We start from the raw sequence: 144,179 nt of genomic DNA on the forward strand, positions 1-144,179 counted from the left end.
GCCCTGAGTCTTAAAGCCTAAATCATAAACTTAAAGCCCTAAACTATAACTCTGTTCCCTTGTCCTTCACTCTAAATCCTCACCCTAACACTAAACCCAAATCCTGATCTAGAATTCTGACTAAAACCTGAACCTGAACCCAAATTAATACCCTTCACTACACTTTGCTTATGCACTTGCCATTGATGGATATTTGCAGTTTCTACCTTTTGATTCTTGTGAACATTGTTTGGGTTGGGGGCTAGGGTTAGGGATTTGGATTAGGGTAGGGTCCAGGCTTGAGACCAAGTTGAGGTCACAGTGTGGGTCTGCATCAGGGCCATGTTCAGTGCCAAAATTTGGGTCAAGGACTGTTGTAATTCCACATTGTTTCCAATTCATTGTTCCTTAGCTATTCGGGGGGAAGTTGGGTGGTATTGGGCTCCATGCAGCTTGAGTTTCCGGAATGAAATGGCATCAGCTGGACCACAGGAGGGAGCAGGACCTTCCACTGAAGGGTGAGCTCCCACAGTCCTGCACTGCCTTCCACCGCCTGCAGAGGGCGCCAGACCGCAGATCCCGCCTTGAGCCCAGGCTGCGCAGCCACAGCTGGGACCAGATACCCGCCTCTTCAGGACCCACTGTGGAGACGTCTGCAGAATGTGGGGCGCCTTCCACCCTGACAGGACAAGCTGAGCAGGGTGTGGCTCTGCAGCCACACTGACCGGACCCCTTGTGGAGGACGCGCCCACACTGGCAGCAGTCCAACCTCCTAAGGACCAGACGCTGGAGGAGGTGAGGAGAAGCCGCCTGAGTGGACTGTCAAGGGGTTCGTGGTCTCAGGACCCCACAGAGGAAGGGCGCCCTGTGTAGACACTGGGGCTTCCGTCGTTTTGTGTGAGGAGACGTGGCCTCCTGCTGTGCTGTGCGCGGGGCTGTGGGGTCCCCCCTTTCTGGGCTCAGGTGCTCCTTGGTCCTTGTCTGTGTTTGTGTGCTCGCGGATTCGGTTCCTGGGGCTCCTCAGATGGTCTGCAGTCAGGGAGCGTCCGCCTGCTTCGGTGCTTGTGCTCCCCCACCTCAGCCCTGCGGGGTCCATCCCGTGTCCACACCCACTCCAGGCTTGTGCCTAGTCCCGAAATTCAGGAGACAGAGTGAGGACTCTGTAGACGGTTTTGGGGAGAGTAGGTATTTTCCCAGTGTGGGTTCTTCCCTGAGCACAGTGCCTCCCCATCTCCGTGTGTCCCCCTCCCTGTCTGTCGTCATTGTTGCAGGGCTGTCAGAGGACAGGTCTGTCACCTTCTTGGTTCAGGGGCCTCCCGGGTATCTTGCTGTCTTGGATGCAGGTGTAAATTAGATCGTTCTCCATAGTCACTTTCTGATGGTTCCTTCCGAGCACGTAGGAGTGCCACTAATTTGTGCATATTGATTTTGTTCCTTGCAAGTTGTTGTTCGATTTGCCTTAAACTCCATCTGCCAGTTATTTGACCAGCAGCATGGGTTTATTTGGGAAGAGCAGAGAATGGCAGTCTGGGCTGAGCAAGCTACGGTCCCATCACAGGCAAGTGCGAGAAACAAAGGAGAGGAACATTATTTCATGGAGGAGGAAGAAGTTGGGAAGGTTGCTTGAAGGAAAGTCCCCTGCAGAAAGGCAGGGTGATGGAGAATTCTCACCAGATGAGCTGCAAAGCTCCTACGAAAAGTCAGGAGATGAACCTCCGGCTTCCCCTGTGGGGCCTGGAATTGGTGAGTCTCTCCTGAGGGGGATTGCAATGTGGGGTCTGTAATGGGCACTGAGCACCAGGCGCCCCCTTCCAGCCTCCCCTTCTGGCATCCCCAGTCCACTTTACTGGGGCTTCCCTTCCTGCTTTTGCACAGTTCTAACCAGCTTGTGGTGGAACGTTGTGGAAAACTGAAATTCCAAATCCACTGCTTCTACTGCACCTGAGAGATACAGGGGCCCATGATTTAATCCTCCCACGAGTCTCTTGCTAACATGTGTCCTCTCCATGTTGGGTGACCTGGATCTGGGAGGGCTTGGCCTCCATCCCAAAGTCTGATGTTCTCCCTGCTTCCGTGGCGTCGTGCTAACATGGATGTTTGGAAGAGTCATTTCCTCTGCGGTGATTTCAAAGTGCAGTCAGCTTGTTATAGCAGCACAAATACGTGCTGTCTCCACACTCAGGTTCCCCAGCCGTCATTTCTTTACCACGTTTGCCACTTCACACGGGATGCTTCAGTGTGTTTGATCCCACATCAGGACAATGTCCTGCAGAACCTCCACATAACCTGAAATGAGGAGATCATTACAGAACCCATCCAAGGGTTAGTGTTAGGGACCAGGGACATGGCAGGACTGACCTGAAGACCCCATGGAGAGCTGTCTGGCTGGCTGAGTTGACAGTGTAGGTGAGGTTGAGTGTCTGGCTCTGGCTTTGTGTCCAGGAGTCAGCTCTGTGTGGGTATGTCCTCAGCTGCGCATGCAGATTTCTGCTCCTCTCAATCCTTTCCGGAGTTCCAAATGGCACAGTTTCCTTCTGGGCGGCAGGCTGAGTCCTCTGGGATTGCCCAGGTGTCCCCAAATTGTAGGGCACCTACTGCAAGGCCTTTGGGGTCAGAATCCTGAGAACCAAACCAAAGGTTATGGTTAGGGCCCACCACATGGCAGGCCCGATCTGCCAGCACTCTGTCCATCTTTCTGGGGGAGGGGGCAGTCGAGGGATTTGTTCAGGGTGAGTGTCAAGCTCCAGGTTTGCATCCAGGGGCCTGCTGAATATGGGGGTGTCCAGAGGTAGGAATGCAGATTGCAGTTCCTCTGAATCCTTTCTGGAGTTCCAAATGGCATGGTTCCTTTCAGGGTGGCAGGGTGAGTCCTATGGTGTTCCTCACTGTCCCCAATCTCTGAGGCTTTGGAGCCAGGCTGTCGGGGACAGACCTCTCAGGACAGAATCTAGGCTTAAGAGTTTGTGCCTATGGGCATGGCTGCACTGATCTGAAAGCACTGTGGCGAGGATCACAGGGGTCTGAGTTGAGAGCATGGTTCAGGATCAGTATCAAGGTCTGGGTTTGTGTCCAGGGGACCGCTGAATGTGGGGGTGGTCTCAGATGTCCAAGACGATTTCCCCTACTCTGAATCCTTTCCAGCATTCCAAATAGCCAGTGGCAAGCTGAAATCTCTGGGATTTCTCAGGTCTTGCCCTTTCCCTTGCAAGGGCAAGATACTTTTTACAGTAAAAGAATTCACCAGATGAGCTGAACAGCAGAAAAGACACAGCTCAGGAGTAAATCAGTGAACAGGAATATCATGCCAAAATCTTCTTTGAGAACACACTACAGAGCAAGGGAAGATAGGAGAGAAAGCTGAGATATAAAGGACAAACCCTCCAACTTTCCAACATCATTCCCTACTTGTTTATTTCCATTGCTGTCAGCTCCTTCCCAGTCAAAAATAAGTCACCAGAGCCAGCCTTTTTTCTTCCTGAGTTGGGGCACTGCAAAGCCCACCACAGGGGCCAAGGGCACCCCTGTACCTGCTGAGCTGAGCCCATTTGTACCCCAACAGGGAGAAGGTACCAGCCTGGCCCTCTGGTGCTCCATGGTCTGTGGCAGTCCTTCCTTCTGGACCCTGCTTTTCTGCTCTTCCTTCCCTAACCCTGGTCTCAAACTAGGGATTGCTCCTGGAGGAGGAACTCAGGGAGATGAGGTTCAGGAGGGCCTCCCTGCCTGGAATCTCCATGTGAGGAGTGCACAGCCAACAGATTTTGCCCTGGGACTTGCAAAATGCAGAGAGGCAGATTTCTTTTCTCTCTTTCTCTCTCTCTCTCTCTCTCTCTCTCTAGCCTCATACCAACCGGGAGTTCTTAGAACTTTCTTCAGTGACTTCTAGGTGTAGCTTGGCCACTATTTCCACAGAAAGGCCACTTGAGCATGATCAAACACACGTATAAGCAATTACATTTAAAAAAATAACAATAAGCCAATGCACACAGACCTTTGACAGCAGCACAGGACGCTCAAGGGACCAGAGTCCCTACCTTGGGCAATAGTGGTAGAGACCGGGTTCTGCCACGCAGGTCCCTAGACCTTTGTCAGTTTCCACGATTGCAAATCCAGACATGCAGAATCCTGAGGGACAACCTACTAACTGCAAAAGAGCAAAAATTCATCAGGATTCAGAGAGTGGAAATCCATTTGTACTGGAAAAGAAAGAAGTAGGCTTGCTGTGAATCCAGCAGGGAGGACAGGCATAGATAAAGGCTGGTGTATGGGTCACGGAAACTATTGTTTCTCAAGGGTCATGCTGTCTCTGTAAAATGCTATGAGGACTGTCTCTTGGGGAACTCCTGCTTTCCTACCAGTGACGCCCCCAGATTCTGCTTTGCTAGTCCCATGGATTCCTGGGGATACCCAGTTGATAAGCTACGCTGTCCTCATGACAACACTTGCTAATGGACTGAATGTGTGTGTCTTGTCCCAATTCAGATGTTGAAGCCCTGACCCTCAAGGAGTGCCATCAGGATGTATGGGCTTTGAGAGGTGATGAGGTCATGAGATTGGAACACTTGTGCATGAGAGAAAAGCACTTCTGAGAAAAGACCTGAGAGATTGTTCTGCCAGCTGTCATCCATGCAAGGCTACAACAGAAATATGGGCATCTATAGATAATGAAGCAGTCTCTTGCTAGATATCAGATCTCCCAGGATCTTGCTTTTGGACTTCTCAGTCTCTAGAACTGCAAGGAATAGTACATGTTTTGCTGTTTCAGTCACCCAGAAGTGTCATCATTTGTTGCAGCAACTTTAACTGAATAAGGCAGAGCCCAAGTCCTGGTTAATCCCTGCTTCTACTCATTTCCCCTCAGAAAGAGCTTCTAATCCAGAACTGACCTCTGCTTTCCATACACATGCTTCAGCCTCCTTCTGTGAGAGCCCAGACTTTGTAAAAGACTCCTCCCTCATGGCAACCAGCATTCTGTGACTCCTGAGGAATGTCCTCCCTGAGTGTATTGAGTCAATCAATCTGATTTTGATTCTGGAGTCCCAGGATCAAGGACTGCATCAGGCTCCCAGCTTCATGGGGAGTCAGCTTCTCCCTCTGACCTTCTCCCCTCTCATGCTCTCTCTCTCTCACCCTCTCTCTCTCTGTCTCTCTCAAATAAATAAATAAAAATCTTTTAAAAATCTGATTTTAACAGACCATAAGCTTGTTCTTGCTGGTCTTTGGAAGATTAGGCATTAGCCCTTCGGAGAAAGTTCTGAATGGCTGCTTCAGGAAGGGGTGAACTGTGTCCCCAAGGTCTCTTTTTGCTGCCTTCTAATCACAGATGCTGAGACAAATCCTCCCAGGTGCTGGTTTTTCAAAGCACTTAATGCTTTGGCTTTGAAGGTCCTCACTTGACAGTTCTGCTTTAATCAGTTTGTGACAAAACAGCCAATTGGTGGTGGATGCAAAGTGCACTGATAAAGTTAATATCAGGGAACAATTTTTTGAGTGTCAAGCATGTGCATGTGTGTGCACACACATATCCATGTGCTAAGCATTATGGTAAATGTCTGACAAGAACTAAAACATCAAAATGTCAGGATACCCCATTAGCTGATATTTTTATTATTCCTACATCCTAAACTATGAAAAACAGGGTCAGAGAATCAGAAGTGGCAAAAAGAGTCAAGATTTGAGGCAGTTCGATTTCACAGCCAGTCTTGATCAATAGGCATGTACACCTTTGTCTAGTTTCAGCTCTGTGTAACCTTGCCATAACCTTGGATAAGCCATTCATCTCTCAAGTTCAGGTTCTTGGTCCAAAGAGGGAAGGGGCACAGGTTGAGTACCTCCAGTGGGACTTCCTGGCAGGCTTGTTCATCCAAGCATTCCTGTTTCAGTTTGAGTAATTGAATCCAGTCTTTGTTTTACCGAAGGCCAAGCTTGTCCAGTGTGTCCATGCCACCAGCCAACAGCATTTGTCCATGCCATGTAACAACTGAGCAACATTCATAGGAATGGGGGGAGGAAAAGATGTCCACAGGTGTTGACAGATGTTCTGCATGGAGGGACAGGAGCTGGGGCCATCACCTGCTGTATCTAGTGGCCTTCTCTGTCGAGTTAAAACAAATGGCAATTATTTGCAATGGCAAGGATGAAAGTAGAGGGTATTATGCCAAGTGAAATAAGTCAGTCAGAGAAAGACAATTATCATATAATCTCACTCATATGTGGAGTTTAAGAAACAAAACAGAATCATAGGGGAGTAAAGGAAAAAAATAAAACAAGATGAAGTCAAAGTGGGAGACAAACCAGAAGAGACTTAAAAAAAAAAAAGATTTTTATTTACTTATGTGACAAACAGAGATCACAAGTAGGCAGAGAGGCAGGAAGAGAGAGAGAGGAGGATGCAGACTCCCCAGGGAGCAGAGAGCCTGATGTGTGGCTCGATCCCAGGACCCTGAGATCATAACCTGAGTTGAAGGCAGAGGCTTTAACCCACTGAGCCAGCCAGGTACCCCTCAGAAGAGACTCTTAATCACAGTAAACACTGAGGCTTCTTGGAGGGGAGGGCGATGGGTGGATGGGGTAATTGGGTGATGAACATTAAGGAAGGCATGTGATACAGTGAGCACTGGTGTTATAAAAGACTGATGAATCACTAACCTGTATCTCTGAAACTAGTATTATATGTTAAGTAATTGTATTTAGATTAAAATTTTCTTTAAAAATAATTTTAAAATAAAATAAATAACAATCAAATAATGATCAGAGTTATCCAGCAGGGAGTATCAGATCTAGATGTCAGTTAAATTTAAGGGGCTTGCCGAAGTTTAGGAGAGTCACGCTAGGTCATTTTCCTGTGTGGGGAAGTCTTCAGGGGCAGTTCCAAAGACAAAGAATATTAATATTTCTCCTTCCCCCATTCCTCCTAGATCCAAAGATGTTTCCTCCACTCACCCACTGGCCCTGTATTAGGTGTTGCTTTCTCTCTACCAATCAAAAAATCAGTGAGTAACTAGAACTTCACCTTTTCCAGTATCCCCTACCCCCGACCTTTTGTCTTTAATGGCCATGGGCAACAGGGACAAAGACATTTTTTAAAAACTTGCAGAGATCTATTATGCTCTACTACCTTGGCCCGCATGGGCCACTGCAAAGGGATTCTGTGAACTGTGTACTCAGATGAATGGTCATTATCTTTGAAAAGGCAGGGGCAGTGATAGACACAGGAATCAAAAAAGCAAGAGTTAATGGACCATCAGAATAATGGAGTACCAACACTTTTTTGTCCTTGGCTTGAATCCTCAAGGTCCAGTGTCTCAACAGAATTTTCATTTTGGTCTCATCTGACTCACTTGTCCACCCCTGGGCCAGTTGGCAGTTATACTGAGAACTGGAAATTTTCCTTAGAAGAGAGAAAGAGTATTTGTCAGGTAAACCAAGGAAATGTCCATTATAGGAAGTTAGGCCTTTTGTCGTGGTACTCCATTAGCACCCTCCTGACTGTTAAAGAAAAAAAAAATTGTGACACCCATTAAAGACAGTACGGAAGATTTTATTCAAGGGATGCTACTACGATGGGATTTTATTTTATAGTATGGGAGAGAAATCTGGCTCAGCTCAGACAAATGGAGATTTACAGCTAAAGGGCATGGTGGGGGGTCACTGAATGTAAAATTAAGATGGAACATCAAGGGTAAGGATGAAGGGATTCTGGCTAAACCATCGGGACAGTAATATTGTTGAAGGAAGGCTAGGGTCATAAACTATTGAGATCAGGGGATAAGGAATTTTTAAAAAGACTTATTAATACATTTTAGAGAGAGGGAGCAGGGGTAGGGGTAGAGGGAGAGGGAAAGAGAATTTTTAATCAGACTCTTCACTGAGCATAGAGCCTGAGGTGAGGCTTAATCTCAGGACCGTGAGATCATGACCAGAGCAGAAACCAAGAGTCAAACGTTCAACCAGCTGCACCAACCAGGTGCCCTGGGAATAAGGGATTTGATCAGATATTAAGGGTTATAGATACTGAAGCACCTGGGTGGCTTAGTTGGTTAAATCTCTGGCTTTGGCCTAGGTCATGATCTGATCCCAGGATCAAGCTTGGCATTGGGCTTGCTGCTCAGTGGGGAGTCTGGTTCTCTCTCTCCCTCTGCTATTCCCCCTGCTCAGGCTCTCTCTCTGTCAAAATAAATAAATCTTAAAAAGAAAAAAAAAGAGTGGTAAGATCCCAGGGGTGAGAGATAAGGAATTTGATCAGATATCAAGAGTAGGATAGGAGATTGCTGAAAAATTGACTAAGCAGACTTCTTGCTAAAACTGGGCTAAGTGGGTGGAGCCTGAGGTCAAGGCTGGACAGAAAGAGGACTCAGAGGAACTTGACTCCAGTCTGGTCAAGGAGAAAATCTTCATCATCCATGACCATTGTATTTTCTGCAGTCACACATTTTACTAATTCTTTTAACAGACATTCAGTGAACGAGAAACATGAACACAGCAGCAATAATATAACAAATGTAAGCGCTCTAGCAGAGACAAAGGCAGTATAGGAATCGACCTCATCAGATTTAGAATATGCATGACTCCATGACTGAATTACTACCACTGCTTGACTGTTGAGATTAAGATGTAGTACAGAGGATCAGAGGGAAGGGAGGGAAATCTGAATGGGAGTCATCAGAAAGGGAGACAAACCATGAGGCACCTTTAACTATAGGAAACAAACTGAGAGCTGCTGGGGGAGGAGGGAAGTGGGAGACATGGAGTAACTGGGTGATAGGCATTAAGGAGGACACGTGATGTGATGAGCACCAAGGGTTATCCACTACTGATAAGTTGCTAAATTCTCTAATTGAATTTAAATATCTAAAAAAGACACTTAAGAAAATGATGTAGCATAACTCACAATCTCCTTTGAGTGGAAGAATGTGCGGATTTTCCATACCTCTGCTGTCCAAGTCCCATGGCTAGTAGCCACATATGGCTAATGACCAATTAAAAGGTGGCCAGTTCAAATGGAGAAATGCTGTAAAAGCAGAATAAACACTGGCTTTCAAAGACATATTGTAACCAAAGGTCAGAGAGTATTGCCACCCTCACATCACAAACATCGCTTGACTTCTACAGCTAATGAGAGTGGGACCCAAGATGGGAGAGGTCAACCTGAAAGTCCATGATGTTAGAAAGAACATGGGGAAGAAAGAGTCACAATCCTGGAGTGGAAGGGCTGAGGACTATCAGAATGCCTTTTTTTTTTTTTTTTTTGGTGATTCTGTCTGTATATGGACAAGGAGAATTCACTGGAGATGACATCTGTATGTCTCACATTTTCAAGGGAAAATTATGAAAACGCATATACACCACAGCCATAGTTTAATTATGTTTGAAATGTATTCAGAACTACTCCAGTCAGTAAATTGCATATTTTCACATTTAGCTTCTCAATTTTCTCTTCGGCACCTCCCATTCTTGAAACCCCAACACAAATCCCATCTCTTGCCTAAGGACCATAAACTACCTCACTATCAAAGGCTATAGTTCATTCATTCATTTAATTCATTCAAAGCAACCTAATCGTGAGTGATGTCTTAGGCGCTCTTCTAGGGACTGGTGACACGGTGAACAAAATAGGTAAAGATCTCACTTTCATGGAGCCTATCTGGTATTTAGTGGAAAATCTTTCCATATCAACATGAAAAGACTTATTATGGATGTTGCTTAGAATTTCAGTTTTTTTTTTTTCTTTTCTTGACAGTATCTCAGGTGATCATCTTTGAGGTGGTTCTCCTGAAATATACCTTTGGGGGGTACTGACTCGACTTTCTGAGTCAGACACTTTCCTAAAGACAGGGGTCACAGGAAAAGTGACAACTGTCACTCTTGCAGTAAGAACAGGGATCACAATACTTGAAACAGAGATATGCTGCTCAGCTGTCAGAAAGTCCACAAGCCTCCAAATGTGTGTGGCCAACTAATGGAACCTGTAACTCAGAGGTTATCATCCTGAGAGCAATGGGATATCCCTCTAGTTAAGGACTCTCCTTGACGGAAGCTTGACAATGGCCTTGATTTACTTACTATGATGTTTAGGTAATTATACACATTAAGAAAAGTGCACAAGGCACTTCCATTTCCATGATACCATCAAAGATATTGTTGTTTTATTAAATGTTACATCTAGAGCTGTAACGTATAGAGTAGTTAAGTCAATCAGTATGTGGTACAGGTGAGACTATTGTAACAGCCATACTTCCACAAAAAAGAAAAATTTTTTGTGGTTTCTGATCTAGGAATCAGCCAGTGAATAATTCTATATCAGTGTCCAGTTACCGGGCTAAGCATGTAATCTATTTATATTTCTGAGGGTAAGCTGAATTGTGATCACTGGGCCAGCTGTGTTCTAGTAACTACTCATTTACCCAACATAACAGATATAAGAAGGTAAAAGGCTTCTAAGAAGACTGGTTACTTATATTTTGAACCACATTTTGGCAGGTATAACTTGCAACTTGTGCTTAGTGGTAAGATTTCTGATATTTACTTTCTCCTTCCTTTGGCAAGTCAAGTTAGTTAAAAAGTAATTAGAGTTGAGTCCATTGTTTTTCTTAAATGTTTACAGAGATATAGAACTCTCAAGTTACTTTACTAGACAGGATTAGATCACATTAGTGATAAAGATCAGAAGATTTACATTGCTAAAACGAGAACTTCCTGTCAGTTTGGAGAAAGCTCATTTTTATCGAAGCAATACAGAGGTCCTTTTTTTTTTTTTAAATTTTACAAGGTAAAGTCAGTGAACACATCCAACTTGACGAATACGTCTCTAAAATCTCAATGCAGGCAAAGCTTTTTCTGCCTACAGTTTGGAGCCTACGTGGTGACGTTTTTAAAATGCTTTCAGTCCCTAGTGAGGCTCTTAGAAGCTAGCCAGGGCTTACTACGTGCCAGGCACTGTGTCAGGTGTTGGAGCTAAAGGGAAGGAGAGCCTGGAGGCTGGCTGGGGAGGGACATCCATGACACAACCACAGCTAGAAACCGAGGCCAGTGCTAGAAAAGAAAGAGCAGGCTGCATGGAGAGTGTGTACCATGGGGCTTGTGAGCTCAGGAATAAGTGGGAGTAACTGGAGTGGGGAGATGGGGGAGAGGAAGAGGGTCTTCCCATCAATGGGAATCACCTGTGCTTGGAGGCAGGCGCCATGAGGGGTCTCCACAGGAAGAGGGAGGCAGTGTGGTTGAAGGGCAGAGAGATGGGGCAGAACAGGCATCAGTCACTTGGAGGGGTATGAAGAGACTGATGGGAGGATTATGGGTGCCTTTGGAGGACTGAGAATTTGTTAGAAGATCAGTGCAGATTTCTATGGAGACAAATGCCAGGAACTGATAGGTCTTTGAAAGGTCACTCTGGCTGCCTTTTGGCAAAGGGGTTGGTAAAAGGCACTTGCAGGTGTGAACACACCAGGTGGGAGGTGAGTGCAGGAAATCAGGTGAGGGAGCATGGGAACTTGGTCCGGGGGTATATAAGGGAGAATAGCCTTTAAGGAGTTCCACAAATTGGCACCAGCTGTGGCTTCATTACAGAGCTGGAAGGGGCAGGTGGGTGTGTCCTGGAGGTTACAGAAATTACATGAGAAAGGGACGTCTTTTTAGATCTTTTTTTCAACTAGAGGAACTCTCACCTTATTGATAGAATTCCAGAGTGGGAACAGATAGACATGAGGACATCTTTGAAATGTCTGAATATGTTCTTTGACATCTTTGCAAGTGCCGAGGACACTTTGACCTTAGGAGGCCTCGGCCGTCTTTGTAGCCAAAAAGATTTCACCTACAAATTTCGATTCTCCCTTTTAAAGTCAAGGAGACAGTCCTTCCAAAGGATACCTCCTATCATTTTACCCTCTCAACATACCTCACGTGCTGGGATCTCCAAGACCCTCTGTTCCAGGTTGTGAGTATCCACTTGGGCCGGGCTGGTCTTGCCACCACAGGAAATCTAGAGCCTGTAGTGCTATTAATAACATCATCTAAGACTGTATTTGCTGCCCTCATGGCCTCTTCCCACCATGACTCACTGAAGCTTTTTACACATTGTATCCATTAAGCTATAGTTCCCAAAGGTCATCTTCTCTAGTGCCATTAATTTTTAGGGGACCAGGCAAACATTAAACTTGTCCCCCTTAATTGGATCCCTGTGCTCCCACAATCTCTTTGAATGCCTTTCACCATGGTCCTTGAATGAGATCTGAGACCACTGCTGGTACCTAACACTTCTTGGCACCTTGTTTGTTAGGTTCTTGGAAGAGGAGGTGGCTATGGAGGTGAGTGGGGATGGGAGTGGGAGGATTTCTCCCTTCACTTCCCTTTTTGTTTTGTCAAATAATGGGTTTTGACGGGGAGGGAAAGGTTAACCAGACCATTTATTTTCCATCTCCCATCCATAAAATGTTTACCACTCCCCACTGGAAGAATTTAGATCTTTCGTTTGAATCTCCAGAAAATCTCCCAAACCCAGACCACCACCATGTGGATTCAGCCATCTTCTGATTCACCTCCAGATTGTCTCCTCCTAACTGCTCAAGCCACAGGTTAAGGACGAAATGTTCAATGCCCAAGCAATTAAGTGGGGAACACGTTTATCTAAGCAATTGCATGCAGCTCTGTATCTGCATACAGGGGGTCTCTCCCAAGCCTTTCCAACCTCAGCAAAACAAGACAAAGCCCCAGCGATCTGGGGTATATATCATTCATTCATTCCTGGGTTCAACACTCATGGCGGATCCCCACCAAGACCCTGGGAGAGCAAGGACTGGAGAAATCCTGGAAGCTGTAGTCTGAGGAGGATTTCAAATTCAAGTCAGACATGAAAGAAACATCTGGAATCGGTCCTCAGGTACATGCAGTATTCTGAACTGAGGCTAGAACCAGAGACCATTCTAATGAAAGGCCTCTACAGGTGGGCTCTTACAGGTGGGCTCTGACTCAGTTTCCTGTATATTCATTCATGAAATAGCTCTTAGGGTCAACATGCAGAAGAAAACCATTTAATAAAACTGACAGTGAGGAGAGGAAAGGGAAGCCAGAAGGCTTGTGAATGGGGGAGCCAGGGCAGAAAACCAAGAATCCCTCCCTGCCCTCCTTGCTGCCAGGGATGTCTGAGGGACTAGTTTCCACCTGGGATCCCAAGTCCAGAAAAGAAGCAGCGGGGCCACGGCGGGGGAGGGAAGGGGGTCCTTAGCAGGCGAGCACGTGGGGGTGCCGAACGATGGGGGCTAGTTCGCCCACTGGTTGGGTGCACCTGACAAGGCGCTGTCCCTAGCCCGACCCCATGCGGATTCGGGTTTGGCCCAGCGTCTGGGGTGGTCGCGGTGCCCTGGGGTTCCTGGGAGGCTGGGCCTCGACAACCCCCCTCCCCGGCCCTTGGTCGCGTCCCCCGCTTTCTGCTCCAGGTGAGGGCGCAGCACGGTGTCACTTTACCTATGCGCTGAGGGTGGTCCGCAGAAGCCTCCGGGCGGGGAGGGGCAGCAGGCAGCAGGAGCAGTACAATGGCCTCACACAGGAGCACACGGGCGGCGAGTCCGGAGGGTCCTGTAGTCCCGACTGGGCCCCAGCACAGCACCCTGGAGCTGCGCGCCCCTTCTCCGCCAGCCCCTCCATCTCCTCGCAGACTCTCTGCCACATCCTCCGTGAGCTCACTTCCTGTCTGGTCAATTAGGAAAGCCCCTGCTTCCGGCCGCCCCCACCGGCCCCGGACCCCTCCCTCCTGAGTCCTCCGCAAGCTCACTTCCCTCTTTGGAAATTAGCAAAGCCCCTTCTCTGCGCCGCCCCTGCCCGCCTCCTTCCTGAGGCCCTGGCCCTGCCTGGGATGCGGGTCGAAGCTCGGGAAGGCTGCAAGCGTTGCCAGCGCCCGTGCTGGGCAGCCTCCTAGCCTGGCTCCCTGAGCAGGTGTCCGCGCGGCCTGGCTGAGAAAAGATCATCAGTCCTATACGCGAGCTGCACCCTTTGGTCAGTTTCTGGCTTCCAGATTGCGCCCAAAGCCAGGAACCAGCTTCCCCAGCACAGGCCTGGGCTGAAATGCCTGCCGGGGATCTGTCTGAGCAGTCTCCTCGTCTCCAGGCAGGGATGGCACTTCGACCTGGATGTTTGCGTTTTTTGTTTGTTTTTTTGGTCATTGGTTATTACATGACCTCCAGGGTAGGTGCTCCACAAAGGGAGTGAAAACAGGACGCCTGATATATAGGCATAGGGCCATTCTAGAATAATAGCTTGGGGTTCTCTCAGAAATGCGGCATTGGTCCTTGCACTATGGTTTAATAGAAAAGGGATTAGGCACCAAGTTACTTAAATGAGCATAGGTTGAAATTGTTTACTGAGAGTAAATATTTTAAATAGTTATATTTTAACTAAATCTATCATCAATCATAAAACTATTACACGAAGTTTACAGGCAATTTAAATGCAAGAGCACTCTCTTCAGGGTTTTAAATAATCCGTGTCTGTCTTGGCACATGAGAATGCAAAGATAGGAAATGGTTTGTAAAAGATCATATAATAGCTTTTACTAATACGGTATCAGCAATTTATCATAAAGGAGCGGCCTCCAGCTAAAAACTCAGCTTTGAATAATGCAGAAATGCAGCAAACGTTTCCATACCCTCTTGTTGACCAGAGGCATGCTTTGTGCCCCTCATCATCTCTTTTGTGGTTCTGAGGCCCATGGCGCTCAGTAGTTTAGTGTCTTTTTCTCTGGGATAGGCCATTGAAGAAATACCAGGCCAAGAGATCAAGGTCCTGCTGGGTGTCTGAAGAAAGTACAACCTTTTAGATGAAGCTTTCTGGGGAATTTGTTATTGGTTTGGTCTGCTTCTGATAGGAAGGGAAATTTTTTAAAAAGATTTTATTTCTTTATTTATTTGACAGACAGAGATCACAAGTAGGCAGAGAGCAGGAAGAAAGAGAGAGAGAGACAGGTGGAAGAAGGCTCCCCACTGAGCAGAGAGCCAGACATGGGGCTCAATCCCAGGACCCTAGGATCATGACCTGAGCCAAACGCAGAGGCTTTAACTCAATGAGCCACTCCAGTGCCCCAGGAAGGGAAATTTTTTAAAGAGAATTTTCTCTTTGAATCTATTTTGAGGTTTGGTTTGTGGTTCTTTCTGACTTCTCATGAAGATGGAATTATTTCTGAGGTTGGTTGTCAGGAACCGCATATCAAATCGAGCTATCTTGTTAGCAATAAATAAATAAATAAATAAATAAATAAAAGCTCAAGTGTTGGTATAAAGCTATTATGCTTTTCAAAACTCCGAACTATAATTCATGTATCGTGGTCGTTCTTTATCATATCACACAGGAGAGAGGTGGCAGAAACGCACTTTCAGGTTAATTTTTTTACAAGAAAGATTGACTTATAAACCTACTTTGTTATTCCCTTTCATTCAATTTCCCTGTACCTCCTTTTCTATGAATTGTAACGGTAACCCATCATTATTTTTATTGTTGGCACGTGCTTTGTGAACCATAAAGTGTACACTATAAATGGGAGTGCTTTTCTTTTTTTTGCAGTTTACGAAAAATTAATATTTTTTAATTTATTTTTTATTTATTTTCAGCATAACAGTATTCATTCTTTTTGCACCACACCCAGTGCTCCATGCAAGCAGTGCCTTCTATAATACCCACCACCTGGTACCCCAACCTCCCAACCCCCCGCCCCTTCAAAACCCTCAGATTGTTTTTCAGAGTCCATAGTCTCTCATGCTTCAGCTGGCCCTTCCAATTTCCCCTACCTCCCTTCTCGTCTCTAACTCCCCATGTCCATGAAAAACTAATTTATAAACATTCATCCACCAGAGTACCCAAAGGGCTCCCATATAAACTATCTGTCGTTACATTATGTCCCGATGTGGAGCTCGATCCCAGGATCCTGAGATCATGACCTGAACTGAAGGCAGAGGCTTTAACCCACTGAGCCACCAGCCCCAATGTATTCTCTTCAGTACCAGAATTTGTAACCAATTGACAGATGAAAAAGGAGGCAGTCAAGTGAAAAACAATGGGTCTTAGACCTGCAAGAAATTCGAATTAGATGAATTCAGCTACTCAGGCACTGTTTCACATTTTCAGATCTCTGCAGAAAAGGGGTTAACCTTTTTACAGCATGTAAAAGAGAAGACTATAACACATAATATGTGTAAGCATGTAAATATCAAAATATATCCCATTAGTTGCTAAGACACACAGGGCCTATATTTTCTCTCAAATTCATGAATATGTAGGAGCAATAAGTGAGAAGTGAATGTATACTCTTCACTTCGAAGTCTTTTAGAAATCTAAAATATGACTTTCTATGGTTTGTGTCTCCATATTCCTTTATTGCCAGTTTGAACAAATGCACATGCTTTGATTCAAAGGTAATAAATTCCTCTTATTTGGAAAAATGATGTTTATTTTTGTTCTCTCACCCTTCGCAGGTGGTTTCATTTTAGCACACTTCAGAGTTATAATTTCATGCTTATTAAAAACATTCATTATGATCTACATAGATGAATGAAACTTTTGTTTTATTAAATTATTTGACAAAAAATCTGTTATTTTTTAAAAATGTATTTCCTTTGAAGGGTTATTTTAGAGCGTTCAGAGAGGATCTAGGAGTGTGGTATTATGCAGTTTTAAGTAGGTATGAAATGCTTATTTATATGATTGTTTGTTTAAGGCTTATGTATATTGTCCATTATATGCTATAAAATATTTTGAAAGTAAATTTAAGGTATGTTTTACGTAGTTTATTTTTTGGAAAAAGTTATTGAAATGACTTATGAAATTCAGGATACTCTCAACATTAATTTATTCTGAAATTTACCAATTGTCTATTGAACCTATTATATGGCAGATATTACTTCAGACTACACTGGTAAATGAAATACTTGGCTTTGTAGAACTTTTATTTTCATGTGTGAGACAATTAAAAGCTATAAACCTTAATAAAAATTGCATAGTGCATTCAAAAATGATGAGTACAATGGGGAAATAGAAAAATTCGATCAGGGTGAGAAAAATCAAGGTTGCTAGGCAGGGGATGGGGAGTTAAAATTTTTAATAGGAAGATCAGGGTAGTTACAATGAAGCTGACAATTGAACAAAGGTATGGAAAGGTGATGAATTTGCCCAGAACTATCAGCAATAAGGTCACTCCAGACAAAGGAATTGGCTATCTTGTAGGTCATAAGGTTGGATCATGCCTGGCATATCTGAGGAATAGCAAGGAGCCCACTGTGAGTGACTGAAGAGTAGCAGGGAAAGAGGTCACAAAGGTTAAATGAGTGGCTAGATCATGTAAAAGCTTAGAAGTCATTGTAAAACTCTGGCTTTTATATTTGGAAACTTACTGTGTGATAGAATTTCTGCTAATAACGGAGAGTTCAAATGTCCATAAAATTTCAAGGATTCTTATTCTAGTAAGACAGAATAAAGAAAAAGAGTTCATATTTTCACATGGAGTAACAAATGCTCGGAGATCCAAGTGTAGGAAGCTATGGGAGCACAGAAGAAGGCACTAAAATCACACCAATATATTTCATGACTGTGACTATATATAAATTTGTATTTTCTAGATTTTTTATAGTCATGGAATCACACAGTATATACTATTCATTGCCTGGCTTTTCTTTTCTCAGCATCATTACTTTGAGAATCTCCAATTGTAAATAGTTCATTTTGATGTTGAATAGTAATCTCTTTAATGAATAGATCATAATTTGTCTTTGCTCTATGGATGGACATTGATGAACATTTCCACTGTTTTCAATTCTTAAAAATAAAGGTGCTATGAAATTCATATACAAGTCCTTGTAAGAACATAGGGTTTGATTCTCTTGTTTAAATGCCTAGAAGTAAAATGGCTATTTGTGTAACTGCAACATATTTTGCATTTAAAATAATTTTCAAAGTATTTTCCAAATTGGTTGTATCATGATATATGCCAACAACAGTTTAGATTTTTTGTTGCTTCTCAATCTAGCTCAGACCAAGTACAATTAGCCTTTATAATTTTAGCCATTCTAATAGATATGTAAGCATCTCTCATGATGATTTTAATTTGTATTTCTTTCATGTCTAAATGTTGAGAAATTTGTCATGTGCTTATAAGCCATCCTTATCCTTTTGGTGACATGTCTCTTCCATTATTTCCTTCACATGTAAAATTGGATACTCTGTTTGGTTATTAGTAAGGTTTTTTATTTTTATTCATTTTTTAATAATCAGAGTAGATGTAAATTATCAGATATATAATTTGCAAATACCTTCTCCATCTTTACGGTTTCTCAATGGAGCTTTGATAGCTGTGTCTTTCAAGAAATATGCTACTTCTTTCGTGGTACACGGAGGTATGAGTAGAACATTATCAATGTTGACCTTTGCCAAGAAAATCATGGCTTAAGATATATGTAGTCTGCAGTTGTTGGGAGTGTTCACCATCCTTGCCTCTAACTCATCTCTCACTGCCCACACATTCAGATATAGGGAATATTGATTGACAAAATATTAATTGCCAAATAATACTAGTTGGAGAATAAGAAAAATGCAGGCGCCTGGTTATATAATATTACTTAAATAAAATATGTTTTTATAAGTGCTATTGGAAGTAAAATCCTCAATACTTTAATCACACAGAATGATGCAATTCTAGATTTTTTTTTCTTGTATTTACTAAGAAAATGATCATGCCTCAAGTATATTAAAATGGCATAGGGAAAATTAAAAATTGTTTAAGTTGATTTGCGTGTGTTGTGCGTATGTGAGAGAGAAAGTGAGAGAGAAAGAGAAAGAGAGAAAAAGAGAAAGGGAAAGACAGAGAGGTGGCTGCAGTGAATTGATGAGTTGCAGGATAGATTTTAAAGTTTTGTCTTTTGCTTTCTACATTTCCTTTTCCTTAGGTTCAAGAGAACAATCAGTAATATCTCAGATGCCTGCTGGTAACATCAGCAGAAAGAGTTAGAGGTTCCCAGAAAATTAAAGATGAGATATAGTTTTCCTGACATAAGAAAAGTCATTTTTTGTCCCCAGCTATTTTCAGTGATCTATACCCCACCTGTGTACTTGCCCAAGCACACTTCTTCCAAAACTCCCTGGGAGGTTCTTACAAAGAAATGCAAAAACCTCAGTAGTTAAGGATTTTGAGGGAACAAGGCAATGGGAAAACTAACAGTCACCACCAGACCAGGAAATAGCCTAAGCTATTGAGACAATAAATCAGTGGTAAAACTCCTAGTGCTATTTCAAAATTAATCAAGGCCTTGCATTCCTTGTCCCAGAAAATGAGCCCAAGACCCCATCTAGTTTATATCTGCTCTTGAAGCCTGCAGAGTCCCTTTCCCTTGTCCAACAGTTACCTGTGCTTTATTCTAACGTTGAAGTTTCTGCCCTCGGTGAAATACAAGCTTCATTCAGGTGAACATGCAATACATATTGCACAAATACATATGTGGATGTGCATGCATCCACAAACTTATGACCAACCATACACGGGATAATAAAACTCTCCCTTCTGAGTATTCATCTTAAATACTAAATAAAAATCTCTCTCCTGTTCAAACAGTCAAGGCTTTGGAACTTATTCCCTGTGATCTCCTTGTATGTTGTAAACAAAGATTCCTTTGTTTGACAACTCCACCTGTTTCTGTGATTCACCAAAGACTGACCTCAGTTAGTTCCGTAACTGTAATGGCTTTCACTACTCTGATTCTACCTCTGCAAGTCTCCAAATTTAACTATTTTTTTCTCCCAATTCCGCATGTTCTTGGCTTTAAACTGCAACTCTGAAGAGATGCTTTGCTTGTTTTAAAAAAAAATCAAGAAAAGGGAGTAGTAGTCAACATTGTTACTTTGAACTTCCTGCCCTAAGGGGCTCTCCTGTTGTTTCTCTTTGACTTCCTGGACTGAAATGACAGAAATTTGGCAATACATCACTCCCCAATCCAGATTACTGAAGGAACAGTTTATACTCTTAGAAAAATATTAATTTAAAAGATCACATAATTAAATACTTAAGCATGTAGTGTAATATAGTGGTTTACAAGAAATATATTTTGGTCATCTGAATATTTGTTTTTCAACCATGGCTACTGACTCACAGCTCCTAAAACTCTTGGAATTTCCTGTGATAAGGGTGAGAGAGGTGTGTTTTGTTATGTTCATGAAGTGACCTTCAGACCTCACTCAAGGCAAGGGCTGTCTGCCTGAAGGATCAACCACTTGGTGAAAGCCTTCATAACTTTTTGCCCAACATGCCTCCTCTTCCTCCCAATTCAGGATTATCTGGGGAGGGAAGAGGAGCTGGAGATTAGATCAGCAAATGACAATGATTTAGTCAGTCATGACTATGTCATGAAGCCTCCACAGAAAACCTGAAAGGACTGGGTTCAGAAAGCTTTTAGTTTGTTAAATGTATGAAAAGGCAGGAAGAGTGGCAGTCTTACAGAAGGTAATAGAGGCTCTGTGCCCATTCTCCATACCTTGCCCTGTGCACTTCTTTATCTATCTATTGATTTAAATCTTCTATTATATCTTTTAATAAGCTAGCAAACATAAAGTAAGTATTTTTCTGAGTTTTGTGAGTCCCTGTAGCAAATTAAAAGAACATAAGAAGTAGGCCACTGGGACGTCCAACCTGTAGTTGCTCAGTCACAAGCACAGGTAATAACCTGGGTCCTACAGTGAGACTGGCATCTGAGATGGGGTTGGAGATAGTCTTGGAGGAATGATCCCTTAACTGATGAAATCTTACGCTATGTTCAGGTAGATAGTGTCAGAATTTAGTTGAATTCTTGGAGATCCTGCTGTTGTCTGAAAATTATTTGGCATTGTTGGTATGATGTCCTAAAATCCAAAAAGATATAACTACCTCAAAATAAGAATAAGGTTGACAGCTTATATATAATTAGTGAGTATATCAGGGATTTAAAATATACCCAATAAATAGTGTAAGGAAATAAGGAATGATTTTGAAATAAAAACAAGAATAAGAACCTAGTGGTACTAATAGATTAAATATATGTAATCTAGTTGAATTAAGAATACAATGGATAGAATACGTAATGGATTCAATAGAGATAAGAAGTCACTTAAGGATATAGTCATCTGGATACCAGCAAAGCATTAAAATTATCAATATAAAAGAGGTGTAAGATGTAGGTGATGTGTGTGGAACAAAAGCTAGAGAAAAAATTAGATTTCCTTACTACTCATAGCCTGTTGACAAGTCCTTGAAGTTCCTCTGGGGACTCAGCTGCTTCCATGTGGACACATCCACTCAGGGCAAAAAGCATTCTTAGTCCACCCCCCCAGGATACTGAAAATCTACTTTCACATGTAAAAATTACTTTGGAAACTTCTTTATCCCTATTCCCCACCCCTGCCCTCAAGATATACATTGGCAATCATCTCCCAAGCATATACCCACTGATACACACCAGAAGAGTCTCTTCCCTGAGTTTTTAGGAAATAGTAATAAATGACCTTTCCCTAACAATAGCTAGCCCCCTCAAGGTCCTGGAAACCTTGTTTATAAAATACCTTGGAGGCTTGTGCTATCCTTAACCTCCTCCCAAATTGAAAGTATATAATCAGCCACTCTTCATGACCCTCTCTCTCTACTCCAAATAAATAAATACATATTTTTAAAATAAAATTAAATAAATGACTTTTTTTAAATGAAAGAAGAAAAAGGAAAGAAATATTTGAATATTAATGTACATCTATTTCTCAAGCATAAAATAGTCAAGACACTGGATTAAAACTTACATACAAGAAAAGAAAGAAAATATTCATAACTATAGTTGACTCTATGAATCCCAAACTAGGGCATACATACCAAAGACAAAAAAAAAAATCATAAGTGTTGGAGAGAAAAAAAATAATTCATTGATAAAGAAACAAGAATTAGACTGACAGAAATTTTTTAAATAACATCTCCAACATAAGTGTTGGAGAGAAAAAAAATAATCCATTAATAAAGAAACAAGAATCAGACTGACAGAAATTTTTTAAATAACATAAATAAAATTTTTTAAATTTTTAGTTAAAATTTAACTAAAAAATTTAAAAAAATTTTTAAATATATTTTTAAATATAAAAAAGAATGAAGTAATAGCTTTATTATCTTGAAAAAAATAATCACAAATGTAAACATTTAGATCCTTATAAAATGTCATTGGAATAGGAAGGCATAATAAAAAAAATATTTTCAGGAATACAGACCACAGATAATTTGCCTTAATTTTGTAGGCAGCACTTAAATACTAATATTACATTAACAGTTAAAATGTACTCTATGACCTATGGGGTGGGGGAAAAGAGGATGACGAAGTCATCTTGAAATAATTCAGTTTTATGAAAAAAGTAAAAAGTTCGAAAAAAAGACTTGAAGAAAAGAGAGATAAAACATATGCATAATAAAAATAAATAAATAAATAAACAACTGGAGTGCCTGGGTGACTTAGTTGGTTCAAGTGTCTGCCTTCAGCTCAGGTGATGATACCAGGGTCCTGGTATTGAGCCCTGCATCAGGCTCCCTGCTCAGTGGACAGTCTGCTTCTCCCTCCCATTGAGAAAAAAAATTTTGACTTATTTATTTGAAAGAGATAATCTTTAAATTTTACTTATTTATTTGAGAGAGAGTGAGAAAAGAAAAACATGCACACAGCAGGGGGAATAAGAGAGGGAGAGGGAGAAGCACCCCACTGAGCAGGGAACCCCCTGTGGGACTCTATACCAGGACCCGGGTATTATGACCTGAGCTATAGGTAGACACTTAACTGACTGAGCCACTTAGGTACCCCAATGAATAAAATCTTTAAAAATAATAATAATAATAATAAATAATATTTCAGATAGTATGATTTTTTTTAATGTAAGACTTGGTATAAAAACAGGATGACATACTTGTCTAATTATAGCAAAAGACTTTGATAAGTTTAGATACAGTAGTACATAAAAAATTTAACTTCTTTCATTAACTGATAATTTAATTAGATTAAATTAAGAGACATCAAAATTTAGAGAATCTAATAGTCCTGATCTATTAATAAATGTAGCCATCCTGACCCCAAAACAATAGTCTGCAGTAAGTATATAAGCATAAGTTGAACATTTACACAAACAGGCCATTATTTAGCCCAGAAGTATATGCCAATAAATTCCTAGAGTTAAATATCAGGCTATAGTTTCCAAGAATAAGGCAATAAAATTAGAAGACAATGACCAAAATATTAAATTCATATAATTGGAAGTTAACTTCATACCTAAAAAGAAATAATACAGCTAATTCAGAAATTTTTAGAATTACAGTACTTTGGTAATATCAACTCTCAATATGAGTAACGGACAGGTGGGGCTAGGGAAGAAGAGATCCATAGGGAACTTTGTGAACAGGCTCTCAGAAATCCCCAAAATGTGGTGTGGGAAAACCAGAGTAAAGAGATAAATTGGACCACCTTACCCCAGGGAAGAGGACCCTGATCTAGACATGTGGGATGGAGGACCACCCTGCCCTAGGTGTATGGGGTGTGTCATGTGGGGTGGATGTCTCTATGATAAACACCTATAACCAAAAAAGAATAATCAGACCCTAAAAAGGAGGTAAGCCATTGCAGCAGTTATTGATAGAGATGTTAAAAGGATTAAAGTTGCCTGGTTACATTTTTATAAAAAAATAAACCCTGAAGGCACTCATTGTTAATTGTGTGGGGACCCCTCTTAGTTGTGAGAGATTTTTCTATATATTCACTTGATAAACTTCTGTCACTTACTCACTCTCCATTGCCCACGAGATTCCTTCTTTGACTCCAAGAGACAAGAACCTAGCTCTCCCACATCATTCCCTAGAGTTAAGTATCAGGCTATATTTTCCAATGATAAGGCAATAAAACTAGAATAGAATGACCAAAATATTAAGTCCATGTAACTGGAAGTTAACTTTATACCTAAAAAGAAATAATACAGCTAATTCAGAAATATTTAGAATTACTCTACTATGGTAATATCATTTGTGAAAATAAGTGACAATAATTAAAGGTATGAAGGAAATCTAAAGGTTTAATTGTATTAATTCAAAAGAAAAACAAAACAATACAACAAAAACACCAAAGCATAAAACAACAAAACAAAACAAAAAGAATATAAAGGCAAAACCTAAGAACGACAGCAGTAATAACAAAATATTATAGAAACAAACAAATTTTTGGAATAGATTAATAAGAAAGATTTGACCAATGAGTACTGGTCAGGAATACTCAGAGATGAGGAAGATAAAATAAAATACTAAATGAAATGTATAAAAACTAAATTATAGACCTAAGAGACTGATTAAAAGTGCTTCCAGAAAAAGAGTCTAATTTGAAGACAATAAAATTAATAGCACCATAGAGAAAAGTGTATTTGTGACATAGGGGATCAATTAGAGAAGATAAAGTATTTCCTTAAATATCAAAGATAACAATTAGACTCAGTGGCTCCGTCAGCTAAGCCTCTGCCTTCACCTCAGATCATGATCCCAAGGCCCTGAGACTGAGCTTGACTCCCTGCTTGGTGGGGAACCTGCTTCTTCTTTTCCCTCTCCCTCTGCAGCTTCCCCTGCTTGCGCTTGTTCTCTCTCTCTCTCTCTCTCTCTCTCTCAGTAAATAAAATTTTAAAAGTTAAAAAAAATTAAGAAATAAGCATCAAAGATTAATCCATAAGGTAAAAATATTTATTAAAGTGATTAATTAATTTATATTAAAATTAAATATTTCCTTGCAATTAAGTGCAGTGTGGAGAAAAAGTTAATAGACAACTGACATAGGAATGAACAATACTTTAAATATTTAAAACTGACAAGATTTAGACTCCATGATGATCTCTATGTATGTGCATATAAAACACCTTAAAATACTTTGTAGGAATGTGCTACAGGAAATTAAAGAGACAGGGAGATAAAGGGGGAAAAAAATAGCTCAACTTGAAATGACTCGTTGGTTGCCACTGTGTTTTATTTACATTTTCCACCACTTTTTTGGTCAATGAAATTATTTTACATGTATCTATTATTATCTTGTAGGACATGTTATACTAATATCATTATTAATGAAGTTGATAATAAGAATATGATGGCTCATTTCATCATAATTGTTAAAAATGATCCCTAAGCTGGTAAATGCAGGAAGCCAGAAACAGAAATAATAATTAGCACCAGTTCAAAAGCTTGTCCACCTGGAACCTGTAAGAAAATCCAACTAGATCCTGAAAATAATGAGTGATTTGAGGAAACTGGACAGGGATATAGATTTCCAGATGCTTTTTACTTATAATGGCAATAGCAACTTAGACAAGGTAATGGAAAAAAATCTATTAATTGGCAGTAGGAAAATTATTAAAAAAATAGAAACCATAAGCCAATGAACTTGGGAAAATTATGAAGAATCTACATAAACATAAAAAGAAACAATATATATTTGCCAAGGCACATTCACATTTTAAAAAATAAGTTGTAAGGGGAACAAGATGCCATAATACATATATCAATGTTTTTCATAGAAGTTTAGTATAAAAAATAAACATTTTAAATAATTTATTTGGAAATTGATATCACATATCTGAAAAACCTGAAAGAAGAAATGGATAACCATGACTAAACAAATGTAGCAGAAAAATGATTTACAATAATAGATAAAAGCTATTCAAAAATGCAGTGAATATTGGCCAAAGCTTAGAAAAATCGATAAAATATAAAATGTAAAATGAATTCATGAATGAAAAATAGGATCCCATTAAATCTAATTTGGAAAGAACTAATACTTTTTTTTTGCCTGAATCTGCTCTGCCTTTCATTAGGTGGGACACTGACCAAGCCCACTCAGCTCCTCTCTCATGCCCAGTAATAGAAAAGTCAGGGACGGGACGCCTGGGTGGCTCAGTTGGTTAAGCAGCTGCCTTCAGCTCAGGTCATGATCCCAGGGTTCTGGGATCGAGTCCCGCATCGGGCTCCTTGATCGGCATGGAGCCTGCTTCTCCCTCTGCCTCTGCCTGCCTCTCTGTCTGCCTGTGCTCACTCGCTCTCTCTCCCTCTGTCTGTCTGACAAATAAATAAATAAAATCTTTAAAAAAAAAAAAGTAAGGGACATTAATTACTTCTGGGATGAATTTTAACCACTGTGGATAGAATGCAGAAGCCAGTGGGCTAAACAGATTCTTTCTTGTTTCAGGAAAATAATTCTGAGATGTATTCTGTGCATTAGGATTGATGCTCAGTTATCCACAGTCATAATCCACTCAGTCTGAACTCATATATGTTTCTCCTGGACCACTTAGCTCTTCTCATTCTCTCCTCTTCCACGTGATCAAATCCCAAAATAATTATTTAGGTTGTGTATGCAAGTCCTGATTTTGAAGGGAAACTCAGTTACAGAAAGAGATGAAAATAAAGATACAGGGAAAAAAATGGTGCACTTGGGTGACTCAATTAGATAAGCATCTGACTCTTGATTTCAGCTCAGGTTGTTATCTCAGGGCAATGAGATGAAGCCCCGATAGGCTCTGTGCTGGGCAAGGAGGTTGCTTAAGATTCTCTCTTCTTATCCCTTTCCTTCCACCCCTCACCTGCCATGCTGTCTTTCTCTTAAATAATAAGCACTACTGAACTATCTTAGATTCTGTACCTTCTCTCCAGCCATGAACCTATCACTGTCTTTAACTCTTGAAAATTTCATTAGACAAATTAATGTGGTGAAGGAAGCAATATGAGAAAGCCTATTAATCTGATGAGCATGGAACTGAACAAACCCTATAGATACTTTCCCTTTGATTTCTAGCCTATCAATACCTATAGTGAGTCACATACACTCAAGATTATTGTTTTATTGTATACTTCATATATTCATTAATTTTTGACTCGTTATCATTTTGTTGAAGTGTTAAACTATGGTAATAAACAAACTTTTAATTAACTTTTCCTCCTATGATACAAATATAACTTGCACTTGAGCTTTAGCTAATTTTATGTTCTAAAATTGCCAAAACAAAATGATCAAGGTTTCTAGATTATTTACTGTATTTTCTACTATATAATATTGTTCTATCTCTTCTGTATAAAGAAAATGAATGCTTGGGGCTCTTGGGTGGCTCAGTGCGTTAAAGCCTCTGCCTTCTGCTCAGGTCATGATCCCAGAGTCCTGGGATAGAGCCCCACATCAGGCTCTCTGCTCAGCAGGGACCCTGCTTCCCTTCCTTTCTCTCTGCCTGCCTCTCTGTCTACCTGTGATCTCTGTCTGTCAAATAAATAAATAAAATCTTAAAAAAAAGCAAATGAATGCTTGATAACTAAATGAATGCTTTACTGAACAAATTAAATATGGCAATAGCATTTTATTTTATCATGCTTTACATTTTAAACTATAATATTATATCACTAGTCTACAAATAATCTACTCACATAGTGATTTGGAAGCTTTTAGCAAAAGAATTCTTCCTCCTGATTGTAGTATAAAAGCCACAGAAATATACAGAAGACTCCTAGGATAGAAAGTTAAATCCAGTTATCCGTGATGCCTTGAGTAGGACCTGACCTATGTATGTCCTGGGATGCACTAGTAACTGTTACATGTGATAGGATTATATTTAATATATACGGTTTCATTTACTTCACAAAGGAGATATAAATTTGAGAATAAAATATTTGATGAATCTATAAAGTCTATATCTATTTGTAACCATGTGGTAGAATTAAGATGTTAATTTGAAAAAAAATTCATTGAACACATACACAGATTCAATTGTTTTTATATATATAAACAGCATTATTTATTTATGTAAATAAATGCATTGTCAGTAAAATCCATTTACTGATCAATCATAAGGGTAATTTTAAGTACTAAGAATAAGAAATATGTGAAAAGATAAGTGTTCAAGAGTGCAGTTTGTGGTAATTAATACAATATGATAGGCTCATAAAAAAGATATATTACTTGAACTTAAAAGCTTCTATAATTAAGCGATGACCACTTGAAATTTGTAATTAGTCTTGCTGCAGTTTTTCCTTGCACTTATTGCCCTTCCCCAGAAGTTCATTAAGAATTTCTGTGAATGTCCTTATGTTTAATCTCATTCATAGATTCCACTGCTGCACACAAAACAAAGCCAAAAAGAGAGGTAACTCTATGTGGCACTCCATCCACAAGCAATACATTCATAAATAATTAAAAAGCTCTCTACTTCATTTGTTACCCATTCAGCTGATAATTTAAATGAGTAACTGAGGCCATTTTATCAACATTTTTAATAGAATGCGACACAGAAACTTCACAGTGTTATTTAAGTAGAAATGCTCATGTGTTAAGGTTTTATTTTTTTAAAATCAACAAAATAATTTTCAAATATTAAAAGCAAATGTCTCCTTTTCCTCCAAGTTTCCTTGCTATGTCAAAGTTATAAATAAATACATTACAGTCGTATTTTGAGTAGTAGATAAAAACAAATGTTATGAAACTGTCTGTGGGTTGAGTGTCTGGGTTAACTTGTATAAATATCTAAACTCAATGTATTTAGACTTTATTAGATGGTTTTTTAAGACTATTTAAAAATACATGCTCAGATAATGACAACATTATTTTATTCATTTTAATAAATAAATTATTTTATTTAATTATGTTTAGATATTTATTTATTAAATTAATGATTTAATATTTAACAATCTAAATTTGAAATATTTTAAATTCTAAAAAATATTTATTTAATTAAATCCATATATTTTATATAAATATTTAATAAATTATTTAATCATTATTATAATTATGCAATACATTATGTATTGTGTAATAATTGCATTTTAATAAATAAATAAATGTATTATTTACATTATTTTATTTTACTTTCTTTTATTTAGTTGACAAAGAGAGGGAGAACGCAAGTAAGGGAGCTGCAGGCAGAGGGAGAGGGAGAAGTAGGCTCCCAGCTGAGCAGAAAGTTCAACCTGGGGTTCCATCCCACGACCCTGGGATCACCACCTGATTCGAAGGCAGATGCTTAACTGACTGAGCCATCCAGATGCCCAAGGCTTTGTATTCTTCGCTTCTAAATATTGATGCTGCTTCATCTCTGGAGTTAGTAAATTGATGCTGAGAATTCATATCGAAGAATTGATAGTAGCTGTTAAACAGAAACATGTAATTTAGGGGAAAAAAAAGAACAGAAGGAAGAGAAAGGCCAAAAGTCAAAAGCACATTAATATAAAATTTAATTAGATAAATAAAGCTGATATTCCTGAACGGGGCTAATAAAAGAGCTGCAAAGAGCTGATAGGATTAGGAAAATTGTCCACTCCTGGTCATTTCATAATTTTAAACTATTCCTTATTAATAAATATACTTAGTTCCAACAACACAACCTCATTAGGACATTTCCACCAAGTTTCCTCTAACAGTATTTAAAAATTAGACGTTCAAACAATGTAGTTCGTTACATGTTGCATCTGCATCTTAAAGTTTAAACACTTTCTGTGACACATTTTCTAACAATGAAAATTAATATATATATATATATGTATATATATATATATATACCTTATCCCTAAATGGAAATATATATATATATATATATATATATATATATATATATATATATATATACCTTATCCCTAAATGAAACCTTTCTTTGTTTATTAGCTTAAATAGGTAAATTAGCAACAAAAACAACAACAAACAGCTAATATTATAGAGGTAGGGACAATTTACCTTTTCATTCATTGCTATTTTCTAAAAATTCCTATTTTATTATTTTCTCAAGTCTGTCATAATAATTTTCTAAATCTCCTGCCTTATTCAATTTTTTTCTTTTAGTGGAAATCTCTATTTCATATTTATTTTCTCTTCCTCCACTCTTTGCTCTAATAATTCAATGTATTATTAGATTTTCTGTTTTTCTCTTTATCCAGATATATCTTTTCTTTCTTTCTTTCCTTTTTAAATAATTTGATTTGCTGGCATTTTACATTAGTACATGCTTTCTTATGGATGTTAGAAATGTCTGTGGAACTACTAGAAGAATAAACGTTTTTACCTTTAAGAAGTATACAGTCTAGAGTGCCTGGGTGGCTCAGTTGGTTAAGTGTCTTCCTTCAGCTTAGGCCATGATGCCAGGGTACTAGGATCCAGTCCTGCATCAGCTGCCTGCTCAGCAAGGAGTCTGGTTCTTCCTCTCCCTCTGCCCCTCCCTCTCTCTCTCTAATAAATAAATAAAATCTTTAAAAAAAAGACTTACTGAAATCTGAGACTGAATGACTAATTCAGTCTTAATATAAGACAGCTAAACAAAGCAATGATCACAACTGGAAAATTTATTCAGATCATGGTTTAACATTTTTGGTTGACACAGGACCTCTTTCAGTAACAACTTTCCCTAAATATCAATTTCTTTTTAAGGCAAAAAATTTTGACAAGAAATCCAGATCCTTCTCATCATTTTCATATCAATTTAATGTGACATCCTCAGAGTATATAATCAAATATGTAATTATTCTATCTGTTGCCTTGTATATTGCCTGTATCTTTTTCAGACTCAAAGTTCCATTGAGGTAGAGCTTTTTTGTTTTGTTTTTAAAGCAGAGATTTTTAAAGTCTTTGATATATACAAGAAGCTTCATAAGTGTTTACAAAACCTGTGTATTTCAGAAGCCTTAAACAGGCTTTCAAATTATGTAGGTGATATTAGTAGTCATACCAAACAATTTGTAGGCTTCAGTCATGTAAATAGCTACATTTCTCAGAGACAGAGAAACATACAAATGATCTGGGTCCAGTAGGATAATGCTAGCATGTGTTGTAAATTCTCTTATATGACCTTATTCTTGCAAGAATTGGTTATGTGGCAGAAAAAAGGTATCACTATCTTATACTTTATTATTTAAAGAGATTTATGGAAGTTGTTAATTTCTTACACTACCCCTTTGTTTCAGTGGACCCAATTTCCTTGGTAATGGTGAGAGGAAAGTAGGCAATTTAGGCAGCAGCAAAAATCTCCTACAAGGCACTATAAAATAAGACTTGATCTAGATCATGGGTCTGTCCAAAGGGGAATGTTAAGGGGTAGAATGGATGATGGATGCATTGTGGACTTATAACTATAAGATTAATACTGTTATGCCCCAATAATGGGTCTATGATTAAAGGAGAGAGACTGATGTAAAGCGAAGGTCAAGCAAAGCTTTATTTCATGCCAAGCATCAAGAATCTAACCGAACGTTCGGGGCCACACCTCTTATGAGAGAAGGCAACCCTTCGCTGTTTCACAGTCTAGCTTTTAAGGGCAAAGGCCATGCAGTCAGGCCTGGCCACGCACAGGTGACCAATGAGATTTTAACACACACAGGAAACTCCACAGTGAGGCTAGGTGACCAATTGAGGTTCAATTTACCCTAGTATAGACATTTGACCCAGCCTATTACACCTTGATTAGGATTGGTGCCAAAACGGTTCCCAAAGGGTGGAGGAGTGGGGCATACTCCTTAGTATCTAGGGAGACAATATGCAAACACCACCCCCCCTCCCGCTGATTGATGTCTCCACCTGGCCTGACCCAACCTTGTATATGGGCTTTGTTACCTGGAGCTAATTTCCAGGACTTGTTTTTAAGTGAATCCCCTGGGGGAAGGGGAGCAAGGACAGTTTAAGGGTTAACCTCAATGAAAGCCTCTTGCTAAAATATAAAAATATAAAATAGGTCCTTACATTACAACAACTCAGTAGGGAAAGTCCCAGTGTGGTGATAAAAGAAGTGATGTAACTTGCATTGCACATTTTATTTTTAAAACGTGTAAGTTGTATTTTTCCCTGCCATGACATCATACTTTATCTTCATCTCTGTCTACTAGTTTAAAACTAGTTAAACAAACTCAACAGTTTTTTTAATATTTTATTTATTTAAGAGCAAAAGCCAGAGAGAGAGAGAGAGAGAGAGACAGCATGAGCAATATGGGGCTTGATCCCAGGACTCTTGAGATCATGATCTAAGCCAAAGGCAGACACTTAACTGACTGAGCAAATGAGACTCCCACAAACTCAACAATTTTATAAAATTTTTATTTGTTGGGGTGCCTGGCTGGATCAGTCAGTAAAATATGTAACTCTTGATCTTGGGGTTGTACCTTTGAAATCCATCTTGGGTGTAGAGGTTTTTAAAAATAAAATATTTAAAAAAATTTTTTTTTCATTTTTTTATTTAAGCCATTGTATGGCTGTGTTGATCACTATATTGTACATCTGAAACTAATATTCACCTTATTTTAACTAACTGGAATTTAAATAAAAACTTTAAAAATAAAATAAAAATAATAATCATAAAAATAAAAAAGAGGAAAAATTATTTGGCAGGTAATTTTCTTAATTGCATTATTATTTATTATTATCATAGTCTGTGTGTGTCGGTGGGAAGTGGCTGGTATCCAGTGAGTTCCATATCTGTGTTACACTGAGGTCCATGTCTGTAGTCAGTTTTTTTTTCCTTTTAATTTATTTTCAGTGATCCAAAATTCATTGTTTATGCAACACACCCAGTGCTTCATGTAATTAATTCCCTCCTTAATACCCACCCAACCACCTGCCACCCTCCTCTTCAAAACCCTCAGTTTGTTTCTCAGAGTCCACAGTCTCTCATGGTTTGTCTCTCCCTCCGATTTCCCCCAGCACACTTCTCTCCATCTCCCAGTGTCCTCCACATTATTCCTTATGTATTGAGTCTTATAAAAACTTTTATTTCTTTCCCTATTCTGCTTTGCATATGCTTACCTTAGATGTTAAAATGTTATAAACCTCTCCTGCCTGGTCCATTTTCTCTCTCTTCTCTCATGATTTCTCATGCTCTCCCTGCCAACCCCACATGCCTTACAATATCTTGATATGACTAATTTCTTCCTGAGCTACTTTATTCTACTCCGCCATATGGTTGCCCTTCCCTCTTCTGTACCATAACTTCTATCCCCTGCATTTGTGCTTTAACAATACCTAATTCTTTTCACTACATCTGTATCTTTGAGGTCAATACTCAGTAGGGTCATAGGCTAGCTCTATTTTACTGGAAATCGCTGGGTCATAGGCTAGCTCTATTTTACTGGAAAGAAGGGCCATATGCACCCCAGTGTTCATAGCAGCAATGTCCACAATAGCCATTCTGTTGAAAGAGCCAAGATCCCCTTCAACAGACAAACGGATAAAGAAGATGTGATCTATGGATACAATGGAATATCACTCAGCCATCAGAAAGGATGAATACCCAACTTTTGCATCAACATGGATGGGACTGGAGGAGATGTCATGTTAAGTGAAATAAGTCAAGCAGAGAAAGTCAATCATCATATGGTTTCACTTATTTGTGGAACCTAAGGAATAGCATGGAGGACATTAGGAGAAGGAAAGGAAAAATTAAGTGAGGGGATTGGAGGGGGAAATGAAACATGAAAAACTATGGACTCCAAGAAACAAACTGAGGGTTTTAAAGATGAGAAGGATGTGGGGATGTGTGAGCCTGGTGATGGGTATTAAGAAGGGCACATATTGCATGGGGCACTGGGTGTTTTACACAAACAATGAATCATGGAACACTACTTCAAAAACTAATGATGTATTGTATGGTAACTAACATAACATAATTTAAAAAAAAAGGAGGGGGACAATACCTAACACTCAATCTTTGCTAGTTTCTTATTTACCTCCTATTAAGAGTAAGCTCATTAGTGGATTTTTGTTTGTTTGTTTGTCTCAACTAAAAGAAGAAAAATTATACACATTATTTTGAAAACTTTTTGAACAGTGTGCAAACGTTAGTCAAGTCCACAATGTCTCATCTCTTCTTCCTTCTAACATGGCTAAGTTTAAAAACCCTTTATCTGGGAAAAGATCATTCTCCTGCCACCTTGTGTAAGATTTTGGCTTTAGCTTAGATTATCCTTTCTTTCCTTATCTGAAAATAAATTGAATATATTAATAGCCTCAGTTTCTTCTTCCAAAATATGACTGCGTCTTTACCAAGTGCAAAAGCAACCCATTTTGACCATAGTAAACAGCTTGGACCTACTTTTTTTGGCTCACTGTTTTAGTGAGACAAGTGGAGTGAAGATGACACACCATTTCCAAATGTATTAATAATTGGTAGACCATACTTCTAAATTGAAATTTTGTTGCCATTAAACTATGACCAGACTCGCTATATTTACAGAGGTAAATTCTTTATATTTACTATATTTGAAATTACCATATAATACCAAAATAAAATTATGATTATGTGAAGAGTCTGTAATATTAAGAAGATGAATTTGAAATTATTGCACATCTAAATGAAATTTCACATTTTATAATCTTGTATAAGCTTCTATTGTCATTTCCTATTTAAAATCTATTAGAAGGCACTCTTATTTTCACTTAAGTGGGAATTCAAATGTGGAACAAATTCATCCCAAAGGAACTGATTCTATATTCCACTGAAGACCACGTGGCTTCCATGTAGCATTTTGCCTCTTGCATATTGTTCATCTCCTACAACAAATGGGGGTATGCTCTTTAGTAAACTAATCCAACTCAATTAGAGGCATTGTCTTCAAGGGATAACATCATAGAGACTAGAATCAGAATCATACTTTTGGGAAAATAGGGCCCAGGTTTTTTGTTTTGTTTTGTTTTGTTTTAAGATTTTATTTATTTGACAGACAGAGACCACAAGTAGGCAGAGAGGCAGAGAGAGGGGGGGAAGCAGGCTCCCTGCTGAACAGAGAGCCTGATGCAGAGCTCGATCCCAGGAACCTGAGATCATGGCCTGAGCCGAAGGCAGAGGCTTAACCCACTGAGCTACCCAGGCGCTCCTGGGCCCAGGTTTTGATGACTTCTTTCCTCAATCTTATAAAACCTATTTGAACTCTACTGGATGCCTGAACTGTTTAAAAATATTTGGTCCCTTGTAATTTTAACCTTCCAGTATTCAATGCACCTGATCCATGTAATATCCTATAGTATTTTTGTCAAATGAAGACTCTCAAAGTGTGTTTCTTGGGAGACACTTTTCAATTGGTTGCTTACATTTCTGCATTTATTATTTGTTCTAGACCATCCTTTGAATATGGTTTTATTGAATAGACTTGGAAGACAGAAATAGTATCTTTTTTTTTTAACTTAACCCGTTGTGTTTGCAAATATTATCTGCCTCTGTTTTGATTCTTCTTGTGGGAACTGAGGCTCAGAACTGATATATAACTCCCACCCCTACACACACACACAAACACACACACACACACACACAAATACTGTTAATATTCTGGCTACCTCTATTGCTGTGAATAATAAACTATATTATTTCTGAACCATGAGTCTGCGTCTTCTATCAACACCCAAGAAACCACGGCAGACTCATACACCAGCTTTCAAATAAGGGAAAATAATCTCAGATGCTTTATATTTTTTGATAGTGTTACCTACTTCTGAACATATGACTGAACACATATAAAGCTGGAGCCATGACCATTTAGAGCTTCTTCTGTGGAAGAACTATGCATTCACTAGTAAACAAAAGTAGTTTCATCTTTTTTTGTTCCCTCCTGGACACCATTTCCTCTCTCACACTGTTGCTCAAATTGGATGGAGTCTAAGGTCCTTTGAGGAAATTTTTGTTTAATGACTCAAAATAAAATAGGAAGAGTCTAAAGTGCTAAAAATCATTCTAGATAAAAGGTATAAGATCATGCCAGAAAGGATAGTAATTTTATCTAACAACTGCCTGTTCACCCCTTATTTGTTCATTAACTAATCTCCAAATTCCTGACTAAATCCCTTTTGTAAGCCAGAATGTGAGCTAAAAACTGGGATTTTAAAAAACTTTTCATTTGAAATCCAGTTAGTTAACATATATGGTTGTATTAGTTTCATGTGTACAATATAACAGCACTCGGTTCTCATCATGACAAGTGCTCTAATTAACCCCCATCACTTATTTAATCCATCACTCCTTTCAGATCCCCTCAAGTAACCATCAGTTTGCTCTCCGTAATGAAATGTCTGCTTCTTGCTTTGTTTCTCTTTCTATGTCTTATTATTTTCCCCTTTGCTTGTTTGTTTTGTTTCTTTTATTCCATATATGAGTAAAGGTATTTGTCTTTCTCTGACTGACTTATTTCACTTTTAGCATTATACTGTCTAGTTCCATCCATGTTATTGCAAATGGCAAGATTTCAGTCTTTTTATGGCAGAATAATATTCCATTGTATATACATACCACTTATTCTTTATTTATTCATCAATTGATGGATACTTGGGCTCTTTCCATATATTAGCTTTACAAATAATGCTGCTTTAAAAATAGGGGTGCTAGCATCCCTTTGAATAAGTTTTCTTATATTCATTGGGTAAATACACACCAACAGGATTGTTGGATCACAAAGGTCTTCTATTTTTAAATTTTATGGAAATTCCATACTGTTTTCAAATATGGCTGTATCAGTTTGCATCACCACCAACAGTTCACAATTGTTACTTTTTCTTTTTTTTTAAGATTTTATTCATTTGACAGAGAGAGATCACAAGTAGAGAGATAGAGGAGGGAGCAGGCTCCATGCCTGGCAGAGAGCCCGATGTGGGACTTGATCCCAGGACCCTGAGATCATGACCTGAGCTGAAGGCAGAGGCTTAACCCACTGAGCCACCCAGGCAGCCCCCACAAGTGTTACTTTTTCACATCCTCTCCAACACCTTTTGTTTCTTGTAGTGTTGATTTTAGCCATTCTGACAGGTGTGAGGTGGTATGTCTTTCTAGTATTGCTTTGCAATTTCCTGATGATACATGATGATGGACATCTTTTCATGAATCTACTGATCATTTGAATGTGTTCTTTGGGGAAACATTTGTTCATGTCTTCTATCCATGTTTTTATTGGATTATTTGTTTTTGGATGTTCACTAAAAACTGGATAATAAGTAACACACAAGACAGGTTTCCTTGAGCTTAAATTTTATTTGCATGAGTATCATTAACGGGAAAAAATATGTATATGTGTATGTACAAGTGTGTTATGTATACATCTATCTATCTATCCTTTATCCCCTGTCTTCTAATTGTGGTAAATCCTGTAAGGTGGGGAATGGGATAGTCTGAAGAAATATGCTGCTGGATATGTTGGGTAAGCAAATTTAATTGCACTCAGATGCATTGGATATAAGTGAATCACTCAAATGAGTTATTTAATATTATATAGAAACAAATTAAAATTTTATGTAGTTGAAAATAATAGGTAGTTAAAATAATTTTTGTTGTTTGTTGTTTTTGTGTCTTTTTTTGTTTATATATACTATGGTGTGAATGTTTATGGCTCCCAAAATCATATTATGAAATCTAACTCTGGAAGTGATAGTATTAAAACATAGGGGCCTTTGGGAGGTGATTAGGTCATAAGTGGGATTACAGTCCTTTTAAAGAAGACCCCAGAGAGTTCTCTTGATTCATTCATCATGTACATTTACAGTGAGAAGATAGCCATCTATGAGGAAGTGGGCTCTCCCTGGATCTGCCCATTCCTTAATCTTGAACTTCTCCGTTCTAGAACTGTGAGAAATAAATTCCTGTTCTTTATAAGCTATTCAGTCTATATCATGTCCGTTATAGCATCCTGCATGCAGAAGGACACTATGACCTAAAACGAGAGCAATAAATATAAAGTTTCAGTAAAGTTAGTTGGTACAATGTTTTTTTTTACTTAGAGAAGACATGCTGCTTCAAGTTAAATCTTGATATTGTATATGTTTCTTGAAGGGCCACTTCTTACTCCTTTGTGTGTTCTCCACAAAGTCCAGGATGATGCCTTTCATAAAGGTAATATTTTATAAATACTGTTGGAAATATATACTTCTCTAAAATCTTATTTTGCCTACAGATTACTTGGATCCACTTTGCCTTGTGTAGAATATTTGAAATATATTAAGAACAGAATGTCTCTCTAAATAACATTTAGAATCATCATTAGTTTATGACTCCTGACTCATTTGTTTATGATGTGATACTTACTGCAAGAACACTGAAGTTTGTAATATAATTTTTGAATTAATCACCAAGCTAGTTTATTATAACTTATGAAAAAATAATTTCTCATGTTGGTTTAATTCTGCTCTTATGTTATGGTCATGACATTTTCATTAAAATAAAGTAGAAAATAGAAGTAAATAATAAATGAAAAATAAAAAATAATAAATAAAAGATAAAAGCAAAACTCTTGTGAAAAGTTAAACTTTTCTTAATTATTTTGTTTTGCTTTTCCTCTAACATGCGGGCAAAGCTGTATTTTGCAGAGAGATACAATTTTCGAGTTGCTAGGTTTGTTACTTTTGCTAAAATTTTCAAAATATAAGAAGTTGAATAGTCAGGGATTGTTTATTAAACTCCTTATCTACACATATAAAAATAAAACAATGATGGTGACCTGGGTATTTTTAAATTGTATTCTGTTTTTCCATATTATGTTTTACAATGTAATTAATAAAGATTCTGCATATATTAACACCCATCCCCTTCTATCTCATCTGTATGTCCATTACAGAGCATGTATGATTTCTATTCATTGCTATGTTGTGGTGAAGAGATTGTCTGAAGTAGTCCTATATTTATGCAGGTAGAACTTAAGCTACGGTGCTCTTGTTTATTTGCTTGTTCCTGATCAGTACGTCTGAAAGATGGTAACTATTGCATCAGGTATGACGATTAAAAAATATTATTGGTGCCTGGTACACTGTGATGAAATAGGTAAGTCGATTCATAATTTGTTAATTAAATTAGAAAAAAATTCCTTTGGATTTGTCCTTTATTGAGTTTTTTTTTTTTTAACAAATTCCTTGGGTTGTTTTTTGTGTAATATATATCACATGCCTCAACCTTTAAATTTGAATGTAGAAAAGAGTTATCAGAATGAGCCTAGAAAATATTGTTATGAAATATTTGTGTTCTGTTATATTATGTTAACTTAGGAAATAATGGCAGTTATTTTTATTAGCATTTCCTACTTTCCACATGTCCTTACAGATGAGATATCATGTTTTTCCTACTCTTTTTATCGTGGTTGTTATATTCTTCATGATCAATAACAATCAATGAAAATTCATAACATTAATTTTCTTTGGGAAAGTGATATTTTAGCAAGAATCCATGACCAAAAATTTTAGCTGTGTTCTTCCAGGAGATGAGACTATCAATGTTCCCAAAATTTCAAGAAATAGAACTTATTAATTGTGTTGGTTGATGTTTATTGTCTATGAACTTAGAGGTGCATAATTCACTTTAAAATTTATTTTGGGGGCGCCTGGGTGGCTCAGTGGGTTAAAGCCTCTGCCTTTGGCTCAGGTCATGATCCCAGGGTCCTGGGATCGAGCCCCACATCGGGCTCTCTGCCTAGCAGGGAGCCTGCTTCCTCTTCCTTCTCTCTCTGCCTGCCTCTCAGCCTACTTGTGATCTGTATAAGTCAAATAAATAAATAAAATCTTTTAAAAAATGGAGTGGACCTTAGGGTGGTGCTTATCTGAAATTGAGGGACATTATAAAAAAAAATAAAAAATAAAATTTATTTTGAATTGAAAACAAGATCTTACTGAAGTTTAGGCATCCCACTTTATATCAGGCCTCCAGTACATTCTAATTTATTTATAGAAAATATCATAATCATGAATGTCACTTCTCCTATTGCATTTATACTGAAACTGTAATGAATCAAAGATGTCAGATCTGAAAAACATTACCTTTCTATAATTTCTGTTTCCTAGGAGGAATGGATATACCATTTTAGCACAATTATCCAACAGTATTCAAAACCACCATGAATTTTAAAACATAGTTATTACACCCTAAAAATCAAGTATGAAAATGTATAAGCAACCAAATCTCTATCTGTAAATGAAATACTCCCACACAGACGGGTTTTAAAACTTTCTAACTTAAGGAATTTGACAGCACAGACTCAGGGTAGTAGTTTCAGTGCCTACAGTATACTTTCAGGGAGAGAGTAATGTAGGCTCTGAGTCACTTTCTGCCTAGAGATGACCTAATAGTGGTTCTGCCATTGTTTGTTTGTTTTTGAAAATACGTTCCTGGGCGTCATTCAGAAAATGCAGAGTTTGGCAATCTATATAAATTAAGGATGATCTTTTTGAATGTTTGTCTTTCACTACATCAAATTAACATAATTGGACAGAAATTCCACTAAATTAAGCATTGTTAGGAAACGTGTAAATTGGAGCTGCTCAAATTAGTTGCTCTTTGAACTATGTGCTGTTGGTTCAGGATTAGATAAGGAGTTTGAAGGAAAACCTAAATCATTGCTTCCTTTTTGAGAGAGTCTTAGCATATTTTCTTAAAATTAGCTGAAATAAACAATGTGTTTAGTCGCAAAGTGATTTGCATTTTTGCACAAACTCCCTATCTCCTTGAGAATTATAACAAATATTTCATGAAACATCATTGATCTTTACTTTGTGACACTGCTGTAAAGTACATTCAGAGTTGCCAGTTAAAAGTGTTAGTGTTGAGATGAAATGGCATGCATTTTTCTTTACTTCCATGCAAATGAACACAGTAATTTATTAAGACACAATGAAGAAAAAAAATTGACAATGAGTTCCAGATTTTAAAAATCACTTGCCATTCAATCCAAATTGTGAGTTTGATCGGTTACCGAACACTTTATGATGCACCCCCGGTAATTTTACAGAGATTATTTTTTTCTTACCAATTCTTGATTATTCTGTCTTTCAATGCAGAGAAAGCTAACTAATTTAAAATAAACTTCCATTAATTTTGATTGTTATAAACTTAAAATTGATTAATTTCCATATACAGAGTTGAAAATGTTCACAATTTACATTAAATATATATTCTGTGTATACCTTGGAATAATTAAACTGAAAATTGAAATTAAAATGATGTTGTATATAGCTGCAAGAAGCCGCCTGTCCCATTTCATCTTCCTATATAAGTTGTGTCAGGTAATTTATAAAATCCCTACTACATAACACGTCTATTTTTTGTTGGAATGGGTAGTAATGTTTCTTCTTATTTCTAAATAAGAGTTGGTCTATGAGTGCATCTGCAACTGTATTTTTCCTAAGTGGCTTCATGGTCTTGAACTGAGAAAGCTCAGAACATTAAACATCAAAATAATATATTTTGACATAATTAGACATCAAGGAAATGCAATTAAAATGACACTGAGATATCACTACACACTTACCAGAATGGCTAAAATAAAATATAATGACAAGACCAAAAGAAAACAATATACCATTTGATGATACACAATGGCAAGTTGTACCATCACTTAACCATCTCAGACTAGTGTAGTGTTAAATGTGTTTTTCTAAGCAATATTTTGGGTCACTTACCACTTTTCAAGGATATAAAGTGCTACCATTTTACTTAAAACTGTGAAATTTGGTCAGATTTAAATTTCAATTTATGTTAAAACATTCTGTAAACTGTGTTAAACTTTGACATTTGTTCCCTCTGTTCAGTGAATAACACTATATCATATTCTGAAAAATACGCTAATTTTCATTTTGAAAAATATCCCTTTTTCCTCTTATGGTAATTATTAATATGAATTAATAGTAGAATTTGATATGGTTCCATATGCCCATAAATATTTTATTGTATATTATCAAATTTAATAATGAATATAATGTACTTCTTTGGACAATATTTAAAGACCAGTCTACTCGTAAAACAAAAAAATGGAGACGCACTTCTTTAGTTCACACCAATTACATTTTATTATATAAAACATCAGATAAATTTCAACAAATCATATTTTATTAAAATTATGTCTACTTAAAAATCTCATAGAAGAGTAAAACCATCAAAAATAAAAATAAACACACACAACACACACACATCACCCATGTATTGGCAAATCACAATGGCTGTAACAATACATTAGGCATTCCACAGTTAAGGGCTATCAAAATTTCCATCAGTGGCAAAAAGATTTGTATCCAAATGGACTGATTTTCCAGAATCCAAGAAAAAGTCTCCTAGGGTTTATTTAAAGATAAATATTTGAACAAATACTTCTTAAATTTAGGAAATTCAGAACATACAATTAAAGAATATTTGCAGTGCAGACTATATTCAATCCTTCCTTCAAATGTGCCTTTGAGTACATAATTCTGTTTTCTCTATCTAAATTGAGCTGTCCTCCAAGGAAGTTTTCTAAAACGTGTGTCTCTGTGTGATAAATGTTCTAAGACCTAACATGCTTCATTGTATTTTTACTGTGCTCTCAAATTTAATCAATAATTTGGCTTGATGTATAATATCTAGTTTCAAATATATTTACATCTATACAAACACCCAGCTGTCTCCTTTATATGCTATTACTATTGAGAATTCTGCTGTCAGTATTATTCTTGTACATTTTAGGTGATCTGTTCTTCTCTTGGGCATCATTTATGCTCTTCTCTGTTTTTGATATTCTTAAAACTCACCATAATGTATATGAGTGGTTTTGTGTGTGTGTGGTTTTTGTTTTGTTTTGTTTCTGATTTCTCATGTTTGGCATCATTTTAAGTCTGGAATCTTTTATCTTTCTTTCATTCTCCAAAATTTATCTCAGTACTTATTTAATATTTTCTTTATTATTTTTTTCTCTTCTGCTGCATTTGGGCAGAAGCCATTAATTTGTTTGTTTGTTTGTTTTTCCCAACTCATTTATTCATTTTACAGCTATATTCATCTTAGTCTCCATTTATTGTATTCTTTATTTCAACAAATTTCACTTAATTTATATTCACAGTATAGTATCTTTTCTTTGTATATGTATATCATTATTTTATCATATACTTTTAAGCTATTTTTAAAAATATTTTATTTATTTATTTGACAGTGAGAGATCACAAGTAGGCAGAGAGGCGGGCAGAGAGAGAGGAAGGGAAGCAGGCTACCTGCTGAGCAGAAAGCCCGATGTGGGGCTTGATCCCAGGACCCTGAGATCATGACCTGAACCGAAGGCAGTGGCTTAACCCACTGAGCCACCCAGGCACCCCTTTTATGCTATTTTTTTTTTTTTATAGTACAGTCATTCTTTTTTTTTTTTTTTTAAGATTTTCTTTCTTTCTTTATTTGACAGAGAGAGATCACAAGTAGACGGAGGGCAGGCAGAGAGAGAGAGAGAGAGGGAAGCAGACTCCCTGCTGAGCAGAGAGCCTGATGCAGGACTTGATCTCAGGACCATGAGATCATTACCTGAGCTGAAGGCAGTGGCTTAATCCACTGTGCTACCTAGGCATACCCTAAGCTATTTTTTAATTTCCTGTTCCAATAACACTTGGATTGCCATATAAAGTTAACCACATCATCTTTTTTAGGTAAGTAATTGTACTTTTTATGTGCATAGTTATTTTGGTCCATGAGTTCAGCTCCGATTCGGACCATCAAATCTCTATAAACATCTGGGTATGCTAGGATTTTCTAAGCAACAATAAAATACATTGAAACCTGGGAGCTTAATTATAATAATGTTTTCTTTCTCAATCATTCACAATAGTATTACATTCTGAGTTGCTTCCTTCTATTTTGCAGCTAGAGTGTTTGGAAAAACTTGAATTGTGATATCACTGTGATAATGTGAATTAGTCAGGGTTTTTCAGAGAATCGGGAAGAGAAAACAAGAAAGATATTCTCCAGGGCCAACTCTAGAAGTGACTATTAAAACATCTGTCCAAATTCAATTGAACAAAACTCAGAAATGCCATCTCCAATGAAATACAAAGAACGTTATATATAGTTCTAGGAACACATATCTCATTTGACCCAATGATGTACATCAATGAAAGACTGAAGGCCAATCACCACTCCATGGGAGAATTTAAAAATAAATTTACTAATGAGGTCAAGAATTCAGAATCACAAATATTTCAGAACTAATAATAACTGCCTTCACTTGATGTTATTCTATAAGATAAATCCTACGATCAAGTTTCAATTTCAAATTCTTACAATTTTAAATTTTTAAATCCTTATGAAGAAGCATCATTTGGAGGGAGCAGTTTTCATAATTTATCATCCATCAGCCCTTTTTTTAAGATTTTATTTATTTATTGGACACAGAGAGAGAGAAAGAGAGAGAGATCACAAGTAAGCAGAGAGTCAGGCAAGCAGGGAGGGAAGCAGGCTTCCTTTTAAGTAGAGCCCGATGTGGGGCTGGATCCCAGGACCCAGAGTCCATGACTTGAGATGAAGGCAGAGGCTTAACCCACCACCCACGTGATGAGAGAGCCACTCAGGTGCCCCTCATCCATCAGTCTTAATTGATTGGAGGAAAATGTGTGGAGGAATAATGCCTTAGGGAGCTAATCTCTCTAAAGGATTTTCAAGTCTTTACCCCTTCAAGGTTTTTGTACAGTTCTGATAGCCTCTAAACATCCAGCTGATTTCTACAGTGACAGGCCTGTTAAAACCTGTATTCAAACCAGGAATAGAGCTTGAAACATACCAGTCAAGAGCAACTTTGAGTCTTTTAAGGAATTTATCATCATTTCTTTGTTTTTGGTTAATATCTGAAATAGTTCCATATTACACTTGCATAATTTCTCCAGAGCTGACTTTGAAGGAGGCATTCAGTTCCAGCTAGTTCCATATTTTGGCAAGAACTATAATTGTATATAAAAAAAAACATATTTTAGGGCGCCTGAGTGGCTCAGTGGGTTAAAATCTCTGCCTTCGGCTCAGGTCATGATTCCAGGTTCCTGAGATTGAGTCCCACAGTGGGCTCTCTTCTCAGCAGGGAGCCTGCTTCCATTCCTCTCTCTCTGGCTGCCTCTCTGCCTTCCTGTGATCTCTGTCAAGTAAATAAATAAAATTTTTTTAAAAACATATTTTATACCAGTTATTCATGTTTATTAACTAAGATATCATAATACAAATAATACAAAGAGTTGCTCTTTATTAATACCTTCAACCAAGATCAAAAAATATGTCATATTTTCTCCAAAAATATTATATCATCTAATAGGTCAGATATATATAAAATTACATTTAAAGTTTTAAAAATATCAGCAAATATTTTCATTTAAATGCAAATTTGAAAAAAAATCTACTTTTCCAAACACAACTCTTTATCCTAATTTTTTTGAATTTTGTTGACAACTGATAAAATGTTTAGCAAGATTATAAATGTTAGATCAAAAAAAATGATTAATACTTGTAGGTTCAAATTATTATGTTCCATTAAAAATGATTTAGTCTTTGATGAACATCTGTTTGTAATATTTTGTATCCAGATATAGTAAATTAATGATATATATAAAATTATAGGGAAATGACACCTTCCGTTCCATTATGAGTAGAGCTTTTAAAATGCTATTTGTCTCAACCTGTCATCTTGTCATTATGTAGCATTATGTAGCATTTAAAAAATGTATACTCTTCACTTCGAAGTCTTTTAGAAATCTAAATATGACTTTCTTTGGTTTGTGTTTCCATATTCCTTTATTGCCAGTTTGAACAAATCCACATGCTTTGATTCAAAGGTAATAAATTCCTCTTATTTGGAAAAATGATGTTTATTTTTGTTCTCTCACCCTTCGCAGGTGGTTTCATTTTAGCACACTTCAGAGTTATAATTTCATGCTTATTAAAAACATTCATTATGATCTACATAGATGAATGAAACTTTTATTTTATTAAATTATTAGCCAAAAAATCTGTTATTTTTAAAAAATGTATTTCATTTGAAGGGTTATTTTAGAGCGTTCGGGGAGAATCTAGGAGTGTGGTATTATGCAGTTTTATGTAGGTATGAAATAGTTATTTATATGATTGTTTCTTTAAGGCTTATGTGTATTGCCCATTATATGCTATAAAATATTTTGAAAGTAAATTTAAAGTATGTTTTACATAGTTTATTTTTTTGGAAAAAATTATTTAAATGACTTATGAAATTCAGGATACTCTCAACATTAATTTATTTTGAAATTTACCAGTTGTCTATTGAACCTATTATATGGCAGATAATACTTCAGACTACACTGGTAAATGAAATACTTGGCTTTGTAGAACTTTTATTTTCATGGGTAAGACAATTAAAAGCTATAAACCTTAATAAAAATTGCATAGTGCATTCAAAAATGATGAGTACAATGGGGAAAAAGAAAAATTCTATCAGGGTGAGAAAAATCAAGGTTGCTAGGCAGGGGATGGGGAGTTAAAATTTTTAATAGGAAGATCAGGTTAGTTACAATGAAGCTGACAATTGAACAAAGGTATGGAAAGGTGATGAATTTGCCCAGAACTATCAGCAATAAGGTCACTCCAGACAAAGGAATTGGCTATCTTGAAGGCCATAAGGTTGGATAATGCCTGGCATAACTGAGGAATAGCAAGGAGGCCACTGTGAGTGACTGAAGAGTAGAAGGGAAAGAGGTCACAGAGGTTAAATGAGTGGCTAGATCATGTGAAAGCTTCGAAGTCATTGTAAAACTCTGGCTTTTATATTTGGAAACTTACTGTGTGATAGAATTTCTGCTAATAACGGAGAGTTCAAATGTCCATAAAATTTCAAGGATTCTTATTCTAGTAAGACAGAATAAAGAAAAAGAGTTCATATTTTCACATGGTGTAACAAATGCTCGGAGATCCAAGTGTAGGAAGCTATGGGAGCACAGAAGAAGACACTAACATCACACCAATATATTTGATGACTGTGACTATATATAAATTTGTATTTTCTAGATTTTTTATAGTCATGGAATCACACAGTATATACTATTCATTGCCTGGCTTTTCTTTTCTCAGCATCATTACTTTGAGAATCTCCAATTGTAAATAGTTCATTTTGATGTTGAATAGTAATCTCTTTAATGAATAGATCATAATTTGTCTTTGCTCTATGGATGGACATTGATGAACCTTTCCACTGTTTTCAATTTTTAAAAATAAAGCTGCTATGAAATTCATATACAAGTCCTTGTATGAACATAGAGTTTGTTTCTCTTGGTTAAATGCCTAGCAGTAAAATGGCTATTTGTGTAACTGCAACATATTTTGCATTTAAAAAAATTTTCAAACTATCTTCCAAAGTGGTGGTATCATGATATATGCCAACAACAGTTTAGATTTTTTGTTGCTTCCCAATCTAGCTCAGACAAAGTACAATTAGCCTTTATAATTTTAGCCATTCTAATAGATATGTAAGTATGTCTCATTATGATTTTAATTTGTATTTCTTTAATGTCTAAATGTTGAGAAATTTGTCATGTGCTTATAAGCCATCCATATCCTTTTGGTGACATGTCTCTTCAATAATTTTCTTCACATGTAAAATTGGATACTCTGTTTGGTTATTAGTAAGGTTTTTTATTTTTATTCATTTTTTTAATAATCAGAGTAGATGTCCATTATCAGATATATAATTTGCAAATCCCTTCTCCATCTTTACGGTTTCTCAATGGAGCTCTGATAGCTGTGTCTTTCAAGAAATATGCTACTTCTTTCGTGGTACACGGAGGTATGACTAGAACATTATCAATGTTGACCTTTGCAAAGAAAATCATGGCTTAAGATATAGGTAGTCTGTGGTTGTTGGGAGTGTTCTGTAATATCAAGCATATCTAGTTAGTTGATAATTTTGTTCAAGTCTTACATATCTTACCAATTTGATGACCATTTGTCTATATAATCTTATATAATCTTAAAATAAGGGTGTTGAAATTTTTTTCCATTTCTCTTCTAAGGTAGAAGTTATGATTTTTGTTCTTAGTTTTTCACAATATATCCCCAAATATGTTATTAAGTATTAAAAGTCAAGAATTATTATACTCCCTGATGAATTCATCCTTTTACTCTTCTGTAATTTTGACTTGATCTTTATGTCTGATAATGAAATTTGCTTTAAAATAACTTCTCATTATCTAGATATAACCACCAAAGTTATAGTGTGATTAGTGTGAATATAGCATGTTTTTCTTTTAATTTTTAAAGCACTTCTATATTTAATCCTGACAAAGAAACAAAACAGCTTTTTAACTCTGGAAGCATCTTTCTAAATTATCTTTTTTTTTTTTTAAATGAAGCAGTACCAATTTTTGTTAAGTGACCTAAAGTGAAAGTAAGTTTAGAAATTATTTATTTATTTATTTATTTAGGAAAAGATTTTATTTTGTTTACTGACAGCAGGAGAGAGTGTGAGAGAGAGAGAGAAGAAGCACACAAGCAGCGGGAATCATGTGCAAAGGGAGAGGAAGAAGCAAGCTCCTTGGGGTGCAAGTAGTCCCATGCAGGGCTGGATCCCTGTACACTGCAATCATGAACTCAGCCAAAGGCAAAAATCTGCTTAAACAACTGAGTCATCCAGGGACCCCTAGAAAATTTAAAAAAAAAAAAAGACCTTTTAAAAACATTTTGTTTATTTCTTGTATTTTTTAAAATATTTTATTTATTTGACAGACAGAGAGACAGGAAGAGGAACTATAAGCAGGGCAGAGGGAAAAGGAGAAGCAGGTTTCCCACTGAGCAGAGAGCGTGATGTGGGGCTCCATCCCAGGACCCTGGGATCATGACCTGAAAAGAAGGGACACTTATGGAGGAAGCCACCCAGACACCTCTTTTCTTTGATTTAATATATGGCAATGGATGCTTCCCAGCCACGAGGAGCATATTACCCATTGATTAAATCTTTGATAACAACCTATTTACAAAGGTGTGTAAATATATACTTACTCAGATTTATACACTTTGTGTTTTCTTCATAGTTTGGGGCTGGACCCCATGGCCACAACACTGCTTCCAGTCTTTGCCTTCCCATCTTTTGATACCAGGTATTTGGTCAGCAAAGCAAATTAGTATCAAAATTAATAAGCCCTTGGCACCATATCTCTGGAGCAGGGGTTGCTTTTAGGCAAGGCCCAGAGCAGTTGACGTCCCCTCGCTAGTGCTATAGCCCCAAGGACTAGGTCCCTGCCACCAGAACTCAGTCTTACATGTTATGCTAAGCAGACAAAACCAAAACAGGAAAGCTCCGACAGCTTTCACTGGCATGCCTCATCTCCAACTCCCTCGACGTCTAGGCAGTACCAGATGACAGGGAGGGGTCTTGGTCCAACATATGGGAGGGAAGGAAGTAGCCACAAGCAAGTACCTGTCTCTCTGTTCCTTTCTTTCATGAGCTGGTTGTAAGGAGGAGGAAGAGGAAGGGGAAGAGAGGTGAACTTCAAGGGGTGAAGGCCTCAGGTAGGCAGCTGGCTCCTGCCAGTAGGACAGGGACAAAGGAGAAGGCCTTGAGTCTTTCAGGGAGGGTGGGGGGTAAGGGTTACAGCCTATGACAGAATCTGGACAGGAGTAATAGGGATACTAGTCATTTGAGTCCACCATTGGCAAGCTGGGCTGGGTGTCAGGGCAGATAGGCCTCCCTGGGAAACAGCACATGAGAGAAGGTGGAATTCTACTCTGAGGAGCAGGTGGAGCTTTGGGTGTTGGGAAAGCATAGACAGTATTGTTCCAGGGCCAAGGACAGGTCCGGGTACTCCTGGTTGGAGGTCAAGGCCACAGTATGATCCAGGTCTTCTACCGAGCTTGAAGGTACCACATGCCAGCCACCCCTCATTATTGTGTATAACTCTCTGGTGCTCTTATTGGCTTATCCATCAAATGACTCTTTCAGCAGCTTGAAAACCATCTCCACAGGCACTCCAGGATATGGGAGGCTTCCAGAGTGAAAATTTTGCACAGGATCACCCCAAAAGACCAGAAGTCACTCTGGTGGATGTAGATCTGGTCAAACATGGCCTTAGGGACCATCCACTTCACAGGCAGTCCACTGTTGGTTGTCTTTTTATAGTAACTGATGTGGTGATATCTCTGGCAAGGCTGAAGTCTGAGATCTTCATCATGTTGTCCTTTGTCACCAGCACTTCCCTGGTGGCCACATCTTGGTGTATGCACTTATTTGAGGCAAGGCACTCCATGCCTCAGGCTACCTGGTAGGCACAGGATACCAGGTCCTTGGAGGAGAGTTGCTCTCCTGCATTGTGGCTGATATTGTAACAGTACTCCAGGTCAGGAGGCCTCTGGGCCTGAAGGTACTCCTGTATGTTGTCTTTGGAGGCATATTCCATGAGAGTGTACGAAGGACCGTCCTGTGTGCAGGACCCAGCAGGTTGATGGTGTCCTTGTGCTGTCCAATCATCTTCATCTTCTCCATTTCTGAGATTAGGTTTGACAGGTCTTTCTCTGTTGCATCTGACTTCAACATCTTCACAGACACGTTAGTCAAATGGTTTTATTTGTCTTTGTCCAGCCCAATGGCCTCCTCCAACACCACCTGCCCAAAGTAGGCCTGTCTTAGGGGTCTGCCTAAACTGCCTACAACCAGCCTGCCTCAAGGCAGTTATGAACTCTAGATTATCCTCAAAATATTAACATTAAACCACAAGCTAAAAATTCTCTTCACTAGGTCTCTGTCACAGGTCTAATTTTCTTATCTTTCATCATTTATCTTTTTCCTAATTCTTATTTTCAGTATAGTTTATTTTGCTTCCAGGTGTTTCCCCTGGTTTCTGTATGCTGTTTCATAGGGAAGAATTATCCTGTCATAAAATTATTTCTTGAGCATTCATTACATCTCTCAGTTAAAATGGGTTCTTTTATGGTATTGATTCATTTGAGTTTTCTCAAAATGGGAAGAATTTTCAAAATGGTGTTTTCCTCAAGGTTCAGAGTATGTCTTAGCCTCATCTTTACTCTTTTTGAAATTCACTTTTCAAATTCTTGTCCCTCTTTTTCTCTTTTTAAAATAAAATGTTTAATTTTTACCTTTTTTTATTTGAGTATAGTTGATATTCAGTGTCACATTGGTTTCAGGTTTTCAATATCTCCATACATTATTCTATGATCACTCCAAATATAGCCACCATCTGTCACCATATAACACTATTATAATATCTCTACACTGTCCCATATCTCTTTTTAAAATCTCTGATTTTTATGTTTTCTGTTATTCCAATTTTCGACCATCATTTTACTTGGTTACATTAATAAAATATGCCTGATTACACACTCTTTGCTGAACACCATAGCATTTGATTTATAATAGTCTTCTTCTTTTTTTAAATTAACATATAATGTATTATTTGCCCCAGGGGTACAGATCTGTGAATCGCCAGGTTTACACACTTCACAGCACTCACCACAGCACATACCCTCCCCAATGTTCATAACCCTACCACCCTTTCCCTGCCCACCCCCGGCAAATCTCAGTTTGTTTTGTGAGATGAAGAGTCTCAAGGTTTGTCTCCCTCCCAATCCCATCTTGTTTCATTTACTCTTTTCCTGTCCCCCAAACCCCCCACATTGCACCTCCATTTCCTCATATCAGGGAGATCATATGATAGTGTCTTTCTCTGGTTGACTTATTTTGCTAAGCATAATAACCTCAAGTTACATCCATGTCAAAACAAATGGCAAGATTGCATTTCTTTTGATGGCTGCATAGTATTCCAATATATATATATATATTCCAATATATATATATATATATATATATATATATATACCATACATTTGTGATGGACATCTAGGTTCTTTCCATAGTTTGGCTATTGTGGATATTGCTGCTATAAACATTTGGTGCACGTGCCCCTTTGGATCATATAGCAATCTTCTTTACCTCTATCAGAACCCCAGGAAGCTTTATTTATTTATTTACTAACATAAACAGATGATCCAACACAACGTTTTTTGATGTTCAAATGTATTATAATGTCTTACCGCTTAACACTATGCTTACTGCTCTCTTTCACTGTCTGACTAAATCCTCATCATTACTATGCCATTTAATGAGAAAGAACATTTGATCTCAGGGTTCTCTCCATATCAGGGAATGAAGGCTCCACCCTTCTGTTTGTGCAGGTAAAATAAATGTTGATATTGTCTATCCTGCACATACCCCATCCTGTTCACCAGAATATTCACCATCAAAATATATACAAAATGAAAACCATACCTCACCACTTCTATTACCACCCAGCATGCTAAAAACACCATCATATGTTCCTGAATTATTGACTTGATTGATAACCCCACTTCCACACATACTGCACTCCTTTCTCCCAGCAAATTTATTTTGGTACAGCAATTTAACCTAAAAATCAAGTCAGATGAGTTTATTCTGCTGTTGAAAGTCTTTTGGTATCTTCCCCTTTCATATTAAATAAAAACTGAAGGCGTTTCCATGTACTAGAAGGTCATACATCAATACGTTCTTCCTCTCTCCACCACTATGAACTCCTCATTGGCCTCCTTGCTTTTCCTCAAAAGTAACAGACAAGCTGTTCACACAAAGTCTATATACTTACTTGCTCTGCCTAGAGCAATCTTTTCCTTTAATATTTGTATAACACTCTCCTTCACTTCCTGGGTCTTTGTGCAAATAACATCTCCTAAATGAGATATAACCACCCAACACAAAATAAAATTAACTTTCATCCCAGCATTCTGCAATGGCTTTTACCTTTCTTGTATTTCTTTGTAACACTTATCACCATCAACCATCAATCATTATTCTATTACTGGTTTATTTTCTTATTTGAGACAGAGAGAGAGAGAGAATTGGGAGGGTGCGCAGAGGAAGAAGAAAACACCCCACTGCCTAGAAAGCCTGCTGGGGAGTTACATCCCAGGACCCTGAGATCATGACCCAAGCCAAAGGCAGTCACTCAATGGACTGAGCCACCGAGGTGCCCCTCTATTATTGGTTTATTTCACTATTATATTTCAAAAGAATGTAAGCTCTTTGTGTTCAGGTATTTTATAAGTTTTATTAATTGAAGTATTCTCAGAAAGGTAGCTGGCAGATTGTAAGGGCTCACTAAACTGTATTTTGTTGTTATTATTGGGCTCCTTTATGGGCTTTACCTCTTACACTAGAAATCTATCCTTCAGATGTAAGCAATAAGAATAGAGCCCTGCTGCCTGTTCAAATGTGTAAAAAGCCTGTATTAAGTGGATATTTTAAAAGCTAAATGAATGGCTTAATAGTTGTATATAGGGGGAAAGGGAACATATTTTCCACAGTTCAGAAGTGGAGTTCTTTTATAGAGTTCTTGTACAAGCCTACACTATTGAACGATAATGGGCAGTTGTACATTACAATTATACAAACACTTTGGTAATATATATCCTTTTTTTGTAATTCATGACTGGATCCTTTAATTCCTTAGGAGCATTATAGCATTTCAACTTTTCATGTTCAATAAACTTATTGGGGTTGCTACCTTTTTTATTCAAATGGAGAAATAGTCATGATTTAATCTAAATAAAGTGCTACTGATTGTGTTGTTTTCTAGGAATGAGTCGCACGTGCTAGTTTAAAAGTTTTGTTAAATTCCCAAGTCTGTCACTGATAAAAGCTTTTTGTAGATTAGTAACTTGATCAAAATGGAAAAGTTATGTAACACCAATTGTTATACTATCTTTGTTTCCATCTTGCATTGTAATAACACCCATCCTAACTCTATTTAAGACAAATCATTTCCAGATGGATTTCTGGCATTGATTGCATGATATGAAATCTAGTATAACTAAAAGTTTTTGGTTTTAGTAGCATATAAATCAATTTAGAAAAATATATGTATTTGAATATAAGATAAAGTTTTAAATTATTTGGCAATAGTAAATTAAACTTCTTTTTGTAAATTTTTATTTTCTAAAATTTCATTGAACTCTTTTGCAATAAGAAACGAGTTACAAAAATTAAGGTTTATTTACCCCAATTCAAAATTATTAGGAATATAATCATAGAGGTTGAAGTATTGAAAATATTGAACCTAAAATATTTTATTAGGTATATTCATGAATGCTGAGCATTCACTGTTAAAATATACTAATACTATTGATAGACTGGTAGAAGCCTAAAATCAAATATTTTTTAAATATTTATATCCATATCTTTTCATGGCTTGTTAATTCATTTCTATAGCATTACATAATATTCCATTGTTTGCCTGTACTACACTTTATTTTTCCTTTCACCTATGGAAGGATATCTTGGTTTCTTCCAAGCTTTTGTCAGTTATGAATAAAACTACTATAGACATCTTTGTGGGTATAGATTTCATCTTCTTTGGATGAATACCAAGAACTGCTACTGCTGAATCATCTGGCAAGAATATGTTTAGTTTTGTAAGAATCTGCCAAGTTGTTTTCAATTCTTTATTCTCAATAGACATGGAAGAACATTCCTGTTGCTCCACATCCTCACCAACATTTCGTGTTCTGTTGTCAGTGCTCTGGATTCTGGGTATGTACTGGTGTCCCTTTTTTGTTTTAATTTGCATTATACTGATGACATATGATGTGAAGCATCTTTTTATATGCTTATTTGCCATCTGTAATATTTTCTTTTGTGAGGTATCTGCTAAGGTCTTTGGCTCATTTTTAATCAGGTTTTTCCCCCATTGTTGAGTTTTATGGGGACTTTGTGTATTTTTGATTAACAGTCCTTTGCCAGATGTGTATTTTGCAAATTTTTTCTCATAGTCTGTGCTTTGTCATTTCATTCTCTTGGCATTGTGTCTCACAGAGTAGACATTTTTAAATTCAGTGCTTGTGCTTTTGTAGCTAAAGTTATTGCCAAAACCAAGGTCATTTAAATTTTCCTCTATATTACCTTCTACATGTTTCATGTTTAGGTTTATAATCCAATCTGAGTCAATTTTTGAGAAGAGTGTATGATATCAGCCTGGATTTATTTTATTTTATTATTTTATTTTATTTTATATTTTTACATTTAGCCTCACCATTACTCCAGAATCATTTGTCTAAAAGATTGTATTTTGCTCTCTTGTATTGCTTTTGCTTTTATATTAAATATAAAATATAATTGATAATATATATTCTGTTGCTTTAATCTAGTCTTTCTGTGGTATTACAATATCTTGCTTACAATTATCGTTATGGTAAACTTTTTTTAAAGATTTTATTTATTTATTTGACAGAGAGAGAGATCACAAATAAGGAGAGAGAGAGATGGGGAGAAGCAGGCTCCCTGCTGAGCAGAGAGCCCAATGCGGGACTCGATCCCAGGCCCCTGGGATCATGACCTGAGCCTAAGGCAGAGGCTTAACCCACTGTGCCACCCAGGCGCCCCATCGTTATGGTAAACTTTGAAGTCATTCCTCAGTCTTTGTTCTCCTTCAACACTATGTTGACTATTGTGAGTCTTTGCCTCTCCATATAAACTTTAAAATAATTTTGTTAATATTTAAAAAAAAGAACTTGCTGGAATGCATTAATTGTATAGATAAACTCGGAAAACAGTGACCTCTTGAGCTTAGCAGGAGATAGACCATGGACATCAATTGTCACAGTGGTGCCTCTGGCAGAACCTATTGCAAATCCCGAGGCCAAATGAGACCTCAAGGATCTGAGAGAATGTCTAAGAAGTACTTGATACATCCCTTGGGTATGGTTTATTGCAGTGTCCACCTGTCTGAAAGCTGGGGAATCTAGATAAGGGAGGGAAAATTAGTTATGATAAAACATATCAACAAACATCAATACATTTTGTAAAATTAATTGTCATGGCTCATATACAATATGACCAACAGAGGGACCATCAGAAGGAAAGCATCAGTTATGTTTATTGTGAAATTTTTTATTCAAAATAAAGCAATGTGAGGGGAAGACACAATGAGAAAATTACCATTTTTTAAATGGTTAAACTTCTTACAAAATGGAATAGGTTTTATATTCTAAGTAGTATATTGAAAAGTAAAACATTGGGGCACCTGGGTGGCTCAGTGGGTTGGGCTGCTGCCTTCGGCTCAGGTCATGATCTCAGGGTCCTGGGATTGAGCCCCGCATCTGGCTCTTTGCTCCGCAGGGAGCCTGCTTCCCTCTCTCTCTCTCTCTCTCTCTCTGCCTGCCTCTCTGCCTACTTGTGATCTCGGTCTGTCAAATAAATAAATAAAATCTTTAAAAAAGAAAAGATAAGAAAAGTAAAACATTAAAAAATAAAATTTTAATTACAAAATTATGTAATTAAAAAAAGGTTAAACATAGCAGAACCATTTTTCTTATAACTGGAAAATATATTGTATATATATCTATCAAAAATAACTTGTCATGGGGGCGCCTGGGTGGCTCAGTGGGTTAAAGCCTCTGCCTTCGGCTCAGGTCATGATCCCAGGATCCTTGGATCGAGTCCCACATCGGGCTCTTAGCTCAGCAGGGAGCCTGCTTCCTCCTCTCTCTCTCTGCCTGACTCTGCCTACTTGTGATCTCTGTCAAATAAATAAATTAAATATTTTATAAAAAAATTTTTAAAAATAACTTGTCATGTCTGGAATCAGGAGCATATGGAAAAAAAATAATATCTGAGGACAATACTTCTGCCATGTTTTGTGCCTTGTTAATATTTTTAAACAGTCAGGCAACTTTTAGCTTTATTGAAATACCTGCCAAGATACAAGCAGTGCCTATTGGAGCCCTATGACTATAAAAATTAATTGAAAATATTCAAAATGTTTACTATGGTGTCACTATTTAGGGCCACCACCAAGTATGTTTCAGAAGTAAGCATAACTGTTACTGTTCCATAAGGCAAAAGGGCATATTTTCAGGAGTTCCATCGGCTGTACCAGGAGGTGAATCAAGTAATGATTTTTGTCTATAAAATAATTCACTTTTCAATCTAACATTCCTCATTCCACATTATAATAATAAAAACTAGGAGGAGACTAAAACAAACAGACAACTACAACTACAACAACCAGCTTTTCCTTCAGAGGAAAAGTAAATATAACCTTATGAGCAGCCTGAAATTTATTTTTAAATATTTTTAAGATAAACGTTTTTGTTAGAAAACCATATATTTTATATTACTAAGAAATAACAGGCAAAGTTTTATTAACTTCTAAAAAGTCTAATTACTTCTATTTATCTATTAACTCATCTCTTTATGAAGTAGAACATGATCACACTTATTGTATCTACCCAAGTTTGTATGCTTTGGTTATTTTACGTTTGCTATTTCCTTGCTTAAATTTTACAATATTTGATACATAATAGTATCTTTAAGTCCATCTATGGTTTCACAGAATTTGTTTGAACTTCATAAAAATGTACCATACTTTTTGCACTGTCCTTGTTTTACTTCTCTATTAGCTTTCCAAGATTTATTCACTTTAGAGTGTGTAGCTATCATTTATTTTTATTCCTCCATAATGCTATGTTTACAAATCTGTATTTATCTGTACTTTTAAAAATATCTTAATTATATACCATTTCTCATCTCACGTAACACTCATGTTACTTCTACACTTATCAGATATTATGTAACTGAAAACCACAACTCAGCAACAATAGAACACCATTTTTCAAAATTAAATGGCTTACCAGAATTCTATAATTCTATCCTTTATTTGTATTAGATGACCCTTTATTCTGGTATTTGGCATTGTTCATATGGAGGAAAGCTTATAAGTTGATATTCCATAAATAGAAGGATTTTTTATGATTGAGTAATTATTTTCACTTAAAATGCATAGAATATGGTTGATTTAATATTTCTTTCTTACCCTCTGCCTGGAACATAGTGCTATCTATGTAATAGCCACTAAAATATTAAGTTAATTACCTAGACTTTAAACTGCATATTAATAGGAATAACATACAGAACTCTTCTCAGATTGGGACACCTGGGTGGCTCAGTCAGTTAAATGCCTGAGCCTTTAGCTCAGGTCATGATCTTAGGGTCCTGGGACTCAGTTCTGCAACAGATTCCCTGCTTAGCCGGGAGTTTGCTTCTCCCTCACCCTGCTGCTCCCCCTGATTGTGCTCTCTCTCACTCTCTCTCTTACAAATAAATAAAATTTAAAAAATAAATTCTTCTCAGATAGCTAATATAGAATATCGTCTTTGTATTCATCAAAGGGAAAGTGCCATATAATAATGAAATTCAGACTACTTCAAATTCATTTTTTAATCAGTAAGAAAGTACTGGAAACAAGCCAAAAATGTCTTCAATGAATTAAAGAAATAGATTGATTTTTAATATCTTAATGTTTCTAAAATAAATTGCAAGATTTTTATACTAGATATCAGTGTAAATATTCATTATACAAGGATATTCTAAAAATAAGCCCGAGAAAACTACTTGACATATATGATGACAAAAACGAGTTTGACAAAAGTCAGTTTGGGTAAAACTTACAATACCTACCACCTGAAACTCTTGTTCTATAATTTAATTATTTTAATTTACAAAAATGCAAAAATAATATATCAGAGTAAGTATATTGATAGCTTTGAAGGTATGCTCTGGTTGTGCACTGTTTACTATTTAAAGGGGAATCAAATATGTGATGCTTATGGTGTGACTATATTAAAATTCAACAAGTTCAGAAGCATACGAGGAATAGAATAATGACAAAAGATGACCCTTACTTATCCTAAAGATAGACAATGGTATATATGTGCTAGTTGGGGAGAGAATCCAGTTAGTAGATGGACGATGTGGTAGTGGAAAAAAAAGACACAACATTTTGGTTGAAAGTTTAGCACTATATTTAACAAAGTGAAGCTGTGTGTTAATAGCCTTGAATACAATCCAAAAAATATTTTCAATTCATTGAAGATTATTTAGGAAAAACTTGAAAAATACAACTTGATAAGGATTCCAATAAAAGATTCATAAGCAATACAAGTTTCAGAATTTTTAGTATATTTTCCCTAAAAAGCCATTTGATTTAAATTAAAAAGAATTCTATTTACCTGCCACTTAAATAAGAGGAAATTATTTGGTTTTGTAATAAGTCAATAAAATAAATTAACATATCTTTAGAAAACAGATATGCACACTAATTTAAAAAGAATAGTGCTTAATCTGTTCAGCAAACATTTGTAAAATTCCTTGCCATCAGCTAGCTCTGGAGTTCTGCTAGGTGAGTAAGGCCATGTATGTTACTGCTCAGAGTACTGACGCAAAGCAATTGTCCCCTTCACATCCATTTTTTGCTGTTGATATGTCATGCTATGTTGTTTAGAGATCCATAGATGGCCCTACATGAAGGCCTTTTTTTGTGTGTATATGGGTGACTGTGATTTACCTTTCAAATAAGATGGCTCCTGATTTACAATGATTCAACTTATGATATATCTGGCAATGATGTGAAAGTGAAAGTGATTCAGTAGAAACTGTACTTTGAATTTTGAATTTGGGTCTTTATAAAAAGGGCCAGTGACATGTGGTATGGTGCCATCTTGTGATGCTGGGCAGCGGTAGTGAGCCACAGCTCCCAGTCAGCTAGAGGATTACAGGGGTGAACACCTGATATTCTTACAAGCATTCTATATATAACCATTCTTCTTTTTTTTAGTGTAATATTTAATAAGTTGCATGTGATATTTGATACTTTGTTATAAAATAGGCTTTGCTTAAGATGATTTTGCCCAAATGCAGGCAAACTTAAGTGTACTGAGTATGTTTAAATAAGCTTAAGGTAAGCTATGATATTTGATAGTTTAGGGGTATTAAATGCATTTTCAATTTTTTATGTGTTTCTCTGTACATAGCCCCCTTGTAAGCTGAGGAACATCTCTATATGTATATGTAGCCTTGGTATGGCTTACATATTATTGGCATGAAACATCTAGAAGAGTACGTGTGCCATATAATTGTCTACAACATCCAACAAATTTCTTGAAAGCTTGTGCCAAAGGGGTTATGTCTTTAAGGATTCTTATTTCAGAAGGGTTCTCTCAAACGTAAGATTTTTCAGAAGTTAAGTGAAAATCTGACCAAACTAAACATTTTTCCATTTTCCCTAGTGAGCAAAGAGAGCTAAAATCTATCTGCCATTTTCAACACTGTACTCAATGATTGTAATTCTAATTTAAGAATAGATTATTTATATCAAAAGCACATGTTGGTCTAATGTTATACAATATTCATAAATCTCACTTAGAGCCTTGGACACTTTTATTTGTTGAGTCTATATGGTACTACGGACATTCATCTTTTTTGACCTTTGAAAATACATGCATCATAGTTCCATTGTAAAATGTCTGGGTTATAAAATGTGCTAGGCTATCAAAATGGTAATAAGAACATACAAATGACCTGATGTAATGAACTGTACCAGATTGCTAGATATCACATTTCATACCAGAAAGATTCAGTGGTAAGTTTCAAAATGGCCAGCTATACTTCGACTGAATTATAACTCATTTAACTTCTTTCTTTGTGTACAGTATTATACATTAGTCAGTATTATAGTAAATAAGTACTTTGGACAGATGTAAATATGCTGTAATAAAAAATGTTTTTCTTCTTTCTTTTAGTCCTTTTTACTTGTAAGACTAGCCACAAATACCATGCCTCCCCCAAAATAATTTGCAATCCGAATTTATCTCTAAATGAATTTATTGCACAGAAAAAAATATATATATACAGTTACAGTAGACATATACAAAAATAGTTACACAACAGCAGGGCCCTATATGTAAGCTGTATTGTTGTTTTGTTTTTATCTTTAAAAAAAAAAGAGGTTATGTGAAATATTGGAATTTTATTTCCAGGCCTAGTATTTCAAGACAGTTAACTACACTTACGGTGTAAACAGCCTCTTGTTGGCAGTATGATTTTATTGGCTCCATAGAATAACAGCAAGAATTTACTATTGCTTCTTTCTTTTATGACACACACAGAAAAAAAAAATTGACACATTTGCTCAAGACCAACCAGAATCATTTTAACCTATCAAAATTGATGGGAGGCCTTCACTGCCAAAGTCACTGCTGGCTTTTCACAATTCATTGCAGACAATCTGCTACTCCCATTAGGATAAAGGAGAGAAGAGTCATAATCAGGGAAGAAAGCTGGATTAATACTTGTAATTATCATTGAATTATTTAGCCTGCTATAGGATTATTATTATTAGTGTCATTTGATAATTTTCTCTCATTTTATTAAACACAACTGTGAGTAATTACCCTACCTAATATTTCTCTGTATTGGCTGACTAGCTAGCAAACATTCATGAAAATATCCATTAGCCACACATCTAAAATGCTGCATTATGATGCTGTTGAATCAGAACATACCACTACCTGATCCTGTAGCTCTTTGAGGATTTGCAAATCAATTAATTCTATGTTTATTGGGTTCTTCCCATATATTTAGAAAATGTATAATAGAGTCCATGAACATTATTAGTTTTACCATTTTAAACCAGCATTCACACTTTGATTTTTACAACAAAAGCAGAAATATAGACACACACATTTGGATCAGTTTTCTGTTAGTCTGTCTGGACTTCAAAATCCTATTCCTCAAGATAATGCACACCAAAGATCTGGATTAAACAAGAAATTAGATGGCACCTGAACACTTGGTTTAATATTCTCAAAAGGACTATGCAACTTATTTCTTACATTATGACATTGTTTTACAAAGATCCACGCTTTTATAATGTTAGTATTTTTAATAATCAATAAAGTCCATTAATCATGATTAAAAATCAAACATAAAAATTTCTACTTTTTGCTTTTGCCCCCTCCATTTAGAACTTATTTATAGCCTGAAAATTCAAAGGTCCCTATGTTTATGAAAATCTGGACAGAAATAGCTCTAAGATCCCATTCAGAACTTGATATTAATCTAAGTCTTTTGGCTCCATTTATCCTGAGAGCAAAGAGTAGGATAAAGGATTTGAGTACTGTTAGTTGATCTGGGAGATTACCCAAGGTAGAAAAGAATGGGAAAGTGATACAGTGAAGAAGCAACTTTGTCAAAGAGGTACATTGTTGATATTATTGTTGTGGATAGAAAATGAAGGCTTGCTTTTACTGAAAGGTCCTGAGAAACTTCTTTAAGTTGTCCTCATGAAGACCTGAAAACTGACAATTTTACTTATGGTTCTTATTTCCACTTCACTGAGAGCTGTCCTCAGAGGACATTAACTCTCCTACACTTTTGGGTTGTGTTGGAGACATTCTAAAATGAGAGAGAGAACATGAGATGCTATCAGTGTTAAGTAACTGCAATTTCCCATGGAACTATCCACCACGGGTTTGGCTATAATCAGGTGTTGGGCCTTGATATCAGAGGGATTTGAGGCAGTATCATTTTAGGTTAATCATTACATCCGAAATTTCCAAAAACTTCAACTGATGAAACTTTGATTATAAATCTATAAATATAACAATAAATCTGCAGTATTCAAATTATTTTCATAGAAATACACAAACAAAGCATCAATTGATTAATATTTAAATGTTACAAAATACTGAACTGAAAAAATTTGGTCATAGAACAACGTGTAAGAAATAGAACTTTGGTTTAGGTTAGAACTCAGGATGCATTTGAGACTCAGTTAAGAAATCGAATGGAGGGATGCCTGGGTGGCTCAGTGGGTTAAGCCACTGTCTTTGGCTCAGGTCATGATCCCAGGGTCCTGGGACCAAGCCCCAAATCAGGCTCTCTGCTCAGCAGGGAGCCTGCTTCCTCCTCTCTCTCTGCCTGCCTCTCTGCCTGCTTGTCATCTCTCTCTGTCAAATAAATAAATAAATAAAATCTTAAAAAAAAGAAATTGAATGGATGTCTGACTATCTTATAGGTTTGCTAAAAATCACTGACTTTGTGTTCACGTGTGGCTATGCAGGAATTTTTAACTTTCTCTAAGAATTTATTAGATTTGATTATATAAGGGCAGTAACGGATGGGGAAAAGCAAAGTACAAACCCCATAAAGACAAAGACACTGAGTATGAGAAAAGAGTAATAGATAAGAAGAATCAATGCATTTGAGGAAAATGGGAATTGAAATACACAATGATTGTTGATTTTTTTAGATGGAGAAAACAAAACTAGCTTGCAAGAAGGAAATAACAGAAGACATGTTGTGATGTGATACAGAATCCTGGAAAAGGCAGTAACGTGGATTAAAGGAGTAGGGAGAGCATATCAGGGAATTTGAATAGGAAGGAGTTAGGAGATAATTGCTTGATAAATTTTATATGGCCCACTTAAATGCACAGATTTCTCTTCTTTAATTTATATGGAGAACGGGGTGTCCTTTCTCTTCCCTTTCAGAGCACCAGAGGTGTACTCTTTCAGACTGAAAACCTGAAAAGCTCAGGACTCAGTTGCTTAAGCACAGCTGAGAGGACATATTTCAATTAAGATTTCCATTTTGCTGTAGGTAGTAGACTGTCAAAAGTGGTTTAACCATATTTTTCATTTAACAGGAACACTACGGACAGTGTTTTCTGGTGTTGGTTCAGAGTCTTAAGAAAGTCAAGTGAAGTATCTTAGAGGTTTTCATGGCTTTTTATTCACAGTTGCAAAAATTTCTGTTGGAGTTCTCACTATTAAGCCCACATTTCTGGCAGAAAGATAGAGGTAAAAGAGAATGATATCTCGTACGACAGATACTATTTCATATGGATACAATGTAACTGGAAAAGAGACAATAAAATATTTGATGTTGTTTTAAGTTTCCTTGTTGTCAATCCCTCAGTGCTTTCTGATATTAAAGGAAAAAGTAGATGGATATTGACCTGACAACTATCAACACCTGTCAGTCTCTCTTGAATAACCAATATCTCTATAATCTCTTCTTCCCAGTAAAAAAAATAAAATATATTCATAACCCACACTGTGCCATCTCAAGTTACTGCACCACGATAAAATTACAATGATTTTCAGTTGTTCCAAATGGACAGAATACCCTTCCTTATAATATCATGTCTTATAAGATAGATAATTGGCTTGCTACCAATATACCCAGATGTGACTGTAAAGAGACAGGAAAAAAATAATATTTATTTATTCCTTGGGTCGACCCTGTTTACACAGATGCATTACTATTAGAAAAGTTTGGTTGGGACATTGGAATGAATTTACTTAATGGGTCTGTATGTAATTGGGTTGGAGGAAATTTTTAATTTCTACAAAAATTATTAGAATTCTATCTTATTCTCTTTTGTTAATTTTCACATGTTAACAAAGCCAACATTTTTGTCTAGCAGACAAGATCTTAAATCCTAACAAAACTCAATTTTTTCCTTTTTTTTTAAGTTTGAGAGCCTCATGATCTCTCTTGCTGCTTTAAATACAACTCAAAAAAAAAAAAAAAGGAGCTAAATGGGGCATCAAGACCAGACTTTTATGTTATTTATCTTATTTTTAATTAAAAAAGTAAAGATTGTATTTATTTATTTGAGAGAGAGAGAATGCATAAGTGGGGCAGGGGGATGTAGCAGCAGAGAGAGACTAAGAAGTATATTCCCTAATGAGCAGGAAGCCCGATATGGGGCTCGATCCCAGGATCCTGACTGAGATCATGACCAGAGACAAAGGCAGATACATGTGTAAAATCCCTTTTTTTCTGGGAAACAATACTTTACAAGAGATGTTTGAAAAAGTACTGGGGAATCAACTTTAATCGGAGATACAAAAATTTAATTGACTTTTGTAAAGCTACAGGGATCCAAATGATGGGAATCCCAGCCTGTTTAGGTTGTGGACCACAGAGTATTCTTCTCTGTAAGATTTTATTTTCGTCCATGTCTACTAACTCCAGTCCAAGTTCACTAACCTCTTTTTAGATAGTGCAAAACATGGCAAAGAATACCAAACAAGTGCCCAATATTCTACATTTATTACATCATTTCTAACATATAGAAGTGTGTTATCAAGGCTGGTTCTGTGAACGAACCTAATTATGCTAAAGTGTGTTTTGTTCTCCAATAAATTAAATGCATGATTATCACACAATTATAAAATACTTGTGTCAAGAATTTTTATTCAAAAATTAATAAGAGAAGCAGATATTAAAACTAGTTCACATGGTTATTTGGGATATAAGCAGAGTTGTGCAGCAGAAGTGCTCTGGGCCCATAATTTGGGTTATAGAATTTATGTTCTCTAATGAAAAATCACTAACTTGCATTATTGTTAACAAGAATCTTGTGCATTACCATCAGTTTTCTACATTACAACCTCTTGCTCTACAGTTTGTAAGTAACTTTGTCAATAGCATGCTAATAAACGGGGTGACTCCAATGGATTGAGATAATCTCCAGAGTTTCTGCTACATAATGCCCAGGACTCCATTGAGAGGACACCTAAGAATTTATTTTGCCCAAAAATTTGATCATTTTTTTCACTGTCCTTACCTATTTTCCAAACCTAGTCCTTTTGCTTCACCTTTCAGTCTACGGACAACCCTGTATCTGACTGACGTGTTAATTCTGGGAATGTTTTCCAGATTAATTTGCTTGCCAGAGGTGGTTCCTCTAAATGATGTCTAAGAACCCTAATTAGTTAAGAAAACTTTTTTTTAACATTTTCATTGCTACTTATTATTATTATTATTATTATTATTATTGCTAATATCTCTATTATAAATAATTCACAAGGGCATCTTTCTGACAAAAGACAAAGAGCTGGCTACTAGTAGAAAAAGTACATTTGACTCTGTCAGTGAAAGTCGTAAAGGGATTTGAGAAAATAATGCAAAGCACTGGAATTATGTGTTAAAACTTTAAATATTATAGACACATTCACTTAATTTCTAATACTGTTGTTGCTTACAATTAAATAAGATGTTTTCCATGAACCACGCATTACAGCAAATATATTGTTTATACAGATTAAATTTTCATCAAAAGGGACGCCTGGGTGGCTCAGTTGGTTAAGCAGCTGCCTCTGGCTCAGGTCACGATCCCAGCATCCTGGGATCGAGTCCCGCATTGGGCTCCCTGCTCAGCCGGGAGCCTGCTTCTCCCTCTGCTTCTGCCTGCCATTCTGTGCTTGCTCTCTCGCCCACTCTCTCTGATAAAGAAATAAAATCATAAAATAAATAAATAAATTTTCATCAAAAAATTGTAAGTGTATTTTATTGTAGGATCCTGATAAGCATTTTGCAGATGAGAAAAGTGAAATTTAGAAAAGTATGTCTCTTCAAATCCCTCATACAATATCTGGCCTAGATACAGGGATATACTATCACAATTAAGGAAGATCATTGAGATTACTTAAAATGATAAACTTTACTGTATAGGGTTTTTTAAAAGTTTGCCACAGATTCAGATTCTTTTAAAATATATATCTATTTTGTGTAAAGAGAATGCACTGAGAAGTAAAAAGAAAGTGATATATCAGTGCTACCAACTAATGGCTATAATATCATCACCTTATTTATGAACAATGAAACAGTGTGCAATATTTAAATAAATTTAAATAAATTCCTATTTATTTATTATTAAAGAAATTCCTCTAACAAACAGTATGATTTGAAGGTTGCTAGCAGGGAAGTGTTGTACGACATGGAAGTAATCAGAAAATGTGATCTAAAAGTCTGCTTTCAAGGACGCCTGGGTGGCTCAATGGGTTAAAATTCTGCTTTCAAGAAGCTATAACAGTAAGTACTGAGCATTAGTTATTATATGCTATGGGATGAATAACTGAAATCTACATTTGAAACTAATGGTACACTATATGTTAACTAATTGAATTTTAAAAAGTTAATTAAAAAAACCACTATTTTATAAAACAATATTCCCAACAGGCTCTTTTGCTTTAAAATACCCACTTTGTAATGAGAGTCATTACTTTTGTCTAGCCAATTCTTACACCACGGTTTATCCCTTCCCTGCTTTATCCCTTCCCAGTATCAATAAAGGCTCACTTGGGTTACCTAGAAGCCATGAGAAAGCTTGTAATAGATCTGGCTGGTTTTCACCAGCAATTTGACCACCATGTGCACAGGGAAGTCTATTGATAAAGGCTTTATTGCAATAAGTTGCAAATACATGGATGATTTTGAATTCTCTTTCTTGAGGTCTTGTTTCATGATAATAAATTTAGGGTGTCTTATTGGAATGGATGTTATTAACATATCTTCATAGTTATAAGTACATGGAATTGTAAAATAGATGAATGAATGTGGCATTACTGACAACTGTCCTCATTTTGAAATCAAATTACAGTGTACTAAAATGAGGAAGCAAAGCAGATTTGGGATTATGAGTGAAATAATTTAAAAAAGTCTTAGGGGTATGATCATACTATTGGGTAATTCAGTAGAAAAATGTCAACTGATTGAGATTCTGTGTTCCCTGATTTCAGAGAGAAGTTAAGATAAATAAGTAACACGAGGAGACTAGGAAGCCAAACATAAGTGATAATTTTGTGCCAGGGTGCGTATACATCTGTTTATCTTCTTGCTTTACCACTAAGGTTTCTCCTAGAGGGGAGTTTAAATATGTGTTGGAGCTAATATCTGTGGATTACACAAGAAACCACATCCTACAGCTCTCCCTGAAACACCCCTTATGATTTCAATGTAATTTGGTTTTTGCATTTTTAGAAATAACAAAATACTTTGCAAACTCATCTACTTTATTACCACCACAAGTGAGTCAGCTGACTCCACATTTTAACACAGTGACAGTCACAGAGGAATGGAGGAATGAGTAGAGTTATCAATATATGTGCTTTTAAGAAGTATGACAGGGTAGCAGCTATTTCCAGGAACCAAAACATGGGTCAGCAGCTGTGCAGGAAAAGTGATGGAATAAATGACTCATTTCAGAGGAGTTCTATAACATATTAGTTCTATAATGTATCCTCAGCACCCAATTACCCGCCTTGATCTAAAGATAAGGATTTACAGTTAAGGTCCCATTTATGATTTGACTGGTAGGGTCTGAATCATTTTTACTATTGTTTTGACTATTACTTGAAACCTATTGTAGTACTTGGGATATATGTTGTGTATTCTGTGAACATGTGCTATTTTTAGATTAGATAACTTCTGTCTCGAACCCCTGTTAATTTGTTTGTTTTGTTTATTTGATACTGGTTTCAGTAAATGGATATATCTGAAAAATTGCAAAGCCACTATTAAAATAAGTTATTATGATATATAGCATGGAATTGCACATTCCTCCTTTGAATCCGACAGAGCTTCACCATATCCTTAACATGTTGGGAAAAACATGCTCTTATTTTTCTTTATAAAATTTCTCCTGTTAGGCTGTGATGGTTGTCATCAGCAGTAACTCCTCTGAAGTCTTTGTCAAAAGAGTTGAAAAAATTGGAAAGGTGTGAATGATGCTGTTTGCTGAATATAAAGAAAAGTACATTGAAGTACAATTCACACTCTTACTTCTCCTTCTATGCTTTCAGATGTTTGACATTTGAAAATTTTGCTTCTAGAAGAGATGCCCTATAGAATTCTTACTTTAAGGAGCAAGTTGCTTTTATAATTTTTTTTATTATTCTACCATTCAAGTATTTCCATTTAAATTAAATTCAATACCATTTAAAAAAAAATCAAAAGTGCAGCCAGTATTCAATTCCTGGGCTAAATAATTTTTGAAAGCTTTGTGTTATTGAAGCTACAGGGTTTTCCTGTAGTTTTAACTCTTTCTTTCTGTGATTTTTCCCATTAGTCACGTAAGTGACTGCAATATAACAGACATTGAGGATAAAGAAGGACTGAATAGAACAATCCTTGGCCTCATGAAGTTGAGAATCTAGCAAGGGAGTCAAACAATTCAATCATTCAGAGACAATTTATTGAGTGCCTTTCCTAAGATGAGCACAACAAAACCCCAGCACAGAGGAATCATTTTAGTGGGAGAGATAGATAATAGGTAAGCCAACTTAAAAAAAAAATCATAGTGGTTTTTCTTTAATAGTGATGCATATTTGAACTAAATAAGCACATTTTAAAAAGAGCAGTGATTGAGAAGAGGCTTTTTAACTGAGTGGTCCGAAAGGGCCTCCCTGAAAAAGTCTGTTTTGAACAAATTTCTGAATAATATCAGCTAGGAAGCTGCATAAAAATCTCAGGGATGGGTGATTTTTCCAGTCAAAAAACTGTAAAGGCTCCAAAGTCACAATAGAGCTATAAGTTTCTCTAATAAAGTAACTTCTGACAAAGAATGAGAAGAAATAACGAACCCAGGTTTGAAAGAAAAGGGACAGACTTTCTATGGAATTCATATTTAATTAAAGCTCTAAAGGACAAAAATACAATAGAGCAAAATTCTGGTCACGCTGATATACCTAATGAAAGTTCGTAAACAAGGTGTGGGTAGCAAAGAGTGTGTGGGAATGTTGGTAAGAACAGTGGGGAAGAGTCATCCCTGAACATGTTCTTAAATGAAGCAATTCTTGTGTTGTTTTAAAGGGTAAATTGGAGTTTGCCTAAGTGATTAGAGAAGGATGCCTCAGCTTATGGAAGTTCAAAGCCATAAAGATGTGATAAACTACTGCCGACATTTTCATGTATATTTGTTGTTGCTGGTGATCTAAAAACTCCTACTTAAGATAACTAAAAATCCAGACAAAATAGCTTTTAAAATTAAAAATATCAGAATGATTATAAAAATTAAGTGTGGGATTCCTGGGCCAAAATACAAAATACAATGAGAGCCTAGAGATATATGCCCTGAAGCCATTTTAGCTATGAGAGCATTTGAAACTGCTAAAACACACTGAGGTGTGTTGTTAATAGACTCCTGATACTAGAGAAACAAAATTCAAAATCCAGCAGCAATCAAATTTGAAAACTTTGGTACAACCCAAATTTAAGTTGAGATCCCCAAAGCACAAGGAGAAGCAGAAATAAGACTATAGCCTACCTTGCCTTCTGTGTAAACTGAGAAAGTCAATCACTGAATTTGGAGTATGATTGTCTTGTAGAGTCTCAGATATAAGAGAAAATCCTGCCAAGGAGGACCATACCATTATTATAGCTCTTAATTATCCCTACTCAATAAGAGTTTCAAATATAATGTCTTGAACATAGCAAAATGGAACAAAGCACACAAAGAAAAACCATTAACAAGATTTGATAGACAAAAGGGGATTAAGTATGATGTTAAAATGATCAATAAAGATTGTAAAATGGCTTGATTACTCTGCTCAAATGAGAGGGGAAGCAAATTGAACAAAAAACTGAAACTAAAAATGATATTGAGAAAGGTTTTATAAATGAACCAAATGGATACTCTAGAACTTTAAAGATATGACAGCTAATTTAAGATACCACAGGGGTGCCTGTATGGCTCACTTAATTAAACCTCCAATTCTTTTTCCTTTTTTTTTTAACACCTTAATTTTATTTTATTTCTTTCATTTTGGCTCAGGTCATGATGACAGGGTTGTGAAATAGAGCCCAGAGTTGGGCTCTGTGCTGAGCCTGGAGCTTGCTTAAGATTCTTTTCCCTTCTTTTTTCTATCCCTCCCTGCGCTCTCACTTGCTCGCTCTCTCTTGCTTGGAAATAAATAGATAGATGATAGATAGATAGATAATAGACAAAGCAAAATAAAAGCAGATTATGAAAATAAATATAAAGATTTTGAAATGAAAACAAGTTCAAAATAAAATAGAGAAGACCTACACAGCCTAAAGTTCATTCAGAAAATCTACTATTAAAGAACTCAGTATGACACAATGTTAAGATATCAAAAGATTTGAGTATGTACTTTACAGAAAGGGTAATCCAAATGGCCACTCATATATAAAAACTGTTTATCTTTATTATGAATCTGGAATTAAATTAAATTAAATCAAAAATATATTAAAACCTAAAATGACATACTATTACACACTTACCATATTGGGCAACAGTAAAATTGTCTTGCAAGAATGTGAAAGAATGAAAGTGCCCATAATAAAAACATTTGAGGTAAGTTGGACAATATTTAGAAAACTTAAAAAACTTAAATAAAGATTTGGTCCATTCCTAGAAATACAACATGGAACTAAATGAATATTTTCACCAGGATATGCTGGAGGAGGGGCTAGGTTGTTATCATAAACAGATCTTCTATGGTGCTGATTATGTTCTATTTCTCAAAATCTTTAAGTTAAAAAAGTTTTCAAATTTATAACTAGATAGATAGATGATAGATAGACAGATATCCCAGAAGCTGCAATGCTAGGCTAAGGCCAGGCTTTAAAGGGCTTTTCTATACTCTACTAAATACTTGAAACCATTCATTATACCATAGCTCAGTGTTCAAATCTCCATTTGTTTCCTCAGTTTCTTAATATTTATCTTAAGGTGACCTGATCCAGACTTTTGATCACCTTTGTCTAAATATTTCTATTTTAACAAAGTCCTTTTTAACACTGAGAGACTAAAACTTAGAAAAATACTCTGATTGTTATCTCACTAGAGTGGAAAATATAGTTACCCATTAACTAATGATATCCATGTCTACATTAGATCCATGACATTTTTAATTCTTGGGAGCTTTTGGTTAAATGAATTTTTTAAGCTTCCGTTAAATGAAGCTTTAAGCCATCACCATATGAATAAAACTAAAGAACTCAATGAAAACAGGCCAAGTATTTACAGAGTAATAGAATGTGCAGTGGAAAGAGTACAGTTCTGAAATCATAAAGCCTAAATTAGTGTGATGCATCTTTACTAGCCATGTAATCATAAACCAGTTATCTAAATGTGTTAGCTTCAGTTTTTTCACCCATGAAATGGTGATGATAATACTTATTATGCAGAGTTGTTGTGTGGATGTAATGAAGCATGGAGCATGAGAGTCTCATATTCCATGCTAAAATGATAGCTATTTTTATACTTATAAAAATTCTAATAATAATTAAATTGTTCAAAATGGTAATATTCATTTATATTGAGGCATTGTATTGACTATTCATAGACACATTTACCAAAATAAATTTCATTTTACTTTACCCCCTCTGAGGATATATATTCCCTAATTCAATATGAATCTCATTATGAATAATAATTATCATAATAAATATGCTGATTTTTCTTCTATTTATTTTTAGGGAAGTATCCTTTACTGTTGAACATAAAGAAACTTAAGCAAGTCTGTCTTATTCAAAATTTGCATGCTGCTTTCTTATGAAACTATAGAGTTGTATGAAATAAATTCATGCAGTTAAGACATTTATGTTTGGAAAACTGGGTGGTCAGTTTAGTATTTCAAAAGAAGATTTTAAATTTAAACCTTAAAACTGAGCTCTTTCAGCCTTATTTATAGACCATCCTTCATGCTTCATAAGTACTCCTTCATTGTAAACTAAGTAATAGTTTTTGTCACAGTGTATATAATCAAAATGGATTTTATATTCTATTATTTCAGAGTTAGTTGCAGTTTCTACTTCCTTACTTCCTTTTTTGAAAAATAGATTAATTCTACAAAAAGTTTTTTCCAGCTTTATTGAAAAAAATCGACATATTATAATTTGTGAATTTAAGAAATGATTTCTTATAACATTGCAAACTTTTAACATTGTGTAAATTTTGTACAATTTGATAAATTGGTATACATCTTTATTGCAATATAATCTACATAAAAATGTTAATACATCTACTATCTCGTATAGTTGCCACTGTTTTTTATGCATGTATCGTAAGGAATTTTAAGATCTACTCTCTTAGCAACTTTTATGTATATAGTATTGTAGAGATAAACTTCAGAGGTCTTGTGGGTTTTGTTCCAGACTGCCTCAATAAAGTGATTATCTCAATAAACTAAGACAAATTATTTTTTTTTTTTGGTTTCCCAGTGCATATAAAAAATTATGTTTCCCAGTGCATATAAAAAATAAACACTATACTGTACTGTTCAAAAGCATTATGTTTTTAAAGAAAAACAACGTATATACCTTACGTAAACTAGTTCTGAGTTTTCAGTGGGTCATAATTACTGATCACAGATCACCATAACAAATACAATAATAATGAAAAAACTTGAAATATTGCAAGAATTACCAACATGTGACAGAGAGACACAAAATGAACAAATGTTGTTAGAAAAATGGTGGCAGCAGACCTCTTTTATACAAGATTGCTATGAACTTTCAACTTTTAAGAATGTGATATATGCAAAGTTTAATAAAGGGAAGCACAATAAAAAAAGTATGTATATTAACTATGATCATCATGCTGTACATTTGATCCCCAGAACTTTTTCATATTATAGTTGCAAGTTTGCACCCTTTGACAACCTTACTCCACCCCAGGTTCACCCCTTGTCAACTCAACTCTAAGTTTCCATTAGTTTGCCTTTTCCTCAGATTCTGTATGTAAGGGATATCATAATACATAAATTAAAAAAATATATAAAATCTTTGAAATATTTCACTTAGTATAACGCCTTCAAGATCCATCCATGCTGTTGTAAATGACAGTATTTCTTAATTTTTCATGGTTAAGTAGTATTCGATAGTATATATTTACCATACTTATTTTATTCATTCATCCATTAATGGATACTGAAGTTATTTCCATCTCTTGCTTAGAGTTAATAATTTTATAATAAACATAAGAGTTCAGATATGTCTTTGAACAGTGAATTCGTTTCCTTTAGATATATACCTAGAACTGGGATTACTGAATCATATGGTAATTTTACTTTTAATAATATGAATAATCTCCATACTGTTTTCCATACAAATTTATATCCCTATCACAGTGCATAAGTTCCCCATCTTCCCCAATATTTACCAAAATTTGTTAGTTTCAATTTTTTGGTACTATATATTCTAATAGGTAGTAATATCTTGCTGTGTTTTTCAGAGGTAAACAACAACAACAACAACATAATGACTTTGCCCTGAGTTTTTTACGATGAGCACTTTTTAATGTTCGTGTTGATCATTTACATAACTTTTTTGAAAAAAAAAGTCTATTGAGATCCTTTTGCTATTTTTAAAATTATATATATTTTTTCTCTTTGTATCTGTTGGTTATTAACCTCTTTTCAGATATAAGATTTGTAAGTATTTTCTTACATTCTGTGGATTGTGTTTTCATTTTCTCTCTCTTTTTTTTTGCAATGCAGAAACTTTAGTTTGATGTAGTACAATTTATTTAATTTTGCTTTTTTTGCTTGTGTTTTTGTCTGGTATCCAGAAAACTATTGGAAAGACCAATGTCAAGGAGAAGTTTTCCTATGTTTTCCTTTAGGAAATGTAGTTTCATGCATCACGTTTAAGTCTTTAATCTATTTCAAGTTAAGACTTCTGAGTGATATAAGGTTCCAGTTTCATACTGTTCATGTGACTATTCAGTTTAAATATCATTTATTGAACAGACTATCTTTACCCATTACATATGTTGGCCCCTGTCAAGTATTAGGTGACTGTATGAAAGGATTTATTTCTGGACTCTCAATTCTGTTCTACTTGTTTATTGGTCTGTTTTTATGCCAGTATACGTTATTGTTTTGAGCATGAGGGCTTTGTAGTATAGTTTCAAATCAAGAAGTGTAATTTCTCTTCTTCATTCTTTCTCAGAACTGCTTTGATTATTTGTTGTCTTTTATGGTCTCATATAAATTTTAGGATTCTATACTTAATTCTGTAAAAAAATAATATTGGATTTTTTAAAGATTTTTAATTTATTTATTTGACAGAGAGAGATGACAAGCAGGCAGAGAGGCAGGCAGAGAGAGAAGAGGAAGCAGGCTTCCTGCTGAGCAGAGAGCCTGATTTGGGGCTCGATCCCAGGACCCTGGGATCATGACCTGAGCCCAAGGCAGCGGCTTAACCCACTGAGCCACCCAGGTGCCCCTAACATTGGATTTTTGATAGGAATTGGATTTACAGATGGTTTTCGGTAGTATGGACATTTTAACAATGTTAATTCTTACCATTCATAAATATGAGCTATCTTTCGATTTGTGTCTCCTTCAATTTCTTTATCAATGTCATAGTTTATGGAGTACAGATCTTTCATCTTCTTAGTTAAATCTATTCCTAAGTATTTTATTATTTTTGATGCTATTGTGAATTAGATTGTTTTCTGCATTTTTTCAGATAGTTCATCATTAGAGTGTTAAAATGCTCCTGTCTTGTGCTTACTTTGGCAGCACATATACTAAAATTGGAATGATGCAGAGAAGATTAGCGTGAACACTGAACAAGGATGACATGAAAAACTGGTAAGGATTCCATATTAAAAAAATGAAACAAAACAAAATTCTTGTCCTTTATATATTGATCCTGTATTTGGCAGCTTTACTAAATTTGTTTATTCAAAATTTTTGTGAAGTTTTTAGGATTTTTTAACATGTAAGTTCATGTTATCCAAAAAAGAAAACTTTACTTCATCCTTTTTTTTTTTTTGGAGTCTCTTATTTCTTTGTGTTCCTTGTTTCTCAGGGTAGGACATCCAGTAGTATGTCAAATGAGAGTAGTGAAAGTGGACACACTTGTCTTTTTTCTGATCTTTAAGGGGAAAACTTTCAAACTTTTTTGATTGAATATGAGATTAGCTCTGGGCTTGCAATATGTGTTTTTTATTTAATGGATTTTTTAAATTATTTTTTAAAATTTTTTATAAACATATAATGTGTTTTTATCCCTAGGGGTACAGGTCTGTGAATCACCAGGTTTCCACATTTCACAGCACTAACTATCACTCACCATAGCACTTGCCCTCCCCAATGTCCATACCCCCACCATCCTCTCCCAACACACCTCCCCCCAGCAACCCTCAGTCTGTTTTGTGAGATTCAGTCTTTTATGGTTTGTCTCCCTCCCAATCCCATCTTCTTTTATTTTTCTTTTCGTACGCCCAAAACCGCCTATGTTGCATCTCTACTTCATCATATCAGGGAGATCATAGGATAGTTGTCTTTCTCAGATTGATTTATTTCGCCAAGCATAATACCCTCTAGTTCCATCCACGTCATCACACATAGCAGGTTTTCATTTCTTTGATTGATGAATAGTATTCCATTGTACATATATAGCACATCTTATTTATTGATTCATCTGTTGAAGGACATTTAGGTTCTTTCCATAGTTTAACTATTGTGGACATTGCTGCTATAAACATTTCGGTGCATGTGCCCCTTCAGAATGCCACGTTTATATCTGTAGGGTATATACCCAGTACTACAATCACTAGGTCATAGGATAGTTCTATTTTCAGCTTTTTGAGGCACTTCCACGCTGTTTTCCAGAGTGGTTGCACCAGCTTGCATTCCCACGTACAGTGTAGGAGGGTTGCCCTTTCTCCACATCCTCGCCAGCATCTGTCATTGACTGACACGTTCAATTTAGCCATTCTGAACGGTGTGAGGTGGTATCTCATTCTGGTTTTGATTTGTATTTCCCTGATGCCGAGTGATGTGGAGCATTTTTTAATGTGTCTGTTGGCCATTTGGATGTATTCTTTGCAGAAATGTCTGTTCATGTCCTCTGCCCATTTCTTCATTGGATTATTTGTTCTTAGGGTGTTGAGTTTGATAAGCTCTTTATAGATTTTGGATACTGGCCCTTTATCTGGTATGTCATTTGCAAATATCTTCTCCCAGATAACTTCTGACAGTCATCTTTTGGCTCTGTTAACTGTTTCCTTTGCAGGGCAAAAGCACAGGGAGCCTTGACACTTGTCTTGCCAAGGGCCTGTTGTCCTGCACAGCAGGCTATCCTGCTTCCCCAGCGTTTCCCGACCCCAAGGCCAACGGCTCCTTGTCTTCCTGGGGGGGCGGCGTGCTGCGCCTTCCCCACACTTGCTCCTGGGGAGCGCGGTGACACACGTGTGTGACCACGCTTCTCTCTCAGGCAGAGGGGATTCTAGGGCAAAGAGTATTTCACTCCATGCGGGTATCTTCCAACCAGCTGTGGAGACTAGCTCAGGCAAGCAGCAGCAACCCCAAACCCAACTCTGATTTCCCAACGAATGCTGTGCTTTCCTAGGGGAGATGTCCAGTCCAAGAGGCTACCGCTGTATGCGGGTTTCTTGCACCGCGAGACTGGGCTCAGGCAAGCAGCAGCAGCCCGCAGAACATTTCTCAGCGAATGCTGTGCTTTCACAGAGGCTTTGGCTTGGAGCGAACAGCACTTCGCCGCTGCTACCTCAGCAAGGCTTCAGTCGCATCAGGGAAGAAGAGCTGCAGGAGAGCTGGTGTCTCTTGGGCCTTGCTTTCCCGGGCTCCAAGTTCGCGCCCCATGGTTCACCTTGCTAAGCCAAACTAAGCAGAAACAGTCACAACCCTGCAGCAGCGTGCGTGGCCTAGCATGGCACTCTATGCCTATTACCATTTCCTAGTGTAGGTTAGGCTTTGCCTTTTGCTCAGGCACTCAGGCAGACTCGGGGTCTAGGCCAGTGCCTTCACCACAGGAGAGAGGAGGCGACAGGATCCCTGCACACGGCCCGTGCACTGGGATTGGGATCTGTGGGGGACTGTCTCCACTCCATCCCTGGCACACCCCCTGCCACCCACAACGTTGCCACATCTTGGTGGAAGACGGCATCTGACTGCCCGTTTCTCCATGGGGTTGTTTCTGCGAGTTCCGGGTATGGCACCTGGGGGCAAGCCCGTCTGCCTTTGGGAGAGGTGGCCAAGGAGATGCTGTCCCCTTGGGACCAGAGGCACAGGACAGGCCTGCCTTCTGCCCAGACTCCTTACTCAGAGTGGAGCACGCGCCCCTGCCTAGTCGTCCCCTCATGTCTTCTTAGAAGCTAGGCTTCCATTTCTCCCCACAGGGAGCGGGTGACACTTGTCTTGGCACTGGCCTGCTGTTCGTGCACAGCAGGCTATCTTACTTCCCGAGCGTATCCCGACCCTAAAGCCATAGGCTCCTTGTCTTCCCCGGGGGCGGCGTGCTGCACCTTCCCCACACTTGCTCCTTGGGGAGCGCGGTGACACACGTGTGCGACCATGCTTCCCTCTCAGAAGGGATGCTAGAGCAAGGAGTATTTCGCTCCATGCGGGTATCTTCCACCGTGGTGCTGAGACTAGCTCAGGCAAGCAGCAGCAGCATTCCCAAACCCAACTCTGATTTCCCAACGAATGCTGAGCTTTCCAGGGGAGATGCCCAGGCAAGAAGCTTTCACTGTATTCGGTTTTCTCCCACCGCGAGACTGGTCTCAGGCAAGCAGCAGCAGCCCGCAGAACATTTCTCAGCGAATGCCGGTCTTTTGCAGAGGCTTTGGCTTGGAGCGAACAGCACTTCGCTGCTGCTACCTCAGCAAGGTTCAGTCGCATCAGGTAAGAAGAGGTGCGGGAGAGCTGGTGCCTCTTGGGCCTTGCTTTACCGGGCTCAATGTTCGCGTCCTGGGTTCACCCTGCCAGACTGAACTAAGCAGACACAGCCACAACCGTGCAGTAGCGTGCGTAGCCTAGGATGGCACTCTATGCACACTACCATCTCCCGGTGTAGGCATCGCTTGGCCTTTTACTCTGGAGCTCAGGCGGCCTCGCGGACTAGGCCACTGCTTTCCCCACAGGAAAGGAGAGGTGACAGGATCCCTGCACATTGCCCCGTGCAGTGAATAGGGAGCTTTGCGGGACTGTCCATTCCTTCCCCTTAAACCCCGTGCCTCCTCCAAGCTTCCACATTCTGGAGGAAGACGGCATCTGATGGCCAGTTCTTTCTGGGAGTTGTTCCTCGAGTTCAGGGTAGGCGCCTGGTGGCAAGCCCATGTCTCCACCATGGACAGGTGGCCAAGGAGCTGCTGTCTCCTTGGGCCCAAAGGCTCAGGACAGGCATGCTTCCTGCCCAGACCTCTTCCTCAGAGTAGAGCCCTTTCCCCTGCCCTAATCTTCCCCTCGTTTCTCCTTAGCAGCCAGGCTTCCGTCGCTCTGCAGTGACAGATGTGTCCCTTTCCTTAAGGCTCTATCCACAGGCCTCACCGCGATTCTCTCTCAGGCAGAGGGAATGCCCATGCCAAGAGGATTTCGCTCCATGCGGGTTTATTACACCGCGCTGTGGAGACTAGCTCCGGCAAGGAGCAGGCAGCATCCCACAGACCCGACTCTGATTTCCCAAAGAATGCTGTGCTTTCCCAGAGGAGATGCCTGGGCAAAGAGGCTTACGCTCTATGCGGGTTTCCCCCATCGTGCTGCGAATACTAGGCTAAGGCAAGCAACAAAAGCAGCCCACAGAACCGACTCTGATTTCCCAGCGACTGCTATGCTTTAGCAGAGGTTTTCAGCTTGGCGCAAACCACACTTCACTGCTGCTTCCTCAGCAAGGCTTTGGTTGTTCGCTCTGTCGCGGTAGGGAAGAAGAGCCGCGGGAGAGCTGGTGCCTCTTGGGCCTAGGTTTTCTGGGATCCAGGTTCGCGCATGGCGTTCACCTTGCTAGGCCGAACTAAGCAGAAACAGTCACAACCCTGCAGCAGCGTGCGTGGCCAAGCATGGTACTCTATGCCTATTACCATCTCCTGGTGTAGGTAAGGCTTTGCCTTTTGCTCAGGCGCTCAGGCTGACTCGGGGTCTAGGCCAGTGCCTTCACCACAGGACAGAGGAGGCGACAGGATCCCTGCACGCGGCCTGTGCACTGGTATTGACAACTCTCTCCACTCCTTCCCCAGCACACCCCCTGTCACCCACAACGCAGCCACATCTTGGTGGAAGACGGCATCTGACTGCCCGTTTCTCCAAGGGGTTGTTTCTGCGAGTTCCGTGTATGGCACCTGGGGGCAAGCTCGTCTGCCCTTGGGACAGGTGGCCAAGGATATGCTGTCCCCTTGGGACCAGAGGCACAGGACAGGCCTGCCTTCTGCCAAGACTCCTTCCTCAGAGTGGAGCACGCACCCCTGCCCTAGTCCTCCCCTCAGTCTCCTTTGGCAGCCAGGCTTCCATCTCTCCGCACAGGGAGCGGGTGACACTTGTCTTGCCAGTTGCTTGCTGTTCAAGCACAGCAGGCTATCCTGCTTCATGAGCGTTTCCCGACCCTGAGGCCAAAGGCTCCTTCTCTTCCCCTTGGGCGGCGTGCTGCGCCTTCCCCACACTTGCTCCTGGGGAGCGCGGTGACACACGTGTGCGACCACGCTTCTCTCTCAGGCAGAAGGGATGCTAGGGCAAAGAGTATTTCGCTCCATGCGGTTATCTTCCACCGTGCTGCGGAGACTAGCTCAGGCAAGCAGCAACAGCATCCCCACACCCAACTCTGATTTCCCAACAAATGCTGTGCTTTCCCAGGGGAGATGCCCAGGCAAAGAGGCTTTCGCTGTATGCGGGTTTCTCCCACCGCGAGACTGGGCTCAGGGAAGCAGCAGCCTGCAGAACATTTCCCAGCGAATGCTGGGCTTTCGCAGAGGCTTTGGCTTGGAGCGAACAGCACTTCGCCGCTGCTTCCTCAGCGAGGCTTCTGTCACGTCAGGTTAGAAGAGCTGCATTATTGCTGGTGCCTCTTCCGAGTTGCTTCCCGGTCTCCATGTTTGAGTCCTCGTTTCACCCTGCCAGGCTGAACTAAGCAGACACAACCACAACCGTGCAGTAGCTTGCGTAGCCTAGGATGGCACTCTATGCATACTACCATCTCCCGGTGTAGGCATCGCATGGCCTTTTACTCTGGCGCTCAGGCGGACTCGTGGTCTAGGCTAGTGCCTTCAACACAGGAGAGAGGAGGTGACAGGATCCCTGCACACCGTCGCGTGCACTAAATTGGGAGCTTTGGGGACTGATCCCTCTACTTCCCCTTAAACCTCCTGCCTCCTCCAAGCTTCCACAGACTGGATGCCCAGGCAAAGAGGCTTTCGCTCTATGCGGGATTCTCCCATCGTGCTGCGAATACTAGGCCAAGGCTAGCAACAAAAGCAGCCCACAGAACCGACTCTGATTTCCCAGCGACTGCTATGCTTTCGCAGAGGTTTTCAGCTTGGCGCAAACCGCACTTCGCTGCTGCTTCTTCAACAAGGCTTTGATTGTTGGCTCTGTCGCGGCAGGGTAGAAGAGCCGCGGGAGAGCTGGTGCCTCTTGGGCTTTGCTTTCCTGGGCTCCATGTTGGCACCCTGGGTTCACCCTGCCAGGCCGAACTAAACAGACACAGCCACAACCCTGCAGCACTGTGCGTGGCCTAGGATGGCACTCAATGCATACTTGGCCTTTGGCCTCGGCCCTCAGGCGTTCTCGCGGACTAGGTCAGTGCCTCCTTACAGGGAGGAGATGCGACAGGATCCCTGAACACTGCCTTTTACTGGAATGGGGAGCCTGCCACCGACGACGCTGTCACATCTTGGAGGAAGATGGCTCTGACTGCGCATTTCTCGAGGGAGCTGTTTCTGCGAATTCTGGGTATGGCGCCAGGTAGCTAGCCCAAGTCTGTCCTACGGACATTTGTTCAAGGAGATGCTGTCCCCTTGGGACCAGAGGCACAGGACAGGCCTGCCTTCTGCCCAGACTCCTTCCTCATAATGGAGCACGCGCCCCTGCCCTAGTTGTCCCTTCATGTCTCCTTAGCAGCCAGGCTTCCTCTCTCTGCACAGGGAGCGGGTGACATTTGTCTTGCCACCAGCCTGCTGTTCCTGCCAGGGCAGGCTCTCCTGCTTCCCAACCTTTTCCCGACCACAAGGCCAACGGCTCCTTCTCTTCTCTGGGGGCAGCGTGCTGCGCCTTCCCCAGACTTGCTCCTGGGGAGCGCAGCGACAGACGTGTGCAACCACGCTTCTCTCTCAGATCTCAAATACACAGCATAACCCTACACCTAAAGGAGTTGCAGAAAGAACAACAAGGAACGCCTAAACTCAGCAGGAGAAGAGGAATAATAAAGATCAGAGCAGAAATCAATGAAATAGAAACAAATAAAGAAACAAAAACCTCAAAAAACCAACAACAACAACAAAAACAATAGAACAATAGAACAAATCAACGAAACTAGGAGCTGGTTCTTTGAAAGAATTAATAAGATTGATAAATCCCTTTCCAGACTTATCAAAAAGAAAAGAGAAAGAACCCAAATAAATAAAATCATGAATGAAAGAGGAGAGATCACAACTAACACCAAAGAAATACAAACAATTATAAGAACATACTATGAGCAACTCTACGCCAACAAATTCAACAATCTGGTAGAAATGGATACATTCCTAGAGACATATAAACTACCACAACTGAACCAGGAAGAAATAGAAAACCTGAGCAAACCCATAACCAGTACGGAGATTGAAAAAATCATCAAAAATCTCCAAACAAACAGAAGTCCCGGGCCAGATGGCTTCCCAGGGGAATTCTACCAAACATTTAAAGAAGAATTAATTCCTATTCTCATGATACTGTTCCAAAAAAAATAGAAATGGAAGGAAAACTTCCAAACTCTTTTTTACTGAGGCCAGCATCACCTTGATCCCAAAACCAGACAAGGATCCCATCAAAAAAGAGAACTACAGACCAATATCCTTGATGAACACAGATGCGAAAATTCTCACCAAAATACTAGCCAATAGGATTCAACAGTACATTAAAAGGATTATTCACCACGACCAAGTGGGATATATTCCAGGGATACAAGGTTGGTTCAACATCTGCAAATCAATCAATGTGATACAACACATCAATAAAAGAAAGAACAAGAACCATATGATACTCTCCATAGATGCTGAAAAAGCATTTGACAAAGTGCAGTATCCCTTCCTGATTAAAAATCTTCAAAGTGTAGGGATAGAGGGCACATATTATCAATATTATCAAAGCCATCTATGAAAAACCCACTGCAAATATCATTCTCAATGGAGAAAAACTGAATACTTTTCCGCTGAGGTCAGGAACACGGCAGGGATGTCTGTTATCACCACTGCTATTCAACATCGTACTAGAAGTCCTAGCCTCAGCAATCAGACAACAGAAAGAAATTAAAGGCATCCAAATTTTGCCAAATTGGCAAAAGAGAAGTCAAACTCTCCCTGTTTTCAGATGATATGATACTGTATGTGGAAAACTTAAAGGACTCCACTCCAAGTCTGCTATAACTTGTATAGGAATTCTGTAAAGTGTCAGGATATAAAATCAATGCACAGAAATTGGTTGCATTTTTTTAAACCAACAAGACTGAAGAAATAGAAATTAAGGAGTGAATCCCATTTACAATTGCACCCCAAACCCTAAGATACCTAGGAATGACACTAACCAAAGAGACAATCTATAATCAGAAAACTCTAAAATACTCATGAAAGAAATTGAAGAAGACACAAAGAAATGGAAAAATGTTCCATGCTCCTGTATTGGAAGAACAAATATTGTGAAAATGTCTATGCTACCTAAAGCAATCTACACATTTAATGCAATCCCTATCAAAATCCCATCCATTTTTTTCAAAGAAATGGGACAAATAATCCTAAAATATATATGCAACCAGAAAATACCTCGAATAGCCAGAAGAATATTGAAAAAGAAGGCCAAAGTTGTTGGCATCACAATTCCAGACCTCAAGTTCTATTACAAAGTTGTCATCATCAAGACAGTAGGGAACTGTCCCCAAAACAGACATAGATCAATGAAACAGAATAGAGATCCCAGAAATACACCCTCAAATCTATGGTCAACTAATCGTCAACAAAGCAGGAAGGAATGTCCAATGGAAAAAAGACAGCCTCTTCAAAAAATAGTGTTGGGAAAATTGAACAGCCACATGCAGAAAAATGAAATTGGACCATTTTCTTACACCATACATGAAAATAGAATGAAAATGGATGAAGAAGCATAATGTGAGATAGGAATCCATAAAAATCCTTGAGGAGAGAGCAGGTAGCAACCTTTGACCTCAGCAGCAGCAACTTCTTTTTAGGAACATCGCCAAAGGCAAGGGAAGCAGGGGCAAGAATGAAAAATATTGGGATTTCATCAGATCAAAAAGCTTTTGCCCAGCAAAGGAAACAGTTAACAGAGCCAAAAGATGACTGTCAGAAGTTATCTGGGAGAAGATATCTGCAAATGACATACCAGATAAAGGGCCAGTATCCAAAATCTATAAAGAGCTTATCAAACTCAACACCCTAAGAACAAATAATCCAATGAAGAAATGGGCAGAGGACATGAACAGACATTTCTGCAAAGAATACATCAAAATGGCCAACAGACACATGAAAAAATGCTCCACATCACTCGGCATCAGGGAAATACAAATCAAAACCAGAATGAGATACCACCTCACACCGTTCAGAATGGCTAAATTGAACGTGTCAGTCAATGACAGATGCTGGCGAGGATGTGGAGAAAGGGCAACCTTCCTACACGGTACGTGGGAATGCAAGCTGGTGCACCCACTCTGGAAAACAGCGTGGAGGTGCCTCAAAAAGCTGAAAATAGAACTACACTATGACCTAGTGATTGTAGTACTGGGTATATACCCTACAGATACAAACGTGGCATTCTGAAGGGGCACATGCACCGAAATGTTTATAGCAGCAATGTCCACAATAGTTAAACTATGGAAAGAACCTAAATGTCCTTCAACAGATGAATCAATAAATAAGATGTGGTATATATGTACAATGGAATACTATGCAGCCATCAAAAGAAATGAAATCCTACTATTTGTGATGACGTGGATGGAACTAGAGGGTATTATGCTTGGTGAAATAAATCAATCTGAGAAAGACAACTATCCTATGATCTCCCTGATATGATGAAGTAGAGATGCAACATAGGCGGTTTTGGGCGTACGAAAAGAAAAATAAAAGAAGATGGGATTGGGAGGGAGACAAACCATAAAAGACTGAATCTCACAAAACAGACTGAGGGTTGCTGGGGGGAGGTGTGTTGGGAGAGGATGGTGGGGGTATGGACATTGGGGAGGGCAAGTGCTATGGTGAGTGATAGTTAGTGCTGTGAAATGTGGAAACCTGGTGATTCACAGACCTGTACCCCTAGGGATAAAAACACATTATATGTTTATAAAAAATTTAAAAAAAATAATTTAAAAAATCCATTAAAGAAAAAACACATATTGCAAGCCCAGAGCTAATCTCATATTCAATCAAAAAAGTTTGAAAGTTTTCCCCTTAAAGATCAGAAAAAAGACAAGTGTGTCCATTTTCACTACTCTCATTTGACATAGTACTGGATGTCCTAGCCAGAGAAACAAGGAACACAAAGAAATAAGAGTCCCCCCCAAAAAAAAAAAAAAAAGGAAGAAGTAAAATTTTCTCTTTCTGGATAACTTGAACTTACATGTTAAAAAATCCTAAAAACTTCACAAAAAAATTTGAATAAACAAATTTAGTAAAGCTGCCAAATACAGGATCAATATATAAAGGACAAGAATTTTGTTTTGTTTCATTTTTTTTAATATGGAATGCTTCCCAGTTTTTCATGTCAACCTTGTTCAGTGATCACGCTAATCTTCTCTGCATCATTCCAATTTTAGTATATGTGCTGCCAAAGTAAGCACAAGACAGGAGCATTTTAACATTCTAATGATGACCTATCTGAAAAAATGAAGAAAACAATCTAATTCACAATAGCATCAAAAATAATAAAATACTTAGGAATAGATTTAACTAAGAAGATGAAAGATCTGTACTCCATAAACTATGACATTGATAAAGAAATTGAAGGAGACACAAATCGAAAGATAGCTCATATTTATGAATGGTAAGAATTAACATTGTTAAAATGTCCATACTACCGAAAACCATCTGTAAATCCAATTCCTATCAAAAATCCAATGTTAGGGGCGCCTGGGTGGCTCAGTGGGTTAAGCCGCTGCCTTGGGCTCAGGTCATGATCCCAGGGTCCTGGGATCGAGCCCCAAATCAGGCTCTCTGCTCAGCAGGAAGCCTGCTTCCTCTTCTCTCTCTGCCTGCCTCTCTGCCTGCTTGTCATCTCTCTCTGTCAAATAAATAAATTAAAAATATTAAAAAAATCCAATATTATTTTTTTACAGAAGTAAGTATAGAATCCTAAAATTTATATGAGACCATAAAAGACAACAAATAATCAAAGCAGTTCTGAGAAAGAATGAAGAAGAGAAATTACACTTCTTGATTTGAAACTATACTACAAAGCCCTCATGCTCAAAACAATAACGTATACTGGCATAAAAACAGACCAATAAACAAGTAGAACAGAATTGAGAGTCCAGAAATAAATCCTTTCATACAGTCACCTAATACTTGACAGGGGCCAACATATGTAATGGGTAAAGATAGTCTGTTCAATAAATGATATTTAAACTGAATAGTCACATGAACAGTATGAAACTGGAACCTTATATCACTCAGAAGTCTTAACTTGAAATAGATTAAAGACTTAAACGTGATGCATGAAACTACATTTCCTAAATGAAAACATAGGAAAAATTCTCCTTGACCTTGATCTTGCCAATAGTTTTTTGGATATCAGATCAAAAACACAAGCAAAAAAAGCAAAAAGAAATAAATGGTATTACATCAAACTAAAGTTTTGCATTGCCAAAAAAAAAAAAAAAGAGAGAAAATGAAAACACAATCCACAGAATGTAAGAAAATACTTACAAATCTTATATCTGAAAAGAGGTCAATAACCAACAGATACAAATAGAAAAAATATATATAATTTAAAAAAATAGCAAAAGGATCTCAATAGATTTTTTTTTTCAAAAAAGTTATATAAATGACCAACAGGAGCATTAAAAAGTGCTCATCGTAAAAAACTCAGGGCAAAGTCATTATGTTGTTGTTGTTGTTGTTTACCTCTAAAAAACACAGCAAGATATTACTACCTATTAGAATATATAGTACCAAAAAATTGAAACTAACAAATTTTGGTAAATATTGGGGAAGATGGGGAACTTATTCACTGTGATAGGGATATAAATTTGTATGGAAAACATTATGGAGATTATTCATATTATTAAAAGTAAAATTACCATATGATTCAGTAATCTCACTTCTAGGTATATATCTAAAGGAAACGAAGTCACTGTTCAAAGACATATCTGCACTCTTATGTTTATTATAAAATTATTAACTCTAAGCAAGAGATGGAAATAACTTCAGTATCCATTAATGGATGAATAAATAAAATAAGTATGGTAAATATATACTATGGAATACTACTTAACCATGAAAAATTAAGAAATACTGCCATTTACAACAGCATGGATGGATCTTGAAGGTGTTATACTACGTGAAATATTTCAAAGATTTTATATATTTTTTTTAATTTATGTATTATGATATCCCTTACATACAGAATCTGAGGAAAAGGCAAACTAATGGAAACTTAGAGTTGAGTTGACAAGGGGTGAACCTGGGGTGGAGTAAGGTGGTCAAAGGGTGCAAACTTGCAACTATAATATGAAAAAGTTCTGGGGATCTAATGTACAGCATGATGATCATAGTTAATAAAATATACATACATTTTTATTGTGCTTCCCTTTATTAAACTTTGCATATATCACATTCTTACAAGTTGAAAGTTTATAGCAATCTTGTATAAAAGAGGTCTGCTGCCACCATTTTTCTAACAACATTTGTTCATTTTGTGTCTCTCTGTCACATGTTGGTAATTCTTGCAATATTTCAAGTTATTTCATTATTATTGTATTTGTTATGGTGATCTGTGATCAGTAATTATGACCCACTGAAAACTCAGAACCAGTTTACTTAAGGTATATACATTGTTTTTCTTTAAAAACATAATGCTTTTGAACAGTACAGTATAGTGTTCATTTTTTATATGCACTGGGAAACCAAAAAAAAATAATAATTTGACTTAGTTTATTGAGATAATCAATTTATTGAGTCAGTCTGGAACAAAACGCACAAGACCTCTGAAGTTTATCTCTAATATACTATATACATAAAAGTTGCTAAGAGAGTAGATCTTAAAATTCCTTACGATACATGCATAAAAAACAGTGGCAACTATACGAGATAGTAGATGTATTAACATTTTTATGTAGATTATATTGTAATAAAGATGTATACCAATTTATCAAATTGTACAAAATTTACACAATGTTAAAAGTTTGCACTGTTATAAGAAATCATTTCTTAAATTTACAAATTATAATATGTCGATTTTTTTTCAATAAAGCTGGAAAAAACTTTTTGTTGAATTAATCTATTTTTCAAAAAGGAAGTAAGGAAGTAGAAACTGCAACTAACTCTGAAATAATCGAATATAAAATCCATTTTCGTTATATACACTCTGAGAAAAACTATTACTTAGTTTGCAATGAAGGAGTACTTATGAAGCATGAAGGATGGTCTATAAATAAGGCTGAAAGAGCTCAGTTTTAAGGTTTAAATTTAAAATCTTCTTTTGAAATACTAAACTGACCACCCAGTTTTCCAAACATAAATGTCTTAACTGCATGAATTTATTTCATACAACTCTATAATCTAGTTTCATAAGAAAGCAGCATGCAAATTTTGAATAAGACAGACTTGCTTAAGTTTCTTTATGTTCAACAGTAAAGGATACTTCCCTAAAAATAAATAGAAGAAAAATCAGCATATTTATTATGATAATTATTATTCATAATGAGATTCATATTGAATTAAGGAATATATATCCTCAGAGGGGGTAAAGTAAAATGAAATTTATTTTGGTAAATGTGTCTATGAATAGTCAATACAATGCCTCAATATAAATGAATATTACCATTTTGAACAATTTAATTACTATTATTAGAATTTTTATAAGTATAAAAATAGCTATCATTTTAGCATGGAATATGAGACTCTCATGCTCCATGCTTCGTCACATCCACACAACAACTCTGCATAATAAGTATTATCATCACCATATCATGGGTGAAAAAACTGAGGCTAACACATTTAGATAACTGGTTTATGATTACATGGCTAGTGAAGATGCATCACACTAATTTAGGCTTTATGATTTCAGAACTGTACTCTTTCCACTGCACATTCTATTACTCTGTAAATACTTGGCCTGTTTTCATTGAGTTCTTTAGTTTTCTTCATGTGGTGATGGCTTAAAGCTTCATTTAAAGGAAGCTTAAAAAATTCATTTAACCAAAAGCTCCCAAGAATTAAAAATGTCATGGATCTAATGTAGACATGGATATCATTAGTGAATGGGTAACTATATATTTTCCACTCTAGTGAGATAACAATCAGAGTATTTTTCTAAGTTTTAGTCTCTCAGTGTTAAAAATGACTTGTTAAAATAGTAATAATAGAAGTAATAGTCAAAACAATAGTAGGGATAATTAAGAGCTATAATAATGGTATGGTCCTCCTTGGCAGGATTTTCTCTTATATCTGAGACTCTACAAGACAATCATACTCCAAATTCAGTGATTGACTTTCTCAGTTTACACAGAAGGCAAGGTAGGCTATAGTCTTATTTCTGCTTCTCCTTGTGCTTTGGGGATCTCAACTTAAATTTGGGTTGTACCAAAGTTTTCAAATTTGATTGCTGCTGGATTTTGAATTTTGTTTCTCTAGTATCAGGAGTCTATTAACAACACACCTCAGTGTGTTTTAGCAGTTTCAAATGCTCTCATAGCTAAAATGGCTTCAGGGCATATATCTCTAGGCTCTCATTGTATTTCGTATTTTGGCCCAGGAATCCCACACTTAATTTTTATAATCATTCTGATATTTTTAATTTTAAAAGCTATTTTGTCTGGATTTTTAGTTATCTTAAGTAGGAGTTTTTAGATCACCAGCAACAACAAATATACATGAAAATGTCGGCAGTAGTTTATCACATCTTTATGGCTTTGAACTTCCATAAGCTGAGGCATCCTTCTCTAATCACTTAGGCAAACTCCAATTTACCCTTTAAAACAACACAAGAATTGCTTCATTTAAGAACATGTTCAGGGATGACTCTTCCCCACTGTTCTTACCAACATTCCCACACACTCTTTGCTACCCACACCTTGTTTATGAACTTTCATTAGGTATATCAGCGTGACCAGAATTTTGCCCTATTGTATTTTTGTCCTTTAGAGCTTTAATTAAATATGAATTCCATAGAAAGTCTGTCCCTTTTCTTTCAAACCTGGGTTAGTTATTTCTTCTCATTCTTTGTCAGAAGTTACTTTATTAGAGAAACTTATAGCTCTATTGTGACTTTGGAGCCTTTACAGTTTTTTGACTGGAAAAATCACCCATCCCTGAGATTTTTACGCAGCTTCCTAGCTGATATTATTCAGAAATCTGTTCAAAACAGACTTTTTCAGGGAGGCCCTTGCGGACCACTCAGTTAAAAAGCCTCTTCTCAATCACTGCTCTTTTTAAAATGTGCTTATTTAGTTCAAATATGCATCACTATTAAAGAAAAACCACTATGATTTTTTTTTTTTTAAGTTGGCTTACCTATTATCTATCTCTCCCACTAAAATGATTCCTCTGTGCTGGGGTTTTGTGTTGTGCTCATCTTAGGCCAGGCACTCAATAAATTGTCTCTGAATGATTGAATTGTTTGACTCCCTTGCTAGATTCTCAACTTCATGAGGCCAAGGATTGTTCTATTCAGTCCTTCTTTATCCTCAATGTCTGTTATATTGCAGTCACTTACGTGACTAATGGGAAAAATCACAGAAAGAAAGAGTTAAAACTACAGGAAAACCCTGTAGCTTCAATAACACAAAGCTTTCAAAAATTATTTAGCCCAGGAATTGAATACTGGCTGCACTTTTGATTTTTTTTAAATGGTATTGAATTTAATTTAAATGGAAATACTTGAATGGTAGAATAATAAAAAAATTATAAAAGCAACTGGCTCCTTAAAGTAAGAATTCTATAGGGCATCTCTTCTAGAAGCAAAATTTTCAAATGTCAAACATCTGAAAGCATAGAAGGAGAAGTAAGAGTGTGAATTGTACTTCAATGTACTTTTCTTTATATTCAGCAAACAGCATCATTCACACCTTTCCAATTTTTTCAACTCTTTTGACAAAGACTTCAGAGGAGTTACTGCTGATGACAACCATCACAGCCTAACAGGAGAAATTTTATAAAGAAAAATAAGAGCATGTTTTTCCCAACATGTTAAGGATATGGTGAAGCTCTGTCGGATTCAAAGGAGGAATGTGCAATTCCATGCTATATATCATAATAACTTATTTTAATAGTGGCTTTGCAATTTTTCAGATATATCCATTTACTGAAACCACTATCAAATAAACAAAACAAACAAATTAACAGGGGTTCGAGACAGAAGTTATCTAATCTAAAAATAGCACATGTTCACAGAATACACAACATATATCCCAAGTACTACAATAGGTTTCAAGTAATAGTCAAAACAATAGTAAAAATGATTCAGACCCTACCAGTCAAATCATAAATGGGACCTTAACTGTAAATCCTTATCTTTAGATCAAGGCGGGTAATTGGGTGCTGAGGATACATTATAGAACTAATATGTTATAGAACTCCTCTGAAATGAGTCATTTATTCCATCACTTTTCCTGCACAGCTGCTGACCCATGTTTTGGTTCCTGGAAATAGCTGCTACCCTGTCATACTTCTTAAAAGCACATATATTGATAACTCTACTCATTCCTCCATTCCTCTGTGACTGTCACTGTGTTAAAATGTGGAGTCAGCTGACTCACTTGTGGTGGTAATAAAGTAGATGAGTTTGCAAAGTATTTTGTTATTTCTAAAAATGCAAAAACCAAATTACATTGAAATCATAAGGGGTGTTTCAGGGAGAGCTGTAGGATGTGGTTTCTTGTGTAATCCACAGATATTAGCTCCAACACATATTTAAACTCCCCTCTAGGAGAAACCTTAGTGGTAAAGCAAGAAGATAAACAGATGTATACGCACCCTGGCACAAAATTATCACTTATGTTTGGCTTCCTAGTCTCCTCGTGTTACTTATTTATCTTAACTTCTCTCTGAAATCAGGGAACACAGAATCTCAATCAGTTGACATTTTCCTACTGAATTACCCAATAGTCTGATCATACCCCTAAGAATTTTTTAAATTATTTTACTCATAATCCCAAATCTGCTTTGCTTCCTCATCTTAGTACACTGTAATTTGATTTCAAAATGAGGACAGTTGTCAGTAATGCCACATTCATTCATCTATTTTACAATTCCATGTACTTATAACTATGAAGATATGTTAATAACATCCATTCCAATAAGACACCCTAAATTTATTATCATGAAACAAGACCTCAAGAAAGAGAATTCAAAATCATCCAAATATTTGCAACTTATTGCAATAAAGCCTTTATCAATAGACTTCCCTGTGCACATGGTGGTCAAATTGCTGGTGAAAACAAGCCAGATCTATTACAAGCTCTCTCATTGCTTCTAGGTAACCCAAGTGAGCCTTTATTGATACTGGGAAGGGATAAAGCAGGGAAGGGATAAACAGTGGTGTAAGAATTGGCTAGACAAAAGTAATGACTCTCATTACAAAGTGAGTATTTTAAAGCAAAAGAGCCTGTTGGGAATATTGTTTTATAAAATAGTGGTTTTTTTAATTAACTTTTTAAAATTCAATTAGTTAACATATAGTGTACCATTAGTTTCAAATGTAGATTTCAGTTATTCATCCATAGCATATAATAGCTAATGCTCAGTACTTACTGTTATAGCTTCTTGAAAGCAGAATTTTAACCCACTGAGCCACCCAGGCGCCCTTGAAAGCAGACCTTTAGATCACATTTTCTGATTACTTCCATGTAGTACAACACTTTCCTGCTAGCAACCTTCAAAACATACTGTTTGTTAGAGGAATTTCTTTAATAATAAATAAATAGGAATTTATTTAAATTTATAAATATATAAAATAAATAGGAATTTATTTAAATTAATTTAAATATTGCACACTGTTTCAATGTTCATAAATAAGGTGATGATATTATAGCCATTAGTTGGTAGCACTGATATATCACTTTCTTTTTACTTCTCAGTGCATTCTCTTTACACAAAATAGATATATATTTTAAAAGAATCAGAATCTGTGGCAAACTTTTAAAAAACCCTATACAGTAAAGTTTATTATTTTAAGTAATCTCAATTATCTTCCTCAATTGTGGTAGCATATTTATTTATTTTAAGATTTTATTTCTTTATCAGAGAGAGAGGGCGAGAGAGCAAGCACAGGCAGACAGAATGGCAGGCAGAGGCAGAGGGAGAAGCAGGCTCCCGGCCGAGCAAGAAGCCCGAGGCAGGACTCGATCCCAGGATGCTGGGATCGTTACCTGAGCCAGAGGCAGCTGCTTAACCAACTGAGCCACCCAGGCGTCCCTTTTGATGAAAATTTAATCTGTATAAACAATATATTTGCTGTAATGCGTGGTTCATGGAAAACATCTTATTTAATTGTAAGCAACAACAATATTAGAAATTAAGTAAATGTGTCTATAATATTTAAAGTTTTAACACATAATTCCAGTGCTTTGCCTTATTTTCTCAAATCCCTTTACCACTTTCACTGACAGAGTCAAATGTACTTTTTCTACTAGTAGCCAGCTCTTTGTCTTTTGTCAGAAAGATGTGAATTATTTATAATAGAGATATTAGCAATAATAATAATAATAATAAGTAGCAATGAAAATGTTAAAAATAGTTTTCATAACTAATTAGGGTTCTTAGACATCAATTAGAGGAACCACCTCCGGCAAGCAAATGAATCTGCAAATCATTCCCAGAATTAACAAGTCAGTCAGATACAGGATTGTCCGTAGACTGAAACGTGAAGCAAAAGGACTAGGTTTGGAAAATAGGTAAGGGCAATGAAAAAATGATCAAATTTTTGGGCAAAATAAATTCTTAGGTGTCCTTTCAATGGAGTCCTGGGCATTATGTAGCAGAAACTCTGGAGATTATCTCAATCCATTGGAGTCACCCCGTTTATTAGCATGCTATTGACAAAGTTATTTACAAACTGTAGAGCAAGAGGTTGTAATGTAGAAAACTGATGGTAATGCACAAGATTCTTGTTAACAATAATGCAAGTTAGTGATTTTTCATTAGAGAACATAAATTCTATAACCCAAATTATGGGCCCAGAGCACTTCTGCTGCACAACTCTGCTTATATCCCAAATAACCATGTGAACTAGTTTTAATATCTGCTTCTCTTATTAATTTTTGAATAAAAATTCTTGACACAAGTATTTTATAATTGTGTGATAATCATGCATTTAATTTATTGGAGAACAAAACACACTTTAGCATAACTAGGTTCGTTCACAGAACCAGCCTTGATAACACACTTCTATATGTTAGAAATGATGTAATAAATGTAGAATATTGGGCACTTGTTTGGTATTCTTTGCCATGTTTTGCACTATCTAAAAAGAGGTTAGTGAACTTGGACTGGAGTTAGTAGACATGGACGAAAATAAAATCTTACAGAGAAGAATACTCTGTGGTCCACAACCTAAACAGGCTGGGATTCCCATCATTTGGATCCTTGTAGCTTTACAAAAGTCAATTAAATTTTTGTATCTCCGATTAAAGTTGATTCCCCAGTACTTTTTCAAACATCTCTTGTAAAGTATTGTTTCCCAGAAAAAAAGGGGTTTTGCACATGTATCTGCCTTTGTCTCTGGTCATGATCTCAGTCAGGATCCTGGGATCAAGCCCCATATCGGGCTTCCTGCTCATTAGTGAATATACTTCTCAGTCTCTCTCTGCTGCTACATCCCCCTGCCCCACTCATGCTCTCTGTCTCTCTCAAATAAATAAATACAATCTTTAATTTTTTAGTTAAAAATAAGATAAATGAAATAAAATAAAAAGTCTGGTCTTACTGCCCCATTTAGCTCCTTTTTTTTTTTTTTGAGTTGTATTTAAAGCAGCATGAGAGAACATGAGGCTCTCAAACTTAAAAAAAAAAGGAAAAAATTGAGTTTTGTTAGGATTTAAGATCTTGTCTGCTAGACAAAAATGTTGGCTTTGTTAACATGTGAAAATTAACAAAAGAGAATAAGATAGAATTCTAATAATTTTTGTAGAAATTAAAAATTTCCTCCAACCCAATTACATACAGACCCATTAAGTAAATTCATTCCAATGTCCCAAACCAACCTTTTCTAATAGTAATGCATCTGTGTAAACAGGGTCGACCCAAGGAATAAATAAATATTATTATTTTATTTCCTGTCTCTTCCACAGTCACATCTGGGTATATTGGTAGCAAGCCAATTATCTATCTTATAAGACATGATATCATAAGGAAGGGTATTCTGCCCATTTGGAACAACTGAAAATCATTGTAATTTTATCTTGGTGCAGTATCTTGAGATGGCACAGTGTGGGTTATGAATATATTTTATTTTTTTTTACTGGGAAGAAGAGGTTATAGAGATATTGGTTATCCAAGAGAGACTGACAGGTGTTGATAGTTGCCAGGTCAATATCCATCTACTTTTTCCTTTAATATCAGAAAGCACTGAGTGATTGACAGCAAGGAAACTTAAAACAACATCAAATATTTTATTGTCTCTTTTCCAGTTACATTGTAACCATATGACAAGGTATCAGTCGTACAAGATATCATTCCATTTTACCTCTATCTTTCTGCCAGAAATGTGGGCTTAATAGTGAGAACTCCAACAGCAATTTTTGCAACTGTGAATAAAAAGCCATGAAAACCTCTAAGATACTTCACTTGACTTTCTTAAGACTCTGAACCAACACCAGAAAACACTCTCTGTAGTCTTCTTGTTAAATGAAAAAATATGGTTAAACCACTTTTGACAGTCTACTACCTACAGCAAAATGGAAATCTTAATTGAAATATGTCCTTTCAGCTGTGCTTAAGCAACTGAGTCCTGAGCTTTTCAGGTTTTCAGTTGAAAGAGTACACCTCTGGTACTCTGAAAGGGAAGAGAAAGGATACTCTGTTCTCCATATAAATTAAAGAAGAGAAATCTGTGCATTTAAGTGGGCCATATAAAATTTATCAAGCAATTATCTCCTAATTCCTTCCTATCCAAATTACCTGATATGCTCTCCCTACTCCTTTATTCCACGTTACTGCCTTTTCCAGGATTCTGTATCACATCACAACATGTCTTCTGTTATTTCCTTCTTGCAAGCTAGTTTTGTTTTCTCCATCTAAAAAAATCAACAATCATTTTGTATTTTAATTCCCATTTTCCTCAAATGTATTGATTCTTCTTATCTATTACTCTTTTTTCATACTCAGTGTCTTTGTTTTTATGGGGTTTGTACTTTGCTTTTCCCTATCCATTACTGCCCTTATATAATCAAATCTAATAACTTCTTAGAGAAAGTTAAAAATTCCTGCATAGCCACACGTGAACACAAAGTCACTGATTTTTAGCAAACCTATAAGATAGTCAGACATCCATTCAATTTCTTTTTTAAAAGATTTTATTTATTTATTTGACAGAGAGAGATGACAAGCAGGCAGAGAGGCAGGCAGAGAGAGAGGAGGAAGCAGGCTCCCTGCTGAGCAGAGAGCCTGATTTGGGGCTCGGTCCCAGGACCCTGGGATCATGACCTGAGCCAAACACTGAGCCACCCAGGCGTCCCTCCATTCAATTTTTTAACTGAGTCTCAAATGCATCCTGAGTTCTAACCTAAACCCAAGTTCTACTTCTTACACATTGTTCTATGACCAAATTCTTTCAGTTCAGTATTTTGTAACATTTAAATATTAATCAATTGATGCTTTGTTTGTGTATTTCTATGAAAATAATTTGAATACTGTACATTTTTTGTTATATTTAATGATTTATAATCAAAGTTTCATCAGTTGAAGTTTTTGGAAATTTCGGATATAATGATTAACCTAAAATGATACTGCCTCAAATCCCTCTGATATCAAGGCCCAACACCTGATTATAGCCAAACCTGTGCTGGATAGTTCCATGGGAAATTGCAGTTACTTAACACTGATAGCATCTCATGTTCTCTCTCTCATTTTAGAATATCTCCAACACAACCCAAAAGTGTAGGAGAGTTAATGTCCTCTGAGGACAGCTCTCAGTGAAGTGGAAATAAGAACCATAGGTAAAATTGTCAGTTTTCAGGTCTTCATGAAGACAACTTAAAGAAGTTTCTCAGGACCTTTCAGTAAAAGCAAGCCTTCATTTTCTATCCACAGCAATTATATCAACAATGTACCTCTTTGACAAAGTTGCTTCTTCACTGTATCACTTTCCCATTCTTTTCTACCTTGCGTAATCTCCCAGATAATCTAACAGTACTCAAATCGTTTGTCCTACTCTTTTCTCTCAGGATAAATGGAGCCAAAAGACTTAGATTAATATCAAGTTCTGAATGGGATCTTAGAGCTATTTCTGTCCAGATTTTCATAAACATAGGGACCTTTGAATTTTCAGGCTATAAATAAGTTCTAAATGGAGGGGGCAAAAGCAAAAAGTAGAAATTTTTATGTTTGATTTTTAATCATGATTAATGGACTTTATTGATTATTAAAAATACTAACATTATAAAAGCGTGGATCTTTGTAAAACAATGTCATAATGTAAGAAATAAGTTGCATAGTCCTTTTGAGAATATTAAACCAAGTGTTCAGGTGCCATCTAATTTCTTGTTTAATCCAGATCTTTGGTGTGCATTATCTTGAGGAATAGGATTTTGAAGTCCAGACAGACTAACAGAAAACTGATCCAAATGTGTGTGTCTATATTTCTGCTTTTGTTGTAAAAATCAAAGTGTGAATGCTGGTTTAAAATGGTAAAACTAATAATGTTCATGGACTCTATTATAAATTTTCTAAATATATGGGAAGAACCCAATAAACATAGAATTAATTGATTTGCAAATCCTCAAAGAGCTACAGGATCAGGTAGTGGTATGTTCTGATTCAACAGCATCATAATGCAGCATTTTAGATGTGTGGCTAATGGATATTTTCATGAATGTTTGCTAGCTAGTCAGCCAATACAGAGAAATATTAGGTAGGGTAATTACTCACAGTTGTGTTTAATAAAATGAGAGAAAATTATCAAATGACACTAATAATAATAATCCTATAGCAGGCTAAATAATTCAATGATAATTACAAGTATTAATCCAGCTTTCTTCCCTGATTATGACTCTTCTCTCCTTTATCCTAATGGGAGTAGCAGATTGTCTGCAATGAATTGTGAAAACCCAGCAGTGACTTTGGCAGTGAAGGCCTCCCATCAATTTTGATAGGTTAAAATGATTCTGGTTGGTCTTGAGCAAATGTGTCAATTTTTTTTTTCTGTGTGTGTCATAAAAGAAAGAAGCAATAGTAAATTCTTGCTGTTATTCTATGGAGCCAATAAAATCATACTGCCAACAAGAGGCTGTTTACACCATAAGTGTAGTTAACTGTCTTGAAATACTAGGCCTGGAAATAAAATTCCAATATTTCACATAACCTCTTTTTTTTTTAAAGATAAAAACAAAACAAAACAACAATACAGCTTACATATAGGGCCCTGCTGTTGTGTAACTATTTTTGTATATGTCTACTGTAACTGTATATATATATGTTTTTCTGTGCAATAAATTCATTTAGAGATAAATTCGGATTGCAAATTATTTTGGGGGAGGCATGGTATTTGTGGCTAGTCTTACAAGTAAAAAGGACTAAAAGAAAGAAGAAAAACATTTTTTATTACAGCATATTTACATCTGTCCAAAGTACTTATTTACTATAATACTGACTAATGTATAATACTGTACACAAAGAAAGAAGTTAAATGAGTTATAATTCAGTCGAAGTATAGCTGGCCATTTTGAAACTTACCACTGAATCTTTCTGGTATGAAATGTGATATCTGGCAATCTGGTACAGTTCATTACATCAGGTCATTTGTATGTTCTTATTACCATTTTGATAGCCTAGCACATTTTATAACCCAGACATTTTACAATGGAACTATGATGCATGTATTTTCAAAGGTCAAAAAAGATGAATGTCCGTAGTACCATATAGACTCAACAAATAAAAGTGTCCAAGGCTCTAAGTGAGATTTATGAATATTGTATAACATTAGACCAACATGTGCTTTTGATATAAATAATCTATTCTTAAATTAGAATTACAATCATTGAGTACAGTGTTGAAAATGGCAGATAGATTTTAGCTCTCTTTGCTCACTAGGGAAAATGGAAAAATGTTTAGTTTGGTCAGATTTTCACTTAACTTCTGAAAAATCTTACGTTTGAGAGAACCCTTCTGAAATAAGAATCCTTAAAGACATAACCCCTTTGGCACAAGCTTTCAAGAAATTTGTTGGATGTTGTAGACAATTATATGGCACACGTACTCTTCTAGATGTTTCATGCCAATAATATGTAAGCCATACCAAGGCTACATATACATATAGAGATGTTCCTCAGCTTACAAGGGGGCTATGTACAGAGAAACACATAAAAAATTGAAAATGCATTTAATACCCCTAAACTATCAAATATCATAGCTTACCTTAAGCTTATTTAAACATACTCAGTACACTTAAGTTTGCCTGCATTTGGGCAAAATCATCTTAAGCAAAGCCTATTTTATAACAAAGTATCAAATATCACATGCAACTTATTAAATATTACACTAAAAAAAAGAAGAATGGTTATATATAGAATGCTTGTAAGAATATCAGGTGTTCACCCCTGTAATCCTCTAGCTGACTGGGAGCTGTGGCTCACTACCGCTGCCCAGCATCACAAGATGGCACCATACCACATGTCACTGGCCCTTTTTATAAAGACCCAAATTCAAAATTCAAAGTACAGTTTCTACTGAATCACTTTCACTTTCACATCATTGCCAGATATATCATAACTTGAATCATTGTAAATCAGGAGCCATCTTATTTGAAAGGTAAATCACAGTCAGCCATATACACACAAAAAAAGGCCTTCATGTAGGGCCATCTATGGATCTCTAAACAACATAGCATGACATATAAATAGCAAAAAATGGATGTGAAGGGGACAATTGCTTTGCGTCAGTACTCTGAGCAGTAACATACATGGCCTTACTCACCTAGCAGAACTCCAGAGCTAGCTGATGGCAAGGAATTTTACAAATGTTTGCTGAACAGATTAAGCACTATTCTTTTTAAATTAGTGTGCATATCTGTTTTCTAAAGATATGTTAATTTATTTTATTGACTTATTACAAAACCAAATAATTTCCTCTTATTTAAGTGGCAGGTAAATAGAATTCTTTTTAATTTAAATCAAATGGCTTTTTAGGGAAAATATACTAAAAATTCTGAAACTTGTATTGCTTATGAATCTTTTATTGGAATCCTTATCAAGTTGTATTTTTCAAGTTTTTCCTAAATAATCTTCAATGAATTGAAAATATTTTTTGGATTGTATTCAAGGCTATTAACACACAGCTTCACTTTGTTAAATATAGTGCTAAACTTTCAACCAAAATGTTGTGTCTTTTTTTTCCACTACCACATCGTCCATCTACTAACTGGATTCTCTCCCCAACTAGCACATATATACCATTGTCTATCTTTAGGATAATTAAGGGTCATCTTTTGTCGTTATTCTATTCCTCGTATGCTTCTGAACTTGTTGAATTTTAATATAGTCACACCATAAGCATCACATATTTGATTCCCCTTTAAATAGTAAACAGTGCACAACCAGAGCATACCTTCAAAGCTATCAATATACTTACTCTGATATATTATTTTTGCATTTTTGTAAATTAAAATAATTAAATTATAGAACAAGAGTTTCAGGTGGTAGGTATTGTAAGTTTTACCCAAACTGACTTTTGTCAAACTCGTTTTTGTCATCATATATGTCAAGTAGTTTTCTCGGGCTTATTTTTAGAATATCCTTGTATAATGAATATTTACACTGATATCTAGTATAAAAATCTTGCAATTTATTTTAGAAACATTAAGATATTAAAAATCAATCTATTTCTTTAATTCATTGAAGACATTTTTGGCTTGTTTCCAGTACTTTCTTACTGGTTAAAAAATGAATTTGAAGTAGTCTGAATTTCATTATTATATGGCACTTTCCCTTTGATGAATACAAAGACGATATTCTATATTAGCTATCTGAGAAGAATTTATTTTTTAAATTTTATTTATTTGTAAGAGAGAGAGTGAGAGAGAGCACAAGCAGGGGGAGCAGCAGGGTGAGGGAGAAGCAAACTCCCGGCTAAGCAGGGAATCTGTTGCAGAACTGAGTCCCAGGACCCTAAGATCATGACCTGAGCTAAAGGCTCAGGCATTTAACTGACTGAGCCACCCAGGTGTCCCAATCTGTGAAGAGTTCTGTATGTTATTCCTATTAATATGCAGTTTAAAGTCTAGGTAATTAACTTAATATTTTAGTGGCTATTACATAGATAGCACTATGTTCCAGGCAGAGGGTAAGAAAGAAATATTAAATCAACCATATTCTATGCATTCTAAGTGAAAATAATTACTCAATCATAATAAATCCTTCTATTTATGGAATATCAACTTATAAGCTTTCCTCCATATGAACAATGCCAAATACCAGAATAAAGGGTCATCTACTACAAATAAAGGATAGAATTAAAGAATTCTGGTAAGCCATTTAATTTTGAAAAATGGTGTTCTATTGTTGCTGAGTTGTGGTTTTCAGTTACATAATATCTGATAAGTGTAGAAGTAACATGAGTGTTACGTGAGATGAGAAATGGTATATAATTAAGATATTTTTAAAAGTACAGATAAATACAGATTTTTAAACATAGCATTATGGAGGAATAAAAATAAATGATAGCTACACACTCTAAAGTGAATAAATCTTGGAAAGCTAATAGAGAAGTAAAACAAGGACAGTGCAAAAAGTATGGTACATTTTTATGAAGTTCAAACAAATTCTGTGAAACCATAGATGGACTTAAAGATACTATTATGTATCAAATATTGTAAAATTTAAGCAAGGAAATAGCAAACGTAAAATAACCAAAGCATACAAACTTGGGTAGATACAATAAGTGTGATCATGTTCTACTTCATAAAGAGATGAGTTAATAGATAAATAGAAGTAATTAGACTTTTTAGAAGTTAATAAAACTTTGCCTGTTATTTCTTAGTAATATAAAATATATGGTTTTCTAACAAAAACGTTTATCTTAAAAATATTTAAAAATAAATTTCAGGCTGCTCATAAGGTTATATTTACTTTTCCTCTGAAGGAAAAGCTGGTTGTTGTAGTTGTAGTTGTCTGTTTGTTTTAGTCTCCTCCTAGTTTTTATTATTATAATGTGGAATGAGGAATGTTAGATTGAAAAGTGAATTATTTTATAGACAAAAATCATTACTTGATTCACCTCCTGGTACAGCCGATGGAACTCCTGAAAATATGCCCTTTTGCCTTATGGAACAGTAACAGTTATGCTTACTTCTGAAACATACTTGGTGGTGGCCCTAAATAGTGACACCATAGTAAACATTTTGAATATTTTCAATTAATTTTTATAGTCATAGGGCTCCAATAGGCACTGCTTGTATCTTGGCAGGTATTTCAATAAAGCTAAAAGTTGCCTGACTGTTTAAAAATATTAACAAGGCACAAAACATGGCAGAAGTATTGTCCTCAGATATTATTTTTTTCCATATGCTCCTGATTCCAGACATGACAAGTTATTTTTAAAAATTTTTTTATAAAAGATTTAATTTATTTATTTGACAGAGATCACAAGTAGGCAGAGTCAGGCAGAGAGAGAGAGGAGGAAGCAGGCTCCCTGCTGAGCTAAGAGCCCGATGTGGGACTCGATCCAAGGATCCTGGGATCATGACCTGAGCCGAAGGCAGAGGCTTTAACCCACTGAGCCACCCAGGCGCCCCCATGACAAGTTATTTTTGATAGATATATATACAATATATTTTCCAGTTATAAGAAAAATGGTTCTGCTATGTTTAACCTTTTTTTAATTACGTAATTTTGTAATTAAAATTTTATTTTTTAATGTTTTACTTTTCTTATCTTTTCTTTTTTAAAGATTTTATTTATTTATTTGACAGACCGAGATCACAAGTAGGCAGAGAGGCAGGCAGAGAGAGAGAGAGAGAGAGAGAGGGAAGCAGGCTCCCTGCGGAGCAGAGAGCCAGATGCGGGGCTCAATCCCAGGACCCTGAGATCATGACCTGAGCCGAAGGCAGCAGCCCAACCCACTGAGCCACCCAGGTGCCCCAATGTTTTACTTTTCAATATACTACTTAGAATATAAAACCTATTCCATTTTGTAAGAAGTTTAACCATTTAAAAAATGGTAATTTTCTCATTGTGTCTTCCCCTCACATTGCTTTATTTTGAATAAAAAATTTCACAATAAACATAACTGATGCTTTCCTTCTGATGGTCCCTCTGTTGGTCATATTGTATATGAGCCATGACAATTAATTTTACAAAATGTATTGATGTTTGTTGATATGTTTTATCATAACTAATTTTCCCTCCCTTATCTAGATTCCCCAGCTTTCAGACAGGTGGACACTGCAATAAACCATACCCAAGGGATGTATCAAGTACTTCTTAGACATTCTCTCAGATCCTTGAGGTCTCATTTGGCCTCGGGATTTGCAATAGGTTCTGCCAGAGGCACCACTGTGACAATTGATGTCCATGGTCTATCTCCTGCTAAGCTCAAGTGGTCACTGTTTTCCGAGTTTATCTATACAATTAATGCATTCCAGCAAGTTCTTTTTTTTAAATATTAACAAAATTATTTTAAAGTTTATATGGAGAGGCAAAGACTCACAATAGTCAACATAGTGTTGAAGGAGAACAAAGACTGAGGAATGACTTCAAAGTTTACCATAACGATGGGGCGCCTGGGTGGCACAGTGGGTTAAGCCTCTGCCTTAGGCTCAGGTCATGATCCCAGGGGCCTGGGATCGAGTCCCGCATTGGGCTCTCTGCTCAGCAGGGAGCCTGCTTCTCCCCATCTCTCTCTCTCCTTATTTGTGATCTCTCTCTCTGTCAAATAAATAAATAAAATCTTTAAAAAAAGTTTACCATAACGATAATTGTAAGCAAGATATTGTAATACCACAGAAAGACTAGATTAAAGCAACAGAATATATATTATCAATTATATTTTATATTTAATATAAAAGCAAAAGCAATACAAGAGAGCAAAATACAATCTTTTAGACAAATGATTCTGGAGTAATGGTGAGGCTAAATGTAAAAATATAAAATAAAATAAAATAATAAAATAAAATAAATCCAGGCTGATATCATACACTCTTCTCAAAAATTGACTCAGATTGGATTATAAACCTAAACATGAAACATGTAGAAGGTAATATAGAGGAAAATTTAAATGACCTTGGTTTTCGCAATAACTTTAGCTACAAAAGCACAAGCACTGAATTTAAAAATGTCTACTCTGTGAGACACAATGCCAAGAGAATGAAATGACAAAGCACAGACTATGAGAAAAAATTTGCAAAATACACATCTGGCAAAGGACTGTTAATCAAAAATACACAAAGTCCCCATAAAACTCAACAATGGGGGAAAAACCTGATTAAAAATGAGCCAAAGACCTTAGCAGATACCTCACAAAAGAAAATATTACAGATGGCAAATAAGCATATAAAAAGATGCTTCACATCATATGTCATCAGTATAATGCAAATTAAAACAAAAAAGGGACACCAGTACATACCCAGAATCCAGAGCACTGACAACAGAACACGAAATGTTGGTGAGGATGTGGAGCAACAGGAATGTTCTTCCATGTCTATTGAGAATAAAGAATTGAAAACAACTTGGCAGATTCTTACAAAACTAAATATATTCTTGCCAGATGATTCAGCAGTAGCAGTTCTTGGTATTCATCCAAAGAAGATGAAATCTATACCCACAAAGATGTCTATAGTAGTTTTATTCATAACTGACAAAAGCTTGGTAGAAACCAAGATATCCTTCCATAGGTGAAAGGAAAAATAAAGTGTAATACAGGCAAACAATGGAATATTATGTAATGCTAGAGAAATGAATTACCAAGCCATGAAAAGATATGGATATAAATATTTAATAAATATTTGATTTTAGGCTTCTACCAGTCTATCAATAGTATTAGTATATTTTAACAGTGAATGTTCAGCATTCATGAATATACCTAATAAAATATTTTGGGTTCAATATTTTCAATACTTCAACCTCTATGATTATATTCCTAATAATTTTGAATTGGTGTAAATAAACCTTAATTTTTTGTAACTGTTTCTTATTGCAAAAGAGCTCAATGAAATTTTAGAAAATAAAAATTTACCAAAAAAAAGTTTAGTTTACTATTGCCAAATAATTTAAAACTTTATCTTATATTCAAATACATATATTTTTCTAAATTGATTTATATGCTACTAAAACCAAAATCTTTTAGTTATACTAGATTTCGTATCATGCAATCAATGCCAGAAATCCATCTGGCAATGATTTGTCTTAAATAGAGTTAAGATGGGTGTTATTACAATGCAAGATGGAAACAAAGATAGTATAACAATTGGTGTTACATAACTTTTCCGTTTTGATCAAGTTACTAATCTACAAAAGGCTTTTATCAGTGACAGACTTGGGAATTTAACAAAACTTTTAAACTAGCATGTGCGACTCATTCCTAGAAAACAACACAATCAGTAACACTTTATTTAGATTAAATCATGACTATTTCTCCATTTGAATAAGAAAGGTAGCAACCCCAATAAGTTTATTGAACATGAAAAGTTGAAATGCTATAATGCTCCTAAGGAATTAAATGATCCAGTCATGAATTACAAAAAAAGGATATAAATTACCAAAGTGTTTGTATAATTGTAATGTACAACTGCCCATTATCGTTCAATAGTGTAGGCTTGTACAAGAACTCTATAAAAGAACTCCACTTCTGAACTGTGGAAAATATGTTCCCTTTCCCCCTATATACAACTATTAAGCCATTCATTTAGCTTTTAAAATATCCACTTAATACAGGCTTTTTACACATTTGAACAGGCAGCAGGGCTCTATTCTTATTGCTTACATCTGAAGGATAGATTTCTAGCGTAAGAGGTAAAGCCCATAAAGGAGCCCAATAATAACAACAAAATACAGTTTAGTGAGCCCTTACAATCTGCCAGCTACCTTTCTGAGAATACTTCAATTAATAAAACTTATAAAATACCTGAACACAAAGAGCTTACATTCTTTTGAAATATAATAGTGAAATAAACCAATAATAGAGGGGCACCTCGGTGGCTCAGTCCATTGAGTGACTGCCTTTGGCTTGGGTCATGATCTCAGGGTCCTGGGATGTAACTCCCCAGCAGGCTTTCTAGGCAGTGGGGTGTTTTCTTCTTCCTCTGCGCACCCTCCCAATTCTCTCTCTCTCTCTGTCTCAAATAAGAAAATAAACCAGTAATAGAATAATGATTGATGGTTGATGGTGATAAGTGTTACAAAGAAATACAAGAAAGGTAAAAGCCATTGCAGAATGCTGGGATGAAAGTTAATTTTATTTTGTGTTGGGTGGTTATATCTCATTTAGGAGATGTTATTTGCACAAAGACCCAGGAAGTGAAGGAGAGTGTTATACAAATATTAAAGGAAAAGATTGCTCTAGGCAGAGCAAGTAAGTATATAGACTTTGTGTGAACAGCTTGTCTGTTACTTTTGAGGAAAAGCAAGGAGGCCAATGAGGAGTTCATAGTGGTGGAGAGAGGAAGAACGTATTGATGTATGACCTTCTAGTACATGGAAACGCCTTCAGTTTTTATTTAATAAGAAAAGGGAAGATACCGTCTACGGCCATACCACCCTGAACGCGCCCGATCTCGTCTGATCTCGGAAGCTAAGCAGGGTCCGGCCTGGTTAGTACTTGGATGGGAGAAAAGGGAAGATACCAAAAGACTTTCAACAGCAGAATAAACTCATCTGACTTGATTTTTAGGTTAAATTGCTGTACCAAAATAAATTTGCTGGGAGAAAGGAGTGCAGTATGTGTGGAAGTGGGATTATCAATCAAGTCAATAATTCAGGAACATATGATGGTGTTTTTAGCATGCTGGGTGGTAATAGAAGTGGTGACGTATGGTTTTCATTTTGTATATATTTTGATGGTGAATATTCTGGGTATGTGCAGGACAGACAATATCAACATTTATTTTACCTGCACAAACAGAACGGTGGAGTCTTCATTCCCTGATATGGAGAGAACTCTGAGTTCAAATGTTTTTTCTCATTAAATGGCATAGTGATGATGAGGATTTAGTCAGACAGTGAAAGAGAGCAGTAAGCATAGTGTTAAGCGGTAAGACATTATAATACATTTGAACATCAAAAAACGTTGTGTTGGATCATCTGTTTATGTGAGTAAATAAATAAATAAAGCTTCCTGGGGTTCTGATAGAGGTAAAGAAGACTGCTATATGATCCAAAGGGGCCCATGCACCAAATGTTTATAGCAGTAATATCCACAATAGCCAAACTATGGAAAGAACCTAGATGTCCATCAACAAATGAATTATATATATATATATATATATATATATATATATATATATATATATACATTATGTATACATATATATATATATGATGGAATACTATGCAGCCATCAAAAGAAATGAAATCTTGCCATTTGCATTGACATTGATGGAACTAGAGGGTATTATGCTTAGCAAAATAAGTCAACCAGAGAAAGACACTATCATATGATCTCCCTGATATGAGGAAATGGAGGTGCAATGTGGGGGGTTTGGGGACAGGAAAAGAGTAAATGAAACAAGATGGGATTGGGAGGGAGACAAACCATAAGAGACTCTTCATCTCACAAAACAAACAGAGTTGCCGGGGGGGTGGGGAGGGTAGGGAGAGGGTGGTGGGGTTATGAACATTGGGGAGGGTATGTGCTGTGGTTAGTGCTGTGAAGTGTGTAAACCTGGCGATTCACAGACCTGTACCCCTGGGCAAATAAAACATTATATGTTAATTTAAAAGAAGAAGAAGAAGAAGAAGAAGACTACTATAAATCAAATGCTATGGTGTTCAGCAAAGACTGTGTAATCAGGCATATTTTACTAATGTAACCAAGTAAAATGATGGTCGAAAATTGGAATAGCAGAAGACATAAAAATCAGAGATTTTAAAAAGAGATATGGGACAGTGTAGAGAATATAGTCAATGATATTATAATAGTGTTATATGGTGACAGATGGTGGCTATATTTGTAGTGATCATAGAATAATGTATGGAGATATTGAAAACCTGAAACCAATGTAACACTGAATATCAACTATACTCAAATAAAAAAATAGTAAAAATTAAACATTTTAATTTAAAAAGATAAAAAGAGGGACAAGAATTTGAAAAGTGAATTTCAAAAAGTGTAAAGATGAGGCTAAGACATACTCTGAACCTTGAGGAAAACACCATTTTGAAAATTCTTCCCATTTTGAGAAAACTCAAATGAATCAATACCATAAAAGAACCCATTTTAACTGAGAGATGTAATGAATGCTCAAGAAATAATTTTATGACAGGATAATTCTTCCCTATGAAACAGCATACAGAAAACAGGGGAAACACCTGGAAGCAAAATAAACTATACTGAAAACAAGAATTAGGAAAAAGATAAATGATGAAAGATAAGAAAATTAGATCTGCAACAGAGACCTAGTGAAGAGAATTTTTAGCTTGTGGTTTAATGTTTTTGAGGATAATCTAGTGTTCATAACTGCCTTGAGGCAGGCTGGTTGTAGGCAGTTTAGGCAGACCCCTAAGACAGGCCTACTTTGGGCAGGTGATGTTGGAGGAGGCCATTTGGCTGCACAAAGACATCTCCAACCATTTGACTAACGTGTCTGTGAAGATGTTGAAGTCAGATGCAACAGAGAAAGATATGTCAAACCTAATCTCAGAAATGGAGATGATGAAAATGATTGGACAGCACAAGGACACCATCAACCTGCTGGGTCCTGCACACAGGACGGTCCTTCGTACACTCTCATGGAATATGCCTCCAAAGACAACATACAGGAGTACCTGCAGGCCCAGAGGCCTCCTGACCTGGAGTACTGTTACAATATCAGCCACAATGCAGCAGAGCAACTCTCCTCCAAGGACCTGGTATCCTGTGCCTACCAGGTAGCCTGAGGCATGGAGTACCTTGCCTCCAAGAAGTGCATACACCAAGACCTGGCCACCAGGGAAGTGCTGGTGACAAAGGACAACATGATGAAGATCTCAGACTTCAGCCTTGCCAGAGATATCACCACATCAGTTACTATAAAAAGACAACCAACAGTGGACTGCCTGTGAAGTGGATGGTCCCTAAGGCCATGTTTGACCAGATCTACATCCACCAGAGTGACTTCTGGTCTTTTGGGGTGATCCTGTGCAAAATTTTCACTCTGGAAGCCTCCCATATCCTGGAGTACCTGTGGAGGTGGTTTTCAAGCTGCTAAAGGAGTCATTTGATGGATAAGCCAATAAGTGCACCAGAGAGTTATACACAATTATGAGGGGTGGCTGGCATGTGGTACCTTCAAGCTGATGGTAGAAGGCCTGGATCATACTGTGGCCTTGACCTCCAACGAGGAGTACCCCGACCTGTCCTTGGCCCTGGAGCAATACTGTCTATGCTTTCCCAACACCCAAAGCTCCACCTGCTCCTCAGAGAAGAATTCCACCTTCTCTCATGTGCCGTTGCCCAGGGAGGCCTATCTGCCCTGACACCCAGCCCAGCTTGCCAATGGTGGACTCAAATGACTAGTATCCCTATTACTCCTGTCCAGATTCCATCATAAGCTGTAACCCTTACACCCCACCCTCCCTGAAAGACTCAAGGCCATCTCCTATGTCCCTTTCCTACTGGCAGGAGCCAGCTGCCTACCTGAGGCCGTCACCCCTTGAAGTTCACCTCTCTTCCCCTTCCTCTTCCTCCTACTTACAACCTGCTCATGAAAGAAAGGAACAGAGAGGCAGGTACTTGCTCGTGGCTACTTCCTTCCCTCCCATATGTTGGACCAAGACCCCTCCCTGTCATCTGGTACTGCCTAGACATCGAGGGAGTTGGAGATGAGGCATGCCAGTGAAAGCTTTCGCAGCTTTCCTGTTTTGGTTTTGTCTGCTTAGCATAACATGTAAGACTGAGTTGTGGTGGCAGGGACCTAGTCCTTGGGGCTATAGCACTAGCGAGGGGAGGTCAACTGCTCTGGGCCTTGGCTAAGAGCAACCCCTGCTCCAGAGATATGGTGCCAAGGGCTTATTAATTTTGATACTAATTTGCTTTGCTGACCAAATACCTGGTATCAAAAGATGGGAAGGCAAAGACTGGAAGCAGTGTTGTGACCATGGGGTCCAGCCCCAAACTATGAAGAAAACACAACGTGTATAAATCTGAGTAAGTATATATTTACACACCTTTGTAAATAGGTTGTTATCAAAAATTTAATCAATGGGTAATATGCTCCTCGTGGCTGGGAAGCATCAGTTGCCATATATTAAAAACAAAGAAAAGAGGTGTCTCGGTGGCTTCCTCCATAAGTGTCCCTTCTTTTCAGGGCATGATCCCAGGGTCCTGGGATGGAGCCCCACATCAGGCTCTCTGCTCAGTGGGAAACCTGCTTCTCCTTTTCCCTCTGCCCTGCTTATAGTTCCTCTTCCTGTCTCTCTGTCTGTCAAATAAATAAAATATTTTTAAAAATACAAGAAAGAAACAAAATGTTTTTATAAGGTATATATTTTTTTAATTTTCTAGGGGTGCCTGGATGACTCAGTTGTTTAAGCAGATGTTTGCCTTTGGCTGAGGTCATGATTCGAGTGTACAGGTATCCAGCCCTGCATGGGACTACTTGCACCCCAAAGAGCTTGCTTCTTCCACTCCCTTTGCAGGTGACTTCCCCTGCTTGTGTGCTTCTTCTTCTCTCTCTCTCTCTCTCTCTCCTGCTGTCAATAAACAAAATAAAATCTTTTAGTAAATAAATAAATAAATTTCTAAACCTACTTTCACTTTAGGTTTCTTAATAAAAATTGCTACTGCTTTATTTAAAAAAAAACATAATTTAGAAAGATGCTTTCAGAGTTAAAAAGCTGTTTTGTTTCTTTGTCAGGATTAAATATAGAAGTGCTTTAAAAAGTAAAAGAAAAAATATGCTATATTAACACTAATCACAGTATAACTTTGGTGGTTATATCAAGATAATGAAAAGTGATTTTAAAGCAAATTTCATTATCAGACATAAAGATCAAGTCAAAATTACAGAAGAGTAAAAGGATGAATTCATCATGGAGTATAATAATTCTTGACTTTTAATACTTAATAACAGATTTGGGGATATATAGGGAAAAACTAAGAACAAAAATCATAACTTCTACCTTAGAAGAGAAATGGAAAAAAAATTTCAACACCCCTATTTTAAGATTATATAGACAAATGATCATCAAATTGGTAAGATATGTAAGACTTGAACAAAATTATCAACTAACTAGATATGCTTGATATTACAGAACACTCCCAACAACCGCAGACTACCTATATCTTAAGCCATGATTTTCTTTGCAAAGGTCAACATTGATAATGTTCTAGTCATACCTCCGTGTACCAGGAAAGAAGTAGCATATTTCTTGAAAGCCACAGCAATCAAAGCTCCATTGAGAAACCATAAAGATGGAGAAGGGATTTGCAAATTATATATCTGATAATGGACATCTACTCTGATTATTAAAAAATGAATAAAAATAAAAAACCTTACTAATAAACAAACAGAGTACCCAATTTTACATGTGAAGAAAATTATTGAAGAGACATGTCACCAAAAGGATATGGATGGCTTATAAGCAAGCACATGACAAATTTCTCAACATTTAGACATTAAAGAAATACAAATTAAAATCATAATGAGACATTCCTACATATCTATTAGAATGGCTAAAATTATAAAGGCTAATTGTACTTCGTCTGAGCTAGATTGGGAAGCAACAAAAAATCTAAACTGTTGTTGGCATATATCATGATACCACCACTTTGGAAAATAGTTTGAAAATTTTTTTAAATGCAAAATATGTTGCAGTTACACAAATAGCCATTTTACTTCTAGGCCTTTAACCAAGAGAAACAAACCCTATGTTCATACAAGGACTTGTATATGAATTTCATAGCAGCTTTATTTTTAAGAATTGAAAACAGTGGAAATGTTCATCAATGTCCATCCATAGAGCAAAGACAAATTATGATCTATTCATTCAAGAGATTACTATTCAACATCAAAATGAAGTATTTACAATTGGAGATTCTCAAACTAATGATGCTGAGAAAAGAAAACCCAGGCAGTGAATAGTATATACTGTGTGATTCCATGACTATAAAAAAATCTAGAAAATACAAATTTATATATAGTCACAGTCACCAAATATATTGGTGAGATGTTAGTGCCTTCCTCTGTGCTCCCATAGCTTCCTACACTTGGATCTCCGAGCATTTGTTACACCATGTGAAAATATGAACTCTTTTTCTTTATTCTGTCTTACTAGAATAAGAATCCTTGAAATTTTATGGACATTTGAACTCTCCGTTATTAGCAGAAATTCTATCACACAGTAAGTTTCCAAATATAAAAGCCAGAGTTTTACAATGACTTCTAAGCTTTTACATGATCTAGCCACTCATTTAACCTCTGTGACCTCTTTCCCTGCTACTCTTCAGTCACTCACAGTGGCCTCCTTGCTATTCCTCAGATATGCCAGGCATGATCCAATCTTATGGCCTTCAAGATAGCCAATTCCTTTGTCTGGAGTGATCTTATTGCTGATAGTTCTGGGCAAATTCATCACATTCCATACCTTTGTTCAATTGTCAGCTTCATTGTAACTACCCTGATCTTCCTATTAAAAATTTTAACTCCCCATCCCCTGCCTAGCAACCTTGATTTTTCTCACCCTGATCGAATTTTTCTTTTTCATTGTACTCATCATTTTTGATTGCACTATGCAATTTTTATTAAGGTTTATAGCTTTTAATTGTCTCACCCATTAAAATAAAAGTTCTACAAAGCCAAGTATTTCATTTACCAGTGTAGTCTGAAGTAATATCTGCCATATAATAGGCTCAGTAGACAACTGGTAAATTTCAAAATAAATTAATGTTGAGAGTATACTGAATTTCATAAGTCTTTCAATATTGTTTCCAAAAAATAAACTATGTAAAACATACTTTAAATTTACTTTCAAAATATTTTATAGCATATAATGGACAATATACATAAGCCTTAAAGAAACAATCATATAAATAACCATTTCATACCTGCTTAAAAATTACATAATACCACACTCCTATATCCTCTCTGAACGCTCTAAAATAACCCTTCAAAGGAAATACATTTTTAAAAATAACAGATTTTTTGGCAAATAATTTAATAAAATAAAAGTTTCATTCATCTATGTAGATCATAATAAATGTTTTTAATAAGCATGAAATTATAACTCTGAAATGTGCTGAAATGAAACCACCTGCGAAGGGTGAGAGAACAAAAATAAACATCATTTTTCCAAATAAGAGGAATTTTTTACCTTTGAATAAAGGCATGTGGATTTGTTCAAACTGGCAATAAAGGAATATGGAAACACAAACCATAGAAAGTCATATTTTAGATTTCTAAAAGACTTCGAAGTGAAGAGTATACATTTTTTAAATGCTACATAATGCTACATAATGACAAGATGACAGGTCTGTCAAATAGCATTTTAAAAGCTCTACTCATAATGGAACGGAAGGTGTCATTTCCCTATAATTTTATATATATCATTAATTTACTATATCTGGATACAACATATTACCAAACAGATGTTCATCAAGGACTAAATCATTTTTAATGTAACATAATAATTTGAACCTACATGTATTAATCATTTTTTTCGAACTAACATTTATAGTCTCGCTAAACATTTTATCAGTTGTTGACAAAATTCAAAAAAATAGGATAAAGAGTCGTGTTTGGAAAAGTAGATTTTTTTTCAAATTTGCATTTAAATGAAAATATTTGCTGATATTTTTAAAACTTTAAATGTAATTTTATATATATCGGACCTATCAGATGATATAAAATTTTTGGAGAAAATATGACATATTTTTTGATCTTGGTTGAAGGTATTAATAAAGAGCAACTCTTTGTATTATTTGTATTGTGATATCTTAGTTAATAAACATGAATAACTGGTATAAAATATGTTTTTTTTTTTAAATTTTATTAATTTACATGACAGAGATCACAGGAATGCACAGAGGCAGCCAGAGAGAGAGGAATGGAAGCAGGCTCCCTGCTGAGAAGAGAGCCCACTGTGGGACTCAATCCCAGGAACCTGGAATCATGACCTGAGCTGAAGGCAGAGATTTTAACCCACTGAGCCACCCAGGTGCCCTAAAATATGTTTTTTTATATATACAATTATAGTTCCTGCCAAAATATGGAACTAGCTGGAACTGAATGCCTACTTCAAAGTCAGCTATGGAGAAATTATGCAAGTGTAATATGAGACTATTTCAGATATTAACCAAAAACAAAGAAATGATGATAAATTCCTTAAAAGACTCAAAGTTGCTCTTAACTGGTATGTTTCAATCTCTATTCCTGGTTTGAAGACAGGTTTTAACAGGCCTGTCACTGTAGAAATCAGCTGGATGTTTAGAGGCTATCAGAACTGTACAAAAACCTTGAAGGGGTAAAGACTTGAAAATCCTTTAGAGAGATTAGATTCCTAAGACATTATTCCCCCCCACATTTTCTTCCAATCAATTAAGACTGATGGATGAGGGGCACCTGAGTGGCTCTCTCATCACGTGGGTGATGGGTTAAGCCTCTGCCTTCATCTCAAGTCATGGTCTCTGGGTCCTGGGATCCAGCCACACATCAGGCTCTGCTCAAAAGGAAGCCTGCTTCCCTCCCTGCTTGCCGGCCTCTCTGCTTACTTGTGATTTCTCTCTCTCTCTCTTTCTCTCTCTCTGTGTCCAATAAATAAATAAAATCTTTAAAAAAAAGGCTGATGGATGATAAATTATGAAAACTGATCCCTCCAAATGATGCTTCTTCATAAGGATTTAAGAATTTAAAATTGTAAGAATTTAAAATTGAAACTTGATCTTAGGATTTATCTTATAGAATAACATCAAGTGAAGGCAGTTATTATTAGTTCTGAAGTATTTGTGATTCTGAATTCTTGGCCTCATTAGTAAATTTATTTTTAAATTCTCCCATGGAGTGGTGATTGGCCTTCAGTCTTTCATTGATGTACATCATTGGGTCAAATGAGATGTTTGTGCCCAGAACTATATATAATCTTTGTATTTCACTGGAGATGGCATTTCTGAGTTATGTTCAATTGAATTTGGACAGATGTTTTAATAGTCACTTCTAGAGTTGGCCCTGGAGAATATCTTCCTTGTTTTCTCTTCCCGATTCTCTGAAAAACCCTAACTAATTCACATTATCACAGTGATATCACAATTCAAGTTTTTCCAAGCACTATAGCTGCAAAATAGAAGGAAGCTACTCAGAATGTAATACTATTGTGAATGATTGAGAAAGAAAACATTATTATACTTAAGCTACCAGGTTTCAATATATTTTATTGTTGCTTAGAAAATCCTAGCATACCCAGACTTTACAGAGATTTGATGATCCTAAGAGGAGCTGAACTCATGGACCAAAATAACTATGCACATAAAAAGTACAATTACTTACCTAAAAAAGATGATGTGGTTAACTTTATATGGCAATCCAAGTGTTATTGGAACAGGAATTAAAAAAATAGCTTAGGGAGGCCTAGGTGGTGCAGTGGATTAAGCCACTGCCTTCAGCTCAGGTAATGATCTCAGAGTCCTGGGATCAAGTCCTGCATCAGGCTCTCTGCTCAGCAGGGAGTCTGCTTCCCTCTCTCTCTCTCTCTCTCTTTCTGCCTGCCCTCCGTCTACTTGTGATCTCTCTTTGTCAAATAAATAAAGAAAGAAAATCTTAAAAAAAAATGAATGTCTGTATTTTTAAAAAAATAGCTTAAAAGGGGCGCCTGGGTGGCTCAGTGGGTTAAGCCGCTGCCTTCGGTTCAGGTCATGATCTCAGGGTCCTGGGATCAAGCCCCACATCGGGCTTTCTGCTCAGCAGGTAGCCTGCTTCCCTTCCTCTCTCTCTGCCCACCTCTCTGCCTACTTGTGATCTCTCAATGTCAAATAAATAAATAAAATATTTTTTAAAATAGCTTAAAAGTATATGATAAAATAATGATATACATATAAAAAGAAAAGATACTATACTGTGAATATAAATTAAGTGAAAATTCTTGAAATAAAGAATACAATAAATGGAGATTAAGATGAATATAGCTGTAAAATGAATAAATGAGTTGGGAAAAACAAACAAATTAATGGCTTCTGCCCAAATGCAGCAGAAGAGAAAAAAAAATAAAGAAAATATTTAAATAAGTACTGAGATAAATTTTGGAGAATTAAAGAAAGATAAGAGATACCAGACTTAAAATGATGCCAAACATGAGTAATCAGAAACAAAAGAAAACAAAAACCACACACACACAAAACCACTCATATACATTATGGTGAGTTTTAAGAATATCAAAAACAGAGAAGAGCATAAATGATGCCCAAGAGAAGAACAGATCACCTAAAATGTACAAGAATAATACTGACAGCAGAATTCTCAATAGTAATAGCATATAAAGGAGACAGCTGGGTGTTTGTATAGATGGAAAAGATATTTGAAACTAGATATTATACATCAAGCCAAATTATTGATTAAATTTGAGAGCACAGTAAAAATACAATGAAGCATGTTAGGTCTTAGAACATTTATCACACAGAGACACACATTTTAGAAAACTTCCTTGGAGGACAGCTCAATTTAGATAGAGAAAACAGAATTATGTACTCAAAGGCCCATTTTAAAGGAAGGATTGAATATAGTCTGCACTGCAAATATTCTTTAATCGTATGTTCTGAATTTCCTAAATTTAAGAAGTATTTGTTTAAACATTTATCTTTTAATAAACCCTAGGAGACTTTTTCTTGGATTCTGGAAAATCAGTCCATTTGGATACAAATCTTTTTGTCACTGATGGAAATTTTGATAGCCCTTAACTGTGGAATGCCTAATGTATTGTTACAGCCATTGTGATTTGCCAATACATGGGTGATGTGTGTGTGTTGTGTGTGTTTATTTTTATTTTTGATGGTTTTACACTTCTATGAGATTTTTAAGTAGACATAATTTTAATAAAATATGATTTGTTGAAATTTATCTGAGGTTTTATATAATAAAATGAAATTTGTGTGAACTAAAGAAGTGCTGTAACAATACATTAGGCATTCCACAGTTAAGGGCTATCAAAATTTCCATCAGTGGCAAAAAGATTTGTATGCAAATGGACTTATTTTCCAGAATCCAAGAAAAAGTCTCCTAGGGTTTATTTGAAGATAAATATTTGAACAAATACTTCTTAAATTTAGGAAATTCAGAACATACGATTAAAGAATATTTGCAGTGCAGACTATATTCAATCCTTCGTTCAAAATGTGCCTTTGAGTACATAATTCTGTTTCTCTATCTAAATTGAGCTGTCCTCCAAGGAAGTTTTCTAAAATGTGTGCCTCTGTGTGATAAATGTTCTAAGACCTAACATGCTTCATTGTATTTTTACTGTGCTCTCAAATTTAATCAATAATTTGGCTTGATGTATAATATCTAGTTTCAAATATCTTTTCCATCTATACAAACACCCAGCTGTCTCCTTTATATGCTATTACCATTGAGAATTCTGCTGTCAGTATTATTCTTGTACATTTTAGGTGATCTATTCTTCTCTTGGGCATCATTTATGCTCTTCTCTGTTTTTGATATTCTTAAAACTCACCATAATGTATATGAGTGGTTTTGTGTGTGTGTGGTTTTTGTTTTGTTTCTGATTTCTCATATTTGGCATCATTTTAAGTCTGGTATCTTTTATCTTTCTTTAATTCTCCAAAATTTATCTCAGTACTTATTTAAATATTTTCTTTATTTTTTTTTTATTTTTTTTTATTTTATTTTATTTCTTTTATTTTTTTTTTTCTCTTCTGCTGCATTTGGGCAGAAGTCATTAATTTGTTTGTTTGTTTGTTTTTCCCAACTCATTTATTCATTTACAGCTATATTCATCTTAGTCTCCATTTATTGTATTCTTTATTTCAACAATTTTCACTTAATTTATATTCACAGTATAGTATCTTTTCTTTTTATATGTATATCATTATATTATCATATGCTTTTAAGCTATTTTAAAAATATTTTATTTATTTATTTGACAGTGAGAGATCACAAGTAGGCAGAGAGGCGGGCAGAGAGAGGAAGGGAAGCAGGCTACCTGCTGAGCAGAAAGTGGGGCTTGATCCCAGGACCCTGAGATCATGTCCTGAACTGAAGGCAGCGGCTTAACACACTGAGCCACAGGTGCCCCTTTTAAACTATTTTTTTAAAGTACAGTCATTGTTTTATTTTTTTTAAGATTTTCTTTCTTTATTTATTTGACAAAGAGAGATCACAAGTAGACGGAGGGCAGGCAGAGAGAGAGAGAGAGAGAGAGAAGCAGACTCCCTGCTGAGCAGAGAGCCTGATGCAGGACTTGATCCCAGAACCCTGAGATCATGACCTGAGCTGAAGGCAGTGGCTTAATCCACTGCGCCACCTAGGCGCCCCTAAGCTATTTTTTAAATTCCTGTTCCAATAACACTTGGATTGCTATATAAAGTTAACCACATCATCTTTTTTAGGTAAGTAATTGTACTTTTTATGTGCATAGTTATTTTGGTCCATGAGTTCAGCTCCTCTTAGGATCATCAAATCTCTGTAAAGTCTGGGTATGCTAGGATTTTCTAAGCAACAATAAAATACATTGAAACCTGGTAGCTTAATTATAATAATGTTTTCTTTCTCAATCATTCACAATAGTATTACATTCTGAGTAGCTTCCTTCTATTTTGCAGCTATAGTGCTTGGAAAAACTTGAATTGTGATATCACTGTGATAATGTGAATTAGTTAGGGTTTTTCAGAGAATCGGGAAGAGAAAACAAGGAAGATATTCTCCAGGGCCAACTCTAGAAGTGACTATTAAAACATCTGTCCAAATTCAATTGAACATAACTCAGAAATGCCATCTCCAGTGAAATACAAAGAAGATTATATATAGTTCTGGACACACACATCTCATTTGACCCAATGATGTACATCAATGAAAGACTGAAGGCCAATCACCGCTCCATGGGAGAATTTAAAAATAAATTTACTAATGAGGCCAAGAATTCAGAATCACAAATACTTCAGAACTAATAATAACTGCCTTCACTTGATGTTATTCTATAAGATAAATCCTAAGATCAAGTTTCAATTTTAAATTCTTACAATTTTAAATTCTTAAATCCTTATGAAGAAGCATCATTTGGAGGGAGCAGTTTTCATAATTTATCATCCATCAGCCTTTTTTTTTAAGATTTTATTTATTTATTGGACACAGAGAGAGAGAAAGAGAGAGAGAGAGAGATCACAAGTAAGCAGAGAGGCAGGCAAGCAGGGAGGGAAGCAGGTTTCCTTTTGAGCAGAGCCCGATGTGGGGCTGGATCCCAGGACCCAGAGACCATGACTTGAGATGAAGGCAGAGGCTTAACCCATCACCCACGTGATGAGAGAGCCACTCAGGTGCCCCTCATCCATCATTCTTAATTGATTGGAGGAAAATGTGTGGGGGCAATAATGCCTTAGGGAGCTAATCTCTCTAAAGAATTTTCAAGTCTTTACCCCTTCAAGGTTTTTGTACAGTTCTGATAGCCTCTAAACATCCAGCTGATTTCTACAGTGACAGGCCTGTTAAAACCTGTTTCAAACCAGGAATAGAGCTTGAAACATACCAGTCAAGAGCAACTTTGAGTCTTTTAAGGAATTTATCATCATTTCTTTGTTTTTGGTTAATATCTGAAATAGTTCCATATTATACTTGCATAATTTCTCCAGAGCTGACTTTGAAGTAGGCATTCAGTTCCAGCTAGTTCCATATTTTGGCCAGAACTGTAATTCTATATAAAAAAAAAAAAAAACATATTTTAGCGTGCCTGGGTGGCTCAGTGGGTTAAAATCTCTGCCTTCGGCTCAGGTCATGATTCCAGGTTCCTGGGATTGAGTCCCACAGTGGGCTCTCTTCTCAGCAGGGAGCCTGCTTCCATTCCTCTCTCTCTGGCTGCCTCTCTGCCTTCCTGTGATCTCTGTCAAGTAAATAAATAAAAATTTTTTTAAAACACATTTTATACCAGTTATTCATGTTTATTAACTAAGATATCACAATACAAATAATACAAACAGTTGCTCTTTATTAATAACTTCAACCAAGATCAAAAAATATGTCATATTTTCTCCAAAAATTTTATATCATCTGATAGGTCCGATATATATAAAATTACATTTAAAGTTTTAAAAATATCAGCAAATATTTTCATTTAAATGCAAATTTGAAAAAAAATCTACTTTTCCAAACACGACTATTTATCCTATTTTTTTTTGAATTTTGTCGACAACTGATAAAATGTTTAGCGAGACTATAAATGTTAGATCGAAAAAAATGATTAATACATGTAGGTTCAAATTATTATGTTCCATTAAAAATGATTTAGTCTTTGATGAACATCTGTTTGTTAATATGTTGTATCCAGATATAGTAAATTATTGATATATATAAAATTATAGGGAAATGACACCTTCCGTTCCATTATGAGTAGAACTTTTAAAATGCTATTTGACACAACCTGTCATCTTGTCATTATGTAGCATTATGTAGCCTTTAAAAAATGTATACTCTTCACTTCGAAGTCTATTAGAAATCTAAAATATGACTTTCTATGGTTTGTGTTTCCATATTCCTTTATTGCCAGTTTGAACAAATCCACATGCCTTTATTCAAAGGTAAAAAATTCGTCTTATTTGGAAAAATGATGTTTATTTTTGTTCTCTCACCCTTCGCAGGTAGTTTCATTTTAGCACACTTCAGAGTTATAATTTCATGCTTATTAAAAACATTTATTTTGATCTACATAGATGAATGAAACTTTTATTTTATTAAATTATTTGCCAAAAAATCTGTTATTTTTAAAAATGTATTTCCTTTGAAGGGTTATTTTAGAGCGTTCAGAGAGGATCTAGGAGTGTGGTATTATGCAATTTTTAAGTAGGTATGAAATGGTTATTTATATGATTGTTTCTTTAAGGCTTATGTATATTGTCCATTATATGCTATAAAATATTTTGAAAGTAAATTTAAAGTATGTTTTACATAGTTTATTTTTTGGAAACAATATTGAAATGACTTGTGAAATTCAGTATACTCTCAACATTAATTTATTCTGAAATTTACCAATTGTCTATTCAACCTATTATATGGCAGATATTACTTCAGACTACACTGGTAAATGAAATACTTGGCTTTGTAGAACTTTTATTTTTATGGGTGAGACAATTAAAAGCTATAAATCTTAATAAAAATTGCATAGTGCATTCAAAAATGATGAGTACAAAGGGAAAAAGAAAAATTCGATCAGGGTGAGAAAAATCAAGGTTGCTAGGCAGGGGATGGGGAGTTAAAATTTTTAATAGGAAGATCAGGGTAGTTACAATGAAGCTGACAATTGAACAAAGGTATGGAAAGGTGATGAATTTGCCCAGAACTATCAGCAATAAGGTCACTCCAGACAAAGGAATTGGCTATCTTGAAGGCCATAAGGTTGGATCATGCCTGGCATATCTGAGGAATAGCAAGGAGGCCACTGTGAGTGACTGAAGAGTAGCAGGGAAAGAGGTCACAGAGGTTAAAAGAGTGGCTAGATCATGTAAAAGCTTAGAAGTCATTGTAAAACTCTGGCTTTTATATTTGGAAACTTACTGTGTGATAGAATTTCTGCTAATAACGGAGAGTTCAAATGTCCATAAAATTTCAAGGATTCTTATTCTAGTAAGACAGAATAAAGAAAAAGAGTTCATATTTTCACATGGTGTAACAAATGCTCAGAGATCCGGGTAGGAAGCTATGGGAGCACAGAGGAAGGCACTAACATCACACCAATATATTTGATGACTGTGACTATATATAAATTTGTATTTTCTAGATTTTTTTTTAGTCATGGAATCACACTGTATATACTATTCATTGCCTGGCTTTTCTTTTCTCAGCATCATTACTTTGAGAATCTCCAATTCTAAATAGTTCATTTTGATGTTGAATAGTAATCTCTTGAATGAATAGATCATAATTTGTCTTTGCTCTATTGATGGACATTGATGAACATTTCCACTGTTTTCAATTCTTAAAGCTGCGATGAAATTCATATACAAGTCCTTGTATGAACATACGGTTTGTTTCTCTTATTTAAATGCCTAGAAGTAAAATGGCTATTTGTGTAACTGCAACATATTTTGCATTTAAAAAAATTTTTAAACTATTTTCCAAAGTGGTGGTTTCATGATATATGCCAACAACAGTTTAGATTTTTTGTTGCTTCCCAATCTAGCTCAGACGAAGTACAATTAGCCTTTATAATTTTAGCCATTCTAATAGATATGTAAGCATGTCTCATTATGATTTTAATTTGTATTTCTTTAATGTCTAAATGTTGAGAAATTTGTCATGTGCTTATAAGCCATCCTTATCCTTTTGGTGACATGTCTCTTTAATAATTTTCTTCACATGTAAAATTGGGTACTCTGTTTGGTTATAAGTAAGGTTTTTTATTTTTATTCATTTTTTAATAATCAGAGTAGATGTCCATTATCAATATATAATTTGCAAATCCCTTCTCCATCTTTACGGTTTCTCAATGGAGCTTTGATAGCTGTGTCTTTCAAGAAATATGCTACTTCTTTCCTGGTACATGGAGATATGACTAGAACATTATCAATGTTGACCTTTGCAAAGAAAATCATGGCTTAAGATATAGGTAGTCTGCGGTTGTTGGGAGTGTTCTGTAATATCAAGCATATCTAGTTAGTTGATAATTTTGTTCAAGTCTTACATATCTTACCAATTTGATGACAATTTGTCTATATAATCTTAAAATAGGGGAGTTGAAATTTTTTTCCATTTCTCTTCTAAGGTAGAAGTTATGATTTTTGTTCTTAGTTTTTCCCTATATATCCCCAAATCTGTTATTAAGTATTAAAAGTCAAGAATTATTTTACTCCCTGATGAATTCATCCTTTTACTCTTCTGTAATTTTGACTTGATCTTTATGTCTGATAATGAAATTTGCTTTAAAATCACTTTTCATTATCTTGATATAACCACCAAAGTTATACTGTGATTAGTGTTAATATAGCATATTTTTTCTTTTACTTTTTAAAGCACTTCTATATTTAATCCTGACAAAGAAACAAAACAGCTTTTTAACTCTGGAAGCATCTTTCTAAATTATCATTTTTTTTAAATAAAGCAGTAGCAATTTTTGTTAAGGGACCTAAACTGAAAGAGGTCTAGAAATTTATTTATTTATTTATTTAGTAAAAGATTTTATTTTGTTTATTGACAGCAAGAGAGAGAGAGAGAGAGAGAAGAAGCACACAAGCAGGGGGAATCATGTGCAAAGGGAGAGGAAGAAGCAAGCTCCTTGAGATGCAAGTAGTCCCATGCAGGGCTGGATCACTGTACACTGGGATCATGACCTCAGCCAAAGGCAAACATCTGCTTAAATAACTGAGTCATTCAGGCACCCCTAGAAAATTTAAAAAAAAAAAGACCTTTTAAAAACATTTTGTTTCTTTCCTGTATTTATTTAAATATTTTATTTATTTGACAGACAGAGAGACAGGAAGAGGAACTATAAGCAGGGCAGAGGGAAAAGGAGAAGCAGGTTTCCCACTGAGCAGAGAGCCTGATGTGGGGCTCCATCCCAGGACCCTGGGATCATGACCTGAAAAGAAGGGACACTTTGGAGGAAGCCACCGAGACACCTCTTTTCTTTGTTTTTAATATATGGCAACTGATGCTTCCCAGCCACGAGGAGCATATTACCCATTGATTAAATCTTTGATTACAACCTATTTAAAAAGGTGTGTAAATATATACTTACTCAGATTTATACACTTTGTGTTTTCTTCATAGTTTGGGGCTGGACCCCATGGCCACAACACTGCTTCCAGTCTTTGCCTTCCCATCTTTTGATACCAGGTATTTGGTCAGCAAAGCAAATTAGTATCAAAATTAATAAGCCCTTGGCACCATATCTCTGGAGCAGGGGTTGCTCTTAGCCAAGGCCCAGAGCAGTTGACCTCCCCTCGCTAGTGCTATAGCCCCAAGGACTAGGTCCCTGCCACCACAACTCAGTCTTACATGTTATGCTAAGCAGACAAAACCAAAATAGGAAAGCTCCGACAGCTTTCACTGGCATGCCTCATCTCCAACTCCCTTGACGTCCAGGCAGTACCAGATGACAGGGAGGGGTCTTGGTCCAACATATGGGAGGGAAGGAAGTAGCCACGAGCAAGTACCTGCCTCTCTGTTCCTTTCTTTCATGAGCAGGTTGTAAGTAGGAGGAAGAGGAAGGGGAAGAGAGGTGAACTTCAAGGGGTGAAGGCCTCAGGTAGGCAGCTGGCTCCTGCCAGTAGGAAAGGGACAAAGGAGAAGGCCTTGAGTCTTTCAGGGAGGGTGGGGTGTAAGGGTTACAGCTTATGATGGAATCTGGACAGGAGTAATAGGGATACTAGTCATTTGAGTCCACCATTGGCAAGCTGGGCTGGGTGTCAGGGCAGATAGGCCTCCCTGGGCAACGGCACATGAGAGAAGGTGGAATTCTTCTCTGAGGAGCAGGTGGAGCTTTGGGTGTTGGGAAAGCATAGACAGTATTTTTCCAGGGCCAAGGAGAGGTCCGGGTACTCCTGGTTGGAGGTCAAGGCCACAGTATGATCCAGGCCTTCTACCATCAGCTTGAAGGTACCACATGCCAGCCACCCCTCATTATTGTGTATAACTCTCTGGTGCACTTATTGGCTTATCCATCAAATGACTCCTTTAGCAGATTGAAAACCACCACCACAGGCACTCCAGGATATGGGAGGCTTCCAGAGTGAAAATTTTTCACAGGATCACCCCAAAAGACCAGAAGTCACTCTGGTGGATGTAGATCTGGTCAAACATGGCCTTAGGGACCATCCACTTCACTGGCAGTCTACTGTTGGTTGTCTTTTTATAGTAACTGATGTGGTGATATCTCTGGCAAGGCTGAAGTCTGAGATCTTCATCATGTTGTCCTTTGTCACCAGCACTTCCCTGGTGGCCAGGTCTTGGTGTATGCACTTCTTGGAGGCAAGGTACTCCATGCCTCAGGCTACCTGGTAGGCACAGGATACCAGGTCCTTGGAGGAGAGTTGCTCTGCTGCATTGTGGCTGATATTGTAACAGTACTCCAGGTCAGGAGGCCTCTGGGCCTGCAGGTACTCCTGTATGTTGTCTTTGGAGGCATATTCCATGAGAGTGTACGAAGGACCGTCCTGTGTGCAGGACCCAGCAGGTTGATGGTGTCCTTGTGCTGTCCAATCATTTTCATCATCTCCATTTCTGAGATTAGGTTTGACAGATCTTTCTCTGTTGCATCTGACTTCAACATCTTCACAGACACGTTAGTCAAATGGTTGGAGATGTCTTTGTGCAGCCAAATGGCCTCCTCCAACATCACCTGCCCAAAGTAGGCCTGTCTTAGGGGACTGCCTAAACTGCCTACAACCAGCCTGCCTCAAGGCAGTTATGAACACTAGATTATCCTCAAAAACATTAAACCACAAGATAAAAATTCTCTTCACTAGGTCTCTGTTGCAGATCTAATTTTCTTATCTTTCATCATTTATCTTTTTCCTAATTCTTGTTTTCAGTATAGTTTATTTTGCTTCCAGGTGTTTCCCCTGTTTTCTGTATGCTGTTTCATAGGGAAGAATTATCCTGTCATAAAATTATTTCTTGAGCATTCATTACATCTCTCAGTTAAAATGGGTTCTTTTATGGTATTGATTCATTTGAGTTTTCTCAAAATGGGAAGAATTTTCAAAATGGTGTTTTCCTCAAGGTTCAGAGTATGTCTTAGCCTCATCTTTACACTTTTTGAAATTCACTTTTCAAATTCTTGTCCCTCTTTTTATCTTTTTAAATTAAAATGTTTAATTTTTACTATTTTTTTATTTGAGTATAGTTGATATTCAGTGTTACATTGGTTTCAGGTTTTCAATATCTCCATACATTATTCTATGATCACTACAAATATAGCCACCATCTGTCACCATATAACACTATTATAATATCATTGACTATATTCTCTACACTGTCCCATATCTCTTTTTAAAATCTCTGATTTTTATGTTTTCTGCTATTCCAATTTTCGACCATCATTTTACTTGGTTACATTAATAAAATATGCCTGATTACACACTCTTTGCTGAACACCATAGCATTTGATTTATAGTAGTCGTCTTCTTCTTCTTCTTTTTTTAAATTAACATATAATGTATTATTTGCCCCAGGGGTACAGGTCTGTGAATCGCCAGGTTTACACACTTCACAGCACTAACCACAGCACATACCCTCCCCAATGTTCATAACCACACCACCCTCTCCCTACCCTCCCCACCCCCCCGGCAACTCTGTTTGTTTTGTGAGATGAAGAGTCTCTTATGGTTTGTCTCCCTCCCAATCCCATCTTGTTTCATTTACTCTTTTCCTGTCCCCAAACCCCCCACATTGCACCTCCATTTCCTCATATCAGGGAGATCATATGATAGTGTCTTTCTCTGGTTGACTTATTTTGCTAAGCATAATACCCTCTAGTTCCATCAATGTCAATGCAAATGGCAAGATTTCATTTCTTTTGATGGCTGCATAGTATTCCATCATATATATATATATATGTATACATAATGTATATATATATATATATATATATATATATATATATATATATATATAATTCATTTGTTGATGGACATCTAGGTTCTTTCCATAGTTTGGCTATTGTGGATATTACTGCTATAAACATTTGGTGCATGGGCCCCTTTGGATCATATAGCAGTCTTCTTTACCTCTATCAGAACCCCAGGAAGCTTTATTTATTTATTTACTCACATAAACAGATGATCCAACACAACGTTTTTTGATGTTCAAATGTATTATAATGTCTTACCGCTTAACACTATGCTTACTGCTCTCTTTCACTGTCTGACTAAATCCTCATCATCACTATGCCATTTAATGAGAAAAAACATTTGAACTCAGAGTTCTCTCCATATCAGGGAATGAAGACTCCACCCTTCTGTTTGTGCAGGTAAAATAAATGTTGATATTGTCTGTCCTGCACATACCCAGAATATTCACCATCAAAATATATACAAAATGAAAACCATACGTCACCACTTCTATTACCACCCAGCATGCTAAAAACACCATCATATGTTCCTGAATTATTGACTTGATTGATAATCCCACTTCCACACATACTGCACTCCTTTCTCCCAGCAAATTTATTTTGGTACAGCAATTTAACCTAAAAATCAAGTCAGATGAGTTTATTCTGCTGTTGAAAGTCTTTTGGTATCTTCCCTTTTCTTATTAAATAAAAACTGAAGGCGTTTCCATGTACTAGAAGGTCATACATCAATACGTTCTTCCTCTCTCCACCACTATGAACTCCTCATTGGCCTCCTTGCTTTTCCTCAAAAGTAACAGACAAGCTGTTCACACAAAGTCTATATACTTACTTGCTCTGCCTAGAGCAATCTTTTCCTTTAATATTTGTATAACACTCTCCTTCACTTCCTGGGTCTTTGTGCAAATAACATCTCCTAAATGAGATATAACCACCCAACACAAAATAAAATTAACTTTCATCCCAGCATTCTGCAATGGCTTTTACCTTTCTTGTATTTCTTTGTAACACTTATCACCATCAACCATCAATCATTATTCTATTACTGGTTTATTTTCTTATTTGAGACAGAGAGAGAGAGAGAATTGGGAGGGTGCGCAGAGGAAGAAGAAAACACCCCACTGCCTAGAAAGCCTGCTGGGGAGTTACATCCCAGGACCCTGAGATCATGACCCAAGCCAAAGGCAGTCACTCAATGGACTGAGCCACCGAGGTGCCCCTCTATTATTGGTTTATTTCACTATTATATTTCAAAAGAATGTAAGCTCTTTGTGTTCAGGTATTTTATAAGTTTTATTAATTGAAGTATTCTCAGAAAGGTAGCTGGCAGATTGTAAGGGCTCACTAAACTGTATTTTGTTGTTATTATTGGGCTCCTTTATGGGCTTTACCTCTTACGCTAGAAATCTATCCTTCAGATGTAAGCAATAAGAATAGAGCCCTGCTGCCTGTTCAAATGTGTAAAAAGCCTGTATTAAGTGGATATTTTAAAAGCTAAATGAATGGCTTAATAGTTGTATATAGGGGGAAAGGGAACATATTTTCCACAGTTCAGAAGTGGAGTTCTTTTATAGAGTTCTTGTACAAGCCTACATTATTGAACGATAATGGGCAGTTGTACATTACAATTATACAAACACTTTGGTAATTTATATCCTTTTTTTGTAATTCATGACTGGATCATTTAATTCCTTAGGAGCATTATAGCATTTCAACTTTTCATGTTCAATAAACTTATTGGGGTTGCTACCTTTTTTATTCAAATGGAGAAATAGTCATGATTTAATCTAAATAAAGTGTTACTGATTGTGTTGTTTTCTAGGAATGAGTCGCACATGCTAGTTTAAAAGTTTTGTTAAATTCCCAAGTCTGTCACTGATAAAAGCCTTTTGTAGATTAGTAACTTGATCAAAACGGAAAAGTTATGTAACACCAATTGTTATACTATCTTTGTTTCCATCTTGCATTGTAATAACACCCATCTTAACTCTATTTAAGACAAATCATTGCCAGATGGATTTCTGGCATTGATTGCATGATACGAAATCTAGTATAACTAAAAGATTTTGGTTTTAGTAGCATATAAATCAATTTAGAAAAATATATGTATTTGAATATAAGATAAAGTTTTAAATTATTTGGCAATAGTAAACTAAACTTTTTTTTGGTAAATTTTTATTTTCTAAAATTTCATTGAGCTCTTTTGCAATAAGAAACAGTTACAAAAAATTAAGGTTTATTTACCCCAATTCAAAATTATTAGGAATATAATCATAGAGGTTGAAGTATTGAAAATATTGAACCCAAAATATTTTATTAGGTAAATTCATGAATGCTGAGCATTCACTGTTAAAATATACTAATACTATTGATAGACTGGTAGAAGCCTAAAATCAAATATTTATTAAATATTTATATCCATATCTTTTCATGGCTTGGTAATTCATTTCTCTAGCATTAAATAATATTCCATTGTTTCCTATACTACACTTTATTTTTCCTTTCACCTATGGAAGGATATCTTGTTTGCTTCCAAGCTTTTGTCAGTTATGAATAAAACTACTATAGACATCTTTGTGGGTATAGATTTCATCTTCTTTGGATGAATACCAAGAACTGCTACTGCTGAATCATCTGGCAAGAATATGTTTAGTTTTGTAAGAATCTGCCAAGTTGTTTTCAATTCTTTATTCTCAATAGACATGGAAGAACATTCCTGTTGCTCCACATCCTCACCAACATTTCGTGTTCTGTTGTCAGTGCTCTGGATTCTGGGTATGTACTGGTGTCCCTTTTTTGTTTTAATTTGCATTATACTGATGACATATGATGTGAAGCATCTTTTTATATGCTTATTTGCCATCTGTAATATTTTCTTTTGTGAGGTATCTGCTAAGGTCTTTGGCTCATTTTTAATCAGGTTTTTCCCCCATTGTTGAGTTTTATGGGGACTTTGTGTATTTTTGATTAACAGTCCTTTGCCAGATGTGTATTTTGCAAATTTTTTCTCATAGTCTGTGCTTTGTCATTTCATTCTCTTGGCATTGTGTCTCACAGAGTAGACATTTTTAAATTCAGTGCTTGTGCTTTTGTAGCTAAAGTTATTGCGAAAACCAAGGTCATTTAAATTTTCCTCTATATTACCTTCTACATGTTTCATGTTTAGGTTTATAATCCAATCTGAGTCAATTTTTGAGAAGAGTGTATGATATCAGCCTGGATTTATTTTATTTTATTATTTTATTTTATTTTATATTTTTACATTTAGCTTCACCATTACTCCAGAATCATTTGTCTAAAAGATTGTATTTTGCTCTCTTGTATTGCTTTTGCTTTTATATTAAATATAAAATATAATTGATAATATATATTCTGTTGCTTTAATCTAGTCTTTCTGTGGTATTACAATATCTTGCTTACAATTATCGTTATGGTAAACTTTTTTTAAAGATTTTATTTATTTATTTGACAGAGAGAGAGATCACAAATAAGGAGAGAGAGAGATGGGGAGAAGCAGGCTCCCTGCTGAGCAGAGAGCCCAATGCGGGACTCGATCCCAGGCCCCTGGGATCATGACCTGAGCCTAAGGCAGAGGCTTAACCCACTGTGCCACCCAGGCGCCCCATCGTTATGGTAAACTTTGAAGTCATTCCTCAGTCTTTGTTCTCCTTCAACACTATGTTGACTATTGTGAGTCTTTGCCTCTCCATATAAACTTTAAAATAATTTTGTTAATATTTAAAAAAAAGAACTTGCTGGAATGCATTAATTGTATAGATAAACTCGGAAAACAGTGACCACTTGAGCTTAGCAGGAGATAGACCATGGACATCAATTGTCACAGTGGTGCCTCTGGCAGAACCTATTGCAAATCCCGAGGCCAAATGAGACCTCAAGGATCTGAGAGAATGTCTAAGAAGTACTTGATACATCCCTTGGGTATGGTTTATTGCAGTGTCCACCTGTCTGAAAGCTGGGGAATATAGATAAGGGAGGGAAAATTAGTTATGATAAAACATATCAACAAACATCAATACATTTTGTAAAATTAATTGTCATGGCTCATATACAATATGACCAACAGAGGGACCATCAGAAGGAAAGCATCAGTTATGTTTATTGTGAAATTTTTTATTCAAAATAAAGCAATGTGAGGGGAAGACACAATGAGAAAATTACCATTTTTTAAATGGTTAAACTTCTTACAAAATGGAATAGGTTTTATATTCTAAGTAGTATATTGAAAAGTAAAACATTGGGGCACCTGGGTGGCTCAGTGGGTTGGGCTGCTGCCTTCGGCTCAGGTCATGATCTCAGGGTCCTGGGATTGAGCCCCGCATCTGGCTCTCTGCTCCGCAGGGAGCCTGCTTCCCTCTCTCTCTCTCTCTCTCTCTGCCTGCCTCTCTGCCTACTTGTGATCTCGGTCTGTCAAATAAATAAATAAAATCTTTAAAAAAGAAAAGATAAGAAAAGTAAAACATTAAAAAATAAAATTTTAATTACAAAATTATGTAATTAAAAAAAGGTTAAACATAGCAGAACCATTTTTCTTATAACTGGAAAATATATTGTATATATATCTATCAAAAATAACTTGTCATGGGGGCGCCTGGGTGGCTCAGTGGGTTAAAGCCTCTGCCTTCGGCTCAGGTCATGATCCCAGGATCCTTGGATCGAGTCCCACATCGGGCTCTTAGCTCAGCAGGGAGCCTGCTTCCTCCTCTCTCTCTGCCTGACTCTGCCTACTTGTGATCTCTGTCAAATAAATAAATTAAATATTTTATAAAAAAATTTTTAAAAATAACTTGTCATGTCTGGAATCAGGAGCATATGGAAAAAAATAATATCTGAGGACAATACTTCTGCCATGTTTTGTGCCTTGTTAATATTTTTAAACAGTCAGGCAACTTTTAGCTTTATTGAAATACCTGCCAAGATACAAGCAGTGCCTATTGGAGCCCTATGACTATAAAAATTAATTGAAAATATTCAAAATGTTTACTATGGTGTCACTATTTAGGGCCACCACCAAGTATGTTTCAGAAGTAAGCATAACTGTTACTGTTCCATAAGGCAAAAGGGCATATTTTCAGGAGTTCCATCGGCTGTACCAGGAGGTGAATCAAGTAATGATTTTTGTCTATAAAATAATTCACTTTTCAATCTAACATTCCTCATTCCACATTATAATAATAAAAACTAGGAGGAGACTAAAACAAACAGACAACTACAACTACAACAACCAGCTTTTCCTTCAGAGGAAAAGTAAATATAACCTTATGAGCAGCCTGAAATTTATTTTTAAATATTTTTAAGATAAACGTTTTTGTTAGAAAACCATATATTTTATATTACTAAGAAATAACAGGCAAAGTTTTATTAACTTCTAAAAAGTCTAATTACTTCTATTTATCTATTAACTCATCTCTTTATGAAGTAGAACATGATCACACTTATTGTATCTACCCAAGTTTGTATGCTTTGGTTATTTTACGTTTGCTATTTCCTTGCTTAAATTTTACAATATTTGATACATAATAGTATCTTTAAGTCCATCTATGGTTTCACAGAATTTGTTTGAACTTCATAAAAATGTACCATACTTTTTGCACTGTCCTTGTTTTACTTCTCTATTAGCTTTCCAAGATTTATTCACTTTAGAGTGTGTAGCTATCATTTATTTTTATTCCTCCATAATGCTATGTTTACAAATCTGTATTTATCTGTACTTTTAAAAATATCTTAATTATATACCATTTCTCATCTCACGTAACACTCATGTTACTTCTACACTTATCAGATATTATGTAACTGAAAACCACAACTCAGCAACAATAGAACACCATTTTTCAAAATTAAATGGCTTACCAGAATTCTTTAATTCTATTCTTTATTTGTAGTAGATGACCCTTTATTCTGGTATTTGGCATTGTTCATATGGAGGAAAGCTTATAAGTTGATATTCCATAAATAGAAGGATTTATTATGATTAATTATTTTCACTTAGAATGCATAGAATATGGTTGATTTAATATTTCTTTCTTACCCTCTGCCTGGAACATAGTGCTATCTATGTAATAGCCACTAAAATATTAAGTTAATTACCTAGACTTTAAACTGCATATTAATAGGAATAACATACAGAACTCTTCTCAGATTGGGACACCTGGGTGGCTCAGTCAGTTAAATGCCTGAGCCTTTAGCTCAGGTCATGATCTTAGGGTCCTGGGACTCAGTTTTGCAACAGATTCCCTGCTTAGCCGGGAGTTTGCTTCTCCCTCACCCTGCTGCTCCCCCTGCTTGTGCTCTCTCTCACTCTCTCTCTTACAAATAAATAAAATTTAAAAAATAAATTCTTCTCAGATAGCTAATATAGAATATCGTCTTTGTATTCATCAAAGGGAAAGTGCCATATAATAATGAAATTCAGACTACTTCAAATTCATTTTTTAACCAGTAAGAAAGTACTGGAAACAAGCCAAAAATGTCTTCAATGAATTAAAGAAATAGATTGATTTTTAATATCTTAATGTTTCTAAAATAAATTGCAAGATTTTTATACTAGATATCAGTGTAAATATTCATTATACAAGGATATTCTAAAAATAAGCCCGAGAAAACTACTTGACATATATGATGACAAAAACGAGTTTGACAAAAGTCAGTTTGGGTAAAACTTACAATACCTACCACCTGAAACTCTTGTTCTATAATTTAATTATTTTAATTTACAAAAATGCAAAAATAATATATCAGAGTAAGTATATTGATAGCTTTGAAGGTATGCTCTGGTTGTGCACTGTTTACTATTTAAAGGGGAATCAAATATGTGATGCTTATGGTGTGACTATATTAAAATTCAACAAGTTCAGAAGCATACGAGGAATAGAATAACGACAAAAGATGACCCTTACTTATCCTAAAGATAGACAATGGTATATATGTGCTAGTTGGGGAGAGAATCCAGTTAGTAGATGGACGATGTGGTAGTGGAAAAAAAAGACACAACATTTTGGTTGAAAGTTTAGCACTATATTTAACAAAGTGAAGCTGTGTGTTAATAGCCTTGAATACAATCCAAAAAATATTTTCAATTCATTGAAGATTATTTAGGAAAAACTTGAAAAATACAACTTGATAAGGATTCCAATAAAAGATTCATAAGCAATAAAAGTTTCAGAATTTTTAGTATATTTTCCCTAAAAAGCCATTTGATTTAAATTAAAAAGAATTCTATTTACCTGCCACTTAAATAAGAGGAAATTATTTGGTTTTGTAATAAGTCAATAAAATAAATTAACATATCTTTAGAAAACAGATATGCACACTAATTTAAAAAGAATAGTGCTTAATCTGTTCAGCAAACATTTGTAAAATTCCTTGCCATCAGCTAGCTCTGGAGTTCTGCTAGGTGAGTAAGGCCATGTATGTTACTGCTCAGAGTACTGACGCAAAGCAATTGTCCCCTTCACATCCATTTTTTGCTGTTTATATGTCATGCTATGTTGTTTAGAGATCCATAGATGGCCCTACATGAAGGCCTTTTTTTGTGTGTATATGGCTGACTGTGATTTACCTTTCAAATAAGATGGCTCCTGATTTACAATGATTCAAGTTATGATATATCTGGCAATGATGTGAAAGTGAAAGTGATTCAGTAGAAACTGTACTTTGAATTTTGAATTTGGGTCTTTATAAAAAGGGCCAGTGACATGTGGTATGGTGCCATCTTGTGATGCTGGGCAGCGGTAGTGAGCCACAGCTCCCAGTCAGCTAGAGGATTACAGGGGTGAACACCTGATATTCTTACAAGCATTCTATATATAACCATTCTTCTTTTTTTTAGTGTAATATTTAATAAGTTGCATGTGATATTTGATACTTTGTTATAAAATAGGCTTTGCTTAAGATGATTTTGCCCAAATGCAGGCAAACTTAAGTGTACTGAGTATGTTTAAATAAGCTTAAGGTAAGCTATGATATTTGATAGTTTAGGGGTATTAAATGCATTTTCAATTTTTTATGTGTTTCTCTGTACATAGCCCCCTTGTAAGCTGAGGAACATCTCTATATGTATATGTAGCCTTGGTATGGCTTACATATTATTGGCATGAAACATCTAGAAGAGTACGTGTGCCATATAATTGTCTACAACATCCAACAAATTTCTTGAAAGCTTGTGCCAAAGGGGTTATGTCTTTAAGGATTCTTATTTCAGAAGGGTTCTCTCAAACGTAAGATTTTTCAGAAGTTAAGTGAAAATCTGACCAAACTAAACATTTTTCCATTTTCCCTAGTGAGCAAAGAGAGCTAAAATCTATCTGCCATTTTCAACACTGTACTCAATGATTGTAATTCTAATTTAAGAATAGATTATTTATATCAAAACCACATGTTGGTCTAATGTTATACAATATTCATAAATCTCACTTAGAGCCTTGGACACTTTTATTTGTTGAGTCTATATGGTACTACGGACATTCATCTTTTTTGACCTTTGAAAATACATGCATCATAGTTCCATTGTAAAATGTCTGGGTTATAAAATGTGCTAGGCTATCAAAATGGTAATAAGAACATACAAATGACCTGATGTAATGAACTGTACCAGATTGCCAGATATCACATTTCATACCAGAAAGATTCAGTGGTAAGTTTCAAAATGGCCAGCTATACTTCGACTGAATTATAACTCATTTAACTTCTTTCTTTGTGTACAGTATTATACATTAGTCAGTATTATAGTAAATAAGTACTTTGGACAGATGTAAATATGCTGTAATAAAAAATGTTTTTCTTCTTTCTTTTAGTCCTTTTTACTTGTAAGACTAGCCACAAATACCATGCCTCCCCCAAAATAATTTGCAATCCGAATTTATCTCTAAATGAATTTATTGCACAGAAAAACATATATATATACAGTTACAGTAGACATATACAAAAATAGTTACACAACAGCAGGGCCCTATATGTAAGCTGTATTGTTGTTTTGTTTTGTTTTTATCTTTAAAAAAAAAAGAGGTTATGTGAAATATTGGAATTTTATTTCCAGGCCTAGTATTTCAAGACAGTTAACTACACTTATGGTGTAAACAGCCTCTTGTTGGCAGTATGATTTTATTGGCTCCATAGAATAACAGCAAGAATTTACTATTGCTTCTTTCTTTTATGACACACACAGAAAAAAAAAATTGACACATTTGCTCAAGACCAACCAGAATCATTTTAACCTATCAAAATTGATGGGAGGCCTTCACTGCCAAAGTCACTGCTGGGTTTTCACAATTCATTGCAGACAATCTGCTACTCCCATTAGGATAAAGGAGAGAAGAGTCATAATCAGGGAAGAAAGCTGGATTAATACTTGTAATTATCATTGAATTATTTAGCCTGCTATAGGATTATTATTATTAGTGTCATTTGATAATTTTCTCTCATTTTATTAAACACAACTGTGAGTAATTACCCTACCTAATATTTCTCTGTATTGGCTGACTAGCTAGCAAACATTCATGAAAATATCCATTAGCCACACATCTAAAATGCTGCATTATGATGCTGTTGAATCAGAACATACCACTACCTGATCCTGTAGCTCTTTGAGGATTTGCAAATCAATTAATTCTATGTTTATTGGGTTCTTCCCATATATTTAGAAAATTTATAATAGAGTCCATGAACATTATTAGTTTTACCATTTTAAACCAGCATTCACACTTTGATTTTTACAACAAAAGCAGAAATATAGACACACACATTTGGATCAGTTTTCTGTTAGTCTGTCTGGACTTCAAAATCCTATTCCTCAAGATAATGCACACCAAAGATCTGGATTAAACAAGAAATTAGATGGCACCTGAACACTTGGTTTAATATTCTCAAAAGGACTATGCAACTTATTTCTTACATTATGACATTGTTTTACAAAGATCCACGCTTTTATAATGTTAGTATTTTTAATAATCAATAAAGTCCATTAATCATGATTAAAAATCAAACATAAAAATTTCTACTTTTTGCTTTTGCCCCCTCCATTTAGAACTTATTTATAGCCTGAAAATTCAAAGGTCCCTATGTTTATGAAAATCTGGACAGAAATAGCTCTAAGATCCCATTCAGAACTTGATATTAATCTAAGTCTTTTGGCTCCATTTATCCTGAGAGAAAAGAGTAGGACAAACGATTTGAGTACTGTTAGATTATCTGGGAGATTACGCAAGGTAGAAAAGAATGGGAAAGTGATACAGTGAAGAAGCAACTTTGTCAAAGAGGTACATTGTTGATATAATTGCTGTGGATAGAAAATGAAGGCTTGCTTTTACTGAAAGGTCCTGAGAAACTTCTTTAAGTTGTCTTCATGAAGACCTGAAAACTGACAATTTTACCTATGGTTCTTATTTCCACTTCACTGAGAGCTGTCCTCAGAGGACATTAACTCTCCTACACTTTTGGGTTGTGTTGGAGATATTCTAAAATGAGAGAGAGAACATGAGATGCTATCAGTGTTAAGTAACTGCAATTTCCCATTGAACTATCCAGCACGGGTTTGGCTATAATCAGGTGTTGGGCCTTGATATCAGAGGGATTTGAGGCAGTATCATTTTAGGTTAATCATTATATCCGAAATTTCCAAAAACTTCAACTGATGAAACTTTGATTATAAATCATTAAATATAACAAAAAATGTACAGTATTCAAATTATTTTCATAGAAATACACAAACAAAGCATCAATTGATTAATATTTAAATGTTACAAAATACTGAACTGAAAGAATTTGGTCATAGAACAATGTGTAAGAAGTAGAACTTGGGTTTAGGTTAGAACTCAGGATGCATTTGAGACTCAGTTAAAAAATTGAATGGAGGGACGCCTGGGTGGCTCAGTGTTTGGCTCAGGTCATGATCCCAGGGTCCTGGGACCGAGCCCCAAATCAGGCTCTCTGCTCAGCAGGGAGCCTGCTTCCTCCTCTCTCTCTGCCTGCCTCTCTGCCTGCTTGTCATCTCTCTCTGTCAAATAAATAAATAAAATCTTTTAAAAAAGAAATTGAATGGATGTCTGACTATCTTATAGGTTTGCTAAAAATCAGTGACTTTGTGTTCACATGTGGCTATGCAGGAATTTTTAACTTTCTCTAAGAAGTTATTAGATTTGATTATATAAGGGCAGTAATGGATAGGGAAAAGCAAAGTACAAACCCCATAAAGACAAAGACACTGAGTATGAAAAAAGAGTAATAGATAAGAAGAATCAATACATTTGAGGAAAATGGGAATTAAAATACAAAATGATTGTTGATTTTTTTAGATGGAGAAAACAAAACTAGCTTGCAAGAAGGAAATAACAGAAGACATGTTGTGATGTGATACAGAATCCTGGAAAAGGCAGTAACGTGGAATAAAGGAGTAGGGAGAGCATATCAGGTAATTTGGATAGGAAGGAATTAGGAGATAATTGCTTGATAAATTTTATATGGCCCACTTAAATGCACAGATTTCTCTTCTTTAATTTATATGGAGAACAGAGTATCCTTTCTCTTCCCTTTCAGAGTACCAGAGGTGTACTCTTTCAACTGAAAACCTGAAAAGCTCAGGACTCAGTTGCTTAAGCACAGCTGAAAGGACATATTTCAATTAAGATTTACATTTTGCTGTAGGTAGTAGACTGTCAAAAGTGGTTTAACCATATTTTTTCATTTAACAAGAAGACTACAGAGAGTGTTTTCTGGTGTTGGTTCAGAGTCTTAAGAAAGTCAAGTGAAGTATCATAGAGGTTTTCATGGCTTTTTATTCACAGTTGCAAAAATTGCTGTTGGAGTTCTCACTATTAAGCCCACATTTCTGGCAGAAAGATAGAGGTAAAATAGAATGATATCTTGTACGACTGATACCTTGTCATATGGTTACAATGTAACTGGAAAAGAGACAATAAAATATTTGATGTTGTTTTAAGTTTCCTTGCTGTCAATCACTCAGTGCTTTCTGATATTAAAGGAAAAAGTAGATGGATATTGACCTGGCAACTATCAACACCTGTCAGTCTCTCTTGGATAACCAATATCTCTATAACCTCTTCTTCCCAGTAAAAAAAAATAAAATATATTCATAACCCACACTGTGCCATCTCAAGATACTGCACCAAGATAAAATTACAATGATTTTCAGTTGTTCCAAATGGGCAGAATACCCTTCCTTATGATATCATGTCTTATAAGATAGATAATTGGCTTGCTACCAATATACCCAGATGTGACTGTGGAAGAGACAGGAAATAAAATAATAATATTTATTTATTCCTTGGGTCGACCCTGTTTACACAGATGCATTACTATTAGAAAAGGTTGGTTTGGGACATTGGAATGAATTTACTTAATGGGTCTGTATGTAATTGGGTTGGAGGAAATTTTTAATTTCTACAAAAATTATTAGAATTCTATCTTATTCTCTTTTGTTAATTTTCACATGTTAACAAAGCCAACATTTTTGTCTAGCAGACAAGATCTTAAATCCTAACAAAACTCAATTTTTTCCTTTTTTTTTTAAGTTTGAGAGCCTCATGTTCTCTCATGCTGCTTTAAATACAACTCAAAAAAAAAAAAAAAGGAGCTAAATGGGGCAGTAAGACCAGACTTTTTATTTTATTTTATTTATCTTATTTTTAACTAAAAAATTAAAGATTGTATTTATTTATTTGAGAGAGACAGAGAGCATGAGTGGGGCAGGGGGATGTAGCAGCAGAGAGAGACTGAGAAGTATATTCACTAATGAGCAGGAAGCCCGATATGGGGCTTGATCCCAGGATCCTGACTGAGATCATGACCAGAGACAAAGGCAGATACATGTGCAAAATCCCTTTTTTTCTGGGAAACAATACTTTACAAGAGATGTTTGAAAAAGTACTGGGGAATCAACTTTAATCAGAGATACAAAAATTTAATTGACTTTTGTAAAGCTACAAAGATCCAAATGATGGGAATGCCAGCCTGTTTAGGTTGTGGACCACAGAGTATTCTTCTCTGTAAGATTTTATTTTCGTCCATGTCTACTAACTCCAGTCCAAGTTCACTAACCTCTTTTTAGATAGTGCAAAACATGGCAAAGAATACCAAACAAGTGCCCAATATTCTACATTTATTACATCATTTCTAACATATAGAAGTGTGTTATCAAGGCTGGTTCTGTGAACGAACCTAGTTATGCTAAAGTGTGTTTTGTTCTCCAATAAATTAAATGCATGATTATCACACAATTATAAAATACTTGTGTCAAGAATTTTTATTCAAAAATTAATAAGAGAAGCAGATATTAAAACTAGTTCACATGGTTATTTGGGATATAAGCAGAGTTGTGCAGCAGAAGTGCTCTGGGCCCATAATTTGGGTTATAGAATTTATGTTCTCTAATGAAAAATCACTAACTTGCATTATTGTTAACAAGAATCTTGTTCATTACCATCAGTTTTCTACATTACAACCTCTTGCTCTACAGTTTGTAAATAACTTTGTCAATAGCATGCTAATAAACGGGGTGACTCCAATGGATTGAGATAATCTCCAGAGTTTCTGCTACATAATGCCCAGGACTCCATTGAAAGGACACCTAAGAATTTATTTTGCCCAAAAATTTGATCATTTTTTTCATTGCCCTTACCTATTTTCCAAACCTAGTCCTTTTGCTTCACGTTTCAGTCTACGGACAATCCCGTATCTGACTGACTTGTTAATTCTGGGAATGATTTGCAGATTAATTTGCTTGCCAGAGGTGGTTCCTCTAATTGATGTCTAAGAACCCTAATTAGTTATGAAAACTATTTTTAACATTTTCATTGCTACTTATTATTATTATTATTATTGCTAATATCTCTATTATAAATAATTCACATCTTTCTGACAAAAGACAAAGAGCTGGCTACTAGTAGAAAAAGTACATTTGACTCTGTCAGTGAAAGTGGTAAAGGGATTTGAGAAAATAAGGCAAAGCACTGGAATTATGTGTTAAAACTTTAAATATTATAGACACATTTACTTAATTTCTAATATTGTTGTTGCTTACAATTAAATAAGATGTTTTCCATGAACCACGCATTACAGCAAATATATTGTTTATACAGATTAAATTTTCATCAAAAGGGACGCCTGGGTGGCTCAGTTGGTTAAGCAGCTGCCTCTGGCTCAGGTAACGATCCCAGCATCCTGGGATCGAGTCCTGCCTCGTGCTTCTTGCTCGGCCGGGAGCCTGCTTCTCCCTCTGCCTCTGCCTGCCATTCTGTCTGCCTGTGCTTGCTCTCTCGCCCTCTCTCTCTGATAAAGAAATAAAATCTTAAAATAAATAAATATGCTACCACAATTGAGGAAGATAATTGAGATTACTTAAAATAATAAACTTTACTGTATAGGGTTTTTTAAAAGTTTGCCACAGATTCTGATTCTTTTAAAATATATATCTATTTTGTGTAAAGAGAATGCACTGAGAAGTAAAAATAAAGTGATATATCAGTGCTACCAACTAATGGCTATAATATCATCACCTTATTTATGAACATTGAAACAGTGTGCAATATTTAAATTAATTTAAATAAATTCCTATTTATTTTATATATTTATAAATTTAAATAAATTCCTATTTATTTATTATTAAAGAAATTCCTCTAACAAACAGTATGTTTTGAAGGTTGCTAGCAGGAAAGTGTTGTACTACATGGAAGTAATCAGAAAATGTGATCTAAAGGTCTGCTTTCAAGGGCGCCTGGGTGGCTCAGTGGGTTAAAATTCTGCTTTCAAGAAGCTATAACAGTAAGTACTGAGCATTAGCTATTATGTGCTATGGATGAATAACTGAAATCTACATTTGAAACTAATGGTACACTATATGTTAACTAATTGAATTTTAAAAAGTTAATTAAAAAAACCACTATTTTATAAAACAATATTCCCAACAGGCTCTTTTGCTTTAAAATACTCACTTTGTAATGAGAGTCATTACTTTTGTCTAGCCAATTCTTACACCACTGTTTATCCCTTCCCTGCTTTATCCCTTCCCAGTATCAATAAAGGCTCACTTGGGTTACTTAGAAGCCATGAGAGAGCTTGTAATAGATTAACCTGAAAGTGCGTTTCTGCCACCTCTCTCCTGTGTGATATGATAAAGAACGACCACGATACATGAATTATAGTTCGGAGTTTTGAAAAGCATAATAGCTTTATACCAACACTTGAACTTTTATTTATTTATTTATTTATTTATTTATTTATTGCTAACAAGATAGCTCGATTTGATATGCGGTTCCTGACAATCAACCTCAGAAATAATTCCATCTTCATGAGAAGTCAGAAAGAACCACAAACCAAACCTCAAAATAGATTCAAAGAGAAAATTCTCTTTAAAAAATTTCCCTTCCTGGGGCACTGGAGTGGCTCAGTGAGTTAAAGCCTCTGCGTTTGGCTCAGGTCATGATCCTAGGGTCCTGGGATTGAGCCCCATGTCTGGCTCTCTGCTCAGTGGGGAGCCTTCTTCCACCTCTCTCTCTCTCTCTTTCTTCCTGCTCTCTGCCTACTTGTGATCTCTGTCTGTCAAATAAATAAAGAAATAAAATCTTTTTAAAAAATTTCCCTTCCTATCAGAAGGAGACCAAACCAATAACAAATTCCCCAGAAAGCTTCATCTAAAAGGTTGTACTTTCTTCAGACACCCAGCAGGACCTTGATCTCTTGGCCTGGTATTTCTTCAATGGCCTATCCCAGAGAAAAAGACAATAAACTACTGAGCGCCATGGGCCTCAGAACCACAAAAGAGATGATGAGGGGCACAAAGCATGCCTCTGGTCAACAAGAGGGTATGGAAACGTTTGCTGCATTTCTGCATTATTCAAAGCTGAGTTTTTAGCTGGAGGCCGCTCCTTTATGATAAATTGCTGATACCGTATTAGAAAAGCTATTATATGATCTTTTACAAACCATTTCCTATCTTTGCATTCTCATGTGCCAAGACAGACACGGATTATTTAAAACCCTGAAGAGAGTGCTCTTGCATTTAAATTGCCTGTAACCTTCGTGTAATAGTTTTATGATTTATGATAGATTTAGTTAAAATATAACTATTTAAAATATTTACTCTCAGTAAACAATTTCAACCTATGCTCATTTAAGTAACTTGGTGCCTAATCCCTTTTCTATTAAACCATAGTGCAAGGACCAATGCCGCATTTCTGAGAGAACCCCAAGCTATTATTCTAGAATGGCCCTATGCCTATATATCAGGCGTCCTGTTTTCACTCCCTTTGTGGAGCACCTACCCTGGAGGTCATGTAATAACCAATGACCAAAAAAACAAACAAATAACCCAAAAATCCAGGTCGAAGTGCCATCCCTGCCTGGAGACAAGGAGACTGCTCAGACAGATCCCCGGCAGGCTTTTCAGCCCAGGCCTGTGCTGGGGAAGCTGGTTCCTGGCTTTGGGCGCAATCTGGAAGCCAGAAACTGACCAAAGGGTGCAGCTCGCGTATAGGACTGATGATCTTTTCTCAGCCAGGCCGCGCGGACACCTGCTCAGGGAGCCAGGCTAGGAGGCTGCCCAGCACGGGCGCTGGCAACGCTTGCAGCCTTCCCGAGCTTCGTCCCGCATCCCAGGCAGGGCCAGGGCCTCAGGAAGGAGGCGGGCAGGGGCGGCGCAGAGAAGGGGCTTTGCTAATTTCCAAAGAGGGAAGTGAGCTTGCGTAGGACTCAGGAGGGAGGGGGTCCGGGGCCGGTGGGGGCGGCGGGAAGCAGGGGCTTTCCTAATTGACCAGACAGGAAGTGAGCTCACGGAGGATGTGGCAGAGAGTCTGCGAGGAGATGGAGGGGCTGGCGGAGAAGGGGCGCGCAGCTCCAGGGTGCTGTGCTGGGGCCCAGTCGGGACTACAGGACCCTCCGGACTCTCCGCCCGTGTGCTCCTGTGTGAGGCCATTGTACTGCTCCTGCTGCCTGCTGCCCCTCCCCGCCCGGAGGCTTCTGCGGACCACCCTCAGCGCATAGGTAAAGTGACACCGTGCTGCGCCCTCACCTGGAGCAGAAAGCGGGGGACGCGACCAAGGGCCGGGGAGGGGGGTTGTCGAGGCCCAGCCTCCCAGGAACCCCAGGGCACCGCGACCACCCCAGACGCTGGGCCAAACCCGAATCCGCATGGGGTCGGGCTAGGGAAAGCGCCTTGTCAGGTGCACCCCACCAGTGGGCGAACTAGCCCCCATCGTTCGGCACCCCCACGTGCGCGCCTGCTGAGGACCCCCTTCCCTCCCCCGCCGTGGCCCCGCTGCTTCTTTTCTGGACTTGGGATCCCAGGTGGAAACTAGTCCCTCAGACATCCCTGGCAGCAAGGAGGGCAGGGAGGGATTCTTGGTTTTCTGCCCTGGCTCCCCCATTCACAAGCCTTCTGGCTTCCCTTTCCTCTCCTCACTGTCAGTTTTATTAAATGGTTTTCTTCTGCATGTTGACCCTAAGAGCTATTTCATGAATGAATATACAGGAAACTGAGTCAGAGCCCACCTGTAGAGGCCTTTCATTAGAATGGTCTCTGGTTCTAGCCTCAGTTCAGAATACTGCATGTACCTGAGGACCGATTCCAGATGTTTCTTTCATGTCTGACTTGAATTTGAAATCC

General features: G+C 36.6%; 2 long non-coding RNA genes and 2 other non-coding genes across 5 annotated transcripts; 3 read left to right on the forward strand and 1 right to left on the reverse strand.

The window, feature by feature from the left end:
- The first annotated feature begins 222 nt into the window (after positions 1-222).
- LOC131808260 (uncharacterized) lies at positions 223-43,242 on the forward strand. 2 transcript variants are annotated; one of them, XR_009344753.1, is made up of 4 exons: positions 223-774; positions 37,762-37,821; positions 38,615-38,694; positions 43,112-43,242. It is a non-coding gene; the product is annotated as an uncharacterized LOC131808260 (long non-coding RNA). The 2 variants fall into 2 exon arrangements; XR_009344754.1 differs by lacking the exon at positions 223-774 and adding an exon at positions 36,853-37,132.
- Positions 43,243-47,232: 3,990 nt separating this feature from the next.
- Positions 47,233-65,716, forward strand: LOC131808266 (uncharacterized). The gene is made up of 3 exons (XR_009344759.1): positions 47,233-47,488; positions 54,200-54,274; positions 65,633-65,716. It is a non-coding gene; the product is annotated as an uncharacterized LOC131808266 (long non-coding RNA).
- Positions 65,717-74,846: 9,130 nt separating this feature from the next.
- On the forward strand, positions 74,847-74,953 carry LOC131808690 (U6 spliceosomal RNA). The gene has a single exon (XR_009344898.1). It is a non-coding gene; the product is annotated as a U6 spliceosomal RNA (small nuclear RNA).
- Positions 74,954-85,010: 10,057 nt separating this feature from the next.
- On the reverse strand, positions 85,011-85,117 carry LOC131808676 (U6 spliceosomal RNA). The gene has a single exon (XR_009344885.1). It is a non-coding gene; the product is annotated as a U6 spliceosomal RNA (small nuclear RNA).
- Between the last annotated feature and the right edge of the window lie 59,062 nt (positions 85,118-144,179).

Source organism: Mustela lutreola, chromosome 9, assembly GCF_030435805.1.
Source record: "Mustela lutreola isolate mMusLut2 chromosome 9, mMusLut2.pri, whole genome shotgun sequence".
Taxonomy (NCBI): Eukaryota; Metazoa; Chordata; class Mammalia; order Carnivora; family Mustelidae; genus Mustela; species Mustela lutreola.